The sequence below is a fragment of the Sphaerodactylus townsendi genome, linkage group LG01 (genome assembly GCF_021028975.2).
Source record: "Sphaerodactylus townsendi isolate TG3544 linkage group LG01, MPM_Stown_v2.3, whole genome shotgun sequence".
NCBI lineage: Eukaryota > Metazoa > Chordata > Lepidosauria > Squamata > Sphaerodactylidae > Sphaerodactylus > Sphaerodactylus townsendi.
The window spans coordinates 61354931-61497751 of NC_059425.1; the positions used below are offsets into that span (position 1 = coordinate 61354931).

At 45.8% G+C, this 142821-nt stretch overlaps 5 protein-coding genes across 7 annotated transcripts; 4 read left to right on the forward strand and 1 right to left on the reverse strand.

The window, feature by feature from the left end:
* Positions 1–9887: 9887 nt before the first annotated feature.
* On the reverse strand, positions 9888–10963 carry PFN3 (profilin 3). Its single transcript, XM_048499088.1, has 2 exons — positions 10567–10963; positions 9888–10467 (listed from the first exon to the last, which is right to left on the reverse strand). The coding sequence occupies exon 2, from the start codon at positions 10381–10383 to the stop codon at positions 9976–9978; it is 408 nt and encodes a 135-aa protein (XP_048355045.1). The 5' UTR covers positions 10384–10467; positions 10567–10963; the 3' UTR covers positions 9888–9975.
* Positions 10964–11096: 133 nt separating this feature from the next.
* Positions 11097–27964, forward strand: LOC125433966 (mitochondrial amidoxime reducing component 2-like). The gene is made up of 7 exons (XM_048498976.1): positions 11097–11468; positions 14402–14575; positions 16854–17016; positions 21644–21784; positions 24325–24386; positions 24460–24531; positions 26679–27964. Exons 1-7 carry the CDS (start codon positions 11218–11220, stop codon positions 26803–26805), a joined length of 990 nt encoding a protein of 329 aa, XP_048354933.1. The 5' UTR covers positions 11097–11217; the 3' UTR covers positions 26806–27964.
* Positions 27965–29781: 1817 nt separating this feature from the next.
* LOC125439192 (mitochondrial amidoxime reducing component 2-like) lies at positions 29782–39562 on the forward strand. The gene is made up of 7 exons (XM_048508185.1): positions 29782–30070; positions 33841–34014; positions 34543–34705; positions 35853–35993; positions 37097–37158; positions 37391–37462; positions 38685–39562. Exons 1-7 carry the CDS (start codon positions 29805–29807, stop codon positions 38809–38811), a joined length of 1005 nt encoding a protein of 334 aa, XP_048364142.1. The 5' UTR covers positions 29782–29804; the 3' UTR covers positions 38812–39562.
* A 2651-nt stretch (positions 39563–42213) lies between these two features.
* LOC125434312 (mitochondrial amidoxime reducing component 2-like) lies at positions 42214–60863 on the forward strand. Its single transcript, XM_048499556.1, has 7 exons — positions 42214–42570; positions 46286–46459; positions 48977–49139; positions 51281–51421; positions 55323–55384; positions 55879–55950; positions 60672–60863. The coding sequence occupies exons 1-7, from the start codon at positions 42335–42337 to the stop codon at positions 60793–60795; spliced, it is 972 nt and encodes a 323-aa protein (XP_048355513.1). The 5' UTR covers positions 42214–42334; the 3' UTR covers positions 60796–60863.
* A 56998-nt stretch (positions 60864–117861) lies between these two features.
* On the forward strand, positions 117862–126257 carry HLX (H2.0 like homeobox). 3 transcript variants are annotated; one of them, XM_048499908.1, is made up of 5 exons: positions 117989–118647; positions 120917–121096; positions 121465–121530; positions 122134–122318; positions 125422–126257. In XM_048499908.1, the coding sequence occupies exons 1-5, from the start codon at positions 118152–118154 to the stop codon at positions 125830–125832; spliced, it is 1338 nt and encodes a 445-aa protein (XP_048355865.1). In that variant the 5' UTR covers positions 117989–118151; the 3' UTR covers positions 125833–126257. The 3 variants fall into 3 exon arrangements, with proteins under 3 accessions (XP_048355786.1, XP_048355865.1, XP_048355950.1); XM_048499829.1 differs by lacking the exon at positions 121465–121530 and having other exon boundaries at positions 117862–118647; XM_048499993.1 differs by lacking the exons at positions 120917–121096; positions 121465–121530.
* The last annotated feature ends 16564 nt before the right edge of the window (positions 126258–142821 follow it).

The following is a 142821-nucleotide window of genomic DNA, read 5'->3' on the forward strand; positions in this document are numbered from 1 at the left end:
ACAGGCAGGATTTCCGCCCCACCCTCCAAATTGTTCACCTTCTCCCTCACAACTTCCTCCAGCTTTTTTTTTTGTCAGCTGTTTGCTCTGACCATCAGAGCACAGACTAGTTTTCCATGCAGAGCTGTCCAAAGTTTCACTCTCTTGCTTATTGTTTTTGACTGCACTTTGAATCTAATTTACCTGTGTCGTCCGTCACACCTGTCTATTAAGAAGAAAGACTATGTTCCAAGGACAATTAAAATTTAAATAGCTTTAAGTAGAGAACAATATGAGTATAAAGGAGGAGGAGGAGTAGTTTGGATTTATATCCCCCCTTTCTCTCCTGCAGGAGACTCAAAGGGGCTTTCAATCTCCTTGCCCTTGCCCCCTCACAACAAACACCCTGTGAGGTGGGTGGGGCTGAGAGAGCTCCGAGAAGCTGTGACTAGCCCAAGGTCACCCAGCTGGCGTGTGTGGGAGTGCCCAGGCTAATCTGAATTCCCCAGAGAAGTCTCCACAACTCAAGCGGCAGAGCTGGGAATCAAACCCTGTTCTTCCAGATCAGAGTGCACCTGCTCTTAGCCACTACGCCACTGCTGCTCTTAGGGTATTCCACTAATTTAAGAAAATAACCAGGCAGAGGGACTCACCTCTACGGCATCCAATCAGTTGCAACTCTGTCTCATTCTAAGTTATTTCATGACAAGCATGTGTCTGCAGACAATAGCTTCACTTATCTGCATGCTTTGCAGTGGAACAGCCTGAGGAAAGGCTTTAACATGGTGGAGTAGGTAGCCACACTTGCCAATTAATGGCTTTTGTGAATCCAAATTCATTTTGAGACCTCTGGCAGCAGTAGCTAAGACCTTTCAACCCTGATACTGCACCAAAGATGGCAGAATCTTAATTTTACTGTTTATTATTTACTTATACGCAAAGTTCATTATCTTCTATATTGCTGTCCTGCTGGAACATGAAAGCTTAAAGATTACTGTTCTTGAGCGCCCTCTCCTGTGAAAAATTCAAATTCTGTTGTGAATATTCCTTGCTTTTGAAAGAATGCATAAAAGCAAACACACTGGCTTTTCAGAGTTCAAAGGAATGCTAGCTTGGTACGCTGGAGTTCTTAAAAATGTGAACCAACCATGGCTCCTCTTTCTCCATTAAATGTCATTCTTGTGTATTCAGTCCTTCAGTTGCTAATCAACTGTAAACCAGATGGACATTGACAGATAATCTGTTTTGTTAGCTTAAAGGAATACAATGTGTGTCTTGAATGTACAATATATTACTGTACTGATGTATATAGAGCAGTGGTGGCGAACCTATGGCATGGATGCCAGTGAACCTATGGCACAGCGAACCTCTGTGGGCACGCACAGAGCCCCCCCCCCCCCACATCTAAGCTGGCCTAGGCTGCTGGGGTCGATTATTAGCATTAAACCTAAGACCTAGTTTTGGGGAAGCAGTGTAGGTAACCCTGTTAAGGACTTTTAAACCCCACTGATTTTCATGTGAAGAACTAAAGCACGATCCTTTACCTTGGAGTAAGCTTGGTTGCTGGCAATGGGGCTTGCTTCTGAGTAAACCCTCCTAGGGTCGTGATTCACCTGTTGGAAGAGTTGCACGGTTGCTTCAAAGCAAAGCCACCAACCACCACCAAGCTTACTCCTGAGTAACGCACGCCTCAGAGCCAACCGTTTTTTCTAAACTAAAACCTCAGTATTCAGGTTAAATTGTTGTGTTGGCACTTTGCGATAAATAAGTGGGTTTTGGGTTGCAATTTGGGCACTCGGTCTCGAAAAGGTTCGCTATCACTGATATAGAGGTTTGCGTTTACAACTGGGCTAGAATACATGTGAAGAGAAGAAATTACCACAGAGGTTTCACTAATTCTGCACCATTGATCTGAGCCACATGCAAATACACATCTGCTTAGAACATGCTGGAGCCAAAGCCTCTTTGTGGGTCATGCTTTACTTAGTGCAGGTTGTCTGGTGTATTTTGTCATGTGTTCACGTGTTGTTGTATGCTTTCAAGCACAGGAACACAGTGGCAAGTTGAAAGTTTTTTCAATAAACATTGAAAAATAACTATTTTCTTGTGTAGGAAATAGGGTTGCCAACCTCCAGGTAATGGCTGGAGATCTTCAGTTATTACTATGGATCTCCAAGTGATAGTACAGCCCTAATTACCTGTGTAGAAAAGGCCTCCTGAATAATTCAGTTTTGCATAGAAAGCCAGGAGCGTGGGAGCCTTCCTGACTTCATCAAGCAGACTATAAGGTGGGACCATTATAGAGAAGGCCCTTGTATAAGTGGTTATTAATATTGCCCATTTGCAGGGTAGCACCTGCAGAAGACTGCATTCAGATGGGTGACAGAAATAGGAGGTTTCATAGATATAAAGGATCAAGGCAAAAAATGGCCTTGTATGTCATAGTTGATACCTTTATTATAACTTATTGTCTAGAATAGACAGTGGGTCAGACAATGGTTCAGGTCCAAATCTCCCATCTCTGAAACTGACAACAACCTACATTTATGCCCATCACAAACAGGTTTGGCATGACATTTGAATGTGGCCATCATTTTGTTAAATGTGTTTCGTCACATCCTAGCACAAGCAAGCTAGTCCTCTGCCTAAATTTCAAGAAGATAGCATGAATGCACCTTGAGCGTTGACCAAACCGGCCTTGTTAAAGAAAAAGAAAAAAACAGGAAAGTTGAACCTAAGGTAAGTGACTCATGATATATTTTCCAACCAATTCTACAGCTCCCACCCTCCAGGGTGACTATTGTAAACCATTTACATTTCTAGACATCTAAACTAATTTTATGTGGTAATTTACTTAGAATTCGTTGAAGTACAAGAATTCATATTGCCCATCTCTTCTGGAAGGAGGCTTGTATAACAGCATTTTAAAAGGTTCTTAACTTTATGGAGCATGGATGTGGGGAAAGGAGTTCCTGTTCTAGTGAGGAAGAACCATTTACATTTGCTAAGGACCACTAAGGGATTTTAATTAGATTTTAAATGTATATTCTTCCTATAATAAACTAGTATTTCCTGTCATCTTTTTTGAACTGGGTAAAACAGTCTATGATGTAGCGTATGGGGAAAATGTATTTCTGTAATTCTGTAGAACTTTACAGCTAGGATCCTCTCATGATAACTGATAATGGGTGCTATTCAATAGGCAATCAGCGCAATGGATAACATCAGTCATTGGGATGATCAGCGCAGAACCATCTGCAGGGCAAAATCTTGTCTTGTTTGCATATTGGATTTGGGAACAAAGTGTGCTAAACTGAACAGTGGCTGACTGGCCCAGCTGCTAAAAGGTTTTTAGGAGAAGTTCTGCAGGCTTTGGAGCAGTGTGATCATTGTGGAACTATTGCTGCTGTAATTCTAGAACTGCCTTTGTGTGCTCATTTCTGTGCCTTAGATACCTGTCTAATGATTTAATATATGCATTGTTATCAAGATAGTTCAGGTCTCCTCTTGTCCAAAGGAAAATGAGGGTCAAGCTAGATGAGATTCTGGAAGATCTACAAATTGATCTTTAGTGTGTTAACATTTATCCACCCCATTTTCCCTGTCTCAGATGCCCCTTCCAGCCCTGCTATTTGGCCCCCTGGGGAAAACAAGCAGACTTATTCACCCCATGCCCATAGGATCAATTATTTACAGGATCAAGAGGCCCATAGGCTTGGGTGTGGCATATGCCAAGGGTGCCTTTGTGCCCTCTCTCTCCAAAGTCATGTTACTGCCTATGTCTCTGGTTCAGCTGACGAGAAGAAAAAACACTCAGGTGCACATGTACACAAACACATGTATTATGGTGCACACTAGTAATGCCATCTCATAGAGGCCCATTCTGCACAGGCCAATTAAAATGGGTTGAGGCGCTTTAAAAAAAGTGTTTGGGTGGACAGAACTCACCCCCCAAATGCTGCTAACCCTTTTTAGTGCTAGAACCCAGGTTAAATGAAACTCACTAATTCTGTGAGTTTTTCCCGTAAACCCGGGTTGCAAACCCTTCCTGCTTGCCTATGTGAACTATGGAAAGCAGGAATGTTCAATTCCCATCCACCCCTTCCCTCCACCATAATAGTAGATTCCCCAGGCAGCCACCATTAGAGGGGATACTCTAATAGGCAGCTACCATGTCATGCAGGTAGGTAAGGGGATTTTGGGGTGGGGTGGATTCTTGGGGGTGGATTCTCAGGTGGGGGATTCTTAGGGTGGATTCTTGGGTGGAGGGATTCTCAGCTGCACGGTTTGCATGGAAACACTGTGTTTCTGTGCAAACTGTGCTGCCTTCCTCCAGGATCCCAGAAATCCCGACTGGCTCCAGCAGCTGCCATGAAAATGATGGCAGGGCAGCAAAAATGGGTTCCGTGAACTCTTTGCTGCCCATGCAGAATCAGCCATAGTTAGGATGTGACTTATGGCAAATCTGCCAGTTGCCAGAAAGGTTGGGTGCCATCTTGGATGGAATGGCCATTGAGATTGCAGGAAAAAAATCCTGGTGAGGTGCTGCATCCAAGTCCCAGCAACGTTGTCAATACATCAGGTCCCTTAGCTCAGACTTTTCAGCAGGAATGTTGACAGGTGTCAGCTCACCCACAGGTTTCTTCCACATTGCTGTCAGGTGTGGGAGGAAGGAATGGGTGAGCCAATGCCTAACTGTTGGCACTAAGCTCTGCAGCCCTGACTTCTAGCACTGCAAGAACTGATACACATGGTTTGCTCCAGGGCCACTTTATATTCCCAGCCCTTCCCTAGGCACCATCGGATTAGAATGTCCTTCACAACAGCATGAGACATATCAACAGCAGGCTGATTCTTTTATAATGAATTAGGTACATCCAAGTATCTGATTTTCCAGATTTGCGCAACAAATTATCTGTTGTTGAAAATCTAGGTAAGTGATTTTATACTGCGGGAGAAGGCTATAAACAAGAGTCATTATCTTGCTGTTTTATAGAAGTTTTCTTCTTTAGCAGACATTCATTATTAATGACTTTATTTGTAATTGTTTATTTACCAGAATAATTCCCCTGCCTCTTTGCTAGCTATATTCAGGTAAACTGAATGCCTCACTAAGCTCTATCTCTGTAGATTACAAGCTGATGGAAAAATATTTTCACCACTCTTCTACCTTCTTTGAAGGGTAATACTTCTAAATGGTTTCCCTGTTAAGTCAAAAGAAAATCTTAGTCATTGGTGTTCTATCTATACCCTTTTCAGGATAAAATAAAAGGAGAGTTGTGAATTCATCTGCCATTTCATGGACCGTCTTTGTTCTAGAATGTTCCACTTGGGTCCTAGTGTCTTGAGAACAGAACTAGGTAGGCATTAGGATCCAAGCAGAGAATGCTAGAATAAAGACTGTTCAGGAGGTGTATGTGTGTGTATTCACAAATCTCCTGTCATCTTTATTCTGAACTGGGTATAATATATCTTATTTACAGTCCCCAAGACAAAATGTAAAAAAAAATGGCTGCCTGTGTTCAATGTAGCAAAATGCAGTTCAATGTAGCAAAATGTAAAGTGATGCACATAGGGGCAAAAAATCCAAACTTCACATACACGCTACAGGGGTCAGTGCTATCAGTCACAGACCAGGAAAGGGATTTAGGCGTCTTAGTTGATAGTTCCATGGGAATGTCAACTCAATGCATGGCAGCTGTGAAAAAGGCAAACTCTATGCTGGGGATCATTAGGAAAGGAATTGAGAATAAAACTGCAAAGATTGTCATGCCCTTATATAAAGCAGTGGTGCGACTGCACTTGGAGTACTGTGTCCAGTTCTGGTCACCGCATCTCAAAAAGGATATTGAGGAGGTAGAAAAAGTTCAGAGAAGGGCAACGAGGATGATTGAGGGACTGGAGCACCTTCCCTATGAGGAGAGGCTGCAGCATTTGGGACTCTTTAGTTTGGAGAGGAGGCGGCTGAGGGGGGATATGATTGAAGTCTACAAAATTATGCATGGGGTAGAAAATGTTGACAGAGAGAAATTTTTCTCTCTTTCTCACAATACTAGAACCAGGGGGCATTCATTGAAAATGCTGGGGGGAAGAATTAGGACTAATAAAAGGAAACACTTCTTCACGCAACATGTGATTGGTGTTTGGAATATGCTGCCACAGGAGGTGGTGATGGCCACTAACCTGGATAGCTTTAAAAGGGGCTTGGACAGATTTATGGAGGAGAAGTCGATTTATGGCTACCAATCTTGATCCTCCTTGATCTGAGATTGCAAATGCCTTAACAGACCAGGTGATCGGGAGCAACAGCCGCAGAAGGCCATTGCGTTCACATCCTACATGTGAGCTCCCGAAGGCACCTGGTGGGCCACTGCGAGTAGCAGAGAGCTGGACTAGATGGACTTTGGTCTGATCCAGCTGGCTTGTTCTTATGTTCTTATGTTCTTATGTTCTTATGTGTTTGTATATATAAACTACCAAAATGGGCCTAGAGAATGTCAAAGAATTGCAGAAGTCTGTCTCATTTTAGGTTGGGAAATGAGTAGAGACAGACCTTGCAATGCAAGAAACCGAGCTTTGGGGATCTGTTCCACCAATTTTTACAGGTTTTTTTTCCTTTTAGAAAGCCATAGGAAACTAGAATTTAAGTGAAGTTTAACAATTTTATTAAAGAAAAAAAATCATAATAGTGCACATGCAGTTTGGCAATACAAACACACATAGAGGGTTTCAAATTGCCTAGAATGTAGATGGAGTTGAAGGATAGATTGAAATAGAAGTGGTTCTTGCAAGAAGGGTGATATTTACCTGTTCCAGAAGAAAATGGTCTGAGGAGGAAGGATCCAATGCCAGCGTTGGATGCAGAGAGAGAGAGGCAACATCAGGCACAGTGTAACTGAACCAAAGGCAGATCAGAGAACACTGGGGAAGGAAAGTTGACCCTCTGGCAATACTCAAGAATGACAACTTTCCTGGACATGGCAGAGTTCCATTCACAGGAGAGAGTAATACAGTGGGAAATGGCTCAGATAAGTCAGAGTTGGGAAGAGTCTAGTTTTGGTTAGATTTTAGGCACAGTTGATAAATTTGCAAACTGAGGGCTAGCATAGGAAAAATCAGAAATACTAATAATACTAATAACAAACACTGGCAATGGAACATGTGTGTATTTGTATTCCTTTTCCATCCCACTTGCTGCTGCCATGACACATTTTACGCTCCTGTCTGGAAGCAGCCAATATGAGGAAACAAAGATGTTTTCAACCAGTGTATCCTCTGCATGTACAGCTGCAGTTATCCAGAACCAACTGCCCCTCCCTAGGATGTGTACATCCCATGCATGTAGTTAGACACTGTACATCATTCTCACACATTTTGTGGAACATACAATAGATAGGTATCCATAAATACTTTTTCACTGGTGAGCAGTTCTTATGTTCCAATAGGACAGTGGTGGCGAACCTATGGCACGGGTGCCAGAGGTGGCACTCAGAGCCCTTTCTGTGGGCACACGTGCACAGAGTTCATCATGTGGGGGGGGGCGGAAAATCACCCACACGCACACACACACATCTAAGCTAGCCTGGGCACGATTCTTTACCTGGGAGTAAGCTTGGTTGCTGGCAATGGGGCTTGCTTCTGAGTAAACCCTCCTAGGGTCATGATTCACCCATTCGAAGCATTGCACGGTTGCTTCACCAAGCTTACTCCCAAGTAATGTGCGCCTTGGAGCCAACCGTTTTTTCTAAACTAAAATCTCAGTATTCAGGTTAAATTGCTGTGTTGGCACTTTGCGATAAATAGGTGGGTTTTGGGTTGCAATTTGGGCACTCGGTCTCGAAAAGGTTCGCCATCACTGCAGTAGGAAAACCCCCAGAAACCATTTTAAATTGCATGCAACACAGAAACTGGTCACTTGAATGTTGTTGTCCAGAGGATGGGAGAAGCTGAAGAGAAGCAATCCCTGTTCCAGAGTTTTTCTTAAAGCATCCTCTACCAAGTCTAAAAGTACTAACAAAGTACTTGAACAAATTCAATGGCCTGTTATGCAGGCATTTTTATGTAGGATGTAAATGATTTAATATTGAACTGCATCTTTGCACTTCAGAGTTCTTCTCTGTGTGTGTGTGTGTGTTACAGTATGTTTAAATTGACACAAACACTGACTCTTGCAACAAATAATGCTCACAGTCTGAAATGTGGGCTGTGTTTGAAGCATGCTCATCTGCATTACAAAAAGACATAACCAGAATGCCAGAACCTCAGGCACAGGCTGTTCACTGGCATTAAGTTATGCCTGCCTGGAGTCAGATAATTTCCAAGTGAGAAAGATGGCATCAATCACTAGTTAGGGAGCAGCTGTGGCGTAGTTGTTAAGAGTAGGTGCATTCTAATCTGGAGGAACCAGGTTTGATTCCTCACTCTGCTGCCTGAGCTGTGGAGGCTTATCTGGGGAATTCAGATTAGCCTGTGCACTCCCACACATGCCAGCTGGGTGACCTTGGGCTAGTCACAGTTCTTCGGAGCTCTCTCAGCCCTACCCACCTCACAGGGTGTTTGTTGTGAGGGGGGAAGGGCAAGGAGATTGTAAGCCCCTTTGAGTCTCCTACAGGAGAGAAAGCGGGGATGTAAATCCAAACGCTGCTCCTCCTCCTCCTCCTTCTAGATTAGTGTCTGTTCAAAGATGCTCTTTGTTGTAGAATGCTTCATCTGGGCCTTAGTGCCTACCTAATCCTAGTCCCCACATTCGCGTGAAAGTAAAAATACATTTTAGCATAAATGCTTTTGTATCGAAATACCATCTATAATGGTTTTGACAAAGGCAGTGCATAAAAATGAATGATAATCCTCATATTCATTTGGGACTATTTTCTAATGCAGAAACACAACTTTCTCAACAACTGCCTTTCAACTGACTAAAATGTCATCTTTCTGTGGAATAGAGTATAGTGAGACACAAGAGTTGTACTAGGGACCTCTCAGATCACAGCTCCACTCATATGCAAACTAACCATCTTTTTTTATTTTTCTGCTAGCACAAATACAGTTCTGGTAGATTCTCTGGGGTGAATCATAGTGAGGCCACTTCTCATTTAAGGTTTGGGAAAACTGATGCTTATCTTTTAAAAGTCTATATTCCACTTTTCTTTGTAATCAGGACCCAAAGTGGCTTATTATATGGTTCTCTCTTCTTCCTATCTCTGTCCTCACAACAACAACTGTGCAAGGTAGGAGAGGGTGTGTGGCAAGTTTCCATGGCAGAGCAAGGATCTGAACCAGGTTGTTGCAGGTCCACTCTTAATCAATGTACCACAAGACACCAGCTGTCCCTGACTCCATGTCTCTGATGCCTTCAAGCTACATGGAGACTATGCCAGACCCATTTAGTCCAAATGATAGCTCAGGGTCTAGCAGAATCACTGTGCACCTCCCTTCTTACTATATCTTACCTTCCCACCTCTAGTGTAGAACTACAGTTCATACTGAGCTGGGAGAGAAGATGCCTTCTAGACTCTGCTTAGACAACAGCCTGGTCGCTCTCAGGAGCAGCAGTGGCGTAGTGGCTAAGAGCAGGTGCATTCTGATCTGGAAGAACAGGGTTTGATTCCCCGCTCTGCTGCCTGAGCTGTGGAGGCTCACCTGGGGAATTCAGATTAGCCTGTGCACTCCCACACACGCCAGCTGGGTGACCTTGGGCTAGTCACAGTTCTTCTGAGCTCTCTCAGCCCCACCCGCCTCACAGGGTGTTTGTTGTGAGGGGGAAAGGTAAGCCCCTTTGAGTCTCCTACAGGAGAGAAAGGGGGGATATAAATCCAAACTCTTCTTCTTCTCTCCTCCCAGCTAACCAATTTCATTTAGTGCAACAGGCAAGTCTCATTCCACCTCACATCTCAAAGATACAAGGTAAAGCTGGTTAAATGCCCTTTATTTTACACCAACAATACTTTCCCCACATCCTTGAGCCAGGAGAAAAGTGACTGCGCTACAAGTCTGACTTTAGACGCCTTTCATGTTTGCTATCAAGTCATGCATCTTCTTATTAAGAGCACCTCCGTGGACTCCCTTCTTGCCCATGAGGAAGAGCAGAGCTTTTGAAGTTTTCCCGACACAGATAGATTTGCTGTCATTACCTTTGGTTCTGGCATCCATCACAGAATCTTTCTCCACTAGCAAGTTGTCACGGATCACGCTGCACTTCTTGCCAGCTATGGTGATCCCAGTCTGCAGGAAACCCTTTCGGTCCTTTCCAGTGATCAGTCCCACTTCCTGAGGAGAGATGGCTGCCAGCAGGCCTCCTGGCTTAGATGCCCAGACACATTTATTGTCTGAATGTCCCACAATAGCTACATCTTCAATGTTCTTGTCCTTCAGGACTGTATTGATGTAGGCTTTCCAATCTCCCATCTCTCTTCTCTGCCAAGTCCTCTGCCCCTGCTTTTGTCAAATCTCAGGAGTTGGTTGCCGTCCCGTTATTCCTTCTGTGGAGTCCTAATGGAATTGTTCAAGTAAGTGGAAACAAAGACTTAAAAGGATATCTGTTTAGGATATGAAGAGAAGTCACAGGAGAGTCAGAATCTATGGTCCTACCTCAGTACCCTGGGCTCAGGCTCAGAGTTTAAGATCAGGACTCTGGATTCCTCAAATCTCAGATGCAGAGAGAGTAACCAGGTAACACTTTTGCTTGGTCAACATAGGTCAGTGTGAGTTCACAAAGCAGTGGCTTCTGTGTTTATGCTTCAGCTATTGCCAAGGAGCTCATTATGATGTCAGAAGCACCAGCATCCATTGACTAGTTTGTAGTAAACTACACAGCTTGTTCCTGAGCAGGGTATAATGACATTAAAAGTATCCCCCAAAACAATTTTCTCCAGGACATCTCTGTGCCTGTGTAATCCACTCCTCCCTTCGGTACTGAATCTCCAACCTGAGAAGCGACGAGCATCTTGAAACCTTGTTTACTACTTTTTGATGTCCTGAGTTGGACTTAAAAGACACTCTCTTGCATTCCTGAATCCGGCCCAGCCTGAGCCAAGGTTCACAGGATCCCGGATCCCTTCCCCCTCCCTCTGCCGACGGTCAGGGGGCCACATTCCAGCCGGAGGGAAGCGGGAAGGCGCCTCCTGCCCAGCCGTGAAAGAGTGCCAGGAAGCCCCGCCCCGCAAGGGAGCCTCCTCCTCCTGCCATGATATCTTCCTCGCCTCCTCTGGCGGGCCTGCCTGCCTGCCTGCCACTGCCGCCATGGGGGACTCCGGCCTGCTCTCCTCGCCTAGGGTGCGGGCCGGCTGGTTCCTCGCCTCCGCCCTGGCCCTTGTCGCAGCTCTGGGGGTGGCCACGGCCTGGCGTCGCCGCCGGCGGGCTCGTGGAGGGCTGGTGCAGGTGGGGACGGTGTCGGGGCTCTTCATTTACCCAATCAAGTCCTGCCGTGGAGTCGCCGTGCAGCGGGCTGAGACGACCCAGCTGGGGCTGCGCTGCGGCGAGATGCGCGACAGGTAGTTGGAGATCGGGGGCAGGGCGGGGGAGGTGTTAACTCCCTCCGTAGTACAACTGCAGTTTGGTCACCCACGCCACCCATCCCCCGAATTTACTGATCCTGCTTGCAAGTATTTTATAAAATAATTGCATTCCGACCTGCCTTTAGAGGACTTTGCTCCATTAGGACGACCTGAAGTTCGGCTCGGTTACCTCTATGATCGAAAGTAAGTCCGATTACTAGGGCTTACTCCCAGACGAGGGCTTGTAGATCAGGCAGCTCCACTAGATGATGGTTTACTCAGAAGTAAGACCGCCAGAATTTGTGTAGAATTATTCCCAAATACAACTATGTGTAGGAAAGAGCCCCATTGCATTTCCTTTTAAGGAAACCTTCATACTGTAGTCTCTTGGATGCAGCGTTTCTTTAAGTACCATTTCTCTGCTCTGTGGTCATAATTAGGTGTTAAAGTATAAGAGATTTTCTCTTAGTGCTTCTTGGTTTGGTGAATTTCTGAAGTGTTCCACTATACACTGGTTCCTTGCAACATTTTGATCTTATGTGTATGTAAAGGTGGTGGGGTTCAAATAGTTTAACAACGGGTTCCGGTGGTGGGATTCAGATAATTTAACAACTGGTTGTTTACAAGCACCATTTTAACAACTGGTTCTGCCAAAGTGGTGCGAACCCGCTGAATCCCACCACTGGGTGCAGCACCAGATCATTACTGACCCATGGGGTGATGTCACATCACAGTATTTACAAGACAGACTATGGCTTTTCTGCACAAGTTGCTTAAAACATTTCAAAAACCTTTCAACACCCCCTTTGCCATAATGTTCCTCCGTGCTCACCTCATCTACAAGTTTGGGTTTTTTGTTAACCCATAGCCTTGTTGTTTCATTGATGTCAGAAACCAACAAGCAACCCAAACAAGAGGGAAAGCTGAGACAGCACAGAGGCTTGGGAAAACAGCCAGTTTATTAGCATTCCTCCTGCATTTACGTTTTGCCATTGGGAGAATTAGCTCTAAGGAGAAGAACAAAAGGGTGGTGGTGGTGGGAAAGTATCTGCAGGTGACTAAGATGAGTAGAGATAAGGAGGGTTGTTTCATTTGTAAGAGGAAGGTTTTAGATCTGAAAGAGGCTTTCAGAAAAATTCTGAAAATTGGGGGACCACTGTTGGACTTACCGTACCTAGGATTAGCAGGCTGAAGCCTAGGGCCTCCAGCCAAGGAATATAATATTTTTGACAGTGTCATAGGCTTTTCTTACACATGCTGTCATAATCACTGTAGTCTCTAAACAACCCTTCAGTAATTTCCCTTCCATTTAATTTCAGAATAAAATTGTCTTAAACTGATAACTTGACACTAGCGTTGATAACTGTGTTGATTTGTCCTTCCAGGACTTCACTGAAGTGGACCCCATCTTCCTCTAGTCATGAGGGCCAGGTATTGGGAGAGGCCTCACAAGTGGGATAGCCTAGGGCCTCCTTTCATTTAAATCCGGGACTGAGAGTAACAACAGAGCAGGAAAAATAAAACACTGCATATTTGACCACACATCAAGGGAAGATGTTTTGAAAATGTTTCAGAGAAAAGAATTGTTGCAAAAGGAGTTTCATATAAAATGTTTTCAGACTGGAAGGAAAACATTTTTGAAACCAAAAGGGGGAAAAACCAAAGGGGGGAACCCCACAGAGGAAACATTTTATTTCCTGACTGAAAACATTTTAAAGTATTTGTGTGGCAAGGGTCTATGTTGATTGGGTGGCTTGCCACTGCCTTCCCCTGTCATCTACACTTCACCCGCAGCAAGCTGGGGGCTCATTTTGCCAACCTTGGAAGGACAGAAGGCTGAGTCAACTTTGAACTGGTTACTTGAAATCAATTTCTGTTGGAATCCAAGTCAGATCATGAGCAAAGCTTTGACTGCAGTACTGCAGCTTACCATTCTGCACTTCATACATATGCACTACATATACACTTCATACATATTCCCAGTCCCAGATTTCTCTGTTCATGTGCATTTCATAGAGTAATCTCCCTTAACTCCCACCTGGACTTCATGCCTTTCCAGTCCTCGATTTCTCTGTTCATGGGAATTTAATAGCTAGCCGGGGAGGGGGGTGGGGAATCCTCACATACTACTTCTGTTTTAGGTAAAAATCAGCATGCTAAACTTTTTATAGCATTAATCTTGTAATCAACTAATTACTTCCAATCAAATAAGTATTACATTATCTAGATGGGTTCAAAAACTGACAAACCTGCTCCGTACTTCTTTTAAAAAGCAAGGTGGAACTGTGTGGGCACTGGCTGAGTGGTAGAGTGTCTATTGGGCATGTAAAAGGTTCACGGTTCAATCTCTGGCATCTTCAGTTAAGGGTCAAGAAGTAATGATGTGAACGATCTCTACTTGAAACCCTGGAAAGCTGCTGCCAGCCAGAATGTACAATACTGAAAGAGCAATGGTCTGTCTTGGTATGAGGCTGTTTCGTGCGTCTGCCCTCTGTCAGCATTACAGTTGCTAGTGACCTCATAGTTGTTACCAGACTACTATGATAAGATCAGGAGTTTCATATGCTAGTGATAATCAGTGGGCAGGACTACAAGAACTGACTAGCTATAGGCACAAATACATGCTTCACATCTATGTAGAAAATAAGCTCCGAGAAGAAGGCATTGTTATACAGACCGCTCATTTAAATTGAGAACTGCTGGATGTAATTCCATGAAGTCTAGATCTAACTCCTACTTAACTAGGAGCTCTGTGTGGACAATTCTGAACTTAAGGTTGGAATACAAATGTTACACTAAAAATCAGCATTGATTAATAGGCTAATGTTCACTTTCAGTCTTAAACAGCTAATTACTCTAGGAAGTTGAACTATATAGTTTAGTTGCCTTTCTATAATGCTGAATGCATTTTGTTGTGTTTTGAACTTCAGGTGTTGGCTTGTAATAAAGGAAGATGGACATAAAGTGACTGCTCGGGAAGAGCCGCAGCTGGTATTAATTTCTCAAACTTGTGAAAGTGGATATTTAACTTTGAGTGCTCCAGAAATGAAGGATCTTCATATTCCCGTAGACTTACCCCCCAAAAATCCAATACAGATTTGCAGGTGACTAAGAGACTTCTTTCTGTTAGTGTCTTGCCTGTTTTTCATAATCAAATTGTAAAATGCCTTCCCATCGTACTGTATCTGTTGAATGAAGTTATATCATGGGCAGTGAAATCCATGGGGGGTGGTAAGCAGTTTTGCAGAGGCTGAAGCAAAAGGGTTTTTAGGTGGTGTGAGAAACAAGAAAAACAGCAGAAATCCCGAGCTGCCTTGCAGCCCCTCTAAGCAACCCAATGGACTGCACCACAGTTTTAGCTGCTCTAAATGTATGTCAGGATCTGTCAACCTCCCCCAATAACCAGAGTCTTGGGGTTCAGAAACTGGTTTATTGAAAGGGCACTGTGAACAGGATACAAGCAAGTTCTTGCTTGAACTAAGTTATACTATACAAGCTTTTGTTAATATTCTTTTTCCTAACCCCCCTCCGGCCCCTGCCTTGGCAACCAATGGATTGAGATCACTTTAAAATGTTCTCAGGCTGTGCAGAGTCTTCAACGGCAAATCAGAGATGAAGTCCAGGTTTAGCCTGCCTTGGAGGATGAGAAGAGAATTGGCATGCAAATGTACACAAGCATCCTGGTCCCATCTTCTCCCCAAGCCCACCACCCTATCTCATGGGAGGAACCAGGAAAGAGCTGTAATCTTGACAAGGTCTTCACAGTCTATACCAGCCAAAGAGGATGTTCCTGGGCCAAAAGGCCACAGGAAGCTGGTTAAACTTGGTCCACCCCTGGGAATGCTCCTGGATTGCCCCTTCCAGCCTCAACTTCTGCGCTAAGGGCACTGTGGAACCATGCAGCACCCCACCACCAGTGTATTTGCCCCTTGAGCCAGCATACAAGTCACTTGTGCCAGTGTGCCCTTGTGCTAATTCTACAACTCCTGCCTCCCAAATTGTGCTGTAAATAATCTCTAAATGCAATTGAAATGTGTTCTTAAATTTTTAATTTTCCATGCATGGCTATGACAATATTACTTAAAGTTAATCTTTTTTGTTAAGGACTATCACAGTTTTCTTCTGCTCTGTTCTCTTAGCAAAGAGTCTTTAGAGAACTCAAAAGCTTGCTTGCTGGCTATTTTGTGTTATCTTGGGTAGTCCTAATGAAAATTAGAATACTTCTGTTTTAAGTCCCCTTAAAGAAAAATGGTACTTAAAGAGTTTTAGTGAGTCATACAGTAGTATCTTTGAAACTCTTGTATGTTTCAAAGATGCATTAGGTGCATTCTAATCTGGAGGAACCGGGTTTGATTCCCCGCTGCTGCCTGAGCTGTGGAGGCTTATCTGGGGAATTTGGATTAGCCTGTGCATTCCCACACCCGCCAGCTGGGTGACCTTGGGCTAGTCACAGCTTTTCGGAGCTCTCTCAGCCCCACCTACCTCACAGAGTGTTTGTTGTGAAGGGGGAAGGGCAAGGAGATTGTAAACCCCTTTGAGTCTCCTACAGTAGAGAAAGGCGGGATATAAATCCAAACTCTTCTTCTTCTTCTTGTGTGATGGATCTATGACCTGATCTATTGATTAATTATTTAATTGTTAAAGTGACCTGGCAGTGCCATGCTAGAGATGAGTAATGTTTTTCCTCATATCTTGTTGGAAGACCTGATCATGTAAAGTTGTTTCTTCTCTGGATGATTCCCCATTTTGCTGTGATGCCTGCAACAAAGTGAGAATGGAGTCTTTGCACATGAGTTTACTCAGTGCTTTGTGTTTTCCCACTGAGTAGGCTTTTGCCAGTTTAAAAAAGAAGTTGTTTTGCCAGTGAAAAAAAAGTAGTTTTGCTGGTTCATAAAAGGTAATAGGCATATTGCTATAGTGTTAGGATGCCACCGCAGTATACTACCAATATTTTTTAAAACATTACAAAGCCTGCCATGGTGGACCAAAAGGAGTGTCAGATGTGAAGGTAAAGCCCTTCGGGGGAGGGCGGTTTAAAAATGAAATAAATAAACAAACAAACAAACAAATAAATAAATGTATGTATGTATGTATGTCACGGGATTTGGGTGGGGAAATGTGGACACCTCCTCATCCCCACCACACCAAAACAAGTTTGAATATTCTCAGTGTAGCCTTTGGCTCATTCTTGTTTAATCACTGTATATTCTATGAGCTATTATTCTATTTATAGGTTTATCATATTAATAAGAATACGTTTGCAAGAAATAACAAAATTTTGCCACTGATCAGATGATGTGTGGACATAGTCTAAATTATTAAATGAGAATTATTTTTCCCTGGCTAGCAGAGAATGAACTAATATCCCTCACAATCATTCAGGGTGTTTGGCTTTGACATCCAAGGCAGAGACTGTGGTGAAGAGGCAGCGCAATGGATCACAGCCTTTCTGAATTCGCATCCATATCGCCTTGTTCATTTTGAATCAAACATGGTTCCAAGGAATGCAAAAGATATCATGGAGCCTTTTCGGGCTAGTGATAAGGTGAGCTAACATATTTGTATTTGTATTATTTCTTAGCATACGTCTTACAGTGCAAACCTGTGTGCAGTTTTTCTAGTCCTTCCCCACCCACCCCATTGGGAACACCTGCAGGGGGTGGGGCCTGGCAGCTACAACAGGAGTTCCACCAGCAGCCCAAGGCAGCCAGCCTGCTCAGCTCTGCCTGGGACAGACCCTCCTGTTGGTCTGCCTGCTTGGTGTGGTAGTAGTTAGCGAGGCTATAGGTTTTGGGGAGAGCGGCTGAACAATGGGGGCACCTACTTTGGGGCAGGGGATCCCGGTATTGATGGGACGGGGTAGATATAGCGGTAGGCGGCGGCCATATGATAGAAGACGAACAAGATACGGTCATGCTCGTTTGCCTTCTGACCTCCGACCTATCCCAAGAGACGACGGTGGCAGAGTTCAGGAGTTACTCTGCTTCGTCGCTGGTGCTGATCAATGCCAGGTCCATCCAGCACCAATAAAACCCAGCTGTGCTCCGAGTTATCACCGAGAGTCCAACGAGATGGACCTGCAGCTTGTATCACTGAAACCACCTGGAGTGCGTGGTGAAACCATTAGCCTTGAAGGCGAGAAATCCGCGCCACCCGGGTTGGCGATGCCTCCACCAGCCCACGAACACAGGGCCGGGGGGGAGGTGTGGCGATGTTCATCCCGTGGGGATTCCATTCCCTTCAGGGCGGCCCCCATCCCAGAGATTGCCCGGCATGGAGTGTGGTAGGCCTAGAGTGGTTGGCCGTGGAGGATGGCGGTTTTCCCTACCTGGTGTACCCGGTCGCCCTGAAGCGCACCAGGGGACAGCCTGCTTTCTGCGGCTGCTGGAGGTGGTGGCCGGACTGGGCGTTCGCGGTTCCCCAGTCTTATTGTTCTGGGGACTTTAATGTCCATGCCGACACCGCCCCTGCACCATGTACAATGAAACTCTGGACACAATTGTCATCCATGGCTGGCACTAGGCCTCTCGCTTGGTAAAGTTCTGGCCCCTCATGAGGCCGGCCACACGCTGGATTTGGTCTTTGGTTTGGGGGAGTTAATATGGTCATATCCTCTCACGGATAGAATGCCATGAATTACTGACCATTCGCCTTGAAGGTTCGGATGGCCCTGCCGCGCCAAAGCCGTCTAGGCGAGGGGCTGATTTATGCCATATGGCGGAGACTTATGTATCCGATTGGTTTCCTGTAGATGCTCTGCGGGACCCTGAACCCGCCCGGCACACTTTCGATGAGCAGGTGGAGGACTGGAACTCCCGGCTCTCCGATGCCATCGAGGATTGTTGCTCCCCGGCATCCTCTTAAGCCCCGTGATGGCAGGCTCCTTGGTATACCGAGGAGCTGCGCCATATGAAACGGATGCTTAGGCGACTAAGAAGCGAGGTGTGGCGGAAATCTCGCGGCGGCGGCTGCGTGAACATCTTATAGGGCGTTTATGAAGGCCTGAGGATGGCAACGAAGAGGCGAAGAGGGCTTTCAATTTCTCACTCCCTCCTTCGCGTCCTGCTAGCTCCGCCCGAGCGCGATTATTTATTATAATTCGGTCTTTGACCTCCTTATCGGAAGAGGTCTACAAATCATCGATTGGCTATTAGCTGTAGAAGGCATTCATAGAGCTTTTTTGCAGATAAAGATCCGTTGCTTCGGCGGGACCTTCCCTTCCACGTTATCTACAATTAGTGAACTGGAGGCTCCCTTGCCGTCTTCAGGCCCAAGTTTGGCCCAGTTCTCCCTGCTCTCCGAAGCCGCTGTTGACAGGGCCTTGGCTGCTGTTAGACCTACTACCTGTCCTCTGGATCCGTGCCCCTCCTGAAACGCATAAAAGCTTGCCGGGCGGAGCTACTGACCCCATCTGTTGAACATAATCAATGAAACTTCCTTGAGGCAAAGGGAGTCTTTTCGGATGGAGTTTGGAAAGAGGAGGCAGTGGTCATACTCTTGAAAAAAGACCGTATGCGTTAGATCCAAGGTGATCTGTGCCAATTACCGCCCGTCTTGAATCTTTTCGTTTCTGGGGAAGGTAATTGAGAGAGTGGTGTTGGAGCAGCTTCAGGGTTTCCCTGGATGACGCATCGGCTTTACCGACCCCTTCCAGTCCGGCTTCCGTGCTGGGCATGGAGACGGAGACCGCTCTTAAGCATGCATCACAGACCGCGCAGCTCCGTATGCAACTTCGACCGAGGCGGATCGGAGCTGCTGGTTTTGTTAGATCTTACATGGCGTTTGACGTATGGTCGATCGACCTTTTGACCCACCGCCTGGCAGCTTCGAGTGCGGGGGGCACTGTCAGCTTCCAGTGGATTGCCTCGTTTCTCGGGACCCGGAGTCAGCAAGTGTGAGATAGCTTGAGGGATGAAGCCTCCCGGAGGTGCCAGCTTCCAGTCTGCGAGAGTGCAGCAGGGGCTGCCTTATCCCGCTATTGGTATTTAACATCTATATCGACCACTTGCTCCAGTTGGTCGCGGGCTTTATGGGCTGATCTGTCATCAATATGCTGATGACACTCCGAAAGCTCATTCTGTTGATGGAGGGGCCGGTTGCAGCCCTGCGGCTCTCCAGCATTGTTTGGAGGCGGTAGCTGGTTGGTTGCAGCAGAGCAGGTTGCAACTGAATCCATCGAGAGGCGAGGAGATCACTCTGAAAGCTAGACCGCCAGGGGTGAGTTAAAGGGATTTCCAGCGCCCGGTGTGGGAGGAGAAGTCTCATTGAAGCCCGACCCCCCCTCTGTTCGCCAGTCTGGGGGGTCCACCTGGATTAGATCTCTCTCAATGGAGACCCAGGTGGCCCATACAACCGGACTGCATTTTTCCATCTTCGCCAGGCCCGGCGGTTGGCTCCTTCCTCTCTCCCCGAAGCCCGGATCTGGCCACTGTGATCCATGCAACGGTCACCTCCAGGCTGGACTATTGTGCCAACTTTCGCTGTACGCCGGCGCTTCCCTTAGCGTTTGATTCCGGAAGTTAAAAACTGGTCCAACATGCGGCACTTCGCGCCTGCTCACAGGAGAGCGCCTTCAGAGAACACATCAAGCCTGTGTTCGCGACAGCTGCATTTGAAGCTCCCGGTTAATTCGGAGAATCATCTTCAAAGGTGTAGGTTTTGACCTTTAAGGCTTTTCGCGGCCTGGGACCTCTACCGTACGCTTCGGGACCGCATCACCCCATATGTCCCAACTTCGGCCTCCTGGCTCTGCAGAGGCCAACTTACTAGTGGCCCCGGCCCCTCTATGATCGTGGCTGGCCTCCGCAGCGGGCCAGGACCTTTCTGGCACTGGCCCGGCCTGGTGGAACACCCTTCCTCCAGCCCTGTCGGGCCCTCGCGAGAGTTCACTGGGTGAAGGTTCCGCCCAGGGCCTGTAAGACTGTGTTGTTCCACTGGGCCTTTGGGTAGTGTCCAGCTGCTGACATGAATTGCCCCCTTACTGCCCTGCCCCTAGGCGCATTTCCGGATTATCATCCAGGGTCCCCCTCGCCATGTTGAGGGTCCTGCCATCCCATGGGGGTAGGTTTTTTACTAGAATTGAAGGTCGGACGCCTTTTATTATGTATTGTGGTTTTTTGCTGTTTTATGAGTTTTAAGCTATTTTATGGGATGGAGCCTATGTGTTTATATTTGTACGACCGCTCCTGTTGATGTTGTAGTGAATGACATGTTCACCGCTTGGAGCCAGCCGAGGGGGATCGGGCGGTATACAAATTAAATAAATAAATAAATAAATAAATAAATAAATAAATAATAATAATAATAATAATAATAATAATAATAATAATAATAATAATAATAATAATAATAATAAACCCATTGTAATAAGTATAGCCAGTGGTGCTTAAGATTTCATTGCGTTGACTGTAAACTTTCTAGACACCTATAAGAAAAGTATTAATCAGTGTTGAGAAACTGATTCACAAGCATCTAACAAATTCAACATTGGATGCTAAGTAGAATTTGTAATCTCAGAATAGTGTCAAGGTTAGAACTATTTTTCCCCATTGTGTTATTCCTATGACTTCCGATGCAAGAAGGTTTTTTTCCACTTTAGTTTAGGTATCTTATGAGTTCCTCATTGTAAACAACCTCTTTTGATTTTTCTTCCACCTTCAGTTTACAACTGTCATCTTTTCTTAACAGTAATTTCAAAGTAGGTAGAAATTCACAGGCACACATTGAGTTGTTGTTGGGGTGAGGGATGCTGGGCAGCTGCCACAAATTAATGTGTTTTTTTTCCAGAGCTAACTATATATTCCTGAAAGTCATTTTCCCAGACTGTCATATAAACTGGGTCCCTTGGAGCAAGTTCAACCTCTATAAAAGTTTATCCAAGTAATTATTGGCCAGGACATTATATACAAAATCTAGACTGAAGTGCAGCACGATATGATAGAATGTAATTATTTCTAATCTTTCAAAAAAATCCCTTTCATTATATGACCATTTCAGTCACAGGGACATTTTATCACTTTTTAAATTAAAGTGCCTTAGAACAACCAGAAGCTACATACAAAGTATATGAGAACTGCATTCAATTTGTGAGCTAGCAGTTTGCCAATCCAAGTTAGAGTGTGTTGTCTTGGGATGCTGTTAACAACACTTCCTTTTTAAATGTTTATCTATAGATTGCCTATCCTGACTGTAGTCCAGTTATGGTTCTCTCAGAAGCATCTGTGGAGGAGCTAAATTCCCGACTGGGAAAGAAAGTTCAAATGCGTAACTTCAGGCCAAATATTGTGGTGACTGGTTGTGGTCCTCATGAAGAGGTAATTGGGTATAAACACTTGTGTGTGTTAATATTTAATGGAAGTGACTTATTTATAAATAAATACTAACTAAATATTTGATAACCTACTTAGGGAATAAATGATTAGATTTGCAGTGAAGCAGTGACAGTGGGGGGCACAGCGGATAGAATTATCTCTTGAGTAACATACATACACAAATATCTTTTCTTTGAACTATTCTCCTGATAACTTTATTTTTACAATCCAAGGAGAAAACTTGCTAATGAATGTCTGTATAAACCTGGGCTGCTTCCACATAGCAACAGTTCTCCATGTTGCACTTGTAGTTATAATAGTGGAGGTCCTTACAGTAGCATTGGAACATTCACATGGAAGTTTTCTCCACACTCTCCATGCCTCAGCACTGTGGCTGTTGCAGTGACTTTGCTCCATTGTAGCTAATGAGGAATTTCTGGCAGGCTGCACATTTTTGAAAACAGAGGCACCAGACTTTCAAGGTGGCTCCAAGAGGCCTTGAGTAATAGCATCCAAACTTGGTGAGCTTTCCTTCTGAAGTCGGGAGCTTGAGAGTTCTGAGAGAACCCAGCCTCCACAGGCTTTCACATGCAGGAGGCAGGGAAACTGAAAGCAAAGCTTCTTGAGGGCCCATAAAATTGAACCCCCCAGAAGCAAAGCGTCTCCAAACCTAAAAGGAGTTATATTACCAGGAAGCCTCCTGGAGCCACCCCGAAAGTCTGGTGCCTCTATCTTCAAAAAATGTGCAGCCTGCCTGCACACTCAAGAAATTTCCCCATTGGCTACAATGGAGCAAAGGGAATCACTGCAAAAACAAAAGAATCTTGGGCAAATTTCTTGGGGTGCCTGGAGGGGTGTATTTTTAAAGCTAGTGACACCAAACTTTCAGGGTATCATCTGTGCCAACTATTCTTACGATGCCAGCCAAAGTTTGGTGGAAGTTATGTTCGAGGGGGATCAGTTATGATCCCTCAAAATGGGGTAGCCCCCATCTCAGCTAGTTAGCTCCTATTGAAAACAATGGGGATGAGGGCATTCCATTTTTAGCAGGCATCCATAACTTTGCTGCCCCTCGAACCAAAAGATCATCAAACTTCGAGGTGTAGTAATACTATCAGGGCAGTCTCTGGATGATGCCCTGAAATCATGGTGCCACTAGCTTTTAAAATAAATACACTCCCCTGCAGGCTGAAAAACACCAAAGATTCCCCCCCAAAACCCAAATACCTTGCATTCGGTGATTTGTTCATATTTGGGCAGATGACATAATTGGACAATTTTTTTTGTCCCATCAATGTACCTCAACAATTCTGCCCAGATTCCAGCCAAATCTGCTATTTGTTTCATCTGAATCTCCAACCCTCAAAAGTGTTGCTGTTTCAGGGTGGGGGAGAATCCACCCCCAAACAGCATCACTTTCAATTTTGTTTTAACCGGGGACCCCAGATTCTCCCCTCTAAGGTGGATTTAAAAAAAGAATCTGAGCTCCCTAGTTTAAACACCATTGAAAGTGATGCTGTTTGGGGGTGGATTCCACTGGAGATGTTTTGTGAGAGATGATGCTGACATTTGTTTGGTAAATGTTTTGCTGGGGGTGATTTGTGAGAGATTTACATGCTTAATACCCACTTGCACTGGCTTGGAGTTGTTTCTCAGGCTAACAACCTACCTCATAGGGTTGTTGCGATTAGGAAAAGAGTTGGTGGGGAGAGAGCCATGTATGTTTTGATGGGAGTGGGAGGTGTTTTGTGAGCTGGTACAAAAAATCATTGTTTGGTCATGGTGGGGGAGGGTGGCCGCCCATACGTTGGGCGGCGGCGGGGGGGGGGGGGCAAACTCAGGTTTTGTCCCCGGGCGCCAGTTTGCCTAGGTATGCCCCTGCATCACACACTTGTCTTCTGTGTATTGAAGTCCACTGAACACAAGCAACTCATACTAATTTGTTTCTCCAAATTTGAAAAGATCTTTACCAATTGTGGTGGAAAGTACCATCAAGTCACAGCTGAATTACAATGAACCTGCAGGGTTTTAAAGGCAAGAGATGTTCAAAGGTGGTTTGCCTTTGCCTACTAGTAATGTCTTAAGGTGAGAGCCATGCTTTGAACTAATATTGCAGTTGGCAGTTGTGGTTTTTCTATCTGTGTGGCCGTGGTCTAGTAGTTTTTGCTCCTAACATTTTCCCCGCATCTATCGCTGGCATCTTTAGAGGTATGTTACAACGAGATATGCCACAGAGAGAAACACATCTCACCATGACATACCTCTAAAGATGCCAGCCAAAGATGAAATATTGGGAGCAAAAACTACCAGAACACAGCCATGCAGTCCGGAAAACTCACAGCAGCCAATTGATTCCAGTCATGAAAGCCTTCCAACAGTACATAATATTCTTACACCTGTTTTTTTCTAGCATCTTTAAGAGCACTTAACATGGAGCTAGAGGAAACCTGTTCTCTGTGTTACTGCAGTGAATATGCTTAGTGCCAGTCTGAGATGAAACGTGATATAAATGAACTGATGTTACCAATGTTGCCTTTCCTTAGGATACCTGGAATGAGATTGTGATTGGAAGTACAGAAATGAAAGGTGTAATGGCCTGCCCACGGTAAGCATTTTGGACAGTATTTGAAAGCAGAAATGTGAGGTTATTTTTTCTCACAATGCTTTTATCATTCTAGGTGTATTTTTACAACTCTGGATCCAGATACTGGGATCATGGACAGGAAAGAACCTCTTGACACTCTGAAAAGGTAACAAAGTATTATTGGTCCTTCTCTTCATTCTTTATGGGAAAATCAATAGTTACAATTTGCAAGGCATTCTACTTTTTTTTAAAGCAAGTCCCAAAAGTTTTAGTATGTGGGCTGGAGCACAGTAATTACTTTTCTAGCCAACCCACCTGGGTTTCCAAGCAACGGTCAGTGTACATGGTTAAGATGTTTGGCATCTGGGTAGCAATCACCACATGATTTAGTTCCTGCTAATTGAGATGGGTGCTCAAATAATTTTGCCTCTCCCTCCATAATGCTTCACTTCATTCTCCTAATTGAACTCTGTTCCCAAACACACTGCTTGCATGGAAGTCCCATAGATTTGAATTCAACTTGCAATATGGCAGTAGATTTGATTTTCTTAGAGGATAATCCTCAGTTAGTTAGTGCAACTATTGAGTGCTACCTTTCCCGATAAGCTTCCACAAGGCAGAAGCAGAGGACTGCGAGGGATACAAGAGGTAGTCAAGCTTCAGATTTGGGATAGTTTTGATTTTTGGACATAAATATGAATATTTCTGGATGTTGTGATCATTTTGCATCATGCTGACATTTAATGTGCTAGAAGATAGTGTCATGCAATTCTTGACAGTTACTATGAAAATAATCTTTTGTGGATGACTCATTCTTCATAAGGAGAAGCTGCAGATAATTCACCTGGAATACAATAACTTTTACTAGGAAATAATGTCCTAAGGAGGTGCATTGTTTCTACAAGGAGTACTCTGAGGCTGCCAATTTAGTAACCATCTGGGACTTCATCTTTAGAAATTTTAGGTTGGATCTTATGATCTAGCAGTGGAAGACTCTGGTGGATTGTGGGGCCTACATGGAGTAATTATTTAATTTATTTAATTCATTCATACCTCACCTTTCTACCTATTGGGTAGGTTCAATTGTTCTCCTCTTCTCCATTTTAACCTCACAATAACCCTGTGAGGTCGGTTAGGCTGAAAGCGTGTGGCTGGCCCAAGGTCCCACAGCAAGCTTCCCTAGCACAAGTGGGGGTTCAAACTTGCCAGCACTTTGTGCTGCTCACCACGCTGGCTGTCAGTATCTAGGTGAGTTAAGAAGATAATGTGATTTCTCCCTGTTCCTCTTGTATGAGGAGCTATGCTGATAGAAGAGGAAGGAGTGATTTCTCCCTGTCTCCACTGAAAGCTTCTGACTTGTGGAGTTCCGTGTGGGTTCCACATCTTCAGAAAAAGCTTTCTGTGATGGACAGGAGTCTGTCCTGCCCTCAAAGGGAAAATCACCCATCCAGATGGGCCTATGGGAATGCTGCCCCAGATCCAGATCCATGCTACCCCAGATGTCTCTCTTGAAGGGGGGTGAGATTTGGAGAGACACAGGCAAAGAGGAGTTGAGTTCTGCCTCAAGGGGAGAGCAGTGACAGCTCAGGTCTGGCTGAGGAGAAAGAGCAGACAAAGCAAAGGGTAGCTCTGCATGGTAGAGTTCAGTTCTTATTTCTGGGAAATAAGAGAGTGCTCGATTGTTAAGTCTGTCTCTAGTGATGAGCAGACCTTGTACTATTTAGACCAGCTCTGGAAAAAGGGCAGACTGGTATGGGTGGAATCCTGTGTAAGAGAGAGGATCTAACCTAATGACTAGTCAGAAGTCTGTCTGAGCCTGAAAGCATTGTAGAAAAGTCTAACTACTCTTTGAAGCTATAACCAGTTTAAATTTTTGTAGCTCAGCCAGGTTTCTACTTTGCCTACCTAGAGACCTGTACTGCTGGCTTATTAAAGAACACAAATATTCTTAGTTGTGTATGTATTAATCCAGCCTGAGTGATTTCAATAATCTCCTTGGGCAACACAAAACTCACCTCCTAGTAGCAAACCCAAAACCTATACACTTGGTACTTGTAGAACACCTGGAAACTGAGAGATATAGATTTATAGTTCAAAATAAATCTAAATCCCAGAAATCTTAGGAGGCTGTCTGTATCCTCTAAGTAGGAGAGGAAAAGACTTGTCGTATTTTCCCAAGGTCAGAAAGGGCAATATTGGGGAACCTTTGCACAATCCTTGCTTTGGAGTCCACCCTCTTTGTTTCTTTCGTCTTCTCATAACAGCCAGTACATATTTTGTAGATGACTTATTCTGATCTCTTCTTGTGTGCAGCTACCGCTTGTGTGATCCTTCTGAACAGCATATATACAAATCACACCCACTCTTTGGGTGGTACTTTGGAATTGCTAAATTGGGAACACTTCAAGTTGGAGACCCAGTGTACAAGATAATCGGGTGATACAGCTGCAATCCAAATGGAAATTAATTTGTGCCTTCAAGTGCCTTTTTGTGAAAAAAATTAGCTCTCTTTTTTGTAATGTATATTTTCTATATTGCATAAAAAATCAAATACTTTTATGAAATATTGTTGTATAACTTTCTAAAAGGGGTTGGGGTTTGAAGAGGGAGGATAAGCAAGGCTTTTTGTATGTTGTACATTCCTAGTTAGATTTGATCTTCAGCTTTTGAATCATTGTGAATGATCCAACCCCTTTGAAGAAAGGAGTCACATCACTGGTGAATTGTTTTTCATCTTCAGTTTTGCATAGCCTTGCTCAAAACAGACTACTTGAAAATACATTTCACTGAAATCTAGCACAACTCATTTGTCAGTTTTCATCTGCTTTAAGTCAATATACTTCATTCTGACACCACATCTGTTGGTGTTTGCCACTGTGGTGTCTCTGCACCAGAACCTATAGTGTGTTGTTCAGAACGAAAAGCTAGTGGGTTTGCATGTAAGGGATCTCACCTTGTAGAGCTACGAGCAATGGTTTTACACCAGCAGTACTTTTGGGCATCCATTATGAGCTATCCATACAATTGAATCATGAGTGGAAGAATGGTGAAGAGAGAAACTGATGCATTGCTTCTGCTAATGTAACAGAACCATTAAATGATGCCTGCCACAGTCGGCATGAGGATGAAACTGTTTTGCAACTTAATTCTTTGAACTTTCTACCAGATCTATCAGAAGAGAGGGGGAAACCTTTGTTGATTTGGAATATCGAATGTTCACAGAGTAGTATCCTAGTCATGGATAATCATACATATGAAGGATATTTGGTATTCCTATCCATTTTTTGCAATGGAACTATGGTGAGGATAACCCTTTTTATTTCTATGGGAAAAAAACAATTCAGTCAAATAAAGAACCTTTGTATGATTTTTATGCAACTGAATTGCAAGGTTTGTGCCTGGAATTCAGCTTACCTCATTCTTTGTATTTGTTTTCTGATGTCCTGATGAAAGCTCTTGAAGAGATTTATGTAACTCTGCTGTAAACTTTTACCTGGAACTTTATCATTGTAGCTTTTGTTTGTTATGGAAGAATGTGTCCTGAGAGCCGGTCAGTAAAAGAGTTAATCACACAATAAAAGCTTTACTGAGTATAATAACAACAGTAGCTTGATTTTAATTTTATGAAAGCTATATGAGAACACCAAATCATGCTTTTAACCATAGCCACTTATTCTGAACTAGCTAGACAATAATTTTAGAAATTTTACTAAGGCAAATCCAGCACAACTGATAGATCAGTTTTTACCTGCTTTAAGTCAATATACTACATTCTAATACCACATCCTTTTGGTATATGTCACAGTTGTGTCCCTATACCACAGTTGTGTCTCTATACTAAAACGTATGACCTGTTCAAAATAAAAAGTCAATAAGTTTGCATGTAAACTATCTTATTTTTTTATAAATAGAATTTTTTTAAAAAACAGAAGGAAACAAGAATCATATCATAGTTACATTTAGTTCCAAAGAGCCCCTTCTGCACACACAGAATAATGCGCTTTCAATCCATTTTCAATGCGCTTTGAAGCTGTGCGGAATAGCAAAATCCACTTGCAAACAGTTGTGAAAGTGGATTGAAAACGCATTATTCTGTGTGTGCGGAAGGGGCCTAAGAGACAAAATCAAATTCTACATATAATATTATACAGACGTCATAAACAATCACCAATTGTTGGCTATTCTTAATGACTGCTATTCTTAATTACATTATAAATGCCTTTTATTATAATTTAGTCAGTTTTTGTCACACAATGAAAGTTCTATTAACCTGAGCCTTCGGGGAGGGCGGTATACAAATATAATAAATAAATAAATAAATAAATTATTATCTTTCATAAAGTGGTTAATAATTGGCTTATTTCCTTTGAATCCTTTTTCAAAGATATAATATCAAAATTAATATTCATCATTCAGTGATCTCCTTCACTTTTTACCATTATTCTTTTTTCATTTTTTGGAACAATATAAATAGTATGATTTTTATTTATCTTGGAATTCTTTAATTGGTTGCTTATTCACCAAGTTTAGCTTTGTCATTACTACATATTCCACTAATTTATTTTCCCAATTCTCTTGGCTTGGCTTGGACTTTCTTCTGCATTCCATTTTATTGCAAGTACTACTATCTGGCTGCTATTATCGAACCCTAGTACAGCAAAGACTAGGTAGCCATGACATGAATTTCATGCAGCAACATGTGCAACTATGTAGTGCCAGATTTAGATGAAGAGAGGCCCTGGGTTTTCCATTTGTGAGGCCTCTCCCAATCTCCCGCCCTCATGGTTAGAGGAAGATGGAAGAGAGTTTTAAACAAAATCAAGTAAAGCTGAGGATAAGTGTTCTGCAATTCACAATTCCTCCTTTAAAGGACAAAATATGTTATTGTTAAATACCGTAGAGATTGGCGGGGGGGTGGGGGGAAGCATAAATAAAATCCATACACCTATGACAGTGTCAAAAATATTGTACACCTTGGCCAAAGGCTCCCTAGCTTTTTGAGGACCCAGCCTGTAGGTAAACCTGGCACTGAGAAGCAACAGTCATCATCTAGAAGATCCCTTTTCATGCGAGCGCAAACAGCTTAACTGCATCACACTGGCTCAGAGTGAGAAGAAAAATCCAGAGCGATTCTTTTAATCTGGGTAAGAATTATCCGGGTGTGAATGTAATTCTTCATGCATCTGATGAAGTGGGCTTCTGCTCAGGAAACCTATGTACGCTTTTAAGTTTCCGTCTCTTATCTTTTTGTGGGGGTGGCGGTGGGAGTTTGCTCGGCAGTGCTTGGAGCCAGGCAGACCACCTGGCAAGAGTAGCTGTGGAGGCTCTTTCCCTTCCCGCGCGGCTATAAAAGAGCGGGAGGGCGGTGGCCGGCCGGAGCTGCCTTCCTCTGGGGACACAGAGGTCTAAAGGACAGTCTCTGAGCAGGGAGTGCCGCTCATGGCCGGATCCGCTGGCTTTTCCCCTCGTGCGTGGCCTCCGCTTCCCCAGGCGCGCTTCGCCTGGCTTTGCGCCGTGGCGGCCGTCGGTGCTGTGGCTCTGGGGGTGGCTGCGGCGTGGCGTCGCCGGCGGACTCGTGGAGGGCTGGTGCAGGTGGGGACGGTGTCGGAGCTGCTCATCTACCCGGTCAAATCCTGCCAAGGTGTGTCTGTAACGCGGGCCGAAGTGACCCGGCTGGGCCTCCGCCTAGGGGACCTTAGCGACAGGTAAGAGACGGCAGGGCAAGGTCTTTCGGAGAGGGGCAGACCCCTTCCCACTCGTCCCCGGGATCCTCGGGCGACACCTTTGCAAATCGCGTCTGGGGCAAACGCTTAAGACTTGTATGCCAACTCCCAGCACCCGGATAGCAGTAGCACGTCGGGGGACTCAAAACCACTCGCCGCTTTTCTTTAGATTTGGGTTGGAGGAGAGGCTTTCCCCCTCATGTTCACCAACATCTGGCTGTCCAAGAATATGCGTGAAACCAAATCCATGTGACGCACGCCATATTTATGCAGCCCTCCCCCTTCTCTCCACACCTGTTCATCTGCTGGAAAGTTGATCGCTCATTTTTTGGCCATTCCGTCTTACTTAATCTCCAGATAGCAAGGGACACTTAAGGGTTGGGGTATTTTATCATTTTCTTCTTTCGTAGTACTCTTTCTGAAATGAGAAGGCCTTCAGCGTTTCTTCAATAAATCAGTGGCAATTTATACTACCGAAGTCGCAGTACTTCAAGTTCCATCCACTTGACCTAACCTTCCCCTTCCCCTTCGATTCCTGCCAGCTCAGCTTACATTTTCCAAGATCACTGTCACTCATAAATTATTATGCTTAAATGATCCTGGGTGGCCTAGGAGCCCTTTAGCTACTATCTATAAAGGTTACCTAGTGCCTAGGTGGATAAGACGTTGGTTAAGAAAGCAATTATTTGTTTAAGGGAGGTGTTCAGATAATTTCAGATAATTTCTGAAATTAAAATTAACATTTCTTACTCCTTATATGTTTCTGTCACCAATAATAGACTTGTTGACACTACAGAAATATCTCTTGGCTATGAGGAAGTCACAGATTCTTCATTCATTTATCGCCTGCCCTTCCTGACCTGGGACGCTGAGAGCCCAGATTCTTCTTTTAAATCCACCTTAAAGGGAGACTCTGGGCTCCCTAGTTCAAACAACATTGAAAATGATGCTGTTTCAGGGTAGATCCCCCCCCCCCCCGCGCATCCTGTGGTGAAAGTCTTCAACAATACTTCCAATGTTTTTTAATCTAGGGAGCCCAGATTTTCCCTTTAAATTCACTTTGAAGGGGGTGGCTTTAAAAGGAGAATCTGGGGAAAATTTGAGGCAAGGACGTAGGTAAGGGGAGGTTTTCTCGGGTTCAAACCCCCCCCCCCCCATTTATGTCCAAATCTCTGCCTACCCTTTTGTGGGTTTTTAAAACATTTTTAGTCTTTTTAGGTTTTTGGCCTGCAGGGGGCGCATTGTTTAGGCTAGCAGCACCAAAATTTCAGGGATTGTTTGGGGCCTCTCCTGATGATACTACCCAGGTTTGGTGAGGTTTGGCTCAGGGAGTCCAAAGTTATGGACTCCCAAAGGGGGTGCCCCATTCTCCATTGTTTCTAATGGGAGCTAATAGAAGATGGGGGCTACACCTTTGAGGGTCCATAACTTTGGACACCCTGAACCAAACTTCACAAAACTTGGCAGGTATCATCAGGAGAGTCCCTTACTGATACCACCCAGGTTTTGTGAAGTTTGGTCCAGGGGGTCCAAAGCTATGGACTCCCAAAAGGAGTTCCCCATCCTCCATTGTTTTCAATGGGAGCTAATAGAAGATGAAGGCTACATCTTTGAGGGTCCATAACTTTGGACCCCCTGAACCAAACTTCACCAAACCTGGGTGGTATCATTAGGAGAGACTCCTAAAGATATCCTGAAAGTTTGGTGCTTCTAGCTTAACCATTGCACCCCTGACAGCAGGCACCCCTCAAATTTCCCCAGATTCTCCTTTTAAATCCACCCCCTTTGGCATGGATTTAAAGGGAGAATCTGAGGTCCTCAGTTTAGAAGAAGAAGAAGAAGAGTTTGGATTTATATCCCCCCTTTCTCTCCTGTAAGAGACTCAAAGGGGCTTACAATCTCCTTCCCCTTGCTCCCTCACAACACACACCCTGTGAGGTGGGTGGGGCTGAGAGAGAGCTCTGAAAAGCTGTGACTAGCCCAAGGTCACCCAGCTGGTGTGTGTGGGAGTGCACAGGCTAATATGAATTCCCCAGATACGCCTCCACAGCTCAAGCGGCAGAGCAGGGAATCAAACCCGGTTCCTCCAGATTAGAATGCACCTGCTCTTAACCACTACGCCACATTGAAAGTGATGCTGTTTCAGGGTGGGTGATAATCCACCCCCAAACAGCATCACTTTCAATGTTGTTTAACTGGGAACCCCAGATTCTCCCTTTAAAGTGAATTTAAGAGGAGAATTTGGGCTCTCTAGTTTAAAAACCATTGTAAGTGATGCTGTTTGGGGGTGGATTCCAGCATCACAGCGGCTGCCCCGGGGGGAGGGGGGATGGGATGCAAAATTCAGATTTTGCACTGGGCTCCATTTTCCCTCTATGCCTCTGCCAGAGGGGAGGGCAGAAGGAACTGCCAGCTGCCAGCTGGGAGCCCAGCTGGTGGGGGGCACGGGAGGGCAGGGTGGGGGAGTCTGCCATCCCCGGCTTTGGAGAGCTGCTTTTATAAGCGCTAGGCCAGGGGTGGGGCTTGGGGAGGCGTGGCCATGCCCTAGGGGCAGGTGGGGGTGTTGCCCCCCTGAACCCCCCCATAAAAAATCTATACCTACGTCCCTAATTTGAGGGTGCCTGACAGGGAAGCAATGTTTAAGCTAGCATTACCAAAATGTCAGGATATCTTTGGGAGACTCTCCTTCTGATACCACCCAGGTTTGGTGAAGTTTGGTTCAGGGGGTCCAAAGTTATGGATGCTCAAAAGGGTAGCCCCACCTACCATTAGGTCCCTTTGGAAATAATGGGGATGGGGCACCCATTCCTGGACGATGGAACGTGAAGGCAGTATGGTACAGTGGGAGGGAGGGTACTGTGATGGGCAATGTGGTAAAGGAGAGTTATGCAAGAGCAGTGGAGGAACAGAGGATGGAGCCTTCTGGGTGGGTGCTTACAGGTGAGGTAAAGTATGCTGTTAAGTCACAACTGACTCATGGCAGAGTGGGGTTTTCAAGCAAGAGATGCATAGAGATGGTTTTCCATTGCCTTTCTCTGCATAGCAGCCCCATGTTTCTTGGTAGTCTCACATCCAAATACTGACCCTGCTTAGTTTCCAAGCCCTGCCAAGACAAGGCTAGTCTGGCCAATTAGGGCTGCTCATAGCAGAGGTAACTCTCTCCCTTCCCCTAATTGCTTCAACCTCAGCCCCAATTTCCACACTGCCTACTTTGAAGTAGAGTACATATTACTTAATGTTCCCCAAGGGGCTTAGAAACTTCATGCAGCATCATTTTCTGATTGCATTTTCCCCAAGTGTTCTGCCTTACAGTTGAGGAGGATTCCAGTATATTGGCTGCATGCCAGGAAACCATTCATTTATCCAGGTCTTGTTTGGGTCAAGGTGTTATGTAAGTGCTACTACCGTAACAAGAGTTACAATACTGAAGTTAAAACTCCTGTGCCTTTTGTCATTGTAACAGACCCAAATGGGGAAATCCAATCCAGTAGGCACCACTTTCTAAGGGATTTCAGAATTCCTTGGGAGCCCAAAGTCTGTCTTTTTTCCTACAGGGCCACAATGGTGTTGCTGTTAGCATTCTGTCTCAGTCTTATATTGCGTGCTCTGTGTCTGTGTCCTGATATTGCCTGCATTACATGTGCGCTTGTACTGATTTCAGAAGATATAGCATTTTAATACTGAGGCATTTGTATGGTATATGCATTTGTAACTCTTTAATGAGCATTTTTTCTTTTTGTTTCACATGTCAGATTTTGGGCTGTGATCAAGGAAGATGGACGTATACTGTCTGCTAAGCAGGAACCTCGCTTGGTGCTGGTTTCTGTAACCTGTGAATCTGGCTATTTACACTTAAGTGCTCCAGGCATGAAAACAGTGAGTATTCCTGTCAAACTACCCGCAACAAATTCCATCTGCAGTTGCAGGTAGTAGATGACTTTTCTTCTTGCACCCTGGAAACTGGCCCTTTATTGATCATGATCTCTCTCAGTTTAGATGATGAAAGATTACGCAGCAAACAGGATGTGCATGTTCATTTGTGCAATCTCTCTCTCTCTCTCTCTCTCTCTCTCTCTCTCTCACACACACACACACACACACACACACACACACACACTTTACATTCTCTATCAGTTCTGACTTAGATTATCTGATCCAGCTAGCTCTTCTTATGTTTACGTTCTTAATCATTTCATACATCTCCTTATTTCTCTGTAGCACAGTGACCCACAGCACTATCCTAAGCAGTGCTATACCTTCCCAAGTCCATTGAAGTTCATGGGCTGAGAAGGGTGAAACTCTGTTTGGGGTGGTGCTGCCAGTCACCATCTGAGTGAAAACAAAATATGGAAAGACGATGAAATGGGTTGGAGGTAATTTTGTAACATCAAGTATTACACTAAATGCACAGCTTACAAAAGGGTACTGATGGGAACATTTTTATGGTCCTTTAGGCGCTTTGGAACTGATGCTGAAGGTAGGGACTGTGGAGATGAAGCAGCTCAATGGATCACAACCTTCCTAAACTCAGCGCCTTACAGACTGGTCCATTATGAAACAGACATGAAAACAAGGAAACCAATTGCTTTCCTGCCTCTTTTCAAACCTACAGATGAGGTTAGAATCCTCCAAACATGCTAAAGTATTTGGGTTGCCAGTTACTTTTTGCTTTATTTTTTTGTATATTCAAGAATGCTGCTGTGGTTTCAAGGTGCAGTCCCAGGCATACTAACTTGGAAACATGTTCTGCCAGAATTTGTAAGAAACTCCTGAGAACATTGCACGATGTCATTTGCTGGAATGTAAGGAAGGTGTCAGTTCCTTGTTGGGTTTGATCATTTGATGTCAGCAGGGGAGAGTAAGGCATTTTGCTTAAAAGATGAATACATTCATGCAGTCAATTAGATGTGTTTGGCCTTTTCCTTTGAGTAGCCTGCTGGCCTGCTTTCTTCACACCATTTGACTGCTGCCTGTTGCTGTTTGGGGAAGCATCTTGTGTTGGGAAGGGGCCAGAAAAAAATCAACGTAATCATGACATCTATTTGTGCCAAAACTCCATGCAAGGATGTTTGTTTTTATCTGTTTTCTGATTGCTTTTTCACAAGTTGGAGAAATACAGGTGTCAGGCATATTGCCATCAATGTTAGATCTTTGGATGCAAGACTTACAATTTTCTTCCAAGAAACAGTGCTGAATTTCCTTTCTTTAGTTACTTTTTTGTATTCTTAAGCATTTTAGTACTTGATATTTTTGAATCCTGAGCTTATTTTAAGTACCACAGCTGTTTGTTTATTTGGTATGAATGAAATGAAATGAAAAAGTGAGTTTGGTGGATGATTCAGCATAAGTTAAGAAATACAGAGCCCCGTTGATTTCAGAGGAAGGGATGAGTGTGTGTTTAACCTCATCCACTGAAATCAGAAGTTATTGTCTTTGACTGAATCGTGCCCTCAGCTTGGGTTAACTACCCTTGTGTTATTTTTAGCTAAGCTAGGCTATAACACTGTGTGATCTTGCAAAACCTTTAGAGTTTGTCTTAAACTTTAGAGTTTGTTTAAACAAACAAAGTAATTTCTTCTTTGGAGCAATTGCTAGGATGTAATTTCTAGAAGGCATTTTTTTTAGTTCCACAGAGTGATTCTGCTGCTTGATAAAATCACAGGCAAAAGCTTACATTTCATCCCACAGCAGAAGAGAAGATTATCAATAAGATAATCATGATGGAAACTGAAAATACCAATGCTCTTTAAATGTATGTGTACAGGTTGCCTATGCAGAAGCCGGTGCAATCTTATTAATTTCTGAAGCTTCCATGGAACATCTAAATGCCCAGTTAGAGAAGAAAATCAAAATAACCAATTTCCGGCCAAACATAGTTGTGACAGGTTGTGCTCCTTATGAAGAGGTAAGTAATGAGGTCTTAAAATGTGTATTGGGAATGCTACATTCAAAATCATTAGTTCTTGACTAAACATCTCTCCCCTCCTCCCCCCACAAATAATATATCTGAAAGGAAAGTCTTGAAAACTGTGTTTGCAGCTTGAAGAACCTTTTTTGTGTACAGTCAAGTTTGTGTACAGTGCAAGGTTTTCAAGGCATCAGATGTTCAAAGGTGGTTTGCCTTTGCCAGGCTCCACTTCATGACCCCAGTATTCCTTGGAGGTCATCCAAATACTAACCAGGGCCAACGCTAATTAGCTTTTGAGATCTGATGAGATTGGGCTAGCCTGGAGCTATTTAAGTCACATAAAAGTACCATTCTGGGCAATAAATATTTGCAATTTTCGTATGAACTACTCATACAAAGATCTTCAATTTCAACTGACCATTGTTAGGCATGTCAATAAAACAAAATACAGGACAGAGTGGGTGTTAAAACAGGACATAAAATTGGACAAAGCACGTAAGGTTGGTACAGAAGAGGTGGTCAAGCTTCCATTATGTCTTTGACTTGAGCACTTCTAATAAAAATGCAGCGGTTTTCCTACAAAGATCTTATCACATGCCTTCTTCTGGTACAGTTCAGACTTGCCTTTTTATTTCTTCTCTCCCATATATTTTGCTTTGTTTTGAAATTCAGTACTTTAAAGTCCTGTTTTGGTTTCAACCTGTTTATCTTTCTCCACACCCACACAGAGCCATTCATAATGATTTAAATTTTTAAAACAGCATGTTTTTAGTAGGATTTTGCATTTTAAGGATATTGTGAGATGCTTTGGGGATTCAAGTTCAAAAAACAGTGGGAAATGTCAATAAATATATAATTAAATATATAATAATGAGGGTATTATTTAGTTGCCCACAATCATATCAGTATAAATTGATTTTATTTATTTATTGAAAACATTGATAAGCTGTCTTTCCACCCAAATTACGGTTCCCAGAGTCTATGCACAATAATTAAAATGGAAACACTTTCCTAAACAATTTAGATATTTTTATTCATAGATTTTTATGTTGCCTCCTCAGAATCCTGCTGCAATATCTGACAGTTCTGTTTTTCTGTAGGATACATGGGTTCAGATATTGATTGGTCAGGTGAAGTTGAAAGGACGAATGTCTTGTCCCAGGTAAGAGCATCAAGCATTGGTCTCTGTAACATGTGTGTTTATACCAGCAAATCTTTCTGAATATCTCTATTTCAAACAGGGCCCATCCTCGAATGAGGTGTAGTGGCTCAGGGCCAACAGCCTCTGCATTCACTAACTAAAAAGTGGTCCTTTTTAGATGAGGTTAAGACTGTTCTCAAGGGAATATGTTAGTAGAATGCACCTTTTAATGTAATATTTTCTGTAACTGCAGGTGTATATTCACAAAGGTTGATCCAGACTCTGGGATTATGGATAAGAAGGAACCACTAAAAACGCTGAAAAGGTAGCAAACATAGTATCATTTGTGTTTCAGTCTTCTCATGGTGTTCAACACCATGGTGCTCAGGATCAAATGGTTGCCCTTTGTATGTGAGGAAGCTTTTCACAGCTCTGACATCACTGAAAGATGATATCATCTCATACAGGGTGGACTGGTCATTTCCCTTACCAGGAAAGCTTGCAGTTGGCTACAGGTGGGCAGGAAAAAGGAGTGTCGAGCCCATGGAATACCACCAGCCTTGCAGGAGTCTCTTGGATCCGGCCCTTCAGCAGCTACAGTGATTGTGTCAGCTCATCATTTGCCTCCTTCCTGCACTGCCCCGCCCCACTGCACTGAGCTAATGGGTGCGATGATACCATTGTCAGCACTGCCAGTCATGTCTGAGCTGAGTAGTCCCTGCAGTGCTAGGTTGTTCCTGAGCCACTGAAATTTACCAGTCCTCCCTGATCTCACAGCACCAGTCTTGGATATTCATTTTCCTTTGTAGATGGCTCACACACATACACACTTAAAGTCACTGAATAATTGTGTATGAAACAAGCCCTTCCAGTTAATGTATTAAGACCCAATAGTAAAGAGATTTTTCCATGAACCATTTCCCTCTTAATAAATTAACTGATTCTTGTACATTTTTGAGGTTTCCTGAACTATATTAACCTATATAAAAGCAGTTTAAAAGGTGCTTTTAAAAAATCATCTACATGGAAGTTTTCTTTCTACATGGAAGTCATCTACATGAAAGGGTTCTTATAAGTTAATTGATTCTCTTCCAATATAAGTACAGACACATTTCTATTTCTCCCTTTTGTATTCCTCATAGCTTATCCTAAGGGAATATATTAGCTATGCTGCCAGTTGTTCAGTGGTATTTGATTGACTGTTCCATTTTAAGGAGCAGGAAGAAAGTATCATTTTTTCACCCAATACTCACCATGCTCTAGTTTGGTAGCAAAGAGCTGAACAGAATGGCATGTCCTTATATTATGTGCTTTAATGAAAATCCTGACAGTCTTTTTTGATTTAGAAAAGTAACATTCCAAAATTATTCTGCTATTGTAACACAGGATTCCATTGTGACTCAGATTCCACCCTCTCAATTGATACAACAGTGTGTGTTCACTGTCCTAGTACTATCCTACTATATGTTGCCCATTTGTATGTCAACATTTGTTTTAGCTTTATTATAATTTCCTACTAATGGCTCATCTTTCTGCCTTGTTTTCAGCTACCGCAAGTGTGATCCTTCTGAACAACATTCCTTTAAGAATGACCCCCCTTTTGGATGGCTATATGCTGTTGATAGAACTGGAGTAATTCAAGTTGGAGACCCTGTGTATAAGATAATCTGCTGACTGAAGATATATATAGTACCTTTCAGTCACATTTTTGGTGCCTCCTACTACATGGAATGGGAAAGTGCATTATGCATGATTGTCACAGTGTGCAAAACAGCCATTTTGTCTCAACTGGGTGCTACATGTTTATTCCAATTTAAGTACGTGTGAACTTGTGGGATTCTTAGAAGCACCTGGTTGGCTACTATGTAAACAGACTGCTGGACTTGATGGGCCTTGATCTGATCCAGCATGGCTGTTCTTATGAATGCATACCCTGAACAAAGTCAATTGCACATGATGCTTTCTCCTGGTTCACATAGTAAGCACTCAGAAAATGTAATGACTGAAATGGGCTTATGTAAAAATGAATAGTGTTCATTTCTTGTGCAAACAGACTTTCTGCATGGATTCTGCTAAACTTTGTTGAATGTGAAAGTCAGCTGTTTTAAAACCCTTTGAGAAGTTTACAGTTTGAAGTCTTTAACTGGATCTTTTAAAGCTTGTAATTCCTGCACAGGTTGACTGCACTTATACCTTTATTTGGTCTGGTTTTGATGGAACCTGACCCTATGTGTTCAGAGGATTGGGGGAGAGTGCATACCTTGCACACTAACCTCACTGCTACCAGTCATGTATGCAGTTGAGTAATACCTGAATAGGGTTGAATTCTTGGCCCTTTCCGCATGGGCCAATAGCAGCACCCTAGGGATGGCAAAAACGCCATCCCGAGGGAGCTGTTCGCATGGGGGGGGGGGCACAGCTGCATTGCAGCCGCACTGCCCTCGCTCCCCCCCAGTGGTGCAAAGCCGCTGTTTCCAAACCTCGCTCCCCGAGCAAGGTTTTCTGGAAACAGTGGCTTCCAGCTGCGGCCATGCAAACGGCAGCAGCTGGAAGGCGCCATCCCCCCCTTTCCCGAACGACGTACCTTCCCTGCGACCTCCTGGTGCGTCGCCCAGGCCTGGGGACATGCCCACCCTGCCCTGCGACTCCAGAACTGTGGCGCAGGGCAGGGAGGCGTGTCCCCTGGCCTGGGCGACATGCCGGAAGGTCACAGGGAAGGTACGTCGTTCGGGCGACGGCACAGAGCCGTCTTCTCTGCCTTTACCAGGAACGTTCGTGCGAACGGTCCCGGGGTGTGTGTGTCGGCATTGTATACCCCGACGCACCCCTCAGTGTGGCCGTGTGGAAATGGCCCCACATACACAAGTTCACATCCTACAGCTAGTTTATGGATTGTATTTTGGAGATTAGATGCACAAACTGATTCTATGTGTGGTGACAGCGACCTATGCAGATGTGTCTGTTGCAGTTGAGTGGCTAGTAAAGTTGGCACACCAGGTGGGGAGAAAGGTAAGCCTTGCTTCTCACCACATGTAGGGCTGAAAATTCATGTAAGTAGTTCAGACATGGTAAATGCTTTTATAATAGTATATTTTAATAAACTGTTCACACCAGAAGAGTTGGGATTCTCTCCATACAATCATAATTTTCAATGCAATTAATATGTGACTATTTCATAGATACAGCGCACATGTTCTTTGAGTAATCCTAGCAAATGCAATTCCCACATGAAATATAGAACTCCTACAGATATATGCAGTTTGCAACTGTAACAAATACGAAATTTGTGCTGTTCTTGTTTTAAGGTAGATGACTGAAAGAAGTGTCTTCTGTGCAAGGGAAGTTGTTTGGTCAATAACTTTACATATACTCAAACTGTAAAATTAAATGTATTGTCAAAGGCTTTCACAGCCGGATTCAACTGGTTGTTGTGGGTTTTCTGGGCTGTGTGGCCCAGAATAACAACCAGTGTAAAATTAAAAACAACTTGCCCCAGAGAAAATATCAGAAAGAAAGAAAGAAAGAAAGAAAGAAAGAAAGAAAGAAATGAAATAAAAAGATTGAAAGGGTCGAATGTTGGTGATTTTCCTCATTTTCTTATTCATCAACAGCAATAATTCCTTGCTGCTATTGCAATCGTCAAACAATAATAGTTTATTTTGCAACCAATTCCAAGCAATTCAACAATTGTAACAATATCTCCATCCCACACCCATAGAAATCCTACTGATTTCTATAAGATTCCTTTGCTTACTGTTGTAGCTTTACGGGTTGATCGTCAACAAAATACATTAATTCCTACAGAATTCAGTGCCCCTAGATAAGTGAACATAGGATTGTAGCTTTAACCACTTTCCTTATGCCTTCATGCAGAGGGAGGAATTAAATAACCATTCACATTGGTGTAGCTCTGTAGAACTCAGTGGTTCCTGAACTGTAAGTGCAGAATACTGTCCTTTTAAACCAAGTAATGCATTTCACTTTTCAAAGGAGGAATATTTCTCAACAAATTATTTCTGTATGTGGATAAAAATATGGAAAGGTTATCCTCACAGATGTTGTCACTATCAAAGGCTGCTTTAGTAATGATGATTTTCGTCCAAGTGAGTATGTGTGGCTATCCACAGTATGTGATGGTTTTGAAAATTTCATGTTGCTAGTAGGGTGTATTATTTAAGAAAAATGTCGTATCAGAAGACTAGCCCACATACCTGGTTGTGATGTATTAATAGAGAAACAATCTCAACACACAAGATAGTTCCACATGCTCCCTCAAGGAAGCCTGTAAAAGTGATCCAGAAACTGGAAATGTGCATAGGAATCAAAGTACAAGTGGACGAAACAGATCTCTGAAATACCTGGCAGCTAATGAGAACTGTCTTTGGCATAGGAACATAAAGAAAGATACTGTCATTTTAACTTAGTTTCAGGTCCCACCCTAAGACTAATGTAATAAGCTGGCACAGTGTAGTGGTTAAGAGCAGTGGACATTAATTTGGAGAACTGGGTTTGATTCCCCACTCCTCCACATGAAGCCTGCTGGGTAACTTTGGGATAGTCACAGTTCTCTCAGAACTCTCCCAGGCCCACCTACCTCATAAGGTGTCTGTTGTGGGGAGAAGGCAATTGTAAGCTGCTTTGAGACTCCTTAAAAGGCAGAGAAAAGTTGGGTATAAAAACCAACTCCACCTCATCTGCCTGAAGATCTCTGGCTTCCTCAGATTAAATTGTTCTTTCTATCTTGATCTCCCCCCACCCCCTCGCCAGCAAAGCGACTTCTGAAGATGACACCCTCACTCCTGGTAAAACCTCTGGAAACCAAACTGAAATATACCTAACTGAAATGTAACACATATTCTGGTCACTTTTCAAAGGAAAAAATGGAAACGGCTCCAAAATACATTCAACTCCCAAATTCTTTGATCTATGGAATTGTTTGTTCCCTTTTAAAAAAGCAAGAATCACCCCACTATTTACTTCCAGCTAGCCTTTGCAACAGCCTACGCGCCCTCCCTGTGCTAGCTGCCGTTGCAGTCGCGTGTTTACAGCAAAAAAGCTTTCAGACAGACGTGACCCTGCTTCCGGGGGTGTGTGTGTGAGAAGAAGGCAGCAGCGGCAACCGGCGCCACAGGGAGGCTGCCTCGGCCTGGGCCCGCCCCCGCTCCAGCGGCCTCGAGACCTCGCAGTGGCCGTCCTGATGGCGCCGCCAGGGCTGTCCCCGTCCCGGATCGCTTGGCTCTGCGCCGCAGGGGGGGCCGCTTTGGCGCTGGGGGCGGCCGCGGCCTGGCGTCGGCGACGGGCTCGTCGAGACGTGGCGCAGGTGGGGACGGTGACGGGCCTCTACATCTACCCGGTCAAGTCGTGCCAGAGGGTGTCTGTGGAGGAAGCCGAGGTGACTCGGATGGGTCTCCGCAAAGGGGACTTGCGCGACAGGTATACAGAGGGACGCGATCGTGGGAATGGTGCAGGCGGGAGCGATACGAGGATTGCAAAACCGGTGGCAAGCAGCCAGCCAGCCAGCCAAGGCCACTTGCAGTCTAAAGCAGAGGGGGGAAGAGAGGAGGAGTCGCCCACCGTGCGTTGAAGGGGCGGGGGGCCTGTTTTCAACCAGGGTGAGCAGCCGGATTCATAAGACTACCTGCGTGCAGTGACACCCCGACCACGGCATTGTAACCTGCGCGCCTCGACTCCGGGCGGTGCGGCCTTTATTGCAGAACACGTGCGCGGAGCCGAAGCGTGCAGGTTACAATGCCGTGGTGGTGTACCATTGTGAAGTCCCCATTCTGATGGCCATCAACCAATTCGGAAGGCTTCCACCTACTGAGGAAGCCCAGAGATTCCACGGTCACCCACTTTAGGCTTGATCTACACTTGAGGCAGAATTGGTGAGGGAATGAGATAATAGAATGGGCTGTAGATGGACAGTAGATGGTAGAATGGACTAGGGTGGATAAAAGCTGCCCACACAAGACACTTGGAAATAACATGGGGGATGGACAAAGGCTAGCATTTTGCCTGCTGAATGGATTTGCTATTTGTGGAAGTTTTTATAATAGGGTGGTGTGCAACAATGTGATTTTTGACCTGCAGTCTGCAAATCAAGTTACGCAAGACATCATTGGAATGCCAAATGTCTGGTGTTGCTGCAAAAAAAGGTCAATATATGTATGTGTTGTGGAGAGAGTAATGAATGGGGCCATGGAACACTGGAAGCTATTGTAAACTGTTTCCCCATCCCATTTTCTCTACTGGAAATACCTCCCTCCAATAGTTTTATTAGGAGAGAAATCATTAGCAATGTCTGCATTTATGCTTTCTGGGACTTAAAGCAAGGTGGAAGCATTTTCATTGGGGGAATGACAGGAAGGCAAAGAGTTAAACCTTCCTTCCCCACTGCTGTGGACACAATTTGCAACTCCAAACACTTTTCCACACAGCTCAGTCAAATATATCAGTATCCAATAGAGTAAAATGTAACAGCAGAATGTTACATTTTTAAAAAAGTGAATGCACTCTCGAATAACAAGCATAGAGAATTAGTTTTCTATTGCAAGATTCAGGTGTCGGCTGCAAAAAAAATTCATACAGAATTTTAAGAACATAAGAACATAAGAACAAGCCAGCTGGATCAGACCAAAGTCCATCTAGTCCAGCTCTCTGCTACTCGCAGTGGCCCACCAGGTGCCTTTGGGAGCTCACATGTAGGACCTGGTCTGTTAAGGCATTTGCAATCTCAGATCAAAGAGGATCAAGATTGGTAGCCATAAATCGACTTCTCCTCCATAAATCTGTCCAAGCCCCTTTTAAAGCTATCCAGGTTAGTGGCCATCACCACCTCCTGTGGCAGCATATTCCAAACACCAATCACATGTTGCGTGAAGAAGTGTTTCCTTTTATTAGTCCTAATTCTTCCCCCCAGCATTTTCAATGAATGCCCCCTGGTTCTAGTATTGTGAGAAAGAGAGAAAAATTTCTCTCTGTCAACATTTTCTACCCCATGCATAATTTTGTAGACTTCAATCATATCCCCCCTCAGCCGCCTCCTCTCCAAACTAAAGAGTCCCAAACGCTGCAGCCTCTCCTCATAGGGAAGGTGCTCCAGTCCCTCAATCATCCTTGTTGCTCTTCTCTGCACTTTTTCTATCTCCTCAATATCCTTTTGAGATGCGGCGACCAGAACTGGACACAGTACTCCAAGTGCGGTCGCACCACTGCTTTATATAAGGGCATGACAATCTTTGCAGTTTTATTCTCAATTCCTTTTCTAATGATCCCCAGCATAGAGTTTGCCTTTTTCACAGCTGCCATGCATTGAGTTGACATTCCCATGGAACTATCAACTAAGACGCCTAAATCCCTTCCTGGTCTGTGACTGATAGCACTGACCCCTGTAGCGTGTATGTGAAGTTTGGATTTTTTGCCCCTATGTGCATCACTTTACATTTTGCTACATTGAACTGCATTTGCCATTTCTGAGCCCACTCACCTAATTTATCAAGGTCCGCTTGGAGCTCTTTGCAATCCTTTGTGGTTCTCACCACCCTACATAATTTGGTATCATCTGCAAACTTGGCCACCACGCTACCCACCCCTACTTCCAGGTCATTTATGAATAGGTTAAAGAGCACTGGTCCCAAAACGGATCCTTGGGGGACACCACTCCTGACATCTCTCCATTGTGAGAACTTCCCATTTACACCCACTCTTTGTTTCCTGTTTCTCAACCAGTTTTTAATCCATAGGAGGACTTCCCCTCTTATTCCTTCATTGCTGAGTTTTCTCAACAGTCTCTGGTGAGGAACTTTGTCAAAAGCCTTTTGGAAATCCAAGTAGACAATGTCCACCGGTTCACCCCTGTCCACATGCCTGTTTACACCCTCAAAGAACTCTAGTAAGTTTGTAAGACAGGATTTGCCTCTGCAAAAGCCATGCTGACTCTTTCTCAGCAGGTCTTGCTTTTCTACATGTTTTATAATGTTATCTTTAATGATAGATTCTACTAATTTACCAGGAACAGATGTCAAACTGACTGGCCTGTAATTTCCCGGCCCCCCCCTAGATCCTTTCTTAAAGATTGGTGTGACATTGGCCATCTTCCAGTCTTCAGGGATGGAGCCTGATTTCAGGGATAAGTTGCATATTAAAGTGAGAAGATCAGCAATTTCATGCTTGAGCTCTTTAAGAACTCTTGGGTGAATGCAATCTGGACCAGGGGATTTGGTAACATTTAGTTTATCAATGGCTGCCAGAACTTCTTCCTTGTCTACCACTATCTTCGCTAGTTCCTCGGATTCGCCTCCTAAGAAGCTTGATTCAGGTGCAGGAATGTTCCTCACCTCCTCTTGGGTGAAGACAGATGCAAAGAATTCATTCAGCTTCTCTGCAATCTCCCTGCCATCTTTTAGCACACCCTTTGTTCCTTTGTCATCTAACGGGCCTACCGCTTCCCTTGCTGGCTTCCTGCTTTTGATGTACTTGAAGAGTACAATTTTCATGACAGGGAGACTATGCAGAAGCATTTCTACAACATTTGAAAGTCCACCACTGCCACTTCATTGATGTAGTACATTCTTGTGCTGTATCTGCGTGTAGGTTTGGCATAGTGGCATAGTGGCCATGGATGCATGAACATGGAGAGCTGCAATTTGTCAATGGATATCACAGCTCCATTCCAGAGAATGCTTGTTACTTTTACCATTTCAATGGCAGACATGCCATTTGTTTAGGAAACGTATAAGCCTCCTGTCCAGAGATGTGCTTGAGGCAGTTCTGTGATATGGGATTCTGTGATATGGGATACAGTGTGTGTTTGAGTGAATATAACCTACCCAGATTTTCAGCAGAGCTAAAACCATACGAGAAGACAGGTGATTCTTACTTACTTGAAGTTGATGTCAACATTAGTATTTCAGCAGTCTCATTTTTTAATTTTGAAATTTGTTCTGCCAATCTGGGTTTCAGTAATAACAATGTATCAGGAACTCATTCATTGGTACACTGTGGCATTCTAATGCCCTTGCAACATGCATTGCTTCACTCTCTAATTAGGAGGCTAGCTATGGTAATTTGTTTAGCTATTTTCTTCTATCCCAGTTAGAATTGAAAGGGAAGTGTAAAAGACTAACGTGATCTCCATGTTAAACTGCAGGTTTTGGCTTGTAACAAAGGAAGATGGTCACATGGTCACAGCTCGGCAGGAGCCTCGCCTGGTACTGATTTCTGTAGTTTGTGAAAATGGTCACTTGATCCTGAATGCTCCAGAAATGAAGGAATTGAGCATTCCTGTCAACCTCCCCAAAGAGAATCCAGTCAAGAATTGCAGGTGCTGAATTCATTGCTGGGTTTGACAATTTCTTTTATATTGTTCAAGATGTTCTTCCCATTTAACGTTTTTCCCTTGCATGAGTTTGATGACAAACATGTCAGAACAGATGTGCTAAATCCTGTTATGGAATCAATTCCTTTATTGCCAGGATCCAGACTCTTCTAAATGTTAGTCAGCCTGTGTGCTGTAATGGTTTGTGTCACCCCTAAGAGACCCAGACTGGAATACTCACTCTGTCATGGAAACATGCGGAGTGATCTGGGATCAGTTACATACTCTCAGCCTAATCTATTTCATAGGGCTGTTGTGAGAATACAAGGGGGAAGTGTAGAATATTGTAAGCCACTTTTGTTCTCTGCTGTGGTATCAGTGAAGTACATAAATTAAATATAGAGGTAAATAAAGAATAACATGGCTTTTGTGTTATAACTGTTTACAGGTCTGCCCAAGTTGTTAACCTTTGGTGTGCCTACCTTAATGTTTTTGTTGTTATTAAGGTTGAGTCTGAGACTCCTTTTGCTGGTTTAAGTTGTGTTCTATTGCTATCCAATAGCAAGGGGGAAAGCGTTTTTTTAAGAAGTAAAGAGGGGGTAACTGAGAAATGGGGCCACAGGCAGACTATAGACAAGGAAACAGAAAAAAGTGGCAATAACAGATGGGGATGCAGATCTGTGCACGGGTAGAGAGAATATATTGAGCAACAGATAAAAGTAAAAGAAGGGTTAACAGAGACTTCATGGTAGAGGTCAAGGAGAAGAGGGTCCGCTGTGGATGGATGAAAAATAAACACTGAATTGAAAGGATAATAAAAATGCTTCGTCACATTTAATGTGGTAACACAGCCCTCTTGAATCCATAGGACCTCCATGTGACTTGAGCTGTGTATCCATTCAATACTACCGGTAACTTTCCTTCAAATGAGTGGATAAGCCCAAACTCCTTACTGCGATATTCTTTAGTGCAAGTAGAGTACACTGTGGTCACAGTATGAGAAGTTGTGGCTCACTGGAAAAGACAATGATGCTAGGAAAAGTTGAAGGCAGCAGGAAAAGTGGAAAACCCAAATGAAATGGATTGACAGTATGAAGGAAGCCACAAGGGTCAATTTGCAAGCTCTGAGGAAGGCTCATGACAATAAGATGTTTTGGAGTACATTGATTTATAGCATTGCCATGAGTTGGAAGCAACTTGACAGCACTGAACACACACATGTGTCACAAACAGAGTTGGGAGAGGCCTTGGAGGTAATCTAATTCAATCTTTTACAAATAGATGGCTAGCTAACCACTACTGAAAGATGTCCAGTGAAGGAGAGGACGCCCTCCATCCTTGGCCTTTTTTAGAGTCTGTTCTATTGTTGAATAGCTCTTACCTTTAGGAAGTTTCTCTGAATATTTAGTCAGATCTGCTTCTTTGTAATTTCTGTGGAAGAAAATCCAGTGATATTTTGCATGTCTAACATAACTTGTCACTCCTCTTTGTTTTCCAAGGAAGGGAAACCTTGGTTGTCAGTTGAGTGTGCTGTGGTGATTCGTTAATAGTACTTTGGGATAGCTACAAGTCCCTTTAATGCAGAAGTCTTTAGGTGAGGATAATGACATTCACTAGATGAAGGATAGTTCACTTGTTTTTTCAACCTGTGATCATATTTACTGGGCCAGCAAGTAAGTATGATTTGAAAATGATCATCAGATTGACACACCCAGTTCATGACCCTCTGAGAGCCTTCCAGAAATAGCTTGAGCAGTCCATTGGTTTGGGCATATGGTCCAGCAATCTAGAGTCTTCTTTCCTATGGATTCAGTTCAGTAAATTTAGCACCTCACCATACTAAAGTGATTGTACTATTTGACTGAGAGTTGGGAAACTCAGAGTAATCTTTATGGTCCTCTACAACTTTTGGAGCATAGTTCTGCTACACTCACCCAAGGGATCAAAAAGAAGAAGGGATTTATATCCTGCTCTTCTGAACCATAAGAAGTTTCAAAGTGGCTTACAAACTCCTCCCCTGCTTCCCCTGTGAGCAGTGATGGGATTCAGCAGGTTTGCACCACTTCGGCGGAACCGGTTGTTAAAATGGTGCTTGTAAACAACCAGTTGTTAAATTATTTGAATCCCACCACCGGAACCGGTTGTTAAATTATTTGAATCCCACCACTGCCTGTGAGGTAGATGGGGCAGAGAGAGTTCTTAAGAACTGTGACTAGCCCAAGGTTGTCCAGGTGTCATGAGTAGGAGAAGGGAATCAAACCTAGTTCACCAGATGACAGTCCACTGCTCATATGGAGGAGTGGTGAATCAAAGAGCTGCAATTTCTGCCCAACTTGAGGTCATATTTCTGCTGCAGTATTCACAGGATGAAAAGGTTTTGGGAAAGCAGCCTTGTGGGACAAGATGCAAGTTATCACAACCTGAATAATGCAGCATTGACATGTGTGGTTTTATTTTATTAATCAAAGATTAATCCTGATGACACTTTGTCAACTGTACCATCTATTTTGTAACCTTTGCCAGGGTCTTTTCGCTTGATATTCAAGGACGGGACTGTGGGGATGAGGTGGCCTCTTGGCTCACGGCTTTCTTGAAATCAGAACCGTTTCGGCTGGTGCACTTTGAGACTCAGATGACACCAAGGAAATGCAATGATATTCAGACTCCTTTTCGAGATAGTGATGAGGTTTGACAGATACTTTTATTTGTGATCATTATATGCTTAGTACTTCACTTAAAACAAATTCTTGCTGTATTTTAACAATTGGACTAGTAGCTGATAACTGGACTTTGACAAACTGCAGTTAAATGTAAAACCAGGAAGTTACAGTGTGGAGGGAAGCAGCGAAAATAGTTAAATGGTTACACTCATTTCAAATAAATGTTCCTGCTTTACTCTGAGCTGGTAATATTCCTGAACTATCTGGTCCCCCCCCCCCCCACACACACACACTTCCCTTTCAGTACAACAGCATTAAGCAGCTTTGCAAAAAGTTGCCATTTGGATGGCCACTGTGAAGATGCCAGTCGGTCCATCCAGAAATCACAGAATTGACGTGTTTGGGGTTTTTTTCATACCATGGAGCTGTAAGGGCAGGGGAGAATGACGGAACAGCCCAGTTCTTCAGCCACCTGGACAGTAGATTGCTCCCAACTCAGGTGTTGCCATGAAAGCTTTTACTGGGTTTTGATTTCACACCCTCAGATGAGGAACAAATTCCAAACAAAATGATTACCCCTATTGGCCCACAGTCTTTGGTCAGAGAGAGCCTCATCTCCTGGGAATTCTTACAGGCAGCTCACACAAGCCTCTCACTATTCCATCTCCTCTTCTTTACTGTCTGCAACATGCCTTCATTTCTCTTTGTCCGTCCTTTTATTAGCTCTGCTATCAGGTGAGCACATCCACTCCTTCTGGTTCTTTCTTTGCCTAATTTGGGCCATACCAATCCTCTAAACTTTGCTTCTGAAGTCATGGTTCTATCTCATCAAGGGTGGAAACTATGCAAGGCCCACTTGAAATGCTTGGGATTTCTGAACTAAAATATAGATGGCGAAATTGTGTGTGTGTGTGTAATGATTGAATCTGTAGATAGGGTTGCCAATTGGCCTGGAGAAATATGTCCTGTTTCTTTAATAGAAGTTTAATGTGCAGAAATAGGCACTTCCGTGACCATATTCGACCTGTATTATGCTGCCTGGATTGGCTCCCGGTTGAATTCCGAATCATCTTCAAGGTATGGGTGCTTACCTTTAAGGCCTTACACGGCCTGGGACCCTCATACCTTTGGGACCGCGTTACCCCATATGTCTCTACTAGGCCTCTGCGCTCAGCAGAGGCCAACTTGCTGACAGTCCCTGGCCCCTCCATGATGCGGCTGGCCTCCACTAGGGCCAGGACCTTTACAGCCCTGGCCCCTGCCTGGTGGAACACTCTTCCTCCAGCTGTCCGGGCCCTGCGGGACCTTGGCGAGTTCCGCAGGGCTTGCAAGACGGAGTTGTTCCGCCGGGCTTTTGGAGTGTCCAGCCGCTGAAAGTTCCCCCCCTCCTTATCTTGCGTATAGGGTCCATTACCATCTGTAGGACCCACCCTTTTCTTCTCTCCCCTCCTGGGAGGGTTTAAGAGGGATTTAGCGGGCATCGTTGCATTACACTGTTGTACTATGTAAGAATTGCTGTTTTTAACTTATGTATTTAGTGGTTGAATTATATTTGTTTTATGCTTTTATACTGAATCTTGTGTTGTTCACCGCCCAGAGCCCTTTGGGGGTTGGGTGGTATACAAGTCTAATAAATAAATAAATAAATAAATAAATAAAATATGATACACTATAAAATCAATAAAATACACCTCTGAAACCTAAATAACTGCTTTCTAAAATCTAGATGTTAAAAGCTCTTTGAAATAAACAGCTGACAACAGAAGGAGAGCAAGAAAGGAGCAAACTGGGATAGGTAACATCTCCTGGTAAATAACAGCCTATTTATGAAAGGGACAGGAAGTTTTTCTCCACCCTGTTTGGCAACCCTGAGATGGCGCAGACAAACCCAATCTCATCAGATCTTAGAAGCTAAGTGCGGTTGACAGTGGTTATTATTTAGATGGGAGACCACCAAGGACATCCAGGGTCTTGCCTATTTGGAGATGGAAGAATGTCAGAACTTGTGGGTCTGCAAATCCAGTAAAAAGGCAAGTTAGCTTTTCAAAGAAACAGACTCTAGGATGCCCTAATTATGAGGAATACCTGAGAGATATATTTGCAGGCTTCTGATAAGTGCATTCTTGAGGACATACTCAATAAAAATTCTGATTTTTTAACAACATAGGTTCCCTACAGTGATGCTGGTCCTCTTCTGGTCATCTCAGAAGCTTCAATGGAAGACTTAAATACAAGAATGGAGAAGAAAATAGATATTCATCATTTTAGACCAAGTATTACTGTTTCTGGCTGCCATGCATATGAAGAGGTAAACAATCATTTCTTGGAATTGCTGTAACTCATTTGCAATAAATCTTTTTTTTATTACAAAAGCTATTTCAGAGAGTTCTATCTTTTAAACTGGAACTGCTTTTCAAGATGTGGTCAGCAGGATTTTTATGTTAGTAAGTTTGATAGCATGTGCAGGCCTGGAAAAAGAAATCACTTTAGTTCACAAGGACCTTTCAGGAGAGGCAGTAGCTTTGGACAAACAGAATGAAAGTGCCAAAGAACATGGGTAAAGATGCATTGTACCAGTGAGAGCTCTGTGTTTGTTTTCACGCTCTTGGAAGAGTCAAAACGAAAAAAAAATGTCTGCATGCTGCATGACATTAGCAATTCTGTAAGGTTTTCCTGTTAGAGCATGCATCTCTTCCTTACTCATGCACATGAGCAGTTACATAACTAGTAGCATTGCCAGCAGTTTAGTCACTGGAAGTAAGAAATTTAGAAACAGTAGGGGAATTTTGTTCTCTCTATCATAGCGAAGAGCTGGAAGACATGTTCTCATTGGCAGCAAATGCTTTGCAAACATTCCATTTTAGAATTCTGGCAGCATAAGGCTGCCTCACTTGACCTTGACATTCCTGAAAACATTTTTCTAGTCACTGGTATGTTATCTTTGAAACCCCTCAGTCAGGATGAATCAGGATTTTCCAGAGCTAAATGCTAGCACATACCCAGCTAAGAGATCAGCTTTCCACGTTCATTCAGAGCTCCTAATAGAGATGAATGCGATAGAGGAACAGGGTTTATTTGCTCACAGAACAAACCTCTTTCCTTTAGGGCATGGAGGGCTGTTATGTTTTATTAGGGGTAGGTTATCATTTCATCAGCCCCTTGAGCAGGAAATGAAAATAGTGCCCTGTGCCAGTGATGGTGGGCGAAGATGTGAGTCCCTGCAGGATTGGGTCCAGGGCTGGTAGATTTGATAAGTCCAATTTCAGGATTCATTTCCCACAAAGAGGCATAGGATAAGCCTAACTGTCAGGAGATAGTCATTTAGAAACTAGTCCTCTGTGAACATACATGAAAATGCCTTTTAGACTAGAGATCTTTTTTAGACTAGAGATGTTAGGGATTGAAACTGAGTCCTTTTGCCATGGCTTTGTTGGGAGAACTTAAAGGAGTAGGAGATCTGTTTGGGATTTACTATTTAATGAAGTACCAGACTATCTATATAAATGTGGTACTTTCCTATTCATTAAGGAAGCAAAGGGATATAAAAAACCATACATCCACAATGTGTGGTAAACTAATGAACAAAAATGTATTAAAATACATTTCTATTTTCAATGTTTTCTGATATTCCTGCTGAGATGGTGCTGTGGAATGCCTTATGGTCAAATACTTCAGAGAGGGATTACTGCCATCTTCTGGTGAGGTGTGCAACAGCAAGCATCTTGAATAATGTGGCCAAGCAACCTACCTAGAAGCAGGAGAATGAGATTATTGTATAGCATTTTTGTGTTGTAATCGGTGTAGATATAACACAGCATTTCAGCTTCTTTGTTAACGCTGTAGGAGAATAGAGCATGAAAAAGGGAGTGCAGTGAAGGCACTTCCACATGATGAAAGTGTGGAGATTTACAGTCAAAGCTACATGGAATCAGTTGATGACATTCAGTTGCTGCAATTCCTCTGGCCTAGAGCTGCTTTATACTAAGTCAGGCCAAGCTGTTGCCTGATGCTTCCTTTGGAGCCTTTGCTCCCAGAGCCATTTTTAAGGTAGAAGATTCACCACACAATAACATTCCTCTTTAATTCTCATGTGATACTAGTTTTATGGAAGAGACCCCACATAGTAAAATGATGAATTAATTTATCTTGAGTAAAACTTGTCACATAGGGGTGTTTTTACACGGTTGCTGTAAAACATGGCAATCGAAGAAGAAATTAACCTATTGGCATTGTGTGAATTGACCCAAATAATATGATAGCAGCGTTTCTGTCTCAAAAGTGTGGTCCATTCAAAAAACTTTCCTTTATTTAATAAATATTTATTTATAAGATTTGTATCCCACCTTTCAGCCCAGTCAGGGCTCTTTCTTTGAAAGAGAATGTGAAAGAAAACAACAATTTCAATGCTTGCTTTCTTGCTTTCACTTTTTATGATTTATCTTTATCTTTCTCCCTCAAGGAAATACAAATCTTCCTTTTATTTATTTATATGTAATATGTTGGTTTAAGGTATTTATATTCTGTTGTCCTGCTGATCAGAACAACTCAAAAAAAATTAGGGGTTGCGTGTTAATAAATGGGAAAACCTGCCTCCTCGGCCCTTGTTATGCTCGAGCCTCAAGAAATATTAAGAGTAATTAAAACAAGGCTCCTTGATCAAGAGCAACAAGTTTTACTGAGTCAAGCAAGAACAACATGCTCCCCTTTATACCCTGGTATTACTCCAGAGGTTGGCAAGATGGCAGTGTACTTATTGCAGCTTTCTGATACTAGGCATCGATGGGCCCTTACAAGAGCCAGATGTAATGTTTTTTCCCCAGTTTTTCTACAGGACCAGTTTGGTAATGCCCCTTTATTGGATAGAGTGTGTCCACATTGTCCCAACTCTTATTGAAACACTCGAACATATTTTGTTCAGCTGCCCGAAATATATAAGCCTCTCAGGGATGCTTTATTATTACAGTTTATACCTAACTGTTTTCCAAAAGCAAGCATTTTAAAACTACTGAACAGTAAAGATCCTTTGGTGTTGGGGAACACAGCTCAGTTTCTGTTGCAGGTTTTGATAATAAGAGATACCTAACCTGTTTTGTCTTGATCTGTTTGCCTTCTTCTGCTGTGATTTCTGTCTTTTGGTATTTTATGCCTAATAAAGGTTTTTTGTACTTTGAAAAAAGTACACACGCTTGGCAACATATGACCCAGGTGGAGCTCCAGTGAGTCAAACCTGGAAACACCAGGCTGTATGAGTTGTTGGTTTTATATTAGCAAGTTGCCACTGTTTGTCCATATTTCATGCTACCAGTTTATGCCTAGCCTTCAACATTTTTACATGACAGTTTTGTGAGCTTTGGGGCAGATAGAGACCTCTGATTTTTTCAGCCTGGAAACCAGGCTTAATGTATTGTGCTTGAATTATTTAAAATCCTGTGCTTTCACTTCATGGAACATCCAAACAATTACTGAGTGAGCCAAGTAATTCATATTTTAGCAAACAATTTTAGTTTATTATGCAGGGTTCTTTCTAAGCAACTGTCACTTGTTTTCTTCTGCCTGTCTGTAATTCCTGCCCTATAGTGAACAAATGTAACTGTTTTGACTTGTGTGAATATACTTGCATCTGTGGACATACAAGTATCCAGAATTCTTAGCTTTCAAAAACAAATTGTTTCCCAGTCATGTTTACGTTCTATTTAGAAAGGTGTGGAGGGTAAGGGGTTTTTTTAACTGTTGTTATTGTTTTAAATAAGACTGCATAATTTCTAGAAACCTGAGTGGTTTTATTGCTTTTTCGTAATGGATTCTACAAGGCTGTTTAATCCGTTAAGTAATGTATCTGTCCCATCTAGGCACTGAAAGCCAGGCTTAGCTTCAACAAATGAAAATGCATCATTTTTCATGAGCGTGTTCTAAGAATGTAGGGCCAGTCTTAATAGTTGGGAGCTTCAAAAGAATCTGTGGTTATGCTCTTGCTTTCAGATATCTCATGGCCTTTCTCCCATCCCAATTTACAGTACCTTCATCTGACTAGTAGCATGTGCATACCATACTTCTCTCTCTTTATACCATAATCTGCATTCTGACTGATTCATGCTGCCTTCCCTTTATTTCCTTTCACTTTAAATACCAGACCAAAAAGGGTGAATAAATGTTTGGCATGCCTCCTCAGCAATTGCAATAATCTATCTAAATTGTTTAATGTTTCCTAGGATGCCTGGGACAAGATTATAATTGGTGACGTGGAGATGAAACAGGTGATGGCATGTGGAAGGTGAGTGTGCTGCAGGAGGAAAGAAAAATCATGGTAGTTTAGCTTCGATTGCTGATGGAAAGTGCGCAGCTAGTAAGTTGCAGCCAGCTTATAGTGACCCCACTGGGTTGTTGAGGCAACAGATGAACCAAGGTGGTTTGCCATTGCCTGCCTCTGCATAGTGACCCTAGACCTCTTTGGTGGTTTCCCATCCAAGTACTAACCCTGCTTAGCTTCTGATAACTGATGAGATCAAGCTAGCCTTGGGCCATCCAGGTCAGGGCTTAGCTTGGCTTAGTGCCCTGTGCCAATGACACAGCACTTTCCACATATTTTAGCAACAATTTAAGTTTATTATGCAGGGTTCTTTCTAAACAGCTGTCACTTGTTTTCTTCTGCCTGTCTGTAATTCCTGCCCTATGGTGAACAAATGTAACTGTTTTGACTTGTGTGAATATACTTGCATCTGTGGACATATGAGTATTTTTCTACAAAAACCTTGTTTGCCTTTACAGGTGTATTTTTACAACTGTTGATCCAGTTACAGGCATCATAGACAGAAAAGAACCACTGGAAACTCTGAAAAGGTAAAACAACTGTGATTTGTATCAGTTACAGGTTTAGAATCGGGTAGATATATTGCTGATGGCTCAATGTGACAATTGCTCCTGAAACTAAGTAGATTTCTAAACTTCAGAAGCATCGCTTGTGTGTGTCTAGATGATGATGAAGAAGAAGAGTTTGAATTTATACCTACTTTCTCTTATTTAAGGAGATTTAAATGGGCTTACAAACTCCTTTCCCTTCCTCTCCCCACAACAGACACTGTGCGGTAGGTGGTGCTGAGAGAGTTCCAAAGAACTGTGACTAGCCCAGGACACCCTGCAGGCTTTAGGTGTAGGAGTGGAGAAACAAATCCAGTTCATCAGATGAGAGTCTGCTACTCGGGTGAAGGAGGGGGGAATCAAACAGTGACCTCCAGTTTAGAATCCACCTGCTGTTAACCACTTCACCACACTGGCCCCCTGCAGATAATGCTCTGCTGTTGGGGTCAATTTCTAATTGCACACGTTGCTATGCATATTTATACTGTATTCTACAGAACAGTATTCTTTGTACTTTTGCATGTATATTTAATGCACTGAAAATGGCACAGAAATTAGAATTCAGTTTCAACGAAATACAGTGAGTTTTTACCACATGGACAAGTTCATGATTTTCGTAGTCAGTTGATGAAGCTACAGCTAGTAAAGAAATCCTGTTTTTTTGTACTTTGTTGAATTGCATTTCACACCAAACCAATATGGAGTAGAAATCCCTGCTTCAACTGCAAAGGTGCCCTGAAAGGGTATGGGGAAAATCCATCTTCTAAAATAATATCTTATGGCAGATAAATTGTAGAAGATGATCTTGGGTGTATGCTCTTGATTCTGGATCTTTTAAAAAGTGTCCAGGGTTTTGATCCTAATGTTAAGTGATAGCATAGGTCACTTTGACCTGCATCTAAATACTTTGTTCCAAAATTAAGATGTTGGCTATGACTATAGTCTGGTTAGAATTGGTACTGAACCTTCCACAGCCTTCTGAGATTATGAAATACCTTGGTGTTTAGAAAAGGGGAATGGTACAGTATGTGAGGACTCTATGCTGACACTGTTTCAGGTTGTTGGCAAGATCTCAGTCACCTCAGAGATAGCATCCAGATGTTCCAGCTTAATTTCTCATGATTGCACAGCCACAGTGCAGTACAGTTCTGTGTAGTTCCCTTGGTTATTAGCAAATGACTGGTGCCTAGCCAACCTGCTGATTAATCGAAGTGGAGGCATGGCCTAATATAGCAGTAAGCAATCTACACACAACTCCTGAGGTTTTGCCAATGTTCTCATTGTTAGAGTAACTGTTATGTTTTTCATGTGTTGTCATCTGTCCATAGAACCATTCCATAGATGGAAGGGTATTTGTATATTTTTAGCCCGCCCTTTACTGACGGTCTCGGGATGAGTTGCAACATAAGATAAAAATAATAAAATACCAGTAACCTAAAAGCAAATGCAATATATGTAACAATAAACCAATAAAACTTATTAAAAATCCATAAAACCTATGAAAATTCATAAAACCTGTTTAACATTTATAAAACCTATTTAAAAATTCCTGTTACCAGAAGGGAAAAACCATCTCTTCAACCAAAGACCAGGGAAAATAGATGTATCTTTACTAGTTTTCTAAATACATATAAAGGATACTTGATGTACCTCAGGGGGGAGATCGTTCCACAGTCATGAGGCCACCACGGAAAAAGCCCTATCTCTGGACTGCACCTCTTTAAAGGTGGCAGTACCACCAAAAGGGCTTAATCAGCTGATCTTAGGGCATGGGCAAGTCCATGGGACTGTTCCTTGTTGTTTATAGAATTTCCAGGACAGCACTGGGATTCAAGACCCCCCCACCCCCGGTTGCCAAGGTTATCTCCGTGTGATCAGGAATGGCCACATAAACATGTAAATGTAAGCCCCCAAGAGGAACACTATAAATTTTGGTGTGAAAAGGTCTTCCATAATTATCCCAAAAGCTTATCAGACAACTGTAAAGTGCCTTCTGTACCTGCGTGGGGAGAGCTGAGCATGTGAGGTACTAAATCTCTCCTAGGTAAATGGTCAAAAGAAAACAATTCTCCCAGCACTCTGTCTTTAAGATGTCCAAACAACAGTGGTGATCCCTGCCTCTTGTCCAGTAGGTTGACACGGCTGCAGCTTTGAAAATAAACCTGGAAAGGGGGTGGGGGTGGTTGAGAAGCAGTTTTAATTCTTTCAGCTCCTTCACCACACACTCACTGCAGCCACCTATAAGAACTTGATGAGACATTGCTCTAAAAAGATGGAAGATTAGGCATTTAGATTGTTTATAACAGTGGCAACCTTGGGACTTCTTCATATGAAATACCTTTATTCTCATGGCTGGTGAAATCAACATACTTTTCCTTCTGTGTGTGAGATTTCTGGCTCCGGCTATTTCCACGGATGCTTGGATTTCATTGAAGTCATGGGATTCAAGACCCCCCCACCCCTGGTGCAGCATAACTTCACTAATTTCAGAGTGGGAACCGAATAGAATAGGGCCCTAGGGTTTCTTCCCAAACACACCACTATGGATGTTTGGGTTGCTGGAAATATGGGGGCAGCAGAGTCCACTTAGTAATTGGGCGCTTTCAGACAAGCTAGTTCCTCTGGATTCCCGCTACTTAGTGACCACAAATTGCTGAGAGAAAGCTGGTTCTCTTAATCTGAGAGAAAGATGGTTCTCTCCCCTTGGCAAGCCTGCAGAACCAAGTCCATTATAGTGCTGCTTGCGTGCCAGCAGGAGGAGCCAAGTCCCTTCAGTGATATAATCTGGGACTTGACAGACTTTAGTCTTTCCAGCTCTGCTGTGACATGAGCTGAGTATGTTTATATCGTGCTTTTGAGTGTATGAAGTTTCATCATGGATATTATCGCAGTGATTAATTGCAACAGTCTTAAAAAGTAAGTCAGCATTATCCCCAGTAGAGGAGACAAACTGAAGCTGGCCTAGAAAATCAACGGCTAAGCAAGATTAAGACTGGTGACCTCCCAACATGCCTGTTCAGTCGTTATACGGCAACATCCCTGTTAAAGGATGTATATAGCTGAGGGATAGTTCGTAATTGCAGAAACTCTCTTCATACCATGTTTTCTAGGGCTTTTGTTGCTAGCACAGCAGATCTTGCTGTTAGCTGTACAGTGGCCCTTGTAAAATGTATGAAGTTCTGGGATGGCTAGAATATTGGAGTTAGGCCAAGCTCCATGAAACACTGATCTGCTGACATTTCTATTTTTACTTTACAGCAGATGCCTAGGGCTCTGACTACGGTACAATAAAAAAGTGATGCTAGAGGAGAGAGATGTTAGTCCTTTTCCTCAGACTGTTTTCCTGATCAAAACCATTTCCCAAACCTGCTATTTGCTGTGGGCTGCTTTCATGACTGCCATTTCCCTCTCTGCCACTGGAGGGCTTTAGTTTGGCTTAAAAACAAAACAGCAACAGCTATAGCATTATAACAATCTGGGACAACATACGAATTCCTGGTGTTGGTTTTTTTAAAGTGAGTCTCTGACCCTTTTGGTGGAAGTGTTATGAGGAGAGGTGCACAGCCAGTACCTTTTCTCTGTTGTGCTGACGTTTCCCTGCTCAGCTCCAATCCTTGGCTACTCATGCTTGAAGACAATCTGTTGCTTCTTCATGCTGTCTGTGCTGCTGTTTGTCAAGGGAGAACATTCTGTCAAGGGATGAGTTCTGCCACCTGCTTGTCCACACACCCAGTTACTTTTCCTCTGTTTTATTATATTCTGTCGTTCATTTTTCATACACTACTTGGATCCACCTCTAAGCTGCAGACTTCAGAGCTTTTAAAGTGCAGGTTTCAAGGCTCAGACTGAGCACACAGCTGGTCCTCTTCTATATTTATACTGTTGGCTCCGCCCTCAAACTCCACCTAACCACAAGTGGAGCTTGGGGTGGAGCCAACAGTATCAAAGCACAGGAGAATTGGCTATGTGCCAGCTGAGGCCAATAGCAAAGAGCCACTCCAAACGTCATGTTCCTGGCCCTTCATTTGAACTCCACATGGAGTTTGAGGGTGGGGCCAGCCCAGCTGGCCCCCTCCCACACTTAAGTCTTAGCATGGATATCTCAGTATCCTCTAGTCTGCCCTTTATACTAGGTTGTTTTTTTTTTAAAGACATGTAGCTGTATATCTAAGACAGGGGTAGGGAACCTGCGGCTCTCCAGATGTTCAGGAACTACAATTCCCATCAGCCTCTGTCAGCATGGCCAATTGGCCATGCTGGTAGGGGCTGATGGGAATTGTAGTTCCTGAACATCTGGAGAGCCGCAGGTTCCCTACCCCTGATCTAAGATTTGAGTCTGCTGTGTTGTGCTCTGCTGATAAATATTTTGAAAACTCTCAAAGATAATTAAAAGTATCTTTAAGTCACTTGTATCACATTCAGGGTTTTATTTCCTCATCCCTCCAAGGAACTCAGGGGGATTTACATGCCTCTCTGCCTCCTTATTTATCCTCACAACAGTCCTGTGATGTAGGTTAGGCTGAGAATACCTAGCCTGAGTGAATGTAACTGTTGGAGGAGATTTGAACCCAGGCATCCCTGGGTTCCACTGTGTCAAATGGGCTGTTGCACCCCTAGTATATCTTTTCCACTTTCATATCTAATTATTTCAACATCTGTTTCCTGCCAGTGCTTCACTAATAAAGATTCTTTGTTGCTTACAGCTATCGTATGTGTGATCCAGCTCAGAGACAGCTCTACAAATCGGCACCATTGTTTGGGAGCTTTTATGGAGTAGATAAAATTGGAACCATTAAAGTAGGAGATCCAGTATATAAGTTGTTATAAAAAGTCTTTTGGAGTGGGATGATGATTACCCTAAAATAATGTGTATCCTATTCAATATCTGTAATGTTGAAGTAACATAGGGTCCAATCCAGCCTAATATATGCTTCTGTGTAAGTCCCATACATTTTGTCCCAAGGACAGACAAAAGGAAGTGCTCCTTCAGTCAACCTGTAATTAAATTGTGAAAGTCACTACCAATGGATGTAGTTATGTCTACAAGCATAAATGGCTTTAAATGGGGATTTGACAGATTCATGGAAGAGAGGTTCATTTATGGCTGCTAGCCATGGTGACTAAGGGAAATCTCCATGCTCAGAGGCAGTAAACACCTGACTGCCCAGACAAGAAACAATGTCAGGAATATGCCATGGCCTGTGTTCCATTTGTTGACCCTGCAGAGTAAATGTCTGGCCGCTGTATGAAGTAGGATGTTGTACTGGATCAGGGGTCCCCAAACTACGGCCCGGGGGCCAAATGTGGCCCCCTGAAGGCATGTATCCGGCCCGCCAGGCATGGCGGCGATGGCTCCATTCATGTGCAGTGGGGGCTCGAGGGAGAGGAGGAACCGGCCCCAACGGCTGTTGATTGCAATTACATGATGGCACCCCCAAATCTCCATGAATTTTCTGACCCAGAGTTGGAAACCTTACACGTGGCAACTCCTGCTCTGCCCTTCCCTCTTGGCTACTCCATGTGTTGCTCTCAGGCTTTCTGTTCCGCCTCACTCCCATTGGCATCAGCCACGCTGGTGAATCGCTCGCTGGCTGCTAGGGAGGAAGAACCCAGGAAGATACCTGATCCTGGGTTAGATGGAATGCTTCATTGGGAAAGTTCTGCTTTTTTTTTTTTACAGGGGAAGGTATTCCACAGCCTCCCCAACAATATTTGGAGCCCACCCTGTACTTGACATACTTTGGTCACTGTTCTAAAAATAGACCGTGACAGAATGGCTGAAAGGTGAAATCAAACATTTTACAATCATTTGTACATAGGAATTTGTTCATAGTTTTTTTTAATCTGGCCCCCTGTTTAAAAAGTTTGGGGACCCCTGTACTGGATGAACAACTGGTCTGATCCAGCAGGTTCCAGATGTGTTCTTAATGTTCAATGAGAGAGATTCAAGCATGTATGTAACCACCCCTTTGAAATCAGAGGAGTTAGCTTAACTTTGCCTGATATCAGCTTAACTTTCGCTGATATAGCCGTGTATTCTTCCAGTGCTAATCTTAACATTGCTTAGGCATTGGATGGAAGTATTTGGATTCTAATTTTACACAGAGCCACAAACAAGGCCCCTATCAAGGACTGGTGTGGGTAGGTACCTTCTGAATATCATGGCCTTGTACAAGGCCCACCACCAGCCAGAGAGGATTGATTTGTCCATTCTCACAAGGGAACAGGAGAGCATCCTACAGTTTAGGGTTCCAGGTTGTCCATTGGTACTGGTGGGGCATGGGGGTGGTAGGGTTGCCAGAACAAAGTTGGGGAATCCCTGGAGATTTGTGGATGGAGTCTGGGAAGAAGAGGGACCTCAGTGGGGTACATTGGCATGTAATCTACTCTCCAAAGCAGTCATTGTCTCCAGGAGAACTGATCTCTGTATTCTGAAGTTGAGCTGTGATTCTGGGAGATCCTGAGGTCCCACCTGGAGGCTGGCATCTCTGCTACAATACACTGCAACCAAATGGTAGTTACGTTCTGGCACCTCCTCCAGCAGGAAATGGGAGATTGCGGCAGAAGTCTCTGAGTCAGCAAAGGTCTCTTTAGTGATCTACCACTTCCTGGTTGCAAAGATGCTGAAGGAAGTGGGGCAGTTTTTCTCTCTTGCTCCTTTTATCCATCCTGACAGTGACTGCACAGCAGTGAGGTGTGTCTGTGCATGCATGTGCATGACAGGAGCAGATGGAGTGGAGGAGGATTAGATGACAAGGAGGGGAGCCATGAACATAATTTTGACCAAAGGCCTCCAAACCCTTGAGATGGATCACAAAAGACTAAACTACCCTAAGATGGCAACCATTCAACCATTTATTTTTATGCTGAGATTGTGCCTCATATTTAACCTTGATAACTTGACTAACAGCTGTTAATTTTAAGATGGTACCTGTTGAAAATTAAGATTTTAAGTTAGCCATACTGCCAGAAAGCATTTATTTTTCTGTGAAATCTACAAAACCTTGGTTAAGCTTAAAGCATTTAAAACTTTCAATTAAAAACAAAATTTTAAAACAAAGGTTGCCAGAGTGTTTCTTCGTCCTAAAATCTAAACCAACTTTCTCAAGGTGCCTAGATTGTGTGTTTCACTTTCACTTTTATTTGTTTTTACAGTTGTGAGTCACATTGCACAACCTGTTTAGGACGGATGGTATTTTCCTTAAATGCATACATAACGTACATCAGTGTGTCTGATCAAACCCCGTATTCTAGACTTACTACAGACAGTGTTTTCTACTGCAGCTGAGGCCCCTGGTCCTTTGAAGGGGAGCTGGGTACTGTGGGTTTCAGAGATAAGTGACAGGGTGACAGCTTACTTAATAAGACTGCCTCTGTTCACATAAATGACATGCATTCATCAGATCATTCAAATTTGATTTCTAGTGACTCAAGTGGGATTTGAATTTTTTTTTTAATTGGAATTTTTCATAACATTTAAAAGCCATTTCAGTTGTGCTAATATAAAGGGAGGGGAGAGTGTCAAAAAGTCAACATTAGTGCCAAAAAGTCAACATTAGAAATTCTCCAGGTTAAGCAGAAACTCAGGAGGAGTGGAACGCAGAGGGAAGAATAAGAGAATGGAACACTGGCCGAACGCCCATCCCTGAGGGTTCAACTTCTGGCCCAGTGACCACCCCCCTCCGCTGAGTGCTTGGTTAAACTGCTTTGGGAAAAAATGATTACTGTATGTACCCTAACCCTACCACTGGCACAGGACATGATAAGTGGCTGCAGATGTTGCTCAGAGGAAATGCTGGGATTGGATTAGCGGAAGGCAAAAAAATTGGGGGGCCTTTGGCCTGCTCACTACTCTTGCGTTGGCCTGCTAGCCTTGCCCAGCCTAGCCCTTTGAATCAAGCAGCTGCCAAGCACATGCCCTGTGGGTGCCTACCCTGTGACAGCTGCTGGGATCTTCTTTCTTCCACAGAGCTCTGGACAGTGTCAGCTACGAAGGCTCTTGGTAAACAATTGACTAATGGATCGTTCAGCTTTTCACATGGCTACCACCGTGCTGTGCTTCCATCTGTGTACCGTTCCCTGTCATCCTCATGCCATAACACTGGAGAAATGATGGCTCTTGCTTGGGAGATTCTTCTGTAGGTCTCCTTGCCAAGACCAAAGCTGTAATGGTTTGTTATGATGACCTTTTGTTATTCCATTAGGGCTCAATTGCTTGGAAAAAAACCACCAATGTGTGCATACTTTAGGAAAGTTTTCACCCTTTCCATTGACCTGACATCACAGTTTATACTAGAAAATGTATTAATGACAAAGTAGTGTTTTCATGTCAGGAGGACCAGCTTTAACAGCTATAATCTGCCCTTAGTCATCATAAATATAAATGTATTGGTAAAACAGATCTTGTTAATGCAGCCAAGATAAATGTGAGGCTATATTTCAAACCAGTGGAAGCATACAGAGCTGGTGTGCATCAGTGTGAGAGTTCGCTGAAATACACTCTTGTCAAATGGCTGTTAACATGGCCCCCCTCCCCCCCTCGGGTTGCTAGTTTTTCTTATGGTAGAATAATTATGTACTGAGATGTTAAGAGAGCCACTGCCACTCACAGAAGGCATTATTATTATTAATGATAATGATTAGGCCATCAATGCATGTGGCACTTTACAGAGTACAAGTACAGGTTCCTGCCCCGAGGAGGTTACAGGCTACATTTTTCCATGCATGAGACATGAGAGATGAGTGAAAGATAAACAGGGAAAGGTTCAACACGCCTTGTAATTACACATACTGGTTTGGGTTGCATGTGGGGATGGTGAGGTTGGCCCAGTGGCCCGACTCAGCATGAGCAGTTTCATGTGTTCAAATGTGTATAAGGCATTTCTCCTTTGTGGGTCTGTCAGAAGCACACAGTGGAAAATAAATAGAAAGCTCATACTTGAAATTTTCCTCTTGGAGAAAGTTGTCATGGCTCATAAAAAGTCACAATTTTCTTCATGTATGTTCACCAGAGAGTGAGCACTAGCAAACATAGTATGACTTAGTCTGCCCATTCAAGATTGCTTTTTGCTATGAACTGAATATGGTGGCAAAATAGCATTTCATATTGTCCTTTTCACAACACATAAAAATGGAGTTATTTCACAATGAAGTTATTGCACAGTAAGACACAAAAGGATGCTGTTCTTTTTAAAAAAAGGTTTTGATGGAGAAGCAATGTGCTCTCCTTGAGGCTTCCCTTGAAGGCTGTTCAGAGGCTGCAGGTAATGCAAAATGCTGCGGTTATACTGTTGGTTGGGGCTAGTTGCTAAGATAATATAACCGCAACTCGACAACAATTGCACTGAATTTCAGATGGCTTCTAAACCCAATTCAAAGTAATGGCTTTCACCTTTAAAGCCCTACATGGCTTGGGACTGTCTTTTTGTTCCTGCCTGAGAACTAAGATCAGGGAGAAACCCTCTCGACTGTCCCAGTGACCAAAGCTGCTGATCTGGTGGGTACAAAAGAGACCCTCTTTTCTATGGCAGTCCCACCATTATGAAATAATACTGCCCCCCTCCCCAGGAAGTGCACCTTGGCCCCCTCACTCTTGATCTTTAGCAGGCAGCTGAAGAGAATTTTATTCATGATGGCATTTGATTAGTTGTTGATTAGCCTACCTGCAGTTTAAAATTGATATTAACTTGCAGTTTTTATATATTTTATAGTATTTTATAGTATTTTAGATTGTGAGCTGATTTTAGTTCCTATAAAGCAGAACATTTTAAAATATATGCATAAATAAATAAAGTGTGGCATAGTGGACTACTAGACTAGGGCTTTGTTCAAATCTCCACTTTGCCATGGAGTTCACTGGCTGACTTTGGGCCAGTCGCTATCTCTCAGACTAAGCAACCTCACAGCATTGTTGTGAGAATAAAATGAGGGAGGGGAGGTTATCCTGAGCCCCTTGGAGAAAGGGCAGGATAAAAATGTATTAATTGCATGAACTCTGTAATTTGTATGTATACAAGCACAAATCAGGTGCTTTTGTGCATAATACAACAATTGTGTGTGTGAGTCAAGTGGTACAATTCAAGTTGGATTGGCCTTCATAATAACTACATTGTAGGACAGAGCTCTAGTCACAATGGGTTGATCATGGTATAACTAAGAGACTGCTGGGGCAAACACATCTCTACTACTTTCTGCTCTGTATTTTATCGTCTAGCACAAAAGTCCTAATCAGCCATCTTCAGTAAAGACTGACTGACTTCATGTGATCAGCCATCTTTAGTAAAGATTGGCTGACCCTCCAGGCCCTGGGGGTCACCATAAGTCAGTGGTGGCAAACCTATGGCACGTGTGCCAGAGGTGGCACCCAGAGCCCTCTCTGTGGGCACGTGTGCGCAGAGTTCATCATGTGGGGGGAGAAAATTGCCCCCCACCCCACATCTAGGCTGGCCTTGGCCACTAAGCACGACGTGCACGCACCACGGCAAGTGTAACCTCAGCTTGTGGGTTCTGTGGGGCAGTACTTGGAAGGAGTTGCAAAGAACCAAATTTAAACAAAACAGTTTACTTCTCTTTACAAATAACATTAAACATCAACATTTAACATTATAATTCAAGGTCCTGTTCAGGTTGCATTTCAAGTCCTTCTAGTTACAGTCTACTGATACTGCCAAGTCCAATTCTTCTTTGCAAGTGGGTTGGCTCCTGAAGACTCCAAGGGCTTGATGAACAGGATGCAACATGATGAAGGTTTCCAGGAGAACTCTCACCCATTACAACCACAAAAAGAAACCCTGAAACAATAAACTCCAACATTTACAACATAGCAAAAATAAACTACCTTTCCAGTAGTTCCCAACAATATTGCCGTTTACCTTAACAAAGTGTCAAGGGCTTATACAACCAAGGTCCGAGTCTGGTAGCCTTGTCTTCTCCAAAGAGCTCTGCAGCCTTTCTGCTGCTCAGAGTCTCCACCCCCTTACTGGTTCAACCCATTCTGGGCATGGGGGTTACACAAGCAGGTAGGACTCGGCTGGGAGGGCTGGTGCCTGTGCTTCGTCCTTTACCTGTGAGTAAGCTCAGTTGCGGACAATGGGGCTTGCTTCTGAGTAAACCCTCCTAGGGTCGTGATTCACCTGTTCAAAGTGTTGCATGGTTGCTTCAAAGCAAAGCCACCAACTACCACCAAGCTTACTCCCGGGTAACGTGCGCCTCGGAGCCAACCATTTTTTCTAAACTAAAACCTCAGTATTCAAATTGCCATGTTGGCACTTTGTGATAAATAAGTGGGTTTTGGGTTGCAGTTTGGGCACTCGGTCTTGAAAAGGTTCACCATCGCTGCCATAAGTCATAGCTGGCTTCTGGTGACCCTGTACGTTTTCAAGGGAAGAGGAGTTTGGAGCTGGTTTGCCATTGCCAGCCTCTGCATGGGCTGAGAGAGTTTGGAGAGAACTGTGACTGGTCTCATCAAGCAGGCTTCATGTGAAGAGGTTGGGAATTGAACCTGGGTCTCCAGATTGGAGTCCAGCACTACACCATGCTGGTTATGCATTAGCATGCAGCATTTAAAATTCAGAACAACAGGAGGGTGAGTTGCAAAAACCTGTGATCAGGAAGCTGTGTACACATTGTTATGATTATGTCGATCATTAGCAATAAGTTTTGTGAAAGCTCAACAGAGGTTCACATTTACAGATTTGCTGCAGTGAAGTGGGGTGGCTCCTGAAGAGAAATTAATTGAGCATGTCATGAATTTACTGCTGTACCTCAGTGCAATGCATGTGGCTTAATGCTAGAAGCACACTGAGATATAATCCTGAATATTTTCTAGGAGCATTTGGATACCTTGGTCAGGTAGGCTTAAGCTAAGCTAATATTTTCGGTTTTATATAAATACACAGTACTTCAATAAAAAGTTCCACATGGAACAGGGGGAATTAAAGATTTAGCATCAACAGTGTCTCAAGATTGGTACCTTACACAGGAGAGCAAAATCATTCACAAGAGACTTGATAACTGAGAGGCTATTTCATATTGTACTTTTTAGAGGTGCAGCAGCCTGACATACATTCCCTTGGTGGAAAGGTTCCTTGCACTGATGCATTACATCAGTAAAAGCAACATTTAGCAATTTAAGGCATGGTCTCCATAAGTGACTATCAGCCCATAATCCGAACTGCCTCTCTGTCATGACTTATCTGCCTCCAGTTCCATATCCCAACCTTGTTCCGCCACATCTCTTGGAGTGTGTTCATGCCAGCAGCAGCAGCAGCAGCAGAGTTGATTTTTATACCCCACTTTTCTCTGCTTTTAGGAAGTCTCAAAGTGGCTCGCAAGTGTCTTCCCTCCCCCCCCCCCACAGACTCCTTGTGAGATAGGTGGGGCTGAGAGAGTTCTGAGAACAAAACTGGTTCTCCAGATTAGAGTCTGCCTCTCGTAGCCACTGTGCCATGCTGGTGGTAACATGGAGCTTCCCAATTGTTTCCAGGGATACACTATTCTGGTGTGCAGATCTGCTTTGTGATGCCATTCATCAATCGAAAGGCTGGCTTGATGTTACTCTGATCTTCCCATTAGGTTTGTTTTGAGAGGTATCTGCATAATAAAGGAAATCCATAGACAAACCTGAAGCAAGAGCTGAAGTCTCAGAATGCTGATCATTTTCTGCTCAAGGACAAGCGGGAAGCTCACAGTGCAGTGTTAAAGCTATACACTTTAAAATTCACTAAAGTCAACGAGCTCAGAAAAGCGTAACACTGCTTGGGATTGCGTTGTCAGTGTAGTGCAATAGGACACATAAGAGAAAACATGATAAATGTGCCTTTTATTCGTCAGGAATGATAAAGGGCATATTTAGAGGCTCCGATTTTAGACCTTAATCCTTTTGAAAAACAATATGCCTCTTAAGAATCCAGGAAGCAGAATAATGGGACTCTGTGTTGTTTAACTGCTCTATTATTTAACTACAGTTACTTAAGTCTCTGGGGGGAAGGATGTAATAAATCTTGTAAGTATTTGTTCTGGTTTATTGCTGAAGGGAAATTGTATAACTTTAAATCAGATTTTGTAAACATTTGCAGTGTCATATTTTTTGACATGAGGGCATCTTGGCATAACACTAGGAAAGATGGTGCAATCTTGGGTACATTTAAATCCACCTCTCACACATTATTTGTGTGTTTGTGTGGACGCAGATTTTAGTGTTTTGATACTGGATTGAAAGCAAGTGATTAGAATGTTACAATAGTATCTGGGAGACCCAGGTTTGAACCTCCACTTTGTTGTGGAAGCTCACTGGGTGAGCTGGGGCCAGGCACTCTCTCTCAGCCTCAGTGATCCCACAGAATTGTTGTTATAACCACTATATTAAACTTGTTCTGTTGATTTGAGGAATTGCAATGCTCAGAGAGATTTCTTATCCCTGGACATGATCCTGGAAGTAACTTCCATCTCTGCAGATCTCTTTCCAAATGTACATGGGTGACACCTGGCTTGACAACACTACATGTGAAAGGGATCTGGGAGTCTTCGTAGACCACAAACTGAACATGAGTCAGCAGTGTGATCTGGCAGCCAAGAAAGCCAAAGAAATTCTGGGGTGCATCAATAAGAGTATAGTGTCTAGATCGAGAGAAGTAGTTGTACCACTCTACTCTGCATTGGTCAGACCTCACCTTGAGTACTGGGTTCACTTCTGGGCACCACAAATTAAGAAGAATATTGACAACCTGGAACGTGTCCAGTGGAGGGCAACCAAAATGGTAAAAGGTCTGGAATCCATGCTCCATGAAGAGAGACTTAGGGAGCTGGGGATGTTTAGTCTGGAGAAACGAAGGTTAAGGGGGAGCAAGATAGTTATGTTTAAATATTTGAAGGGCTGCCATGTTGAAGAGGGAGCAAGCTTGTTTTCTGCTGCCTCATAGACTAGGACATGGAGTAATGGACTCAAGGTGCAGGATCTAGAAGAGAAGAAGAAGAGTTTGGATTTATATCCCCCCCTTTCTATCCTGTAGGAGACTCAAAGGGGCTTACAATGTCCTTGCCCTTCCCCCCTCACAACAAACACCCTGTGAGGTAGGTGGGGCTGAGAGAGCTTTGAAGAACTGTGACTAGCCCAAGATCACCCAGCTGGCATGTGTGGGAGTGCACAGGCTAATCTGAATTCGCCAGATAAGCCTCCACAGCTCAAGCGGCAGAGCGGGGAATCAAACCCGATTCCTCCAGATTAGAATGCACCTGCTCAACCACTGCGCCACTGCTGTGCCACGCTGCTAAACATTAGGAAGAACTTTCTGACTGTCAGGGCTGTTCGACAGTGGAATTCACTGCCTCGGAGAATTGTGGAGTCTCCTTGGGAGGTTTTTAAACAGAGGCTGGATGAACATATGTTGGGAGCGCTTTGATTGTGTCTTCTTGCATGGCAGGGGGCTGGACTTGATGGCCCTTGGGGTCTCTCCCAACTCTATGATTCTATGATTCCAATTGTTAATTCAGATGGTCACTCTTTCCACCAGGCACCTCAGCATTCTCCAGGACTTCTCCCTGGGAGCATGCCTAAAACTTCCACATGATCTTGTGATAATATGAATTCAGAGTGGCAACTTTTTTTTTTTTGCAATTAAGAAGGAATTACTGGCTGTAGAGGCATCCCTCTGCCTGTATGTACTCCCCCCCCCATATCTATGAAGTGCCCAATTTCACAGTCTACTACCTTGACATGGTATGTATCTACACATAAGTTCATTATCTGAGTATATTAATATTGAATTTCACATTTTCACACGACTTAAGGAACAGATGTATATAACTACTTTTCTCCTTAATATGAGATTTAACTTGTAATTACAAGAATATTAGAAGTCCATATTACACTGCATTTCTCCTATCTAAATGTAGAGGGCAGCCAAATACAGCAGAATTTGTTAGAAGTGAAAGGAAGAAATTGTCTTTGTAGGGACCTGGTTTCGTCAAATCGCAACACATTTATATGTTATTCGAAATGTATGGCTGATCAGGCCATATTCTTATAGTTCAGGCTGCTGCATAGTCAGATTCATCAATCACTGAAGAGCTTGTGTCTTTCATGGTCTCTCATGGTCTTGGGATGATGTTGGAGCCAGGGCTGAGCCTGGAACAGCAGATCTCAAGGGCAGCTAAGTTTTACAACTGTATTAGGTATCAGAACTTTTCATGCATCTCTTGATTGTTGCATTGTTTCAGCTGCCTTTAAAATAAAGATGTTATTCTGAAATACAGCTTATCCCACTGTATAGATGTGGAACTGTTGCACAGAAATGTACAGGGCGATTATTATTGAAGAGAATTGGCATGGTATGTGGTTGAGAACAGCAGACACTAATCTGGAGATGCAGGTTTGATTCCTCACTCCTCCACATGAAGGCTCCTGGGTGACCTTGGGCCAGTCACAGTTCCCTCAGCTCATGCAGAGGCAGACAATGGCAAACTACCTCCAAACATCTCTTGCCTTGAAAACCCTATGGGGTCACCATAAATCAGCCATGATTTGATGGCACTTTCCACTACCACCATGATTGTTGAGGAGGAAAGCCCACATTTTTGTCCCGTCCTGAGTGTTCAGAAGATATCCAGCCAGGGTGTGCCTGTTTGTTTGAAAGCTATTTTAATAAAACTGAGAAGGAAGAAAGGAACTTTTCCCCTTAGTTCAATGTCAGGTGCTTTCTGTGTAATTCAGAGTCAATGTATTTGCATTTATTCTTGTCTAACAGGGGGCAAAGGATGCTATTTAGGATGGATGCTGGGAACAGTTGCCCCTGTCTAGGGATTCCAGCCTCCAGGTGGGAACTGTGGATCCTTCATAATTACAGCTCATCTCCAGGCTTCAGAGATCAATTCCCCATGAGAAAATGGATGCCTTGGAGTGGGGGGTGAGAGTTGATTGTTTGGCATTATAGCCCACTGAAGTCCCTGTCCTCCCCAAGTTTCACTCCCAAATCTCCAGGAGTTTCCCAGCCTGGATCTGGGACCCCTCCCCCCCATTCCCTGGTTGTGGCAAGGCAGGACCTGGTAACCCTAGTTCCATCCCTTATTATTATACTTCTCTGTTTATTAGGAGACATACAGGGCTTTGACTAGCATAATCTCAAACATCTGTAAACACAATAAGCCTGTGACGTAAATGAGGCTGAATGACAGTGTCAGCTAGCCAACTTCCTTGCTGAATAACAATAATAGCAACAATAACACATAGCATTTCTATAGCAGTTTACATATCCAAATACTTGTCACATTATCTTGCTTAATCTTGTCACAACCCCCCACCCCAAATAACCAGTATTATTATCTCTATATTGTGAATGAGTTCAAAGTGACTTGATGACACTTAATACACACATTGCATGTGGAAGGGCGCCTCAGGCTGAGAAGGCACCTCAGGCTGAGAACCGCTTTCCGGAGGTTACCTACAGGCCAGTTGTAAGCCTTCAATGTTATTCATTTATATTTGTGTATGCCCCACCTCTTCCCCCATTGAAGACCCAAAGTGGCTTACATTATGCAGGAAAAGAGATTCCACCTAAACATTAGGAAGAACTTCTTGACAGTAAGGGCTGTTTAACAGTAGAATACACTGCCTCGAAGGGTGGTGGAGTCTTCTTTAAAAAAAAGATTTTTAAACAGTTATTTTAAACAGGTTTTTAAACAGATGCTGGATGGCAATCTGTCAAGGGTGCTTTGATTGTGTCTTCCCACATGACAGGGGGTTGGACTTGATGGCCCTTGTGGTCTCTTCCAACTCTATGATTCCATTCTCTTTTCTTCCATTTTATCCTCACATCAGTCCTGTGGGATAGAATATGCTGTTATTGTGTATGAGTGACACAAGGGCACTATTATGTGAATATTTCCTACAGACATAATTTCATTCCTTGACACCAGGAGAGAAAGGTACACAATTGAACGACCATCTAGGATATGTGTACCTAACCATAGCATTAAAATATTAAGCAAGAGGCCTCTGTTTTATATCTCTGCCTTTGGTCAGAATATTATTACTATTACATTTCACCTTGGTTTATTTTAGAGATTCTGTACTCTTTTCATGTCTGGAGTCTTTCTTTTTGTTTAATATCTACATTATTTGACCATTGAAGAAGACCAATGGTCTGAAACATGATCAGGGTCAACTATCGTCCTTGGTATTCATTCACATTTGTGAGCCAGGATATGTATTTTTAAGGAATATTGTAAAACATATCTCAACAATATCCTGTATTTGTCTAGTACACATACACATATGCAATGTGTGTATTAAGTGCCATCAAGTCACTTTGAACTCATTCACAATATAGAGATAATGGCAGAGAGGGCATTTGAACCTTGGTCTCCCAGATCTGACACACTATGTGACTGTTGGGCTTCAATGTTCTACTTAGGACGGCACTGCTGGTAAGTTTGTGGGAGAGGTCTGAGCCGTTATAATGTCATTTTTTAAACTGAGGGCCTCATTCCCATCACAGCTCATTCTCATAGCTGCCGTGCTTCATCAAAGCACCAAAAGAGTTTTGGACCAGGACTCCTGAGTCTTAGTCTAACACTAACCACTTCATCCTAATGGTTTTCATACAACCAGGCAGCCTTGGGGTGGTGTGAGACACAGAAGTAACTGGTGTGATAAATAACCCAGGCAATTCTGTTGGAGGGACTGAACTGAAAGTCCTTGGGAGAGCAAAAGGTCTTAGAGATTTTTTGGCTTCAGGATGCTGAAGACCCAGCCATTTCTTAAGCTCGGGTGTTCTGCTGGGACTTTCATTATAGAGAAGCTGCTTATAAAACAGTCTCGTTAAAGCCTGACAGTTTAAACAGCTAAACTGTTCCCCAGGCAGCACTGTAATCAGATTTAGGAATTACTCTCAGCTGTTATAAGTGTATTAATAGGCGTGATAGTTTTGTTTTGTTGCCTATGCTAGTCGTGGGAGGTCCTAGGTTGTGAACATCTGGATGGAGAAAACAATTAGGCCAATGCTGTTCTTTCTCCCTGAAATTAAAAGAGGGAAAAGCATTCAGGGTACAAGGTGCCACACTCTTTCCTTACACATGCCCTAAAGACATTAACAAGAGCTGAACAAAGGCATGGGGGCCAGTCAGCAATATCTTCATTTCAGACGGGCAGGAGGCATTTTTGTCATTCACTTTGTGGGATGTTATTCAATTTATTGGGACATAGCTCTCATTACAGACCCTGGAATCTCACATCTGAGATCCCTGTGGGCATTAATTCCTGCAGGACATGGGCAGGGGCAAGGAACACTGATTTCTTCCCAGGCAGTAAGAGGTCATGAGGGATTCAGTCAAAAATACAGACTGGTTGCTACCCCCATGAGGATACACTCGTCTTCTGGGAATCTTGACTGTGCTTAAATCAGCGGTTCTCAACCTGTGGGTCACGACCCCTTTGGGGGTCAAACGACCCTTTCACAGGGGTCGCCTAAGACTCTCTGCATCAGTGTTCTCCATCTGTAAAATGGATAAATGTTAGGGTTGGGGGTCACCACAGCATGAGGAACTGTATTAAAGAGTTGTGGCATTAGGAAGGTTGAGAACCACTGGCTTAAATGATCAAGGGCCGCTTATCAATATTTGATACCTTTCTCCAGCAACTTCCTTGCAATTTATTGTCGAAGGCTTTCACGGCTGGAATCACTTGGGTGCTGTGTGGTTTCCGGGCTGTATGGCCGTGTTCTAGCAGCATTCTCTCCTGACGTTTCGCCTGCATCTGTGGCTGGCATCGTCAGAGGATCTTGCAATTATTTGCACATTTATCTTTCTAAAAGTCTGTTATTTTTAGATGGGAGGTTGTATAGTTCTCTTTTTTGGATTCTCATACATATCCATCTTTTTTTTAAAAGGGACTGGTGGAACAGCAATAAGGATATCAGACCACAGCAACTTTCGTTCATATCCACCATTGGCACAATAGTATACAATTTGCACTTCTTTGTGTCTTCCAAGGGTGCCACTTGGTCTGAATGCTGTAATTCTATGTAACCATAGAAAAGTCATAGAAGTTGATACTTGGTGCAGACTTCAGCTTCCTAAGAATTTCACATCCATCCATCCATCCATCCATCCATCCATCCATCCATCCATCCATCCATCCATCCATCCATCCATCCATCCATCCATCCATCCATCCATCCATCCATCCATCCATCCATCCATCCATCCATCCATCCATCCATCCATCCATCCATCCATCCATCCATCCATCCATCCATCCATCCAATCCAATCCAATCCAATCCAATCCAATCCAATCCAATCCAATCTAATCTAATATATCATGTCATTTTTTAAACTGAGGGCCTCATTCCCTTCACAGCTCATTCTCATAGCTGCCGTGCTTCATCAAAGCCTGCCTGCCTGCCTGCCTGCCTGCCTGCCTGCCTGCCTGCCTGCCTGCCTACACGTTGGATGTCTGGCATCTGGCCATTAAATTCAATGGGCCTTTTTTTGCCATCAAGTTACAGCTGACTTATGGTGACCCTTGGCGGAGTTTTCAAGGCAAGAGACATGTTAGGAGGTGGTTTGCCATTACCTGCCTCCATGCCATGACCCTGGTATTCCTAGAGGTCTACCATCCAATTACTAGCGAGAGTCAGGATGAGAGTGTGTGACTGGCCCCACGGTTACCCAGCAAGGTCCCATGGCATGAATGGGGATTTGGACTTGGGTTTCCCAGGTCCTAGTCCGACACCTTCACCACTGCACCATGCTGGCTCTCAATGGGCCTTACTCATAGGTAAATGTGCCTTGTCAAAATCAGAGAATATGTATCAGTCTCCAGAAGACAAATCCCACACCTTAGAGGCCACCAGAGCACCTTCCTGGTACTTTGAATGATCCTATTCATGTGATGGGCTTTGAAAACTTTTGAATGCAAATGCACTGGTGTTTTTTTCTGGAGTGGCTTTGCTACTATTAGAAAACTCCAACCCCAGTTTTGCCTTACTTCTTTGAAGTCATTATAAAAATAAATCTCTTTGGATATATTCATGAATGTTAATGGAAGCCTCAAATTCAGCCATGTACATTTTTTTCTTCCCAGCTCAATAAAACATATTGCTTTTTTCCTGAGTGGTATTTTTATATTAGCTTCCTCTCAAAGAGACTCACTCTTGTGCAGTAAAATGACTCCAGATGGAGATCCTGGTGTAGTTGGTTGACTCCATATGCAATGTAAACACAAAAGAAAGACTTATACTTCAAGTTCTCATCTTCATCCAGGAAATAAGAAGCATGCCATTGGCTTAAGGAACTGTAGATTTATTCCACTAAAATGTCTGTTTTACTATGTGCTTTTCCGTCTGCTTCCAGAAATTAGAGTTTGGTGAATGGACCTTGTATACTGGTACATACAAGTTGATAGACAGTCTGTGGAAAGTAGTCCCAAAGGATTCTGGGCTACAGTGAGATTCCATGGCCTACCACATCTGGCAGGTCAACTTTGTACTGGCTTTGAAAGTCTATGTAGTTTTCTTCCAGCTGCCTGCTCCACTCCTTATATCCTTGCCAGAAAGGGAAATTATTCTTCCCCCTTAGCAGATGGGAATATTTGAAGACCTAAGAGTATGGAATATCCATGTTTAGATGCAGTAATACACCATTTCTGCACAACTGATGGAGACAGACAATGGGGGAGACTGTTTTTAAAAAGAGTTTTATGGGAAAGTCGTTGTTGCACATGGTTTGGATGCTCTGAACATTTCCAGACAATGGTATTTTCAAAGTGCTGTAATCCTTTGCTGGGTGCCTGGCACACTTATTCAGACTCAATCTAAAATAGAAAGGGGGTGGGGGATTTCAACCCAGAAAAACCAGGTAACTGAGAGGGCTGACAAATAGGGTTGCCAAATAGGGTTGAGAAATACCTGGAAATTTGAGGGGTGGAGTCTAAGGAGGTCAGGTTTTAGAGAGGGGAGGAGCTCCAGTGGGGTATAATGTCATAGAACCCACCTTCCAAAACAGCCATTTGCTTCTGATGAACTAATCTCTATTGCTTGGAGATCAGTTGTAATCCCAGAAAATCTCCAGCCATCACCTGGAGACTGGCAACCATATTGATAAAAAGGCACACTAACAGAATAAATACTAACAGGTTACATTTGTTAAATTAACAACATTTTAATGCATAACAAAAATCCATTAAACAGAATAAATGAACTAGAATAGATTAAATTGAATAGATTTTTCTTTTTCACTCCATGAAATTGCAGCTGACTTCTGGTGTCCCTGTAGGGCAGTGGTTCTCAACCTGGGGGTCGGGACCCCTTTGGGGGTTGAACGACCCTTTCACAGGGGTCACCTAAGTCTCTCTGCATCAGTGTTCTCCATCTGTAAAATGGATGAATGTTAGGGTTGGGGGTCATTACAACATGAGGAACTGTATTAAAGGGTTGCAGCATTAGGAAGGTTGAGAACCATTGCTGTAGGGTTTTCAAGACAAGAGACTTTTGAAGGTGGTTTGAGTCTGTAATTGTTTGTGGTTCAAATACCTCTATTGAATGAATTGTAGCTCTATGATGTGTATATCCACATTCAGGAAGCAAAATACTATAAAAAACTATTTGCTATTAGTATTTATTCTGTTATTAGGGCTTTTCCCACATATATTCAGACTACTGATCATCCACAAACCACATATCCAAATGGAGCAAGTGAAGACTCATTTTCTAATCACGATGAGTTCACGTGAGCTACAGGATTGACACCTAACAGTGCTGATAGGTCTCCAAACAGGAAGTACCGTTGTAATGAACTTCTTTCTATTTCAGAGGTTGTTTGCCAGCTCCTGTGTTGGGAAGTCTCCTCACTTTAATGGCTATGGCAGGATAAACACCAGGGATGTGACCTTCCTCACATATTATAGCCTAGCAATATTCGTTTTAGTTCACTTCACATCATCTGGTTAAAATCCACATGGAACCTATTCAATAATTTAAAGTGAGAACAAGCCAAGAAGAAAAAGAGACCTGAAAAAGGTTGCTTATGAGATCAAAGCTCCAGTATTAGTCTACCATCAACCATATTTTAGATATCTTCTTTGCAGATAGCAAAAATGCTTCATTGCTGTGAAATATAATTTTAAACTTGCTATCATTTTACCCATGTTCAGATATATATCTCCTGTATCCACTTTTCATAGTCTCCTTTCCCCTAGGGGATAGTATCCAGTGGAGGGGCACAGTGCAACTGGAGGCATGTGAACGAAGACCAGTGAAAGCATAGTGTGCATACATCTTCTGAAACATAACTGGTACTCCTCAATCTCTAAGCAGTTCTTTGGGTTTTGCTGAACTGCTGTGACGTCGTGGAAGCATGTGCTACCAGAGATGTGGTTTTGGTTAATTGAATTTTTTTGGCAGCACATAGACAAAAATTGGAACGATACTGAGGAGATTTATTGAAATTAGCCACTATCCAGGTACATACACTCACACAAGTAACAAGCAGTGGTAAAATGCAATCAGTATACAGGGCCACTGAGCGCTCAACCAAAATCAGGACATTAATCAAAATACCAATACTAAATGGATTTAATCCCAAAGAACAACCACGCTCTGCATCAAGAGCACAAATATCACAAACACAATTAAAGCACAATGTACCATACAAGAATCTAGTCAGCAAAACTCAGCTGTTGTCTGTTGTTATGTATACTGTTTGGACTTCTATTGATGCCTTTGTGCTATGCTGCTTCTAGCTGGGTTTTGCTGGCTGGATTCTTGGATGGTTTATTGTGCTTTAACCGCATATATTCACACATACAGGAAAATGGGCTAAACTTATGTCATAGAATGTTCACAAGCATTTTCAATTAACTTTCCTGGCAGCAGTATTTCCCTGCCATTTCATTGATTTTCATCAGCATCCCGTTCTGCTCTCACCAAACGTATGTGGCAAGGGCCATGTGGTTGCTTTTATTTTTAGTGGGACTTCCAAACAAAACACTTTTTGTCTTGTTTGTTAACAAATCCAAATCCAGCAAAGACAGTCTGCTTCACTTATCAGCATGAGGACAAAGCCAACACAATAGTTCTGTCTTGTTTATCTTATTGTAGTTTCCCTCTTGACTTGGCCATCTGTCAGCAGAAATGCTATTTGCAAAGAGGACCAAGCCCAAAAGCAATCAGTTGTCCTTTATGTCTTCCGCAAGAGTGAAGACTATTGTTGCAAGTTATGACCATTGTTGGCCTCATAAGTAAAAGGAACTTAATCAAGACAATTATTTTAAGATGATGTCTGTGACAAGGCGCACATAAGAAAAAGACTTTTGAACATCACTTACATTACTATTCCAAAAACATGATAATCTGAAATTATTACAGTGTTTAATGTGGAACAGTTACAAGCTTAAAATAACACAATTTGATCATTCTTGGAGTTTTCTTCAGAGTGTGTCTCTGAAGAAAAATTTCTAGGCCCAGTGATGACAGAGGTCATATAATTCACCATACTTCAGTATTGCTATACCAGTATTGCTATAACTATCATGGCTCCCCTCAAAGAATCCTGGAAACTATCTGTTATATAAAGATTCATAGCTCCCTGTCATACTATCAGAAAGCCAGTGTGATGCAGTGTTTAACAATGGCGGGACTCTAATCTGGAGAATGAAGTTTGCTTCCCTGTTCCTCCACATGAAGCCTGCTGGATGACCTTGGGCCAGTCAAGTTCTCTCAAAATTCTCTTATCCCCACCCACCTCATAAGGTGCCTGTTGTAGGGCAAGGGGAAGATAAGGTGATTGTAAGCTGCTTTGAGACTCCTAATGGTAGAGAAAAAGTGGAGTATAAAAACCAACCGTTCTTCTTTTCAATATGGTGATAAAACACATTTTTGTCCTTATTTCAAAAGTCACGGACTCCTCTGACTCATTGCAATAATATTTCTATAAACCTTCTCCTTTCTCACTTTTGAAAATAGGAATAGCATGAGTCAATTTGCACCATTTGGACAATGGGGCTAAAGACAACATTGAGTAGCACTGCAATCTAGAACTTCTATACACACTCAAATATATATCCTAAGTACCTGCACATTTTTATTTATTTTGTTTATTTTTTAGTATTTATAGGCAGAGTCTTGCAAGCATTGTTTAGTGTTTAAGAGCAGCTCTAATCTGAAGAACTGAGTTTGTTTCCCCACTCCTCTGCATGAAGCTTGCTGGGTGTCACTGTTCTCGCAGAACGCTCCCCCCACCTGCCTCACAAGGTGTCTGCTGTGGTGAGAGAAAGGGTATATGATTGTAAGCAATTTTGAGACTCTTAAGGCAAAGACAAGAGGGTTACAAAAGCCTATACTTCTACTACTCTTCTACTAGTTCTTAGAATGCCCTTGGCAATATAAAGCAGTGAGATGTATTGGTTACCATGTCAGATTAGAACTGGGGAGATTTTCCTTCAAATCCCAGCTCATGCATAAAGTTCTCTGCATATTCATAGTCAGTCACACTTTCTTAGCTTAACCCAAATTTCACAGAGTTGTTATGAAAGTAAAATAAAGGAAGGGTGAACTACCTGAGGTTCTTGAGAGAGTGGCAGGATAACAATGTGTTTTGGAGCTGCATTGTCTGACCAAGCACCTGTTTGCTTCCAAACCATTTGTCCTATAAATTTGGTAATAAGTGAACATTACAGAAATTGTCCAGCACACAACATTCCAGGACTCAGGTTGCTCTGAGGGCTTGACTCCCTGGTAAACATGGGAATATTAGCAGCATACCTCAAGGTTCTTGTGTGTGAATGTAAGATGGGCAAAATCTGGTGTGTGGGAGCTTCAGGAAGAATCATAGGTGGAGAGTGACATGATGACTCTTGGCAGCCCTGGCCAGAAGTCTCCAGGGCCGTTTCCGCACAAAGGCGGAAACGGCCGGGTCGGCGTTTCCGACGCCGACCCCACGACGCTGGGACCGTCCGCACGGACGGTCCTGGGAACAGCTGGGCAGCTGGCACCATGGAGCGCCGGCGCCAGGCCGACCTGGCATGTCCCCGGGCCTCCGGCGCGTCGCTGAGGCCTGGGGACACGCCCCCCTGGCCCTGCGCGCCTGCTGGGTGGGGGAGGCATCGTGAAGCCACTGCCGTTTGCTCGGCAGCGGCTTCACGGTGGCGTTTCCCCAAAAAGAGCACTTCCCAGCGCTCTGGGGAAACGCTGGCTTCAGGCTGGGCAGGCGGCGCGAGGGCAGCGCGGCTGCGTTGCAGCTGCGCCCCCCGTGCGAATGGCGGCCTGGAGACAGCGTTTTTGCCGTCTCCAGGTCGCCATTTAATGCCCGTGCCGAAACGGCTTAGGATTATTTTCTTTCTAAGCAGCTGTGACTCTTCTGTGAGACTTGTGCTGGTCTAAGAAATAAGGAACATAGAACTCCTGGTTACAGTAAGGGAGCAGTGAGGCATCAGCCACGTTCTTTTCTGTTCCCTTTTCTTGAAAAACTAAAAAAAAATCTTCTAGGCTTCTTGCTTTATTTATTTTGGATTTTTAAAATTTTCCTCATAAAGGAAGATTGGAATCCCATAAGAATGTTTTTGAGTTTATACTATTGAGACTGAAAGGTCATTTGGTCCCACTTAAAATTAGAAATGAAAAAAAAAAGATTTGTCATAGATCATCCCATTTTTATTATCAACTTTTTTATTATTAAAATAGCACAGAATCTTAATGTAATGGAAGATAGCAGTTCTTTTTTGTTTGTTTTGTTCTCTGTTCACTCTTGCTCAGCTAAGATTATTTTTACATGGGAAAATGTCTTTATTCCAGTGTATCCTGTTTATTTCTTGTATTTTTTACATTCACCTTTTAAATGTTGATATTATTGCCATCGCATTGGTAATTCTAAACTTTAAACCCAGGATCAGACAGAAAATGGAGACTAATAGCACCACTGGTGTAATTGAAGATATGCCAGTGCCAATCTGGTGCTGGTATAGAAGTGGGCAGTGCAAGGGGTGGACCAGGATCTAATCAGGACTCTAAGCCTCCCAGCTTGAGTTCAGGGTCATAATTCTATACAGCAATTCATCTGGAACCTGCCAGCCATCATGACTAGTGTATGGGTCAGCTTGCATTATAACGTCTGTTCACGCAAAACACCAGCTTGTGCCTGTGATTCCTCCCAGGGTTATTTGGGAGCTATTCCCATGAGGTGTTGGAACCAAGGAGCTAAGGGTATGCTATGTCTGGGCAATTCTGTTGTGTTTTGTTTTTTCTCTGCACTCTTCCCTGCTCTACTCTACATGACTGGTTTCAATGTCAGGGCTGCTAGGAGGTTCCCAATAACTTATATGATGCCTTGCTGCTGTGTGCCCAGCAGGATGCATGGTCAGAGGACTGCACCTAAGTGCATGAAATGAAGCTTCTAGTCCAAAATCTATTTGTTTTGCTGTTAATCAGCTTGTTGGTGCACAAAAGATGAATTTGGTGTTCTTGTCAGCAACCCTGCAGTGGAGTCCAAACACGGCTTCTATTTGCCACATGAGTGCCTTTTGAGAGCGAACTCTCAAGTGTGTTATATTGTCTTTGTGAAGGTGCACTGGTTTTTTTCCTGTTGTTGCCCCAGTGTCTGCCTCTACTGTGCCTGGTAAAAGACCAAGATTCTAACCCCCCCCCCCAAAAAAACCCTTTGCACACAAGAGATTTGGGGCATCCTATTGTAGTTGCTCCTCCCAAAGGATCATCAGAGGTATGAAGGGGGAGATTCTATTCCATTTCCTCCCATCCTTGTGTCCTGCATGTGGTACCAATAGGCTGGCACCAGGAGGGCACTGTCGCATCTGCGTACACTGGCTGCTTCCATTTCCACCATCTCTACCTATCATGGCAGCTTTGGCTGGTATCCCACTGCATGATTGACAGGTGTCAGTGGAGGTGCTATGGACCATGATGTTATTGCTGTACTCTCTGCACCTCATAGAGTTTTTTTGAAACCATCTTTCCTCTCTGATGATCGATCATCGTAGGATATTGGCTCAAGGGGACCAGGTTGCTCCAGCCTTGAGAGTTATTTTATCTATAAAGTGTTTAGTAAATTAGCCATAGTAAGGTCTTAAATAAGTCTTAAGATAAGACTTAAAGCCATCTGCAAGCCATTTGGATTCATCAGACATTGAGGGTGGATCATCCTCCCTGCTGGCACCATTCCCAGAGAGGCTAGAAACCACCAATTGCCTGAAAATATACATGTGTAAATCTGACCATGGCAAAGATGCTGTTGATACCTCTTTCATTTTCAGATCATTATCAGCCTGCCTAGACAAGAAAGCTAAATCAGACTTAGGCCCTGCCCATGTGTAAGGCTCAGAGCACTCTGGGATGTCCCCATGGCTGTCACAGTGGACAGGATGTCTTGAACTGCTGGGATGGGGGGGACGTAGGAGCAATGCTGAAATCCCCCATGATAAAAAGACTGGGCTCTCTCCACACTAAATCTGATCACCTTTGATAGACAGGGAGAGTATTGACTGCAGGGTGAAAAAATAGAGTAGGATCTCTGTTGGTGCACAGAGGCAAATGGTATAGGTTGAATGTATGAAGGTACCTTATACTGAATCGGACCCTTGGACCATCAAAGTGAGTACCATCTATTCAGACTTGCTTGTTCAGGGTTTTAGGCAGAAGTCTTTCAAATTTACCTGCTCCTTTAATGTGGAGACAATAGGGACTGAACCTGAGGCCTTCTGCAAGTTAAGCAGACACTCTACCTGATAAGGGAGGTGAAGTGGACCCTATGTTGAACAGCGACCCTGGCAAGGGAGAGGGGGGTAGAATTCCAGAAGACCTACAATGCCATCCTTAGCAGTGGTGGTTGTCAGAAATATGCCACTAGACATTCAACAATGGAAACCCACCAGAAGTGGCAGTCTGGGTTTGTTTGGATGAGCAGAGAGGAAGGCAGCCTTTACTTGCTTAACTCCTTTTCGCTTTGCCTGGCTTGCCTGGAGCCCCATCTCAATCTCCCCCTGCCCATGGTAATCCTCAACAGGAGAGCTCTTTCCCTCTCCCCCATAGTGTGTTCTGAACTCACTAAAGTACGCACAGACTCCACAGTTAAAATTTCCATCAAGCTTGAAAGATCCCACAACCCTAAATCATGCCAACCTGGCCACAATTTTTTAAAAGATCTCAAAATAAAGTATTTCTAAAATTAAATTTGAACTCTAAAAAATAGAAGTCACTTTTCCCCATATTTCATCTTCAGAGAGATGTACTATTTTTTAAAGCAGAGGGACAATTTACAGAGGTTCATAGGTATGAATGCATTCCTCCAAATCATGTGAACTACATCTGGATTTTATTTTTTTGTGTTTGCCTCCCACCTTCTGGGCTTTGGCACGCTACCATTCCTTTGGCAGATTTTACCTCTGCAGTGGTTTGGTCGGGACGGAAAGAAGTATGGTATAGCCTGATCTTGTCAGATCTTGAAAGTTAAGCAAGTTTGGAAGGGAGACCGCCAAGGAAGACTCTGCAGAGAAAGGTAATAGCAAATTACCTTGGCTTCTCACTTATATTGAAAGCTCTTTCCTGGGGTTATCATAAATCTTGATAGCCCTTTACACACACAATGCCTTGGTCTTCAGCTTTAAAGCCAGAACTCCATTGTCAATACTCTGCAGGGATTCACATGGCCTGTGCTTATTGGCGTTTTCATTCATTTGCTATCTAGAATTTTACCAACAGGCTACAGGGTAGCTGCCCATGGTGGAACTTAGGGCAGCTACCAGCTGCAACCTTGCCATCTTGATGGAGAAGAAAAAATAAAAATAGAGTTGGCTCCTGCCACCACCACTGTCTAGGATTCAGACAGCTGTCTCACCAGCTGACAATTGTGCTGACTCCATCTGAGTTGCTGTCAACAAGTTTCTGGGGACAGCTCACACCTACCTCACATGGTTTGAGGATGGACCTTTCCTTGATGCCAGCGCGGGTGGGAATATGAGGGTAGGAAGGATTCTGAGGCTCCATCCTGGACTTTTGCCCAGGGCCACAAAATAACTAAGATCTCCCTTGTCCAGGATTGAAACTTCATGGATCGCTCAGTTAAAGAAACTGACATTTCATTCATCCCCCACCCCCCTGCATCAAACCTTTTCCTGATAGGTTTACTCTGAGCAAATGAAAATGCATTCATGGGGGAAAGCCTGTCCATAATGGACAACACAAATAGCTAGATTTTCAATTGTTATTGTGAAAAAAACCCCCACAATCTCATGAGTGTACTAAGATGCAGGGTCTTTTTGTACTTTTTGTACTTATTACACACAACCCACACACATATTTCTTATTTGCCAGTCACACAGCCTGTTTCTCCTTAAGCTTGTGTTTCTCTTGCAGAGATATTCATTTTTTCAGGCATTCAAACTGCAATATTTGGCTGTTCAGAAAATTCTCCTGTTTCAAACAGCAGATTTGCTACTAATTGCTGTGTGGTTGCATGAGAGTGATTCAGGTTTAAGGGATAGTCTTTGTGATTGCCATGTCTGATGCAAGCGAAGCAACAGCCTTCCTCATAGCCATTTATGAATTAGCTGAATTGCAATGAACTTTCCTGCTCTTTTTACTCTGTTCATTTTTTGTTCCTTGTTTTATGTTGACATTTATTTTTATACTATATTGTCTTCTTTAAAAATGTTGCAAACTGTCTTGAGAACTGTGATTCATAAATGGGACTCCAAGACTTTACATAAATAGGGTTTTTCCCCCAGAAGCCATGTATTTCCTTTCCCCTTCTGTGTAATGTCTGTCCACAGGCACTCAAATAGACATTTAGAACTTTAAGTAGCAAAACCCAGCAAAGTTACACTATTGTGCATTCCGCCCTACTTAATTAATTAATTAATTAATTACATTTATACCCTACCCACTATGCCGAAGGACTCAGGGCATGTGCACTAGTGTCCCAATATTATCTCTAATGTAAGAGCATTCAAATGTTCTGTACTTGTTCTCTTGTGTGCCAGAATATATAGTTACAGAGATTTTCTGTATTTTGTCCCGCCTCAGATAATCTCTTTTCTCCCTCCTTAATAATAATCATATTGGCATATTCTTAGGAACCTGATACAATAGAAATACCAAGAGACCAGAAAAACTTTCCAAAGCCTAGCTTGCTTTCATTAATAATTATTGTAAGATGTCATTTATAGAACAAAACCATGCTACATAGAACCAAGATAGATCTTTGGGGAGTTGTCAAGGCTGAGAAAGAGCTAATTCCCACCATCTCTGCTCTCCAAATAATTTACAGCAACTAGCATCTTGGGACCTGTCGAGGTACATGTAGAGACTAGAAAATAGAGAGAAGGGAAATGAAAAAGACTTGCACTGATGGGGAAGGCCTACTGCAGACCCCACTGAATTCTTTCCATGGCTATTAATACCTCTTGAATCAGACCAACAGGGACCTCCATATGTTCAGAACACTGTAGATTATCAGGTTGCAATGAATATATACTGCCCTTGCCCCATGAGCTCCCAGACTCCTAAATGTTTGGATCTAGCCTTAGTTTGTTTGTTTATTTATTTATTTATTCAACATTCTTTATAGTCCCCCTTTCCTGCTGAGACTCAAGGTGGATTACATAGTGTAGGTCAAATACAATCAACAGGATGGCAAAAACAAAGCAATAAGGTTCAGATTGTTCTATGCCCTCAGACTGAGAACTGAAAAGATGTTGGCACTGGTAAAGCAGAGGCCATGGAAAGTCAATCCAACAGCTCCAGATGTCGTAACAACAACTGTTTACGAAGAAGGTTCATGAAGAGGGAAGAATATATGTGTGCTTCTAAGCTAACGTAATGCATGAATAATTGCTAGAGCTTTCCACACAAAATGTATATTTTATGACTTTGCCATTCACACAACATGACATTTAATCATAGAACTCCTAGGAAGCAGCATTGGAAGCTTCCTGGTCATTCAGTGATAAGAGACACTAGAGTCAGAGGCAGATGGAAGTTTCTGGTTGTGTCCTGGGGAGAAGGTGAGATCAACTGGAACTGGATGGAGCAACAGGCTTAGTTGAACTCATAGAGCTCTGGATTAACTATCTAGATGTGATCAGCCAGTAGGAAAGGCTAAGAAGAGAGCTACACACCCAACTATCTGAGACAGTGCAGAGCCAAATGGAATAACTAACACATGGGTTAACAGATCTGTCAGATGCCTATCACTTTGCCCAGCCTCCTTCATCCCAATCATCCACACTCCTTCCATTTTCATTTGGAAATATTACTGTAATATTTATATCCCAACTTTCAGCATAAAACTTACCAAGCAGCTAAAGAATGATGTCACAAAGACACAAATCCTAACCTCACTTGCACTTTGCCTACCAATATTCTCTTTATTTCACACAGTAGGGATTTGGTTGCCCTGCCATGTATGTTGTAGACAAAGGAGATCAAGATATATTTTTCTCCCTCTTCCATAATACTCAGGGACATCCAATGAATTGTTCAGGACCAAAAAAAGAAAAGACTTGCAGCCCCATTCAATTTGGGGGGCGGGGGAGGAATTTAGGGATTAGCATGGACATGCATAGGGCATTTGCCCTCCCCAGGACACTTACCCTAGTGGAGGTGGCAGATGTGCTGGTGGCCACCTGTCTCTCAGCCCTGTGCACAAAACCCAGAAGTCTGGGCCTGATCGGATGTCAACCGGGGGGGGGGGGGGGCGAACAGGGCACTCCTGGGGGTTTAAGCCCCAGAATGCTGTACCCTGGCCCTTGGACCTTTGCCACCCTTTTGATGGTGTAAGTCCTGTAAGCCCTGTAGGGCTTTCTGGCAGGGGGAGTTTTGGGACTTTTTCTTGCTCCCCACACCCCTGGAAAGCCAACTGGGAGGCAGCAGGGTGGTGCCGCAGTAGCGTTATGTCCAGATGCCTCCTGCTTTGGGTGGGGCTGCCCATTACTGAATAAGTAATTAAAAAGTGGAATTCATTGCCATGAGATGTAGTGATGCCCAGATGTTTGGATGGCTTTAAAGGGGGGGGGGTGTTAGACAGGCTCATGAAGGATAGCTCCCTCAATGGCTACTAGCCATGGTGACGTCTCTGAGTAAGTTCCAGCATTCCGATGCGGACGCTGCGTCCTTGATATACAGCAGTTGGGAGCTCTCCACCGCCAAGATGATGGATGCTCTTGCCCGCTCCTCAGCCCTTATCTGTATAGCTGTGGGCTGTGCGGGTAAGGGAGTTTCCACAAAAGTCCACAAATCCTCACGCAGAAGATAAGCTTTCATCTTCAAACACCAGGTCACCTATAGTTAAAGTGCTCTGTTAGTCACCAAAGTGCAAGCCAGCAAAAGACGGCAGCCATGGTGCAGCTGTAAACTGTTTCCCGCATTAACAGCAATTCCAAACAGTTACTCAACAATGCAGTGGCAAGGGCAGAATCTGGGCCCATAACCTGTTGAAGCAGCGGCTTACTCGCGAGTAGGTCACCTTGCAGGATGCAATGCAAACAAGAACCGAAAGACACACAGTCACCAGTGCAGTTCTGTTTATTGCTAACTACTGTCAAAGTGCTCCGCCAGACCACAGGTGTTTCCAGGCACACTTTACCCCGTAGTCTGTGCCAACTATATACAATTGAGGTGCCAATCAGGTGCCCATGTCTTATCTGCCTTTGCACACGGTACACAGTTGTGCACACAGCCCTAATTATGCACACGGCACCTGCTGGAAGGAGGGTCCACCTGTCATCTAGATTTTGTCCATCTAAACACATGTTCTGACAGGAACCTCTGCATTCAGAGGCAGTCAAATTCTAAATAGCAGTGCTGGAAGGCACCATCAGGGGCAGCGGCTCAGCCTCCATGCCCTGTTTGTGGGTCCTCCAGAGCAAGCGGCTGGCCATGATCACCAGGTCTTTTCTTATATTCCTACAATATCAAAGCAGAAAAGTTTTTGTAAAACAAAGATGCAATTTATTACACAGAAGATTCAAATAATAATAGCTTAAAAACAAGAAAAGAAAATGATTCGCTTTTGTTTCCACAGAACTGTTTTTCATTGTAAAGTTAGTCCTCTATTGTTGAGTTTGAAAAAGGCAAGAGAACCTGCATCTTGACACGGACCTGGAAGCAAACAGGCAGCCAGAGTGAGGGCTCCCAAATATCTACAGAGCAACAAGCCCCAGTCAATAAACAAGCCGCCACATTTTGAGCCAGTTGTTTCTGTGTTGTTTTCCAGACCTTGTTACACCAAAGTCAGAGCCCCACATGAAGATCTTTATCTGGGTGGGTTGGTGGGTGGGACATATCAGCAGAGCTGCACTCTGAAAAAGCTGGGCCTACTTCTGCATATCCACTTCAGTGACGTCTGTCATGTGCTTTTAAAGACAACAGCCACAATAAGTTTATGTTCTTGGATCTGAGCTACGAAGGAGGGCTTTATTCCCACCCTCCTTGCAAAAGATAATAATTGTGCACCCCCTTTATTTTAAAATAAACATCACACTGAATGTGCTGCAGCAAATGGCTAGGGCTTTATTATATTTCATGCAGCTTTCTAAACACTTTGCAACCCTGCTGGCGCTCTGTCAAACAGAAGGCAACCAACAATAGCAAAATCCCATTAAAACTAAGAAGGTTCCTTCCTGAGGTGAACATGGCCAGAAATAGTCATCTTGGCTGGCTCTCCAGTCTGGCACAGGGGACTAATAATGCATGTTCTGCAAATGGAAATTATCTAATTTCATCCAAGTGCTGCTCCGGAGAGGGCTGAGCTAACGCACAAACAATCAGTATAACAACATTCTTCTTGAAGAGCTGAACAATGGGAGGCTGGTGGGATTGTGACGAACAACGTCACCCCGAAGAACAAACAGAAGGTGTAAAAATAGGCATCTCAGGCGTGCACACACGACAGACTATTTTTCATTCAGAGGAAAGTCGGGCTTGTTGAGTTCTTGGCAAGAAACACCTTAGGAGGTGCTGCAGGGAAGGCCATTCTGAACAAACAACCCCACCTCTTTTCCATCTGGGCCTGAATGTACCGGTACTCAGGAACTGACTGCACATGTCTTGTTAACATCAATCATGCAATTCCCACTAGCAGTACAAAATCGTTTTTCCTTGCATTACTATAAAATGCTGCGGAAGGACCTTTAGCATTTGTTTTGGAAAGAGTAATTAAGAATCTGGGCTTTAAATATATTTTTTTAAAGCACCCAAACTGTGCAGTCCTAAATAACACCCTTCTAACTCGGTGGAAGTAAATGGGATTCCAAGATTGTGACTCTAGGAACACACTGTTATTTTTCCACCCTGATTGAATTTGGAACAGGATTTTAGAACATTTGTTATGGCTTTTTGCAACCATGTAAAGCTTAGTTGTAATCTGTCATATCTATGTGCTTGCACATGCATCCTCCAAATTATATCAAATGCAGAGTTTGCTTGCTGTCTAATTTTACATTCACGCTGGAATCTCTGATTACTCCCTGACTCAGTTAACAATTTAAGAGTTATACTTAATGCATTCTTTTATATCAATGTGGCCTAGAAAATGGCTCCGTTGACTCTGCTAATATGTCCATGTGGATTTGTGCTCTGGCCACCTCAAGGTTACCATTCCTCAAGGGTCTGGAACAGTATAGGAGGGTGCCTTTATAATGGCAATATCTTACTTGTACTGTGCTGTTGTCTACCTTTGAAATTCTGCTTAGTACATTGGTTGCCCTTTACCTTGCCTTAAGCAGTTAGTCGTCTGCATGGTCTTCTAGTTGCTGTAAGCCTAGTCCTGTTGCATTGTTGACTGGATGTAGAATGCTGTATGAGTACATTGCTTTTATTCTATAAACTGCCTTGAATCTTAGTGAGTAAGGTGAGTTATAAATAACATCCATCAGTCAACTATTAGCATGTTTATTTGGGGCTGTGACATATTGAGTTGGTCTACCTAGCCCAGCTCTGTCTATTCTGTCAGGTAGTAACTCTCTATGGAATGAGACAAGGGTACTTTTTCACCCTCCTACTTGAAATGCTTTTAACATAGAAACTGAATCTGGATCCACCTGTATGCAAACCATGTTTTTTGCCACTATGGCCACTTTTCATTGGCTGCCTCAAAATACATGCCCCCATGAACACATGTACAGCAGAAGTAATAGAGGCGCCATCCCTCCCTCCTTAGTCTGCTTTTAAAAACAAAGATCTTATATGATAGGACTGATAAAATACAATCCTTACTATTCTTCAATTCTTATTATGGGTAACAGTATTAGGTAAATATTAAATATTTATATGTAGCTTATGACAGTCATATCCCTAGAGATCACCATCAGTTGAATGAAGATGCTGAGCCAAATATCTACATAAAGACAACACTAAACATGGGAATCAGTCATTACAAACACATCTCCTTGCAACCTTGGCATTCATTTTTGGTACACCAAGCAAACAATCTCTCATTGGTAACCTTAGTGGGTCAAAGTGCAGGGGTATATACCCTGTTTCCCTGAAAATAAGACCTACCCCAAAAAGAAGCCCTATCATGATTTTTCAGGATTTTTGGAGGAGGCTTAAAATATAAGCCCTACTCCAAAAATAAGCCCTACCGATAGTTACAGATCAGGATGGTGTGATCCAGCAGGGTGCTCCCTGCCAATGAGGATGCAGCTTGCATCACACTGACGGGGAAGCAATAGGGCTGCCGAGAGCCCGCCTTAATGAATTGTGAAGGTACCGTATTTCCCCTAAAATAAGCCCTACCCCGAAAATAAGCCCTAATGGATCTTTTGGTGCAAAAATTAATATAAGACCCTGTCTTATTTTTGGGGTGTAAGGAATTCCATAGACGCAGAAATAAAAGGCTTTGGTAGTGAAAGTCCATTTATTAAGACATCTTAGAAAGCTCAAGTACACGCAGTGGCAGGAATGACACTTCCCGCCAGAAGCACAGGTTATAATACCAGTCACCCCATCCTCCCTTCCTGATTCCCATGGGAACGGAGACTTCATCTCCCGCGCAAAGATAAAGTCTCCGCCGATGCATTCGGGCTCCATCGCCTCGGCTGTGGAAATTAAGGTTACTTCCAGCATCAACACCATTGAACTTTACACTCTGCTCCCTAAAGAAGACCCTTCCCCAGGTTTATGCGAAAGTGCCGTGGAAAGCAGAAATAAGGGTGGGGCTTCAATGTTTTCGAATAAAACCCATTGATTGCACTCCAGAGGAATATCCCACCCAAGAAAACTAAATACGTGCTGCCGCGACAGCGAGAGTCCAGGATAGCTGCCAATTTCAGAGTGCTTTGTACATCAATAATAGTCGGAGGGGCTTCCTCCGGTCGTGCCAGGCATCGGAAGCCGGAGCTCTTGAGCAAGCTGGAATGGAAGACAGGATGGATGTTACTAAGAGAGTTAGGCAAATCTAAGCGGGCAGTGACATCATTAATCACTTTAGTAATTTGAAAAGGTCCCACAAATCTCTTGCCAAGTTTGGAAATTTATGCACGCTCTGAGATTTGTAGATAAATACACCCAGGAGCCCACACGCAGAGGGAAATCTGAGCGTTTATCCGCTTGCAGTTTTGGGTCCTTGTTTGCTGTGGCGGTTCGACCGACTTCCATCCCTCGGCCAGGATGAAATCCACGGTTAAATTCTGTGGGTCCAACGCCAAGCGCGGTAGTTGTGTAACGGCGGAAGGAGCCACCAGACACAATTTCAAAGGGCTTTCTTAGTACTACTATGAACCGGAGATAGGTGGGCGATTCCGCGAACGGAATAAGCTCGCACCAATTGTCTTGGTGGTAGTTGGTGTAACAACGTAAATACCGCTCTAGGTTCTGTTCGTTTCTCCGCCTCGTCACTTTGAACGTAGGGCGGCGATGGCCGGGCGCTCCTACCAATCCCAAAACGCTTCCAGAACTTTGGAGATGAATTGGGGTCAGTGCCTATACCTTAACGGGCGGAATGGAGACGGTAAACATGTTGGAATAAACAGCCGTGCCAACTTAGGAGCAGAGGGGATGGAAGCACATTACGGAATAAAGTGGGTTTGCTTAGAGAATAAGTCTACCACCACCCATAAAACCGTTGCCAAGACTTTCGGGCAAATCTGTAATGAAATCCATGGAGATGACTTCCAAGGGCGGAAGCTACCGAGAGAGGTTTCAACAGTCCATGGGCTTTCCCCGGGCTGGTTTTGGCTTGCACAAACCGAGCAGCCTTTAATGTAAGCCTCAATGTCTTTACATTGTGCCACCAGAACTGCCGCTGGCTGGCGCAGAGTTTTCAAAAGCCAAAATGTCCAGTCAACGGCATCGTGGCAAGCTTCAAGAACTTGCTTATGGAGGGGATATCGCATCTAACATCTCCTCCGCCAAACCCATTCTCCAAACGCAATTGGGAGTCCCCTTCAGCCGCTTGCTCATGCAGCCCTCGGCCTCCACCCCCCCGCAGGGCAGAGACGGTGACTGGGAACGGGGTGGAGGGAGGCGGACGCTTGAGATCGGGTGACAGCCAACCCCAACTGGGTGGGAAAAGAACGTGCGGAATGTCTCGCAGGCAGCTCCACCTCCTCGGTAGGCGCTGGTGAGCTGGTCAGCCAGTTTGCTGGTTTTCCCAGGAAAAAAATGGACTGTAAATGAGAAACGAAAAGAAATCGCCCAACGGGTTGCCGTATGGACATCTTGAGGGGGGGTGGAAGAGCTGCCAGGTTTTTATGATCCCACCAAACTTGAAAGGGTGCTTAGCTCTCCAGCCAGTGGCGCCAAGTGGAGAGTGCTGCTTTGATGGCCGCAGGCCCCTTTGGTTCCCACAGCCCAGCTGGAGTTCTCGCAATCTTCAGAATTTTTTTTTTTTAGACAAATAGCTACCAATGGAACCAGTCTACCATCTTTATTTTTCTGCAACAGGGCTGCCCCGGTGCTTTGTCCGAGGCTACCCACGTGCGGAACCACAAACGGGAGATCTGGGGTCAGAAGCTTTAGGATAGGTTCGGTGGTAAACGAGATTTTAATAGTTGAAAGAAGGTTTGACATTCCTCAGACCAGAGAAGGGGGGCCCGGCCATGGACAGTGAATCTTTTACCTAGTGCGTAAGAGAGGTCTGTGAGAGGGAGAGCCGTTCAGCAAATTGGGGTATAAACAACATAGAAATTAGCAAAACCAAGAAACCCATCGGAGTTCTTTATGTTGGTGGGGCAGGCCATTGAGGATCAATCAATTTTAGTGCAGGATCCATTTTAAGCCTCGGCTTAGATCCGTAACCTAAATAGTCAATGGAGGTCTGATGAAAAAACAGCATTTGGAGAGTTTTGGCAAAAGAGAGAGTTGTCACAAGCCGCTTCAATACCTCTCCACCAACATTTCATGCTCTTCTATAGCCTATAGCAAATTAAAACGCCATCTAAACATACAAATAACCCCTTGTACAGTAAATCATGGAGTAACTCTCATGGATAAGGGGCCATGAAAGTCCGGGGCCCCACTTAACCAATGGCATTATTAAATATTCAAACTGTCCAAACTTTGTATTAAACGTGAAGCCAGGGTGTTCATATCCTTCAGCAATTCTGACTCTGTAGTAAGCTTCAAGTCTAATTTGGTGAAAATGCGCCCTTTGCCGAAAGTGCATCTAAAAGGTCCTTGATCAAAGCGCAAAGGATATTTATTGGACAGGGATGACCGCATTGAGACCTCGAGTAATCTGTGCAAAGTCAGAAAAGACCCATCTTTCTTTTGACAACAAAACGGAGCAGCGGTAGGTTTGGTAGCCCGTGATGAAACCGCGAAAGCAAGGTTTTGTCTAAGAAAGCACGGGTTCTTCTCCTCATTGGGACTCATGTAGATTCTACCTTGGGCAGTTGCTCTGGTTGTATGACAATTTTACAGTCATGTCTCTAAGGCAATTGATCGCATTCCTGTTCTGAAAACTTGGCCAGATCCTGATACAGGTGGATGTCAATAGAATCGAGCAATCACTGAGGAAGCCAGGAGAGGGGAGGTCAGGAGACGCTGGATTTTCTTCCCAATTCATATGTTCACCAAGAGGGAGGGTCAGTGAATTCTAGGACTTTCTTTCCAAATGAATTTTGGTTCATGTAACAACCAAGGCATGCCCAAACTATGGAGGTTTCATTACCGGCGCTTAAATGAAATCCACTTTCTCCCAATGGTCGGCGCGAACGAGGAGAACCGCTGTGTTTTGAATTGGGCCGGTCCTTCGCTTCCAGGGGCTGCCGGCCCATTTGGGTGAATGGTATGGGCTTAGCCAGGGGAATTCGTCCAGACTCCAGCCCTCTCTACAAACCTGGGGCCGCGATTAAGCAGTGGGAGCAGCTCGGAATCCACGTAAGGGGCCGCAGGCTATACGCGAGTGTGTTTAGCGGGTTGGCCAGAAATGCTTGAACAGTACGTAATGCTCACCACCGCCAGAGCCGCCCATGTCCATGTGGGGCTGAAGAAAGACAGACAGCTGCTTCCTCCTCTGGTCGCCTTCGTCACCGCGACGAGCCAGTGGAGGCGGTCCTGACCCGCGGTGGTGGTTTGGCAGACGGAGTACCGAGCTGGAGCTGCTGGTTTTGCTTCTGGGACAGTTGGCGCTAGATGACCTGGCCCCCTCCGCGAGTAAAGACACAACCCAAGTCGGCCACGCTCCAGAGGTGGTTTCGTAGAAGCTGCTGGGCTTGACTTGCGGCACGGTATGGTTTTCGCGCGCCTCCCTGACGAAGCCGATTCCAAACGACGCCACTTGGAGACCCCAACTGATCCACCTGCAATGGTACGAGGAACCCGGATTAAAACACAGTTTCATCGAAGCTTCTGCTATCCACAGCAACCGGTGAAGCATTCGGTGATCTCATGCTCAGGCCACTCAGGAGGAAGTTCCAGCAGCCGCTGCAATCTAAATTCACGGACAAATTCTGCAAACGGGCGGTTGCCTTGTTGGATGGTTTGATAAGCGGATAGCTCATTCTCGGCGCCTGATCTGCTGGCCCAAAGCTTGGAGGAACGCGGCACTGTGCGAGAGTCCTTGAATCCCAAATCTAAAACAGTCACGTAACCAGTCGGGCGTCACTTCCATCTAGGACTGAGCCGGCGTCCTATTTTTTTTCGCTCAGACCGGGTAGAGATCATCATAGTCTCCGGGCGGCATTGAGTTGCAAGATGAAGTAGGGAAGTTTGAAGCGGTCCCATCAAACGGGCTGGTATCAAATAGCAGCCCCGCTCGACGCTCTGGCTTCGCTGGGGAGGTGGCTGCGCTGGCTGAGCAGGTTGGGCAGGCGCTGCTGTACAGGGGGTTGGAATCGGGCTGGGCGGTGCCGTAGCTGGCATTTGCGGCAGGACCCAGGCACGGCCCTGGCACCGCATGATCAGTACAGCATAGGTTCCACCAGTGGCCCTCTGGGTCTGCTGGCCTCCTTAGTTCCCTCTCCAGCAGCCAGCTCCCTCCCCTTGCGCAGCCAATGCATCTTGGTGCGATGCAGCAGCTTCGCCTCTTAACTTAAGCAGTTCGTCCCGCCAAGGGCTTGCGAGTTCACTTTGGCGCAAGAGAGCCTGAACGCTGGCTAAGCCGCTGTAAATCCAGTCTGGACTGTTCCAGGACTTTACCGCGGACTGACAGATTCGGCATATTGCCGCTGAGCTGCTTCAACGTCCAACTTGCTGGACTTCTTTATGTTGTTGCTCCCGGGTCCTCTGCAGGTTTCAAGGCTCTTGCTGCAATCCGTGCCTCGCTCTCCTCCCATAGCTGGCGCTTCACGTTCCATGCCGCTTTGGGCATCTCGGTCGCCTCTACTTCCTCATCCCAGTCTTCTCGACGGGGAGGAAACCCGTCCGCTGGGGAATGCAGGCTTTCTTCAGACTCTTCGCCATCAGGAAGCGAAGCCCCTCGAGACACCTCTCAGAGTCGCCAGAGCCACCGGGTGGCTCCCTCGAGGCACCTCAGGTGCGCCCGGACCGGATGGGGGTCCGATTAAAGCGGCACGGATACCCCTCCCAATTCCAGGTTGAGTCCCGTGTCTTGATCGGCCCCAGTGCTGTGCCACGGTGGTTCCTTTGGGAGCATCACCAAAATACGCAGTCCAGGAATCGCTCAATGGATTCCTGCTGCCGTGATGAAAGGTGGCCGCCTCCGCCTCCTCCATGACAGGTTGCATCTGAGGTTTGTAATCCACACGGTGAACGGTAGAGATCCGGCTCCACAGGCCATCCATGGACAGCTTCAAACGACTCATGGAAGTCCCTACTGCCGCTGCCACGCCCTCGCTCCAACGGAGCAGCGAAGACTCGCATGATACGCAGGGACGGAAAGAGCCACCAGCGAGGCCCGCTCTCCCGCCGTTTCTGACCCAGAAGGGTTTCCATTCCTCTTTGGGGCTACCGCACTCCTTCCGCAGTAACATTCAACCTTCCATCGCAAGACAAGAGGTCCACTGCACAAGAATATAGATGAATTAAGATTCCTGCCACAATATAAGGAATTCCATAGACGCAGAAATAAAAGGCTTTGGTAGTGAAAGTCCATTTATTAAGACATCTTAGAAAGCTCAAGTACACGCAGTGGCAGGAATGACACTTCCCGCCAGAAGCACAGGTTATACACCAGTCACCCCATCCTCCCTTCCTGATTCCCATGGGAACGGAGACTTCATCTCCCGCGCAAAGATAAAGTCTCCGCCGATGCATCTGGCCCATCGCCCGGGCTGTGGAATGCACTCAAGGTTACTTCAGCATCAACACCATTGAATCCTTTACATGGGGAAACATGGGTACTATGGAAATATGATAATAGCCACCACTTATATAGAATGTGCAAATAAGCACTGTACAAAAATAAGAAAGGACACACCCATCCCATAAACTGTCACTATAATAATAAGAGAAAAGAAGAAAGGAGAAAGTGACACAATAGATAAGGGGCTTGAGGAGAGACCACCTAGGATGAGAATGCCCAGAAAACGGTACTTCTTAACCATAGAAAGCCATGGGGCCATTTCAGTATTAAAAGAAGGGAGAGGATTGCAAAAATGGGGGATGGAAAAGAGAAGGGGGGGGGAAGATAGATGAAGAATTCCTTGGTTGTGTGAAGTAAGGAAAAACTGGCAGAATGAGGCAGATACAGGAGTATGAACACAATAAAAAGACATGAAAGATCAACAGAAAGAACTGAATTTGTGAACCAGAAGAAGGCACTTAAATGAACATGCAGATAAACAGGAAGTCAAAGAAGAGGAAACTGTAGATGAACAATGTGATCAAATAAATAAGATGAGCAGCTGTAAGTGTAACCTCAGCTTGTGGGTTCTGTGGGGCAGTACTTGGAATGAGTTGCAACAACAATTTTTAAACAACAAAATGGTTTACTTTTCTTTACAATTAACACTTTTAAAACATCAACATTTAACGTTACAATTCAAGGTCCTGTTCAGGTTGCATTTCAAGTCCTTCTATTTACAGTCTACTGATATTGCCAAGTCCAAATTCTTCTTTGCAAGTTGGCTGGCTCCTGAAGACTCCAAGGGCTTGATGAACAGGTTGCAACATGATGAAGGTCTCCAGGAGAACTCTCACCCATTACAACCACAAAAGAAAACCCTTAACAAGGTGTTAAGGGCTTATAGAAATCAAGGTCCGAGTCTGGTAGCCTTGTTCTTCTGCAAAAGAGCTCTTTCAGCCTCTCTGCTGCTCCGAGTCTCCACCCCTTACTGGGTCAACCCATTCTGGGCCAACCCATTCTGGGCCAACCCATTCTGGGCATGGGGGTTACATAAGGATGGTGGTTGATTTGAGTTTCTGTTCTGCCATCCTGGCCTTGGCACATTCCACGCTCTGGGCTGTGTGCCCGGGATGGTTGCTGCCTTTAACCTTGCTGTCGGCGCTTATCATTTGTGTTTGAAGCTTGTTTTCGCTCTGTCGTGGGAATTGTGCTTGGGAGTTTGGGGAGAGGCCGTTCTGTCTGTAAAAGCGACAGTTTGAGTCCGGGAAGGTCAGAATCCGCATTCCGTGTATTGCGATCATTGAAGTTTATGAAATAAAGAACTAATCTCAGTTGCTATATTTTGAGTCCTTCAAGGTTCCTTACATTATGCGGATTCTCTCAACACTATTTTCGGTTTGATCGTGGTTCACCACCATCTTCATCCGTTCTGTGGATCTCTGATGTCCTCCAGCATGCAGAGATTGACTTTTAAGGGTCCATTGAACTCGGAATATGAAGAGACTGTGGTAGCCCCCAAAGAGGGCTCCCTCTCTTCCTTCCACACGACGGTTCCTGTGGAGGAGCCAACGGAATCAATTTCCCTGGTGACCCTCTCCAAGCCTCGGCTCAGCCAGAGCTTAGCCTTCCTCCAACTGCATGAGCAACTGGAAGAAGCCCCCCTGATGGCTCGATGCACGGTTTCAGCCGAACGTCTGGAAGTGCGTCAGGAATTCTTCGATCCTGGTGGCGGAGTGTCGATGGATCGTGCCCCCCAAGAGCGGCATGTCACCATCCGTCAACATGTGGATTACAAACCAGTGATGCGAACGGTGATGGAGGAAATCGGAGTATCGACCATCCATGGGGATACCCAGGAATCTCTGGAGAAATTTCTGGATCAATACCTCGAGGACCCTCCTCCCGAACACCACTGGCAGAGCACAGGAGCGCGCCCGAAGGGCTTGCGCCTACCAGCCCCCCAAGACTCCATGGAGAGTGCTCTCGACTTACCCGTTCCAAGACGGGGATAACTGCAGCCAGCAAGCCCACTGCCAAACCTGCAGCGGCTGCCACCGCCCCACCTAAGAAAATGGGTGGAGGGCCTTCTGTCACCGAGTCCACCTCAGATCATCGCCGCCACCTCGGCTTATGTTTATATTGCGGGGGACCGGGCCACATGGCGGCCAACTGCCCGAAGAAGCAAAAGGCACCCATTCCCGCTCCTTGCAAATCAACAGCATGAACCCCACGCAAGTCGGGACCTAAGGGGCCCCAAGGGGCCGCGCAAACCGCCTACGAGGACGAACCAGGAGATGTCGATGACACTGAGCCTAAAGGGGTGAGCCTTTCGTCGGCCCCTGCAGAAGAGAACCCAGCGCCGGATGCGGTGAGTGATGGGGGTGCCCCCATAACTATTATGACCACTTTGACCAATACGTCCAAGCATACGCGCATTTTAGCACACACACTTGTGGATTCAGGTTGCTCCCACTGCCTTATGAGGCCTCAAGTGGCGGAGCAATTAGGGCTTGAACGAATAGCATTGGCCAAACCCATCCCCTTCACTCAGATGGATGGCAGTCCATTAGGCACCGACGGCCCGGCCCCTTTTCAAAACCCAACCGGTTCTCCTACGTTGCGAGGAACACTGGGAAAGGCGTAGCTTCATCCTGGCGCCAGTCGCCAAACACCCCATCGTGTTGGGAATGCCCTGGCTACTCTCCCATGAACCCACCATATTCTGGGGGCAACGTATAGTCCGGTTCACGGATCCTCCCTGTGGGGGTCACATGCTTGAGGGAGAACCACCGGAAGAGTCCAACGAACCTCCCAAGGAACCCCAACCAATGGCCCTCGATAGCACCCCAAGCCCGGGGTTGACCGAAATTCCCCAACAGTACTGGGATTTGGCCAAAGTCTTTGAAGAGCAAGAGTGCAACCAACTCCCCCCCCCATAGGGACACAGACTGTAAAATTCTCGTGGTCCCAGGGGCGCAACTGCCTAAGGGTAGAATATATCGGATGAGCCCAACCGAAGAGAAGGAGCTTCGTGCTTTCCTAGATAAAAACCTAGCTCGTGGTTTTATTTGTCGGGCCACCAAGAACACCCATGCGGCCCCTGTTCTGTTTGTAAAAAAGAAAGATGGGACTCTCCGACTCTGCACCGATTATCGAGGTTTAAACGCCGTCTCTATTTCGAATAAGTACCCCTTGCCCCTGATCAAGGACCTACTCGATGCGTTGGGGAAGGGGCGTATCTTCACAAAGCTGGATCTGAGAGAAGCGTATTACCGAGTGTGGATCGCTGAAGGGTTTGAACATTTAACTGCATTCAATATGAAATTTGGTCAATATGAATACTGTGTAATGCCCTTCGGTTTATCCGGAGCCCCTGGGGCTTTCATGTCGCTTATAACTGAAGTCCTGCAGGATTTTCTGTTCAAGGGGGTGGTGGTGTATTTAGATGACGTCCTTATATACTCCCAAACAGTGGAAGAGCATGAGCGGCTGGTCAGGGCTGTTTTGCAACGTCTACTCGATAATTCCCTGTTTGCGAAACTGTCCAAATGTGCCTTCCATCAGACCTCCCTGGATTACCTGGGTTATCGGATCTCTCCAGAGGGCCTGGAAATGGATCCAGCAAAAGTAGCTGCGGTTGTAAATTGGCCCATCCCCACCACTCGCAAGGAACTCCAATCCTTTTTGGGTTTTGCCAATTTCTACCGAGACTTTATTCCCCAGTTTGCCAAAATTGCCCTGCCGCTTACAGATTTGCTTCGCACCAAGGGGAAAGGACCTCGGGCGTCCAAACCCGGGGCTTCCCTCTCCTGGTCCCTGAGTTGTCAAGATTCGTTCCAAGCTCTTAAAACTGCCTTCACTACAGAACCCATCTTGAAACACCCAGATCCCGCCTTGCCCTTCATCGTACATGTTGATGCTTTGGACAAAGCCTTAGGAGCAGCCCTCTTGCAGAAAAATAAAAATAATAAACTGCTTCCGTGTGCTTACTTGTCGAAAAAACTATCGGGTCCTGAACTTAATTGGACTGTTGGTGACAAAGAAACGGCTGCCATCAAGGAGGCCCTTAGTACTTGGCGGCACTGGCTGGAAGGTGCTGCCGGTCCCTTCCAGGTATGGTCTGACCATAAGAACCTGGCTGCTTTGTCTACACCGCTCAAAATGTCGGCTAAACAGTTAAGATGGGCTGATTTCTTCTGCAGGTTCGCTTTCACAGTCCATTTCTTTCCAGGCAATAGCAACAAGCTGGCTGATGCCTTGTCCTGCCTGCCCAAGGGGGCGGATACCTCCTTACGTGCCATACCTCGCACCATTCTCTCACCCTCCCAATTGGGATTGGCGGTAACCCGATCCCAGACTGCCGCTTCCCCGGCACTCCCCCTTATGAACGTTCCGGACATCGTGTCGCCATTCCTACGCCACTTGGAGGAGGCGGGACGACAGGACGTTCCGAAAGAAGAATCTGACCCTCTTTTGCAATTAAAAGGGGGTGTGTGGAGGCGGGGTGACTGTTGGTAGGTCCCGCTGACCCTACGTAAGCAGGTTCTCCTGGCGGGGCATGACGCTCGCCAAGCAGGACATTTCGGATTTTTAAAGACGCTCCACTTACTCAGGCGACAGTTTTGGTGGCGCACCATGCGCAAGGACATTGAAGCGTACATTAAGGGGTGCCCGACATGTGCAGAGGCTAAGTCCATCCCCGGTAAGCCCCACGGGTTATTACATCCCATTCCCCCGGCTGCCAAACCTTGGCAAGTGATATCCATGGATTTCATCACGGATCTCCCAGAGAACCATGGGAATACAGTCTTATGGGTGGTAGTGGATCTCTTCTCCAAACAGGCACACTTTGTTCCGTGTCCAACCATCCCCTCGGTGCCCAAGTTAGCCAAATTGTTTATTCAACATGTCTACCGTTTGCACTCGTCGCCGGAGAGAGTAATCTCCGACCGCGGCCCCCAGTTCATATCTAAGTTTTGGAAAGCATTCCTGGAGATTCTGGGAACCGCGTCAGCTGTCACTGCTCCGTACCACGTGCAAAGTGACGGCCAGACTGAATGGACCAACAGAACGCTGGAGCAGTACCTACGTTGTTACACCAACTACCATCAAGACAACTGGGTTGAGCTTCTCCCCTTCGCTGAGTACGCCTATAACAACGCGGTTCATAGTAGCACCAACAAAACCCCATTTGAGGTGGTGTCTGGACGTTTGTTTCCACCCTTGCCCCAACTTCCCGATCATGCGTTGCAACCCCCCGACTTTGGCGACTGGATCCAGTCTCTGGCTGAAGGCTGGAAAACCGTTTCCTCCTCGCTTTCACAAGCGCAAGAAGCGCAAAAAACTCAAGCGGACAAACGTAGAACCGATTTTCCCCTGCAAGTGGGGTCATGGGTTTATTTGTCCACCAGAAACCTCAGAGATGTGCACAAGTACTCTAAGCTAGGCAAGAAATTGATAGGTCCGTTTCGGATCACCCAGGTGATCAATGGTGTGACTGCTCGTTTAGAGCTGCCAAACTCGCTAAGTAATATTCACCCTGTGTTTCATTCTAGCTTACTCAAGCGGGCTCCAGATTCAGATGCCTGGCACGACCCAACGGAAGTTCCCCTGTCAGTGATCGTTGATGGCCACAAGCATTACAAAATTGATGCTATCCTGGACTCTCGTTATGTTTGCAAACGCTTGCAATATTTAGTTTCTTGGGTGGGCTATCCCTCTGGCCATAATCAATGGGTGTATGTGGAAAATATTGACACCCCCCTTTGATTTCTGCTTTTCATAAGTCTTTCCCTCATAAGCCAGGTGGGGAGGGGGCTTTCGTAGGAGGAGCGGAGTGTAAGGATGGTGGTTGATGTGAGTTTCTGTTCTGCCATCCTGGCCTTGGCACATTCCACGCTCTGGGCTGTGTGCCCGGGATGGTTGCTGCCTTTAACCTTGCTGTCGGCGCTTATCATTTGTGTTTGAAGCTTGTTTTCGCTCTGTCGTGGAAATTGTGCTTGGGAGTTTGGGGAGGGGCCGTTCTGTCCGTAAAAGCGACAGTTTGAGTCCGGGAAGGTCAGAATCCGCATTCCGTGTATTGCGATCATTGAAGTTTATGAAATAAAGAACTAATCTCAGTTGCTATATTTTGAGTCCTTCGAGGTTCCTTACAGCAGCAGAGTAGAGAATAAAAGAAGGAGGTTGAAGATGAAGAACAGGAAGACCAGAAAGAAGGAAATGACAGTATAGAAGAGGTGGAAAAAAACATCACATTGAAGATGGAAGAAAATACAGCATTTTCGAGAGATCAAGCAACTGGAAATGACATAGCAAGAAACAACTGACTAAAATAAAGAGACAGAGGAGGATTTATAATCAATATTAAACTCTTGAAGGGACACAAATTATTTTGCAGCCACTTGGCAGAGAAAAGGATGGAGGAATAGCAAGAGATTGTGGACAAAGAAAAAGGGAAAATGGCAAAGAGCCCTCGTAGTTCTTTATGGTATTGAGGTTTCAAACCATTTGAGGGTTCTTGGGCAATGTGCTATTTCATTATAAGCTACAAGGATGAAGAAAGGCTGGTGCCCTTTCTGTACTGCACTCCAACTATTCAATTCATGAATATTTCCACAGGCTGGATCCCAGACCAATGGCTTGAGCAGCCTTTCCCAAATCCTTGCTTCCAAAGCGTGGGATTCCAGGAATGTGCTGTAGCTGCATTTCATATCCAGCCAATTGTTAGCAATTTTACAAGCAGGCCACGGCAGTTCCTCAGAGATTCCTTTGATTGGAATCTCTCTCTCTGTCTCCCCTCCTGGTTCTTTAGCAAAGAATGAGCTCAATAGTTAAAAAGGCCCCCAGGAGTTTGAGAAGAGGAAACAGTTAGCAGTCCACTGAGTTGAGAATGAGGTGATAAACATTTGCTGAAGATTTGATATACTCTTTTGTAGAAGGGGTGGGGGAGGTTGTTAGCAGTCAGACATGTTTATTAATGTAAGGCCTAGAACTCCCATTACAGGCAGGCAATCTGATGTTTTGACTATAATAAGGCGAAAAGGGAAACAACAGGAAGTTCTAATGGTCTGAGGTAATTGGGGGTATTATGATTTCTAGATGGATGCTCATGTAACTGATTTAAAAGAAAAGCTGTAAAATGTAGTGGCTCAGTTTGACAAGACAGTGTTCTAAATGGAGGGTCAGGTGGACCTGTGCTCAGCTGTTGACAAAAAGCTAAACTACTGGTTTCAATGCCTGGCCAGCTCACCAAGCGCCTCTCTCTTTCAGCACCATTTGTCAGCTTACTTGGGGCAGCTCTTTGGGACTGTAGTGGGTTAGGTTGCACACTCAAAGACTCTTGAAGCAAGGCACAGCTATTTGAGTGCATGGCTAAGCAGCGGATTGATCACTAGAGTGGAAATCCATTCATATCTTTTCCTCAAAACCCTCCTCTGATAATTTCAGAAAGCAAATGTTTGCCACAACACACCACTTTCAGTATTTGACAGTTTTCATTCACACTTTATGCCAGTATGATCTTTGATTATTTTACTCCAGGGTTTATTTCAGAATGGGGGCCTCCTTTGGAGCCCATAGTCTCCCACTACTTACATTCAGGCTGTGGGCCTTCCACTTTGGGGAGTCTGACTTTCCTCATCAGATTGCCAGTGCAATATTTTCTCAATTTGCACTTACAAAGGAGAGCCCACACAGCTCAGTGTAATCCAATATTAGCTGTGTTATTCCTTTCACACGAGGCTTGTGTTACCATCACCCCATTCTCTACTATAATTCCTCTCTCATGAATCTCCACCCTCCTTTTCCCTTTAAAAGATTCCAGCTCATGCAAGGAGAAGTAGAGCAATAATACAAGCTTTTAAAAACAAAACACTTTCCATGTATTTATGTCACACTGCTCATGGATAATTAAAAACATGAACTCCCTCTCTTTTCTTTGCTTATTAGAACATAACTCCCCCTCTCCTAAATTCAGGACTACATTTCAGAGCTTTTCAGTGCGTGATCTCTCCCCCCACCTCACTCCTGAGCTGATTAGAACACTGGGAAACACACAGAAAACAGATTTTGAATGGCTACAGTTGATAACAGTGCAATGATGTTTCAGCATTACAGAACTAGAAAATGAAATAATCTAATGGATTCCTGAGAAAGGGGGTATCCCTTTTAGAAGTGGAAAGGGAGTTTGGATTCATACCCTGCTTTTCTCAACTGTAAGGAGTCTCAAAGACACTTACAAGCTCCTTCCCTTCCTCTCCTCACAGCAGACACCTTGTGAGTAGGTGGGGCTGAGAGAGTTCTGGGAGAACAGTGACTAGTCCAAGATCCTCCAGCAGGTTTCACATAGAGGAGCGGTGAAACAAACCTGCTTCTCCTGATTAGAGTCCAATGCTCTTAACCTTAATTTTGGCATTTTTTCCTTCAAAATCCCCTGCCCCTCTTTGTTGTTAATGCCAAGATCCACGCCATTTAACAGATATAGTGCAATTGCTCTATTCCACATTACTTTAAAAAAGATATTTAGAAAAGCCTAAATACAGCATCCCCTTTTCCTTTGCAATTGTACTTGTCAGTAAAGCAGTAAGATTTTTTTTAAAGACATTCCTTCTGATGACTAAGTGCAAGACTTTTCTGGGAGAATCATTTCATTTCCCCAACATTAGCGTTCTCTCACAGAGTCATGAGATTGCAGCATGTACACCTTTACATTGTACAACCTGTTATCTGCGTGACTGCTGCAACAAGAGTAAACTTACTAGACAGGCAAATTTCTCAACCCCAACCATCTCCTCTGTTCTTTCCCCTGAGCACATGGCAACCAGACCTCTAAGCTCCTTTAATAAATCTGAATTATAGTAAAGCAAATGCAACTGTTTGACCTCTTATGCACTGCTTAGCCATTAAGGAAATGCTCTTTGTTGATGAGGAAAAATGAATCTGTCCGTCCAAGCTAATATGGGGAATTCTTTTGGGGTGGGTCCATTTTCCCCTTCAGATGCGCAATGGCAAATAACAAACTTTAGAATTGCATACTGTAATATTGGCAGATGACCAGTAGGTGACGCCACAACATATATTTTTCTACATATTTTACATGACCTACTGTAGGGGTGTCAACTCATTTCTTAGGAGAGCCGGGTGTAGCATAAATGTGACTTGGTGAGATTGCAGGCCGTGGGCCTGATAAACCCTCTCAAGGGGTTGGATCCAGCCTACTGGGTGCTTCGCTGTGGGTGAGTGTCTATGGCAAACGCCTAAAGAGAGACAACAATTGTGTCTAAGCCACACTTGCTAACTATTGCATCCTTGGCCAGTTAAAGCAGCTGACATTCAGGCTGTACTGAGTTCAAACGAATTAAGCTGCTGACAATTCCATAACTTGCTTGGGCCATACAACGACACCATTCATTTACAGATGGCAAGATATACAAGTACATTTAATCCAACGGGACTTTAGGGAATTTTAATTCGAAAGCTGAGAGCCAACTAGTTCAGAATTTGGCAGCAAAGTATTCCCCCCCCCCCCTCCACGGCTGCTTCTTGTCTTGATCCTTCGCAGGGTTGATAGAAAGTATGTCCTACTAAAGTCTGTGGGGCTTTCTCCCCAAGTAAGTATTTCCAGAGTTGCAGTTTTCAGATTCTCCTGTACCAAACCGTGGAGCAACCCCGAAGTATCTTGGGCTTGGAAATCCCGTTTCTGGCCCATTTGAACCCCAAACTGATTGTAGGGTCTTTGTGGAGCCGGGAAAGGCCAAGCCAGGCGCAAGGACTGAAACCACAGCTGACTGTGGAGGCCACTGAGCCTGCATTGAGAGTGTTTGCAACCTAGGCAAACTGGAACCCTATGGGCAAAACCTGAGTTTGATGCCCCCCCCCCCATGGGCGGCCACCCTCCCCCACGTGACCAAACAATGATTTTTTCCACCAGGTCATTTCAAAGTCACCATCACATTATAGAACATCCCCCAACTCACAAATCTGAACACAGCAATGGGCCATGCCACACAGCAGAAATAATTTTTGGAAAACATTTTCAAAATGCTTTCAAAATGTTTTATTACTGCTATGAAAACATTTTATGGTGTTGTATCCAGTCCCCACAATTGGGGGAAACAGCATCACTTTCAATGTTATTTAAACTGGGGACCCCCAGATTCTCCCTTTAAGGTGGATTTAAAAGGAGAATCTGGGCTCCCTAGTTTAAACAAGTGATGCTGGAATCCACCTTCAAACAGCATCATTTTCAATTGTGTTTAAACTAGGGAGCCCAGATTCTCCTTTTAAATCCAACTTAAAGGGGGAATCTGGGGTCCCCAGTTTAAACAACATTGAAAGTGATGCTATTTTGGGATTGATTCTCCCCCACTCTGAAACAGCATCCCTTTCAGTGTTAAAACCGGGGACCTCAGATTCTCCCTTGCATTTAAAAAGAGAATCTGGAGAAATTTAGGGGGTGCCTGTTGTCAGGGGTGCAATTATTAAGATAGCAGCACCACAATTTCTGAGTACCTTCGTGAGACCCTACTGATGAACTTTGCAGGCAACAGCAGCGGGAGTTTCTTCTGGCCTGCGGGTGGGGGTGGGGGGTTACATTCAGCCTTGTGAAGGTGGAGAGTTTCAGGCAGCACTGGAGCGAAACCAGAACTTGGGGCCCTTTAATGGAAGGGCCCTTTGATTCAAAACAGGCGCTGTTCAGGTGGACTTATAGCTCACCACCCACCTCTGATCTCTGGCCGGACGACCTCGGATGGGTCTCCCGCTCTCGACATGGCCAGCGTGTGGTTACGCCAGCTTTAAGCACATTTGCTCTTGAGCACACCCAGTCTGAGCCCTGCTGCTTGCCTTGCTTCCGATCAGTGTTAGATTGCCCAAGTATTTAAGAACATCCCCTTGAAGAGCTGCCTGGCCAAAAGGAAACCCACCATTCCTGGACGCTTTCCGGCATGCGTTTGCCGCCCCCAGCACCTCAGGAAACGCTCCAGACCTCCAGGGGTTGCAGAGAGAGGCCCTTAAAGCAGCCGGATCCTAAACACACCGACGCAAGAGCCACTCCGGCTGACTTCCAAGGCAGCCGCGTCTTGTGACCTCTGTCGGGTGCCGCCGCCGGGCCGGGGCTCCTCGGTCGGACCGTAGTCCGTGGGGCTGGGCGGGGAGCCCGTGAAAGGGGACCCGGCCGCCTCAATGTGCCCTCCCTTGCGCCTTGACTTTTGTGGCCCGGTTCGGCCCGAGGAGGAGCCTGGTTCGAAGGCCCCGTTGCCCAGAAGTTCGCTGGAGTTCACCCCGAGGGTCCTGAAGCCGGATGAGCCTTCATGACCTGGCAGCAGAGGAGCGGCGGCTTCTCTCAACGGGGCAGCGCCGCGGACTCTGGTTTAGGGCAGCTGCTGTGGGAGCAGACGGTCCTCGGTGGACTCGCAGGGCTGCCCTCTGGATGGATCTGGAGGCGCCCGGGGTCATCCTCCCCTCCCCCGTCCCGGACTGGTGCGCCTGGGCGCTTCTGGGCAAGGTCGCGGTCTAGGCACGTGCTGGCTCCAAGGCCCTGGGCGATGGTTGGTCTGGAGTGGGGGGGGGAACGGGTGTGGGGGGGGATTCAGGAGCCCCAGGAAATGGATGAACTGAAGGAGGAAGGGATCGTGACAGAGCGCGACACACGACGCAGTTAAGGCTGGCCACGCGCACGCGGCTGCGTTTCTGCTCCCACCGAGCAACCCCGCAGAACAAGGCAATGAGTCAGAAAGGCGCTCACGTACGTACGTACACACACACACACACACAGAGAGACAGAGAGACAGAGAGTGGTGGGATTCAGCTTCCGGCACCTAATTTTTTTCTAGTTCAGAGAACCAGTTGTAATCCCACCATTGGGTCCCACCACCGGATGTTCGGAACTGGTTGTTAAATTATTTGAATCTCACCACTGCACACACCCCTTGTCAAAATCTGACGGCCATGATACTGGACAAACATTCGGATGTGTTGCCTCGCTGAGCGGCTGCTGCTGCTCTTCACTTGCACTCGCAGCAGAGTCAGGCCTTTCTCAAGCCGTCCAAGTCCACGGAGTGCAACTCTGCACTTCCTTGACATGCTGGGTTTCAAATGGCAGGGAAAGCTGTTTCACGCACGCGCGCCCCCTCTTATCCCTTGATGGCTCTTCTCTCTCGGGATTCGTTAGTTGGTCTGCCAAAGTTTATTCCCACCTGCCAGAGGCGTTCCTCCCATTGGGCAAAGTGGGCAGTTGCCCTGGGCACAGCCCTGTGGGGGGCGCAGGTTTGTTTGTGGGATTTTTTCTATTTTCAGTGTTTTTCCATTTTTGGCCTGCAGAGGGTGCAGTTTTTAGGCTAGCAGCACCAGAATTTCAGGGATGTTTTGGGAGACTCTCCTGATGCTATCACCCAGGTTTGGTGAGGTTTGGTTCAGGGAGTCCAAAGTTATGGACTCCCAAAGGGGGGGTTCCCCATCCCCCATTGTTTCCAATGGGAGCTAATAGGAGATGAAGCTACACCTTTGAGGGTCAATAACTTTGGACCTCCTGAACCAAACTTCACCAAATCTGGGGAGGAGTATCATCAGGAGAGTCTTTATACTGATAACACCCAGGCTTTGTGAAGTTTGGTCCAGGGGTCCAAAGCTATGGACTCCCAAAGGGGTGCCCCACATCACCCATTGTTTCAATGGGAGCTAACAGAAGATGGGGGCTACACCTTTGAGGGTCCATAACTTTGGACCCCCTGAACCAAACTTCAACAAACCTGGGTGGTATCATTAGGGAAGTCTCCTAAAGATACCCTGAAAGTTTGGTGCTGCTAGCTTAACAATTGAACCTGCCTGCCAGCTTGAGGCGCACCTTCCAAATTTCCCCAGATTTTCCTTTTAGAATCCCCCACCTTTGACGTAATGTGGATTTAAAGGGAGAATCATGAGGTCTCCTAGTTTAAACATTGCAAGTGATGCTGTTTTCAGGGTGGGGGGAGAATCAACCCCAAAATACCATCACTTCCAATGTTTTTTTAAACTGGGAACCCCAGATTCTCCCTTTAAGGTGGATTTAAAAGGAGAATCTGGGCTCCCTAGTTTAAACACCATTGAAAATGATGCTGTTTGGGGGTGGATTCCAGCATCACTTGTTTAAACTAGGGAGCTCGATTCTCCTTTGAAACATTGAAAGTGATGCTGTTTCTCCCAATTGGGGTACTGGATACAACACCATAAAATGTTTTCATAGCAGTAATAAAACATTTTGAAAGCATTTTGAAAATGTTTTCAAAAATTATTTCTGCTGTGTGGCATGGCTTATTGCTGTGCTCAGATTTGTGAGTTGGGGCATGTTCTATAATGTGATGATGACTTTGAAACAACCTAGTGTAAAAATCATTGCTTGGTCACAGTGGGGGAGGGTGGCTGCCCATGGGGGGCGCCAAACTCCAGTTTGCCTAGATATGCCACTGGGCGTAGCTACAAGGGGGAGTGCGTGTTGCATTGGGCATGCACCTGGGGGGGGCATCAAACTCAGGTTTTGCCCAGGGCTCCAGTTTGCCTAGTTACGCCACTGCCACCTGCTGCCAGTCTGGAAGAGGCTGAGGGGGAATCCGGCCGCGAACCGGTGACCGAAGGGCTCAGCCTAGATCAGGCGAAGTGCCGCTTTGAATTAAAGCTGCTGTTCTGGTGCCAGCCAGGGACCATCTTCTGAGCAAATGAGCCTCAGGCGATGCAACCAGACTCCAGGGAAAATCCAGAAGTCAACGGATGTTGCTCCCAACGGACTAATATGGCATCTTTGCAGCCTTATCACAAACCCAGTGCAACATCTGAAGAACTGTCAGACACGTGTGTGTTGACGTGAATATACAGGGAAGAGAAAGTTGGGACATACAAGTACTGTCTGGACTCTGGACGTACTCTTGAAGACTAAACAGCCTAACATTTTTTCCTTTGTATAACTATCGCCCCCAACCTTAATTTTCCACCCCCTCTTCTTAGGAAGGGTTGTGGATTGATTGATTGATGGATTGATAAAGAAGATCGTAACTAGGACTTCTTTCTTTATCTCAGGGCGCCGGCCCCACAAGACTGGAGACATAAAGTACAAATGGTTCCGAGAGATGACGACCTAAACTTCGTTTGCAATCCTAAGGATCCTTTACTGGGTGGAATCCCCATTGGGTAGACCTGAGTAGGATTCCGAGTAGACCGACTAGTTTCGATGGAAGCTTCCATACCTATTTGAACATCAGGAAGTCAATCGGAGTGCTAAAACATTCGTTTAATCGACGACACCCACCCACCCCAAGTCAATCGGAAAAACTCCACTGGAGGAGTGTCCAGCCCCAGGGACAAAAGCATCCCTGAGTGAAAGAATAATCGCCTTTCTTTGAGAAGAGAGGTTGAATCCGTTGGGCTGATAGGGTGGTTTGGTTTAAAACGGTCGTGCCCCCTCCCCTCCCCATCACTCCCCTCCCAAATCACTCCCAAGGCCTCTTTCCATAGATCCCGTCCCATCTGCCTGGCTAGGATAAGTTTCCCGGAGTCCATTTGGGTCTTTCTGCGAAGTCCCCCGGAAGGCAAGATTAAAGGGGAAAGTCGCAGCTGTATATTTATGTTTTCCTTGCTAGAAGGGAATTGATTTCCTTGACTTTATTTTTGTAGTTGTAATACACAGGGGCGGATTTGCGTCATCCGAGCAACTTGCTGGTGGAGATAAAGTTGCACAAATATTGAAAAGGGAAGTGCTCCGGCTCATTATAAAGTTTTTTTCTCTCTCTCCCTCCGGAAGAAATAAGGATTTCTGCTGGATCCTAAAATACTGGAGCGGCTTCTATTTTGGGTAACCAATCTGGCAGGCACATCCGCTCATTTAGGCCGGCTCGGAGCCTATCAAAAACAGGAGATGACCTGCGCTTCTTGGCCTTCCTTGCTTACACTTTCTTCTCCTCCGTCTGGGCAGAAGAAGAAAAGGGGGGGGGGTCTCTTCGGCTCAGGATGCCACACCCTCTACGCTGGGGGGGGGGGGGAAACTGCCCACTGATGCCTGGCAGATGGCTGGGCTTTCTCCAGAGCGCCCCCTCCGGGATGCCGGCCCATTCCCATCATGGGTCCCTGGAGTTTATTTCAGAAATCGACTTCCGTGTATGGCGTGCTCATAGAAGTGTTTGAACCCTGATCAGACGGAGGGATTCGATTCCAGTGCCTCCGGGGCCAGCACTCTGGGCAGGGTGGGACTAACTCCAGGGGCAGCAGAGCACTTGCTTTGCCTGCGGAAGTGCCTCGGTCTCATTGCTGTGGCTGCTGGACAAAAGGCCTCACTATGATTTGTGTCGATGAGTTTGGTCCCAGGATGAGGCACGAGTCACGACCAGGATTTGGTTCTTTCGGGATACAGCCTGGACCAATATGGCTACGGCGACCCACTGTGAAAGGCCAGCAAGAGGGGCTGCACACGTTCTGCTAAGCGTCCTTACTCTCCCCTCCCCTCCCCTCCCCGAGATCCACAGGGGTCCCCAGGTGAAATCCTGCGCAGAGCTGGATGAAGGGCAAGGCCCCTCTTGTCTGAGGAGCACAAGCTGAGGGAGCAGAAAATGTGTACCCTCACTGAAATTAACGTTGTGTTATCATTACTCTCCTTACCTTTCTACCAAAATAAGCATTGTGAACGTATAGGAGCCAATGTTATGATCTTGCAGCTAAGATCTAGTGATCCTATGTGTACTTCAGGATAGAATCATAGAGCTGGAAGGGGCCATACAGGCCATCTAGTGGTCCAACTTCTTGCTTAATGCAGAATCAGCCTGGAGCATCCCTGAAGTGTTTGACCAGCCATTGCTTAAAAAACATACCTACCAGTGAGGGAAAACTCACCTCCTCCCTAGGAAACCGATTCCACTGCTGAAGCAGTAAATACTACCTATTGGGATGGCGTTGCACTTGAAAGACTATTTGTTTTTCAATGAGCTTTCAATGCTTTTGAACACACAACTAGGCAAAACCACCATCATCAGAAAGAGTTTCGGGCGGCCAGAGCTAGGATCACAGTGTGTGTGTCCCCAGATCCTGGGTCGGTCCTCTGCGAGGGTCAGGCTTTTCCGTCGTGAAATGGGGCACTTGCCACTTGCCAAACAGCCCAGTGGTCACAAACAGGCCAAACTTCCCGAGGCAAGAAATTCTTCCTGCGCAACCATAAAGAGCATCAGGAACAGTGCCCCGGGTGAAATGCATCGAAAGCCCAAACCGCACCGCCTGCTGCTGCGCCACACCAGTCGGAGGGTGCGTGGGGAGGCTGGCCCAGGAGAAAGAGCCAGCCGGTGTCTTCTCACTGTGTCACTGAAAGCAGAGGGCTAGGATGGCAGCATGGTTCCTCGGAGGGACTTTCTCCACATTGGGGACCGATCCTGTCAGCCAGCCGGCAAGGAGACTTGGGGGACCCAGGAAAAGGCCGGGCCCTGAGTCGATGGCCCCCACCGGTTCTCCAGCCCCCGAGAGGATTTCGACGTGTGCTTAATGGTTTCTCGCCTCCATCCTTCCTGCGTCCCTGCCTGGCCTGTGGGTTCTGCGAGCCACGTTAAGCTCGACGGGAAGAAGCCCGCCTTTCTCCAAGACTAAAGCATTTCTCCCTGCTGGCGAAAGCCCTGGCTCTGGGGTCTCTGGAGAGAATGGGTGCGATTACACCTGGTAGACCTGGGACTGCGGGACAGTCTTAAAAATAAGGAAGGGCGTCTCCCAACCCCCTGACTTCCCTCCACTCTTCTGTGCCGACAGTGGCCCAGCCCCGGGTCCAACCACTTCATTGTGCCGTCTGCAGGAGAGTGTTTCCTACGAGCTATTTTTAAACATCCTCCGGCATTGAAAAAGCCGACGGCGCGGTTTCGCTGCATCTTCCCTTTCCCTTATCCAGAAGCCCCCCTCCCCGCCCCTCCCCCGCGATCCCGAAGACACAAAGAAGGTGGGGTCAGACTGCAGAGCAGCTTCCTTCCCAGAGGGCGCCTCTCCCACCGCCTGCGGGGGGCTGGGAGGCAGAGGCCCCCAAGCCCCTCCGCAGGCAGAGGTTTGCGCCAGAGGCAAGAAAGGGAACCCACCAAATCATGTTTGTATTTCTGGGTGAGTTTCAGAGGGAGCAAAATCTAGCCTCTTCGGGAGGTCGAGTCTTTCCGGACAAAACGGCGATGCGCTCAAAACAGATCCGAATGCACGGTCCCGAAGTATCTGCTTGTAAGTGGATCTGAGCTGAGTTGCAGTTTGTCATTTGACATGAGCACGTGCAATCTGCAAGGATTTTCCGACAGTTACTCGGAGAGGGTCAGAGATGTGCCAGGCCCCAGGACCTTGAATAACTTAGTGGGACACGGACTTGCCATGGCAACGAGACGCAGAACACCCCCCCCCTCCACATACACACACAGTTCTGAAGCTTCAGTTTATGTTGGTCCATTTTGCCAGAATGACAGCGATGCCCATCTGCGGGCAACGCTCCAGAGCTCTTAGGTTCAACCCGCTGCCCTTCTCGTCCGTCAGCGAGGAGAAACTTGAAGACGTCTTTGCCACCCAGCCGAAAGGCAACGAAGCACTTAAGCGAAGGGAGGCCTCACATTCCAGTCAACCCCAAGGCGGATCTGTACCCGGAATAGTGTTGGGTTGCGCCAAAGTACCCAGACCATGATTCCAAAGGTAAAGCACTGGATGCCACCCGCGGATTTATCTGGAAAAGATAGAAACAGGGGGCTTAGTTTTCTTAGGAGTGCGTGAGATCTGAACAGTTCCTCAGCTGCTTTCCCAGATTTTAGCCAGAATGATCGGAACCAATTTTCCTTGTCAATTAGGTGACATTTGGCTCCCATAGCTATACTTAGGAACTAGGTTACAATTCCACTTGAGGGAATTTATATTTGGATCACAGACAGCTGTTCTTGACATAAAGTCCCCGCGGTTTTTTTTGGGGGGGGGGGAGGGCGAGGATTCGAGCAAAAACCGTCTGAAAGGTGGGCCCAGACGAGGTCAGAGTGCAGCTGACTGTCATGAACCTGCCCTGTGCTCAAGGACTTTCCAGCTTGGCGTTCGACCGTGAATTTCAACTGGTTTAGGATCGGCCTGTTCGGCTGTTACCGCGCCTCCGCGTTTGCTGTGCTTGGATCAGTCGGTCCTGGGCAACTGCCCAAGTCTGGGATTTGCTGGGTTCCCCTGAAAGTGAGCGGCCGATTGTAAGTCGAAGAGGCCAAATGGTGATCCGATGTCCCTTCAGGCTTCTTGGTCTAGTCCCTGCTGTCTGCTGCCGGCCTGGGTCTTGGCTTCGGAGTCACTCAGAGTCCCCCCTCCCGCCCCTTAGTGTGCGCGCAGGAACAATTTTATTGCGCTGCCGTGTGATTGTCACGCCCGAGAGAGACCAGCTATGTTGGCCAGCAGCCTGCACGGTGGGATGGCATCTATTGGCCTGTTGCTCGGAATCCTGGTCCTGGTTAGCTAAAGAAACAAGCAAGCAAGCAAGAGCGCAGGCTGATCCTAAGCACTTCACTAGGAAGTATGCAAAAGATGCCACTCGCCCGTATTCTTCTATACTTCTGCTTTATGGGGGATCATATCAGTCTATATGGTGAAAAAAAATAATAGAAGTGACACTGAAACAATACGGTTTAAAGCAGCCCAGTCCAACTGATGTCGGAGGAATGGAAATCATATGAAGTCAACGCGTGAAAAGAGGGGGATTTGCTAGCAACCCAGCAGAATTACAGTGCAGTCCTAAAACACGATCACACTTTTAAAATCCCATTGACTTCAAGGGACTTAGAACGGTTTAGCTCTGTTTAGGATTTCACTGGCTACATGAATAATTCCAACATAGACATCAGTGGGGTTTGAATCCCCCCCCCCCCCAGTTTTAGAAATACTAATAACCTGGCTGCTACTAACTCCGTAGTTTCTGGGCATCTGCCTGCACTCTGACGGCAGAAGGGCGCCTTTTTCGAGATTCCCTCGGGAATTCGGGAACAGATTTAGGCGCTGAACTTTAGCTGGAATGCAATTTTATCAGGAGAGTGGGAAATCTGATGATTTCTTGCCAGTGATCTTTAAGCCACTGCCGACATGAAAATATCTTTAAACAGAAATTTCACTAAAATAAACGGGATCCCCCTTCCCAAGCAGTTCCTTCTATAAGTCTGCAGGAAATGTCTGTGTAGTTTTGTATATTAGAACTGGCAATTTCAACCTGTCAAGCAAAATACACCTCGCAGTTGTCCAATCCTCCTCTTCGTAAATAGTGGGAGTGGTAAACAAACGTTGTTGCCGTTTTGTCAACAAATATTAACCGCAAACAAACATGCTACCTATTTATAGACAGCCTGCATAATGGCCTCTCATAATTTATAGGCAGTCCTAAGCAAGCCGATTTTGATTCTAATAGTTTCAGTGTAAATATTTCGGGCTTTCGAATTACTTCGTTAACTTGGCTGCATAGCGACACCCCCCCCCCCCATCTCACTTCCGAATAAGCACTTATTAGAGCCGACCAGTTCCGTGCATTTTATTACAAATCCATTAAATCTAATTGCTCTGGATCCAAACCCGAATCTCCCCCCCTCCTTTTTAAACGGCACTCGGAAGCAAAGATTTGAGTCGTGGTAAGGTTATTTGCCATATATTTTAACATCACAGTGGACTGTTTGAACAGTGCGTCTATTTGATATGTGAATGGCATTTTCTCCCGCACCATCCTTCCTTCCTGTCACTCGATGTGGATTACACGGAGTTGTCCGGAGGTCTCCAATCCAGGCACTGTCCAGACTCGGCCCTGGTTCACTTGAGCAAGATTGCTCGAAGGCAGAAATCCCAAAGCCAGAACCTGTCTGGCCTGACACCCAAAGGGCTTTCGTGGGATACCCGACTCCTTATACCATTATCGTTGCTTGGCAGGGAGCGTATGGGGACCTCCTGGCCGGGCTTGCATCTGAGCCGGAGCCTGGGTCACGACCCTTCGCTAAAGGGGCAGCCGTGTGGCCCGCGCCAGGGGCGCAGGAGAGAATGCGAGAGCCAAGACCGGGGGAGCATCGTTTCCTCGGCAGCGGCGAGCGCAGCAACCGGGTGGGTAGCGCAAGGGCGAGGCTCGCGGCTTCTCTCGCTGCCGGCCACACCCTTCTCGCTCCCATTGGCCGCTTGCTGCCCAATCAGCTCTCTACAGTAAGACTTTCTCCTTCGCTCTGCGCGCGGCGCTGGGGGGAAAAGGGGAAAAGGCTTCGCGGGGCGCTTCTGCGCGTTCGAAGGGGCGGGCGCCGCTCGTGGCCCCCCCGTTCCTCCCAGCCTGGGGAGTTTCCTTTTTTTTTCTCCTCCCCCGGCTTGTTGTGATTTCGTGGAGGCGGCCGTCTCGCGCGCTGCCCGGCCTTCCTCCGCCTCCGCCAGCGATGCGCCCAGGCCCGGAGGCGCCTCGGCTCTGAGATCGGCGGCGCTGGCCGGGCGGGCGCTGGGCGAGGAGCTGCTCGGGACGATCGCAGGCTCCAGCGGGGCTGCCGCGGGGCCGGCAGGATGTACACGGCTGGCTTGGCCCCCTTTTACGCGTCCAACTTCAGCCTCTGGTCAGCGGCGTATTGCGCTCCGGCGGGACCGGCCCCTGGCAGCTGTTTCCCCCTGGATCCCGCGGGGATCAAGAAACCTTCCTTCTGCATCGCCGACATCTTGCACGCCGCCGCTGGGGAGGCCGGGGGGGACGGCCTGGCCGGCGGCTCCTCGGTCAGCCTGGCGGCCCACATCGGCTCAATCCATGCCCACGCGCAGTTCCACGCCGCGGGCTCCCCGCTCAGGCCCACCCCTGTGGTGGCCTCGGACTCTGCTGTCTCTTTCCCCGCCAGGCTCTCGGCCGCTTACCCTCATCCCCAGCACCACCGAACTCCCACCGGACAAAACCAACAGACTCATCCGGGCTCTGCTCCCGCTCCGTCCAGCAAAGACTTGAAATTTGGGATTGACCGCATTTTATCCGCCGAGTTTGACCCGAAAGTCAAGGAAAGCAACACGCTAAGAGGTAGAGAAAGTTGCAGGGCGCTCTTTGTGTGTGTGTGTGTGTGTGTGTGGGGGGGGTCCCTCATAACCGCAGGCTGGCTGTCAAATGTGTCGCTACATTGGGAAAGTGCGCCCGCGACTGGATGTTTTAGTACCAAGAAATAAGTACTATTTATTGCTTCTGATTTCCAAAGCTTCGCAGATCCCTGCCCTGTAACAGGCTCCATCCCTTAGCCCATTAAAGTTCCAAAGAGAGAGAGAGAAAAGAAGGGTTTGGCGTTGTGGCTTGCCTTTCCCAGGTCATGCCACGGTACTAGAACCCCGACCCCAAAAGTCACTTTTAGGAAAGACAAGTGAGCCACTCATATGTTACTGTAAAAAGCAGAGAGAGGACAGAGAGGAGGAACCGACATTCAGATATTTACAGGGTTGCTCAAGGGAACAGACCAGTTGAGCAATCTGCAGGCGATTCCGGAGAAAGCAACAGAAAAAGAGAGAGAGAGAGAGAGAGAGACAGACACACACACACACACACACACACACACACACACACACACACACACACACACACACACACACACACACACACACACACACACACACACACACACACACACACACACACACACACGGAGAAAACCAGGCCAACTTCCTTTCTTGGTCTTGGAAGTAAGTCCTGTTGATTTCCTCATTGCATTTAGGACCAACACTACAATCTAGTCAAGGGAAGTGGAGCCACGAAAACAGCCCAGGAGGCTGGGGAGACATGAGGGAAATTGCTGGATTTGCCCTGTAACTCTGTATGGGGTGGGGGAGAGACCGGTCACTGTTTCTTAGACTAATTTGCTTCACAGTTTAGAGAAGGAAGAGTGTCCACTGCCCAGAGTTTTTTGGGAGGCAGGCTGGCCTAAAAAAACAAATGACTAAATAGCCAGTGCATATCAGGCCTGCAACTTGTGCATATTTACTCGGAAGTAAGTCCCACTGAATTCAGTGGGAATGGTTCTGTTAGCCTGTGAAGGCTGCCTTCCTTCCTTTTTGCGATCTGCAGAGAGCCCTGCAATCTACCTCAGAAGCAGCTTTGAAGCAAAAGAAACTCAGGGATATAAGCGAAGCCGGTTTGAGCCACAGGCCCACCCCTGTCAAGGAATTAACACCTTATCTAATTGCTCAGTGTCTAAACTCTAATCAACAGGGTTTAAAAAAAAGAAACAAATGAATTTTGCCCAGGAAGGTCTTTTTAAAAGATACACCCAAAATGGTAATATTTACACTCTGGCCTCAACGCCTGATTGAGTGAATAAACTTAAAGTGAATATTTTGGGTTCAAACGTCTTGCCTTTAGAAGAACTCCCTTGAGCCTTGTGGCACCTTAAAGATTAACAAAGTGGCTGGGACAGGAATTGGAGCCCATTTGGTTCAGATCTGTGGCATTAACCTCAGCAGGGATGTGAGGCATGTCCAGAGGCACAGTGGGATTTTTCTGCCAAGTAGATGGAGCTGCAGGTGCTAGGTTCATAAGAATACCACACAAATGCATGTGTCAAATTAATGGTATTTTGCTATTAATTGAGATGCTGACTCAAAATTTAAGCCTCACTTTGAGGCAAGAGATATCCAGCTGCAATCTTTACTCCCCCCACCCCCAAGAAAATCTGTCATTCCTCCTTCTTAATTTGCTCAGTTTTCCCTGGAACCCCTAGTGGGAGAGGAGCCCCAAACCAAATCTTTTAACATTTTTAAGTAGTAAAGATGTTGCTGATTTCCATGTTGAATGTCAGGCCCTCCCTGTTTATCAGCTCTGGGGTTATCCTGCAGTGAAGAAAATGGCAACCTGTTGCTGTGCTTTCAAAGCACACTTGCAGGCCAACCAACTCTGGCCATGTTGAAATTCTAGCGGTTTCATTGGGACCGATCCCTTGGCTGGTGTGCAATATGCTTTGAAAGCCTCACTGCAAAGACCAATCCCTTGGCTGGTGTGCAGTGTGCTTTAAAAGCCTCACTGCAACCCATGGAGCACACCACTTGGCACAAATCAATGAAAGATCTGGGTTGTTTCTGTACATAGAAAGAAGACAGCTGAAGGTTGTCCCCCTATGCATAAGCACCTTTGCATGCTTCCTTGGAAGTAAAGCCCACTGCCCCCAAAGGGACCTCCCGAATATTCTCCTCCTTTCCTAAACCACTGCAGTCAGCTCATTGCCTGCAGGTCCTGCCAGGGGATGGGTGGGCTGTCATGACGCCTTCCTTCTTGACTGATAACCACGCTCTCCTTGTTCCTGTGCCCACAGATCTGACCTCCTTGTTAGCCAGCAGCCGCCAAACCGGGGTTCACGTCCCCAGCTTGCAGCCTTCCGCCGGCCAGTTCTTCGCATCACTAGAACCCCTTAACGAGGCCTCCGGGGTCTTGGGGCCCTTAAACACAACACCCAGGAGTTCAGTGCAGCACCAGTTTCAAGACACTTTTCCAGGTACAAACCCTCCCCCCTCTCCTTTAGTTCAGCCCCGGCCAATCCCTTGCCCCAGTACACAGGCCCAGCCCAAGCACAATTGCTGGGGAGGAAAGGCCAGAGAGGGCAACAAGATTAATTTGTCTTGGCAAAATCAACTGGGAGTATTGGGGCATGGAAAAAGCACATTCTTTTTTTCCCTCTCAGCCATATGGCTTTCACAGCCTACAGCTACAGGGAAGTTTAGGCTACTTCAGATGCCCCCAAACTCTTGTTTGCTTTGACTGGAGAATCATGACTGGGTTCAAGAAGACTTACTTCCCAGTAAAACTGGATGTGTGTGTGTGTAAGAGTAGGCTCCTGATCCTAACCATGCCATCATTCGACAGAGCTTACTTCCGAAGCAAACCTAAGCACCATCGCATGGGCGCCGTCTCTGTTTTTCAGAGGAAATGGTAGGGACGATTTCTCTCATTTCTCTCTCTTCGGTGTAGGCCCCATGTAGGCAGTAGGAAGAAGAATAGCACTCTGGAACTCTAATTTTATCACAAAGGAGAAGAGCCGTATTTACGGCTCATGGCCTAAATCCCTCCCCCAGCCTCAGGAGACACATATTTGGAATTTCTTTAGACTCTGAGACAGGAGACAGAGAGTTAGAGAATAATGGAAGACCAAGGGTTAATCGATAGTTTCTCCTTCGGGGGAAATTGTGGGTGGGAGTCTGGTTGGGGGCAGGCCAGACGCCCTAACAGGCTCCTCTCCAAAAGGAGCAAGCTAGCCAAAGAATCACAGGCCCAAGACGCGTAAAGAAGAGAAGAGGAGGCGCCATTTCCCATGGAACAATATTGGGCCCCCACAATGCATCTGGCCGAAATAGTGAGCTTCTTCCTGCAGCCTCCCAGAGGCGTCAACGGCACTGTTATTTGCATGCGGCTCCAAAGTCCGGCAACTTGGTTCAGCCAGGCCGCTGACTGGACAGGCCTGCGTTTTAGGCGGACTCTTAGAAGGGCCCCGGATTCAATGGCGCTTTCTCTCTTTCTCTCTCGTCCCCTCCGCAGGGCCTTACGCGGTGCTCACCAAAGACACCCTGCCGCAGACCTACAAGCGGAAGCGCTCCTGGTCCCGGGCGGTTTTTTCCAATCTCCAAAGGAAAGGGCTGGAGAAGCGCTTCGAAATCCAGAAGTACGTTACCAAACCGGATCGGAAGCAGTTGGCGGCCATGTTGGGCCTCACCGACGCGCAAGTAAGTGGCACGTGCTCGGCCGGCCGCCATCGCTGAAGCCCGACAGGGGTTGTAGCACTTGAGACAGCAAAGGGGGTGGGGTGGGGGATCGTTTTGAAAGCTTAAAAATCCCGCAAGCGCAAACCGCAGTCACAGTGTATCAGCAAGAAAGGGGGCCTTTCGGGCCGTTCTCTGCTAAGAGCGATTTCTACTATTTTCAATGTGATTCTTGCTCCTCCTTCAGCGCCATGGTCCATTCTGTCTGGTCTGCCCTGCCATTTGTACCTTGGTTGGCACATTCCGAAGGGCAAGATGGCAGGATCTCGAGGTGGTAGAAGGGAGCGTAACATCTTAGACTTAAGGTGATGCATTTCTAACGGGTGTTCTTCCTTCTGCTACGAACCCCCCCCTCCCCCTTCCCCCTTGTTCAAGTGGAAATCTAGCACTTCCCTTTGCTTTCTCTGCTGATTTTCTATCTACGGGACATTTTAAACTCGAGAAGCACTTCAAAATTTGGTTCTCCGCATTTCATGGGATCCGAGACACTCCATTCTACCACTTCGACCTTTTTTCAGCTTCGGTCTGCGCATGCAGAGGCCAGGCCTGCGATACCTTTGATCTTCATTTCTGAATAAGCAACTATTCCTGGCCCCTGGCCTCAAGAATCTTACCATCTAAATCCGCTTGTGTGTAGGGGAGGGGGGCACAGAAGAGAAACAGGAGCTTATGACGCGACCTCTTTCTCTCCCTCTGTCCCTAATTTGTAAAGTCTTGCCTAGAGCTAATGGGAGATATTTCCACATTGCTTCGTGCTTAGCCGTTGCGTCCAAGACGGTCGACTGACTTAACGGGACAATTTATGTCCCTGACGTCCGGCGTGTTTATTTTGGCTGCTAGCGGCGAATGCCCTCAGGAAAAGCCCGGAGGAGGAGGGAAAAGCGGAATGGCCCGTAGGAAAGGCAGCTAAGTAGGCCCCGACGGGGAAACCTACGAAGGGCTGGTCGGGAGGAAGCGAAAGGTCTCCTTTCCCCTCCCGCCCTACTAGATTCCAGCGGGACTGGAGGAATACTCGACTGGCTTCTTCAGCCCGTTATAGGGCAGTGAAGACCAGACAGGCAATTCTCTCTCTTTCTGCGGGTACTGCCTGGGAGAGGCATTACAGGACTGTGGGTTTTTTGGGGAGTACATTCGCACAGGGCTGTGCTTCATTGGGCAGATTCAGATTATTGCGGGAGAGGGGGGCTTTCGGGACTGGTTCATGTGTGAGTTGGGGGGGGGGAGTGTTCCCGCCCCTGTAAAAACATATGCCAGAAAGGAGTTGGGCAAGATCTTTCATCCTGATCCATCTGAAGAAGTGAAGGAATTTAGAACTGGACTCTATGAAAAAAGAGTCAAGGCCAATGTGACCTGGGTTAGGATCTAGAGCTGTAGTGCTCTGTGGCTGCAGTCTGTGAGGATTTTTGTGGGGGTGGGAGTACAGGGGAAAGTCAACTTTCTTTCCAACAAACACACAAAGGATCATATCTGTATGACACATAGGGGCCCTCATTAACAGCCTTAAATTTTCTCCAGTGCCTTCAATGAGTTTAGGTGCTCTTATCCTTATGTGGGATTGTTGTGGCCCCCACTGGAATTCTTTACTCCCACCCACCCACCCACCCGGGGAAAAAAAAAACAGCAGGGCGCAATCCACCTGAAGCGGCCGGTCAGGACTGCTTCCTCCCCACATGTTGACTTCCCATGTATCACTGGAGGACATAGAGGATAACTTTTTGAAAAGCCATGACAAACCAATTGCTACAAAATGAGACAGACCCCATATATGACAAAGGTTTTTTTGTTTTGTTTTTAAAAGCCTCCCTCATGTTCTTTTAATAGAATATATATACGTTCCTTTTATCCTTTAATATAAGTTAGTCTGTCTGTCTGTCTGTCTGTCTGTCTGTCTGTCTGTCTGTCTTTTGCATTTCTACTCGCCAATCTCCCAGAGGACTCAAAGCGGCTTACATATACAGCTCCCTTAGAACTGTACCTGTCATCTGCCAAGGAAATCTCAAAGGAAAGGAGAGGACGGCTGTTTGTTTTGCTATTTACCAGAATAAACTGCCCTATTTTCACTGCAATCCTGGCTGTGCAGTAGACTTTCGAGATTGTGCTGCTGAGGGAACCCACCGGGCCAGCCCAGGGGTAGTACAGAACTGCTTACATTTTGCTCCTTTCTGAAGCTTCCTGGGAGCTTTGGCAGAAATGAAGCATTCACTTTCATAATGTGAGGGACTGGTGGTTATGTTCTGTGGTGGTATAAATGCCACGGAATAAAGTACTGCATCAAAATACTGACAGAAGGATGGGGGAGAATTATTTCCCCATTTTATTAAGCAATCACAATTTTTGTTAGGCAATCACAATTGCAGGCATTTTTTCCCCAAAGTTTTGTTCCAAAAGCCACACTAATGTCAAGCATTTCACTGTTCACAGAGTTGTGGGCTCCCCGTTTCAAATTTCCTATTGGCCATCACTGGAATGAAGGCATTATGGAAGAATCAGGCACCATTCCTGTCTTGTTGGCATTGTGGAAGGCTTGTGGGGGACGGAAATGTGTGTGTGAGGGGAGCTGGAGTAATGGAAGCAGTACCTGCATGCTGCATACTCTGCAAGGAATCCAGATTGGGTTACACCTTCCAAAGTTCTGAATACCTGATATTATGTATTTAACTATTTCTGCACCACTTCTCAGCACTCTGTTTCCCTTGGTGGGTAACAAGATACATAAAGCTATATTTTAGATGCCCTTATAAATATTAAATGAAGGTTGATATTTAAAACTTACACTTTTCTTAGCACACATAACATCTAGGTACATAGCTGCTCCATTTATAATCATGGTTCCTAATCTTAAATCGGGAATATGGAAGGGACTCACCCCCACACCTACAATTAGATTCGATTTTCTTTGAAAATTGTAGTAAATCAATGTTTGTGTGTTCCAAGATGGGGGGGGAGGGCTGGGGCGGGGGCCACTCTTGGGCTGGGAGTGGGTGTGGCCATTTATTGGATTGATATGACCTGCGTTTAGTCCCGTGCACCCCTTCATGATGCCTGGCGTGGCTCTGTTTTGTATCAGGTGAAAGTCTGGTTCCAGAACAGACGCATGAAGTGGAGGCACTCGAAGGAGGCGCAGGCGCAGAAAGACAAGGAGAAGGAGCCTATCGAGAAGGTTGCGAGAGGCGTGGGGCCAGAGGGTGAGGGCGAGCCGGGGAGCAGCCCGAGCCGCTCGGAAGGCGAGAGCGAAAGTAGCGAGGCCGAGTCCTTGGAGCTGGAGCCTGGCAGCGACGCCGAACGGACTGAGGCTGGGGCCGCCACTGATCAGGCCCTGCAGCGGCACGCCGCCGCCATCAGTCTTCAATTGCAACTCCCGACCGAGTGCGAGACGTCCGTTCGCCCGGAGCAGCTCTCGGCTCCCGGCAGCTTGGATCAAGGTCGAGAAGCCCCGCGGCGCCCGGAGCCCCCCTTCAGCCTGCGGGAGTCGCCCTGACTGCCTTTCCTGGGACAGCCGCCGGCTGGAAGCCTAGCCGTGCCGCCTTGCTTTGGGAAGTGCGGAGGGGGATTTGAAGGGCTGGCTCTGCCGTAGGTGGGGAGCTCGTGGGAGGGCAGAGGTCACTCGCCACAGGTTGCAGCATGTGGGGGAGAAGACAAGCCTCCGGACCTGTACAGTTAGGAAGACGGATGGATCGCTGAGGGCTATTGCTCCTTCCTCGCATGCGAGGCAATGATAGAGGCCTCTTCAGCGCCCTCTTCCAACCCACCCCAGCCCTGCCCTGTTTGCCCATCCCTTCACAATGTGAAGAATTCTTGCCTGCCCAGTCTCCTCAGCCCCTCTCCGGATGTGTTGCATTGTATAATTGGGCCAGAAAATATTGCCCTGAAAAAAGTGGACTGTAAATAAATTTGTTTGCTAAATTTGTCTATTTTTGTTACTGGAGCAATTCATCTAGATTAATCAGCCCAGTCCAAAGGCTTCAGTTGGACTGAATAGTGCAAGTCTGTAACTGGTTGCTTTCTTCCAGTACTCCTCACAATGCTAACAGTATTAATAAAAGAAGTGTTAATTAGCCACATAGGGTAAATTTTATTATTATTATTTTAAAAAACCAACAACCTAGGAGAATAATGAGAATAATGTTTGAGAATAATGCTGGGAACAAATTAGTGTTTGGGTTTATTTAGAAGAAACATAACTTATTCACATTTCAGAGAACTTGCCCTATTCTGTTAGTATCCTAAAAAAATTAAGGGGATTGGGACATGCCCCTGTAGGTTGACCCATCAGTCAAAAAACTGAAATGATAGTTTTCTCAAAATTTTTTAATCTGCTGATATTCCAGTTTCAAAACAGTGTAACTTCAATGCTGCTGAAAACTGCCTTATTGGACATAAACTTAATGGAAGTCGAACCAGGTGCTCAGGAGCAGCAGCAGCAGAAGGCCATTGCTTTCACATCCTGCATGTGAGCTCCCAAAGGGACCTGGTGGGCCACTGCAAGCAGCAGAATGCTGGACTAGATGGACTCTGGTCTGATCCAGCAGGCTCTTTCTTATGTTCTTATGAGACGGCTGCATTTCCAAAAACAAGCACTCCCAAAAGCCCAATTCCCCATCCTCCTTTTGGAACTGCGGAGGGGGTTGAGTGTGAGGGGCTCCCCCTCCCCCCCCCACCCATAGCCCCTGAAATAAGTTAGCAGAAGAGAATATGGCCCATCTAAGGTCATCCAGTGAATTTCACAAGTGCGCGGTGGTTTGAATCCAGGAAGGGATTCTTGGGCTGGTATGATACCAAAATGATGCACCCGAGTGACTGTGACATCATACTATTAACTGGTGACAGGAAATTAAGGGAACAATTTCAGTAAGGTTCCAGTCTTTGTCCGATATGTTATTTAACAGGTCTCTGTTACCACAGATGTGGGGCATCCGTTGAAAATGAGTTAAGGTTTCCCTGGTGGTACAGACCTGTGTTGCCAGACCTCCGACCTATGAGACGTGCGCAACCTTGTAGCTGGGTAAAGATGGGGAACCCATACAAGATGTTGGGAAGCTATTAAAGGAACATGTCAGCAAGCCCAAACCTCTCAGTCCTGTCAAATACAGCGGAAGTTGTAAGGTCCATATTGTAATCCCTAAACACATTTATTAGGAAATAAATTCTATTGACTTCTGCATACAGCTGCACTTTAATTTAATGAGGAGAAAATACCACTGATTCCAAATGAAGATTTATGTTATCTTACGTTGTCTAGATTCTACTAGCTGCTTTAAGAATGGAGCCACTGAAAACATTGGCGGCCCTACGCCCGTACTAAAAACAAAAACAAAAAAGCTTGAAAGTAACTAAGCTGGATGTCTCGAATTTGCAAACTTTGCCTGAACTGTCTGATTTGGAGCATGTAGGGTTATTTTGGCTGTATTTGTTTAAAAACGCACACACACCTGGGCTGATTCCGCATGGGCCAAAAACAGCAGTGTGAAAATGGTGTGAAAACAGTATAAACCCTTTTACATCATTTTAAACCCTTTTACATCATTTTCACACTGTTTTCACACTGCTGTTTTTGGCCCATGCAGAATCAGCCCTGGAGAGCCAGTGGAATGTAGCGGCTAAGATGTCAGACTGGGATATGGGAAAACCAGGTTCAAATTCCCACTTGCACCACGGAAGCTTGCAGGGTGACCTTGGGCCAATCACACAGGAGAGTAGCCCTGACCCTGGCTAGTGTTTGGAGGGGAGGCTTCCAAGGAAGACCAGGGTGCCATAGAGGCCGACAATAGCAAACCACCTCCAAACATCTCTTGCCTTGAAAACCCTGCAGGGTCACCATAAGTCAGCTGTGACTTGGCAGCAAAAACAAACAAATAAAAAAGCCACATTGAATACATGGGACTTATTCCAAAGTTGATCTTCCAAGGACTGTTCCCTAGACTGTCTTCAAAATCTGCAAGATTGGGGGTGGGGGTGGGGGCGGGAAAAACTCATTTTGAAGCTTTCCCTTCAGTTCAGTGACCTTTATTTTGAAATGTGGCCCATTTTGAGGCAAGTGACATTGAAAATAATGCTATTTGACACGGGTTTACAGAACCCTCTTTTACAAATCTCTCCGGGATCACTTCTGAAGATGACAGCCATAGATGTGGGCAAAGCGTTCCGGCAAAAACTACCAGACCAGGATCCCACAGCCCGGAAAGCCCACAGCAGCCCATGGAGTTCGAGTGGGAAAGCCTTCGACAATACGAGCACTTTTAGATTAGAGAGCAAATCTTTCTGAAGCATATAGTGTGAGAATGACAGGCCAGACACCCAAGTATTACAGCTGGATCCGGAGGGTGGTCCTGTCCACACGGTCTGCTCATATCCATAACGACAGATACTGTTCTCGACTAAGGGGTCTCCGAGGCGCCCACTGTTCACTTCAAGCCTACTATTGAAAGGAGCGGAACAGCAGCCTACTTTTATTTTTGTTGGGTTGTGCCCACGGGTTTGAATGGCGCTGGTGTACACTCCACATTTAATACGATTTTTTTTGTAGTGAAATGTGTTTCGGAGGGGAGGGCAGAGAGAACATTCCTTAGAGATGAATGGCTTGACAATTCGAGCTCCTACCTGATTACTCGAAAGTAAGTTTCATGGAGTCCTGTGTGTCCTGCTGCTGCGGAGGGACTGTGCGTGGGATTGTAGCATACCCGGGAATGAGGTCAATCGGAATCAATGGGAAATGTTCCACTAATACTAACCAACAGCTACAGTTAAGAGCTGGGATGTTCAACCAGGGAGTTCTGGGTTTCCCCGGAGAGCAACAGCAGGCGAGGGAATCCTGCCTGGTAAGAACAGGGTCCGGGCCGGCCGGATCTATCTATTTTCATTCGTATAACCGACCAGAAACAAAACTGCGTTGTAGATCAAAGTGCAGATCGCAGCAAGCTGGACAGCAATTTTTTTTTTAAATTAAAATCTCACCCGACTTTTCACAACAAATATTGTCACCCGCCACTCAGGCAGAAGTTTCTGGACTGAAGAGGTCCGGGGCTATCCCACCAAGGGGGCGGCGGGGGGGGGAGCACGGGCGGGAAAACATTCACCGAAAAAGAGGATCTCTTATCTACAACAACACACCCCAAGAATACTCGGGGCTGGTCCAGAGGGTAGGATAGCCGATCAACCTGTACCCCAACCTCTATGTGCTTGCTCGAATTGAGTCCCGCCGGATTCAGTAGTGTTTGATCCCAAATAAATGTGCACAAGAGAACCGACCACCTCTTTAGGACAATGTAGACCCGAAGTTAAGCCCAGTGATTAGAGGAAAGGCACAAGATCGGAGCCAAGTGATCCAACGAGCGATGCTTCACCTCCCATGGGAAAATTCTTAGCTGTGGCTGAAATCGCGCCTATTGATGTAAATATTCACATATTTCTCTTTACTGAGTTATGAGTTTGAATGTATAAAAAACAAAAACAAAACACGTGGTGTAGTTGTTTATTTTGCAAAAAGGAGGGGAAAGTAGGTTTAATTTGTGAAAGCTGATTACTTTTTGGGGTGGAATGGGGGTGGGGGGCTGATCCTAAATGGTGGCCACGAGATTTCCTCGCGACAGAGTAGATTTGCAGAGCGTTCTGGTGTATGTTTGCTCAGAAGAAATTCGCCCTGATTTCGTTGGGCTCACAGGACCTCAACTTTAGGCCCGGGGACCCTCCGGATCAGTGAAAAATAGGTTCTGAGGTCTTTGTCGTAGATTCTTTTTAAACAACACCACAGAGGAGTATTGTTGTTTCTACAGTAAAAGTCATGGACTGTTTTCTTAGGCTGCGATCCATCCCGCCTTGGCCTCCTTGGAAGCAAGTTCCAAATCAATTTAAATCCACGTTTCCGTGTTTCTGGCCGGCAGAGCTAACGTGGCAGTGGGCGCCCCCCCCCCCCCGGGGGCCCCTAAAGAAGAAAGAGTGGAGAGGAGGAGTTTATCGGGCAGACAAAAGCAACCTCTGAAAAGGGAGGGGGACTGCGATTCAAATATGTGAGATCCGAAAGGCACTGGGAAAATTTGCTGTCAAAGAGACTTTTTCATTTTAGGCATTTGGACTGTGAAGGCAATGGGGTTCCCCTCCAAGGAGAGAGCCCTCGATCGAAATAAACTTTCTTGGAAGAAGGGAAATTCTTGGGAATCAAGGGGATTGCTTACACACAAGTAAATGCCTTTTGGGATCGAGGTGCCCGCCAGGGCTTTCTGGAGACCTAAGTCATGTGGAGTTGTTGTTCCGACCAATTTCTGGCTCTGGCAAAACTGAACTGCTCGCTTTCTTTATGCTCTGCTTGGTTCGGAAGAAGGATCTTTACAAACCCCAGTCAGAAGGCTGTCGTGTCTCTAATGAACGCCAGTACAATTTATTGGGTTCATGGAGGCTTTGGCCCGATTTAAGAGTCCTAAATAAAAGTGATCGAGAAAAGTCGAGTAGTAGCTCTGGAGTGTGGTCAGTTTCAGGGGAGTCGTTGCTTTGGGGAACATTTGCTGGGGTCATTTTTTCGTTATTGGAGGCATAAAGGGTGCGTCGACGGAATAATCACACACGGCTTTGCGAGTGGCGCTCACCCAACACTTCCTTAAACGGCTCTTGCGGGGAGGGGTTGCCACCCCTTCTACAGAGAGGTGCAGCGCGTCGAGAAATTCAATGGTTGCAGCTGTTAGGCATGGAGATGCGCGAATAGCCAGAGGGATCGCTGTTCTTCAGGGTTACAAGCACCGGGGTCTCCCCGACCGGTCCCAATCAACACTTCAAAAAGGGATCCCACGGAACTGAACGGGCAAGCGGTTAACTGTGGCTGCATCTCATCCGAGGGTCGGAATGCATTGAGGCAACCCGATCCCGAGTGAGAAACAGAGTTAAATCGATTAGGTTCCACCGACGCACCCAAGACAGCCTTGAGCTGTCCTTTGCTAGGCCAAATAGGGTTTGTGAATGAACTGAGGATAGAGAATAGATTGAACTTGTCCTTTTGTGACCCCCAAAGATGATTTGCCACGTGGTCGGTTCTTCAAGCTTTCCTTCGCTCACTGATCCATTCATTCATTGATTGAATCATTTATTCGTTTCAAATATTCATATGCCGCCTGGCCTTCTTTGCCTGGAGGCTGCTAACAGTGCAACAGTACATTGCTGGGGCGCAGTACATTGTCAGGATCAGTGCACTGCTAGGGTCACTTCCGAACTTGGTAGAACGGAGGCAAGATCATAGGTTTGAAGTCAACTAGTAAAGCGCCTCTGACAGCTACAGCGTTTCCACCGTGTTCTTACTATTTACACGATCTCATGAATTCAATTTAGGATGGCTTCTAGGGATGCCGCTGTTTCTGCCTTGGTTTTCACCATGGCATAGATAATGTCAGCAGGCTTGCCCCCAAAACTAGTAAGGAGAAGGTATTTCAGTAGCTGCCCATTAATGAATTCTCCAAAGGTTCAGTCATACCCCCCAGCCCACCAGGTGTAACGGTTAGAAAGCGGGGGACTAGGATCTGGGAAATCCAGGTTCGAATCCCTTCTCTGTCATGGAAACTCTCTGGGTGGGTAACCTTGGGCCGGTTACACAAAAGACATTAGCCTAACCCATCTTCCATGGTTGTTCTGAGGATAAAACGAAGGAAAAGAGAGAAAGAGAGAGGAAAAGATGGTAAGCCTCGTGGGGTCTTTGAGGGGGAGAAAGTAGGGATACACATGAAATTAAAAAAGTAAATATACTTTTTCTGGAAATAAGGCTTTGTTCAAACCAGTACCCGGTATCTGGTAGACCTGCCGAGGATTAGGATGCCAAACCCTTTCAAAGCCAAAGTTCTGCAACTTGCTTCGAATCTGTGGCTCATTCCGCACATGCAGAACAATGCACTTTCAAACTGCTTTCAGTGCTCTTTGAAGCTGTGCGGAATAGCAAAATCCACTTGCAAACAGTTGTGAAAGTGGTTTGAAAACACATTATTTTGCTTGTGCGGAAGGAGCCTGTGCCTAAATTGCGCTATTCATCTCATTAGTATCCTTTTCTTTTTCCTTTAAGAATGTGAAAGTGATATTCCAACTTTTCATCAATCCTGTGAGCGTTAAAGATGAAAAATTGTCCTTTCCCAGGTGAACTTCAATCCATAAACTTCATGGTTCAGAACTTCATGGTTCATGTGTCAGAGACAAGACTCCCGCCAGCCATTATGGGGCAGGGCTCTCATCTGTCTGTGTGTCTGTGCGTCTGCCTAAAGACGTGTACGATGAGAGCGAGAGAAACCCCAAATCATCCATATTGGACTCGACTATGCATCCAAAGTCACCGCTTTTGGGGGGGAGGGAGGGGGAGCGCACCTGGTGGAATCTCTCTCATTGAAACCGACCACTGAAAAGTGCCCACCAAATGAGACTTGGGTCGGCAGCTATGCGAATCTATTTCGCCAGACCATAAAATAGGGTATGGGATATGCTGCATTCCTGTGGGAAAGGGAGGTTACCTCCCTCCCCACCTTCTTCTCTTTTTTGATCGTGCCTCTCCGTCTTTCGGTTCCACTCCTTGTATTAAAAATACCGGTGGGCACTTCGCTTCGGAGGCGACCAGTCGCGCTCCCCCTCTCTCCGCAGCCCTCCCCAGCAGAGTTGCTGCGTCTAGGCTGGCTGGTGGCCCTAAGACAAATGGCCAGCCTGGGATGCCAGGTTAACATTGGCCACCATTTCTCTTTTAAAAACAAATATTAAAAATTAAAACCGCTTATTGCAGCAGAGCGCCCATCAGTAATAATGGTTGTTTACTTAAAACCCTTATTCTCCTTCTGAAATAAACACAACTAAAGGAGAGAAAAAAAGGAGGGGGAGGGAGAGAAGAAAACCCTTCAGCGATAACTCAGCTAGCAGGTCTCCGGCGCTGCCTGCCCCTCTGCAGAGGTTTTAGGTCGCGGGGTCCTGGAGCAGAGAAACAAAAAAGGCTCTCTTTGTTTAGCCTGGCAACGGTTCGTCTTCTGAAAATAAGTCTGAATGAAGAGTGTGTGTGTGTGTGTGTGTGTGTGTGTCTGTGTGTGTTGTCTGTCTAGCCCTCTATCGCATTCTTGTGCGCCGGAAACTCTTCCGGCCAGCCTGCTGGGCTGAATCCAAGGGGTCCACAGAGCGCCCCCAACCCAAGCTCTGGCCCGCGAGGCAGCCTGGAACTCTGGCCCGGCCCCCGCAGCTCCATCCATGCCCGGTGCACGGGCGTTTGGGCGCATGGAAGGGCTCACGATTGGCGCTTTGGGTAGGTACCCGGTACCAAGCGGGAGCCTCGACCCAGCAGTGGTGACGGGCTCCAGGGAGTCATTTCAACCACAAAAGAGAGCCATTTCTTTCATGATAGGAGAGGACCTCACTCGAAGGCAGTCAGTCAGTCAGTCAGTCAGTCAGTCAGTCAGTCAGTCAGTCAGTCAGTCAGTCAGTCAGGAAGACGGCCCGGCCTGGCATAGCCCCCTCTTGTCAGATCTCCGAAGCGAAGGGGAGGGAGCCCACCAAGGAAGACTCTGCAGAGGAAGAAGGCCCTGGCAAACCGCCTCTGCTTCTCGCTGGCCCGGAAAGCCCCTTGCTGGGATCGCCCCGAGTCAGCAGTGACTTGACAGGACTTAGCACACCCAGGGATGAGTTATATCTGAGCTCAAATGTCGGTACTTGGGGCTTTGCGTCAGGCTGGCAGGCACTACGCTTCGGACCCGGCGCTGACTCTTTCGGTGTCCCTCTATGGAGCCCCGCAGCCTTAGCCTAGGGGTCGATACAGCACCCCTGCTCCGCCCGGAGGCCATTTTCGCGGGGGGGGGGGCGGTAGGCAGCTGACACCCCCAGCCCGATCTGGGGCCTCCCGAAAGCCGGAGAAGGAGCGGGAGCTCAGTCCAGACCGCCAGCCCAGAGACCCGGCAGCTTATCGGCTCCGGTGGCCTTGGGGAGAAGAGGGCCCGGGGAGGGAGCGCTTCCTGACCGCCACCTATTTGCGGGATGCGCCTGTTGGGCTCCCAGAAAGTCAAGGGCCGGCCTGCGTTGGCACTGAAGGGCTCAGTCGCGCAGCGGCCCTGCCTGTGAGGGCGAATGTCTGCTCTTGGGGGCCGGTTTTCTCTGGCCATCCGCCAGCACAGAAGGGGCACTGCCAAAGCCCACCATTTCTGCTGTCTTCTTTGGGGTGGAGGAGGCTCTAAAGTATGTTCCGAAAAACACTCCTGGATGTGCCTTGAAACAGTCGGAGTCCCCTGGGGGAGGGGGGTGGCGCCCTTGAAACGATTCCCCTGGACCCAGGGAGGGGGCAGCAAAGGCACTTCTCCGCCCCCGCCCCCCGCCCCATTAGTATCTGGAGACACTTTCTCAGTCCCGGCGGCCGGGCGAGAGGGGGCCCAGCCGGCCCTTCCAGAGGGGCCTTGTTAATGATGGAGTTTCTCTGGGAGGTCTCGGCGACAGAGCGGGGACGGGGTGGGGGGAGATCCCGGCTCCAGGCCCGGCCAAGCGGTGATGCTGGCCACCTGGCCGAAACCAGAGACCCCGAACGGGTTTCGCCTTTGCTAATTGGCGTCTGATGAGGTTCCCAGGGAGGGAAGCCCAAGCCGGCCCTTGCGGGGAGAGCCCGAGGGCAGGGGCCCGATCCACCAACCAGTCAAGGTGGGAAAAGGACGACCCAAACGAGCAAGAATTGGCAGAGCGTTGCCTCCTGGGAGAGTTGCGAACATCTGAGGAGTTTCAATGGAGAAAAAACGGAGAAGGCTCGGGGGGGGGGGGCACACGGACATTTTAGACAGTCACACCTAAGGGATTGTAACAGGTCAGGTGGGAACAGAGCGGATACAGGAGTGCGGGCGGGGAATGCAGGGAAGCCGAAGCCCAGCTGTGCAACGGGGGGGGGGAGGGTGGATTAATCTCTTTCGGAACCCTCTCTGGGGCAGAAAGGCGGTAGAGAAACGTTGTAATGAACGCAGGCTGACAGATATTAACCAGGAGAAAACGTTGCCTTGTGCAAAGGGGGGCTGAGAACAGTGGAACGGATCAGCACTGGGTTCGGATTTCGGGTGGAGGTTGTGGTGGACCTCATTCATTCTTGCAAGAAGATCTTATTCTTGCACAGGATCCATCCTCCCAGGGCAGAGAGGCAGTGGGGATCGGTCTGGCCACAGTTCCGTTAGCAAAACCGAACCTCCGCGTCCTCTGAATAGAGGGCGCTGCGGAGAAAGTAGATAGGGGGCCGGAGGAAGGTCCCGGTCTTCCAGTGGGCAAATGGCGGACCGCCGTTGGAAACGAGGCGCCTACACTAGGTCGATCCTTGTTCATCGGGGTTCAACAGTAATTTCTTCTCCCTGACTTCAGACCAAAAACTGGCAGACCCGCGCCGGACTGGGCGCCTAGCTTTGGTACGCTCGCAGAAGTCTTCTGTACCCAGTCCAGGAAGCCAGAACTCCACTTCGCTAGTGTGCAAATCCTCCCCAAACAGGCTCAGGATCGCTTTCTGCGGTGGGCCAGCGACCTAAGGAGAAGGCTCTCCAGAGAATCCCACCCATGGATTCCTCAGATGGTTGGATGGGCGGGGAAGGAGCGCAGCTGATCCACGGATGTTCTCCTCCTCGAACTGAACTCTGGCATGGGTTTGCAGGCAAATTTCTGCTCACACTGAGGGATCCCTGCGAGTCAGAGGAGGATGTCTTTTCCCCAGAAAGCTATTATTAGAGCCCTCTGTAAATCGCAGCGACATCTGGGACACTGGTCCCCAACCCAGCCCCCAGGAAGCCGACGGCCAGAGGTCAAGAGAAGTGATGTGAAGACGCTTGCTGACTGGGTTCCCCGCCAACAGGGCTGCCCTGCGCTGAATCCTTTGTTGTTAAGCAGATCTCTTGAGAACTGGAGAAAACTGTTCAACTTCTGAAGGCGGAGGCCAGGGCTGGTCAATAGGAGACCAGACCTTTGGATTGTCCGCGGTTCCAGGCGATGAAAATGGCCTTGTATATTCACTATGACTGTCGAAGTGCCAGTCTTTGGCGTCACACTATTAAAACACACGCACACACGCGTACAAAGTGTGTGTGTGTGTGACTGTCTGTGTTGTTGACCTGTGTTGACACAGGTATTACAAACAATGACAACTCTGCAAATGTGCGCGGGCATGTGGGAGGGTTTCAATCCGGAGTTTATGCCTCAGCATGGATGGGTAAGGCTGGCCCGATCTCGTTAGCGCTTGGCTGCTATGTAGGGTCGCAGAGGCAGGCGATGGCACGACACCCTTTGCCTTGAAAGCCCTGCAAGGGTCACCTTATGCTGGTGGCAACTTGTCTGCCATTCCTCCACCTTATGGCTCAGCAAACCTCGGGGCTTGGCCAAGCTTTGCCCCTCTCTCCCTTCTGACGCCTAAATCGGCCCTCGTTTGAGATGGGGCCGTAATAACAGCTTAATGGGGCAGATCTCCGTTCTGCGTTTCCAGGACTGAGTACAGCAGCTACAATCTTGCCCAGGTCGGCGCTTCAATGCCGTGGAGGTTCACGGGGTCTAAGCAGGCCGACTGCAAGACTGCGACCTTGCAGGTCCTGTGAACTACTTTAGTGGGTGGGTAAAGCCTTAAAGGAGATGGGGATGGGAGGGAGTCTCACATTCAAAGTTATTCGCCTGTGTAGCTCACTGTGTGCACAACACAGGCACATTGTCTTCCTGTGTGAGCGAGGAAGAGAGAAAACTGTCAGGAACTATGAAAGTCAAACGCAATTTATTAATTTATGGTGATGAGGAATCCATTGACCCAGACTGATTTCAAGTCAGAGACGATAGCCTGGGTGGGGACCGGTGAAAGCAGGGAAGCTCTCCAGCTTTAGCAGGATCAGAAAGCAGCTTTTCCTGTAATAGTAAGAAGAGCCCCCACCAGCTGCTTAAAACATTCTGCTCCTGCCTGCTTATGCCCTGGGAAACAGACTCCTCCCTTACCTACAGGGGAAAGGAATGGGTTTCTCCCACTAACCATGTGACTCTCTTCTTTCTATTTCTGCGCCTTTCTCCCACTTGCTGCCAAATTTAAATTATGCAGGGAATGGAAATTGAAGGTCTTTTGAAAAGATTTTTTTATCCCAAAGGCCCAGATGTTGTCTAAGGACTTCTGGACTCTGGTGGCATTAATAGAGAGGTGAGGTATGAATAGCAAGACGGTTATAACTGTTATAAATTAATTTCTGTAATTATAATCTAAGATGGGGTGGAAAATTTAAAGCAAAGTAGGTGACTGGTGCTGAAAAAAATAACAAAGTTCTCTGCTCCCAAAGTGACATGATTTCCAGTATATTTTAGGATAAATATTTTAGTGCAGTTTTTTAAAAGTCTGAGCTAATATTTATCTCAGTAAACCCCTCTTTCTCCATTAACATCAGGAAGGATTAGTTAATGAAGTCTGGCCTCTTCCACAACCTTCTCCATCTGTCTAGCACCACATCTGTATTACCCTGAAGTTCTACAGTTTTGATTAACACAGTCTCTCTGTACTAAAATCATGATCAGCACTGAAAAAAATTCAAAACATGAGGTCCAGCAACATTTCTACCTCTAATACTGTTATTTGTGCCATACATAGGCCTAGGATTTGTTTTCCAGAGCAAGGTCAACATCCTAAGGAATCCTTTTTTGTCTCTGCAGTGTTCTACCACCCAGGATCAGGAACTTCCCAGGCAGGCTTGAGAATTTATCATGCTGGAATCCATCAATGTATAGCTGTGCCAGAATGCAGGAACCAAGGAGAAGTTCTCTTTTCCAGCTGGCAGGCTCAAGGCTATCAGTTGATTTCAGATTTCTAAATTCAGGTAACATCACCATGGAAGCTAGAGATACTACTGGGATTAATGTCAAGAACTGGAGTAGGCAATGGTTTTGTTTATTTTGGGGAGGGGGTGAGGCAGTAAAGCTATGGACTATCTATGGATGCATTTCAACCAGTTGGATTGTTAAAATCATATACCAGACACTGGGAGAAAAAGAAAAAACTGGTTTACTAATAGTCAGCAATGAATTCTCCTTTTTCTTCTTCCTTGCCTGACATATACCTCAGACCCATAACAGTTTTAGCAAATGCTTTCTCCCAGGTCTCTAAGTGGGAGAAATGTGTCCTGTGTACAGGACCATCAATTGATATGACTCTGTTTGATGTAAACATGGGCTAGGTGTTTTGGTTGGATAAGGTCCCTCTTCCAAAGTCTCCTGGGCATTTTTGTTGTTGCCAGGGTTGATAGAAACGATGCTCTTATTTTAGCTCTAGATGGCTACTATCTGTCTTGCTTGAAGCTTGGAAAAAGGAGCACTGACAGGTGGAGTAGGAGTCCCTCTGAATGTGCCTAGGCATGCATTTTATGAACACATCTGTTCTGCTTCCCAGGTGGTTATTTATGAACACATCCACTATTTTCTGGAATGCTGGCAGAAAATGCTGGAATGCTCAGCCATCACGCTTTTTAGTACACCTGAGCAATTGCATATGGAGCTTTCTAAAAATTCAGATTAATTAATCTGGATTAAGGGCCCAGAGTTGAGTCCTATGGTCTATTGCTTTTTTAAAAAAACTTCCTCAGATGCATGAAGTGTACATCCATTAGGCAGACACATTTATATGTGAAGCTCCAGGCAACTCCATTATGTAAGCCACTCTGGGACTTCTGTGTAGGGTGGGTATAAACGGAATAAACAAACAAACAAACAAACAAATAAACAAACAGACCCCTTCCCCTTTCTTTGAATTATAATAGATGTACATCTCATGCATCTGAGGGAGTGAGCTCTGATTGAAAATGATCGTTTATTAGTGTTTCATTACCACTGTTTGGTTGTGTTGCCAGCATACCTTTTTCAACATAAAGATGACAGGATATTTCAGAATTCATCTGCCATTTCTTGGACTGTCCTTGTTCTAGAATGCTCCGTTTGGGTCCTGGTACCTACCCAGTTCTGTCCCCAAGGCACTACAACCCAAGCAGAGCATTCCGGAACAAAGATGGTCCAAGAAATGGCGGATGAATTCTCAGATATCCTGTCCTTTATGGCCCCTTCCACACATGCAGAATAATGCGCTTTCAAACTATTTTCAATGCACTTAGCAGCTGGTTTTTACTATGCGGAATAGCATAACCCACCTGCAAACAATTGTGAAAGTGGATTGAAAGTGGGATGTTGTGTGGTTTCCCGACTTTATGGCCGTGTTCTAATAGCATTTTCTCCTGACATTTCGCTTGCATCTGTGGCTGGCATCTGAAGATCCTCTGAAGATGCCAGCCACAGATGCAGGGGAAACGCCAGGAGAAAATGCTACTAGAACAGGGCCATACAGCCTGGAAACCACACAACACCCCAGTGATTCCGGCAGTGAAAGCCTTGGACCGTAGATTGAAAGTGCATTATTCTGCATGTGCGGGAGGGGCCTTTATGTTGAAAGACGTATTGGGGGTGGGGGTGGGGGGTGGAACGATTCAGGGAAGGCGGGTGCAGCTGAAGTTCCCTACACCTTCCCACATCTACATATGCGGTAGATGTGTGTGTGTGTGTGTGTGTGTGGGGGGGCGTTAAGCTTAAGGTGGAGGGATTTGTTTTTAAAAAAATGTTCCCCTATATTAAAGGGGCGGGGGATGACCCAGCCAGGTCCCTGTCAGAAGACAACTAGCTCCGCAAGAAACTGCGCCCTTCCTTTGAGGCGCTGATCGTTTGTTGCTGTCCCCCTCCCAGCCCTCTGCCTCGGTCGGGTCCTTTCAACCCTCTCCGGACTTCTGCTCACCCAGCCTGCCGGGGGAATAGCCGAGCCGGCTCCTTTTGGCCGAACAGGAGCCCGCCTCTTTCCCCGGGACGCCGGGAGGCAGGTTTGCCAAGGGGGCGATGCTCTGCGAGCCCTCCTCCGGCATCACTTGGGCTGGATGAGGACGCCCCCTGGCCGTGCCGGCCACTTTCGGAGGGCGCTGGGCCGAGCCGTCGGGGCCTGCTGGAGGGCCCGGGTCACGTCTCCTGCCTGTCTGCAGCCGGCCGGGGTGGGGCCGGGGGTGGGGAGGGGTGGTGGAGGGAAAGAAGATCGCGGGCGGCCCAGGCGGGCGGTGACAATTTACGGCCTGTGTATCTTTGCTGGCTCCAGCTCCGGGCGAGGTAATGGATGGGTCTGCGGGCAGAGGCGAGCGGCGGCGGCGGGCCCGGCCAGGCTGCCTTGTATGGCGCTGCGCTGCCGTCTGGCCCCTAATCCGCCCGGCAGGCCATAAACTTCCCCGCTGAAATGCGCGGAGCGAGCACAGGCGGCTTTTAGGGATTGGGGCCAGAGAGCCGCTGACGGCCCCCTCCCACCCCCCACCCCTTTTAGGAGTCTCCCCGCCACAGCAGCTCCCTCCCGCCCTTCAGCCGCCGCCATTAAGGCAGCAGTGACATTTTATTGTGTATAAACTGTGAACTTGTTTGGCCATAAAAGTTCCAGAGGGTGAAAAGCAGATAGGAAAAAAAAAGGATGGGCGGGAGGGAGGATCTGTGTGACTGCGGGAGAAGCGACGTCTCATCCGATGGTTGTAAACCACGACGTCCCTTTTCTTTCTTTCTTTCTTTCTTTCTTTCTTTCTTTCTTTCTTTCTTTCTTTCTTTCTTTCTTTCTTTCTTTCTTTCTTTCTTTCTTTCTTTCTTTCTTTCTTTCTTTCTTTCGGACATTAATATAACAGCGGATTAACCCCCGAGTCAGCACCTCCGCAGCCTGGGTGCCAGAGTCTTCTTCGACTGTTGCCTGGATCGAGCAGATGGGAAGCCGCAGGGGGATGTCACCCTTCTTGCCTCTTAAGATCAGCTCCAGGGACCCTTCTTCTTGCCCTCAGTTTTTCACGGCCTCATGGATCGCCTCTTCAGTGGGGCGGTGGTCCCGCAGCCACCACCATGATCTGGTAACTCCGCCCCCCCCCCCCGCACTGGACACCGTGGTCTAGACTCCAGAGCCCGCCCTCCAACAGCATCCAGAGAAAAAGAGAAAGCTGCCCCCTCTCTCCCACGCATTTCCCCCTCCTTACACTTTCCCTGCCCCAGCTGCTATTTTCCTGCTTCGGGAAATATATGCTGAGGTAGACAGCCTCTGGACATGACTGTTTGACTTTTAACCGGCATGGGGAAGAGTCGTTGCTGGACGCAGTCCTCAAGAATTTGTCAGTCTAAATTGGGCAGGGAAGCGGGGGGGGGGGGGAGAAGCTAGCGGGGAAGCAACCGAGGGAACGGTCCAGAGACCCTACCGCCCCTTTGCGAGGACAGAGGCACAAGAGCGGTCCGCAATATCAAGAGAGTCCGGCAGGATTTAATGGGATTCACTCAATAGATGGTTGGGACTCGGCTCGGGACACGCACCTGCCGCGGTCGCTCTGGGCACGCCTTGGGAGAATCGTCACCCGCAGCAACAAATCGCCTCCTTGCAAAAGAGATCTTTCTCTTCCTAGAGTTTGGACTCGGGCTCTGGCGACCATCTATTCCGCCTCCCCCTTGAATGACCTCTTCTCTCTGGAAGGTCGAAAGACCTTAGCCTGATGGATTCCCCCTCTTGCTGAGCGGCATCTTCGGGCCCCGATTTTCTGCCACTGGCACCCTGTGAAACTTAAGAGGACCCCGTTTATCTAGATCCATCTAATTCACCCTCCTGGTTCTCAAAGAGGCCAGCTGGAAGTCTCTGAGCCACTTACAAGCGGGGCAGGAAAGAGTTAGCACGCTCCCCCCTCACCCCCAGGTTCCCACCATTTCAAATTCATTTCGAGGTTTATTGCTTCTGAACGTGGAGGTTCCATTTCGCTTAGTCCTCGACAGACCCACCATCCATGAATGTGTCTAGCCATTAATCTGTGGCAGCGAGTTATTCGTTTAAATGATGCGACTTGGAAAAGAAGGCTACCTCTGCCTGTTCTGATCTTACTGTCGATCTGTTTTCATGGGAGCATCATCAGGAGTTTGTGTATTAGGAAAACGGAAGGAAAATCTCCTAGCTGTGCTCTGTACACCAGTTAGGATTTTAGATGTCGCCCTTTTGCTCTTCTTCGTGATCTAAAATGCAATAAATGCTTCAGCCATACTACTATAATGAAGCAAAAGAAGACACTTATGCCACTCCCGCCCCGTCCCGCCCTGAACGTACAATGCACCCCCTCCTTGAGAAGTGCTGGCCTGCCAATCACGCTGCGCTGATGCGGGTCCGACTGTTTAAGTCCTGCCTACCCCTGTGTGACTCGTTGGATGCCAAAGGATGATCTTATTTTGATCTCAATCCAATTATAGGTGAAGCACTAGGAAAGGTGGGATATACTTCAGAACATCCTCAAATATATAGACGAAGTTAATGAGGATCCCAGCCCTAATCATACTTAGACTGTAAAACTATAGCCGCTTGCCCCACTAACCAGAGTAGTAAGCAAGGCCCACTAACACAGTGGCACTTACTACTGAAGAAACATGCATAGCTAGAATACTTAGACTGAGACCCAGTGTGCAGTACTGGTTAAAGTGCTGGGCTAGGAGC

Excerpts from the sequence above, each read along its gene's own strand:
- PFN3 (XM_048499088.1), bottom strand. The coding sequence starts at position 10,383 with ATGGGAGATTGGAAAGCCTACATCAATACAGTCCTGAAGGACAAGAAC.
- LOC125433966 (XM_048498976.1), top strand. The coding sequence starts at position 11,218 with ATGGGGGACTCCGGCCTGCTCTCCTCGCCTAGGGTGCGGGCCGGCTGG. Across the intron at positions 17,017-21,643 it reads CTTTTCGGGCTAGTGATAAG|ATTGCCTATCCTGACTGTAG; the intron begins GTGAGCTAACAT and ends GTTTATCTATAG. Across the intron at positions 21,785-24,324 it reads GTTGTGGTCCTCATGAAGAG|GATACCTGGAATGAGATTGT; the intron begins GTAATTGGGTAT and ends GCCTTTCCTTAG.
- LOC125439192 (XM_048508185.1), top strand. The coding sequence starts at position 29,805 with ATGGCCGGATCCGCTGGCTTTTCCCCTCGTGCGTGGCCTCCGCTTCCC. Across the intron at positions 34,015-34,542 it reads AATTCCATCTGCAGTTGCAG|GCGCTTTGGAACTGATGCTG; the intron begins GTAGTAGATGAC and ends ATGGTCCTTTAG. Across the intron at positions 35,994-37,096 it reads GTTGTGCTCCTTATGAAGAG|GATACATGGGTTCAGATATT; the intron begins GTAAGTAATGAG and ends GTTTTTCTGTAG.
- LOC125434312 (XM_048499556.1), top strand. The coding sequence starts at position 42,335 with ATGGCGCCGCCAGGGCTGTCCCCGTCCCGGATCGCTTGGCTCTGCGCC. Across the intron at positions 46,460-48,976 it reads AATCCAGTCAAGAATTGCAG|GGTCTTTTCGCTTGATATTC; the intron begins GTGCTGAATTCA and ends AACCTTTGCCAG. Across the intron at positions 51,422-55,322 it reads GCTGCCATGCATATGAAGAG|GATGCCTGGGACAAGATTAT; the intron begins GTAAACAATCAT and ends AATGTTTCCTAG.
- HLX (XM_048499908.1), top strand. The coding sequence starts at position 118,152 with ATGTACACGGCTGGCTTGGCCCCCTTTTACGCGTCCAACTTCAGCCTC. Across the intron at positions 121,097-121,464 it reads GTTTCAAGACACTTTTCCAG|AGCTTACTTCCGAAGCAAAC; the intron begins GTACAAACCCTC and ends ATCATTCGACAG. Across the intron at positions 121,531-122,133 it reads TCTGTTTTTCAGAGGAAATG|GGCCTTACGCGGTGCTCACC; the intron begins GTAGGGACGATT and ends TCCCCTCCGCAG.